The sequence below is a fragment of the Cannabis sativa genome, chromosome 1 (assembly GCF_029168945.1).
Source record: "Cannabis sativa cultivar Pink pepper isolate KNU-18-1 chromosome 1, ASM2916894v1, whole genome shotgun sequence".
NCBI lineage: Eukaryota > Viridiplantae > Streptophyta > Magnoliopsida > Rosales > Cannabaceae > Cannabis > Cannabis sativa.
Window position 1 is genome coordinate 18991294 of NC_083601.1, and position 144179 is coordinate 19135472.

The 144179-nt window shown below is 34.6% G+C and overlaps 8 protein-coding genes and 1 non-coding gene across 10 annotated transcripts; 3 read left to right on the forward strand and 6 right to left on the reverse strand.

Annotated features, from left to right (window-relative positions):
* Positions 1-29326: 29326 nt before the first annotated feature.
* Positions 29327-30993, reverse strand: LOC133030193 (L-ascorbate peroxidase 2, cytosolic-like). The gene is made up of 7 exons (XM_061102524.1): positions 30875-30993; positions 30599-30773; positions 30445-30510; positions 30067-30192; positions 29898-29977; positions 29643-29790; positions 29327-29410 (listed from the first exon to the last, which is right to left on the reverse strand). The coding sequence occupies exons 1-7, from the start codon at positions 30991-30993 to the stop codon at positions 29327-29329; spliced, it is 798 nt and encodes a 265-aa protein (XP_060958507.1).
* A 1719-nt stretch (positions 30994-32712) lies between these two features.
* Positions 32713-38211, forward strand: LOC133031656 (uncharacterized). Its single transcript, XM_061105159.1, has 2 exons — positions 32713-34858; positions 34954-38211. Exons 1-2 carry the CDS (start codon positions 33035-33037, stop codon positions 35380-35382), a joined length of 2253 nt encoding a protein of 750 aa, XP_060961142.1. The 5' UTR covers positions 32713-33034; the 3' UTR covers positions 35383-38211.
* On the reverse strand, positions 35772-37018 carry LOC133031665 (uncharacterized). 2 transcript variants are annotated; one of them, XM_061105180.1, is made up of 3 exons: positions 36895-37018; positions 36237-36751; positions 35772-36157 (listed from the first exon to the last, which is right to left on the reverse strand). In XM_061105180.1, exons 1-3 carry the CDS (start codon positions 36910-36912, stop codon positions 35956-35958), a joined length of 735 nt encoding a protein of 244 aa, XP_060961163.1. In that variant the 5' UTR covers positions 36913-37018; the 3' UTR covers positions 35772-35955. The 2 variants fall into 2 exon arrangements, with proteins under 2 accessions (XP_060961163.1, XP_060961159.1); XM_061105176.1 differs by lacking the exon at positions 36895-37018 and having other exon boundaries at positions 36237-36838.
* On the reverse strand, positions 35772-39375 carry LOC133031660 (uncharacterized). The gene is made up of 2 exons (XM_061105168.1): positions 38500-39375; positions 35772-38378 (listed from the first exon to the last, which is right to left on the reverse strand). The coding sequence occupies exons 1-2, from the start codon at positions 39373-39375 to the stop codon at positions 37986-37988; spliced, it is 1269 nt and encodes a 422-aa protein (XP_060961151.1). The 3' UTR covers positions 35772-37985.
* A 12604-nt stretch (positions 39376-51979) lies between these two features.
* Positions 51980-52582, reverse strand: LOC133030195 (uncharacterized). Its single transcript, XM_061102562.1, has 2 exons — positions 52165-52582; positions 51980-52011 (listed from the first exon to the last, which is right to left on the reverse strand). Exons 1-2 carry the CDS (start codon positions 52580-52582, stop codon positions 51980-51982), a joined length of 450 nt encoding a protein of 149 aa, XP_060958545.1.
* Positions 52583-56735: 4153 nt separating this feature from the next.
* Positions 56736-56842, forward strand: LOC133033756 (small nucleolar RNA R71). Its single transcript, XR_009685823.1, has one exon. It is a non-coding gene; the product is annotated as a small nucleolar RNA R71 (small nucleolar RNA).
* Positions 56843-60314: 3472 nt separating this feature from the next.
* LOC115706904 (L-ascorbate peroxidase 2, cytosolic-like) lies at positions 60315-61982 on the reverse strand. Its single transcript, XM_061102604.1, has 8 exons — positions 61864-61982; positions 61588-61762; positions 61434-61499; positions 61236-61284; positions 61056-61138; positions 60887-60966; positions 60631-60778; positions 60315-60398 (listed from the first exon to the last, which is right to left on the reverse strand). Exons 1-8 carry the CDS (start codon positions 61980-61982, stop codon positions 60315-60317), a joined length of 804 nt encoding a protein of 267 aa, XP_060958587.1.
* Positions 61983-62995: 1013 nt separating this feature from the next.
* LOC133031667 (cellulose synthase-like protein E6) lies at positions 62996-75531 on the reverse strand. The gene is made up of 4 exons (XM_061105181.1): positions 75393-75531; positions 63969-64176; positions 63426-63638; positions 62996-63333 (listed from the first exon to the last, which is right to left on the reverse strand). The coding sequence occupies exons 1-4, from the start codon at positions 75512-75514 to the stop codon at positions 63154-63156; spliced, it is 723 nt and encodes a 240-aa protein (XP_060961164.1). The 5' UTR covers positions 75515-75531; the 3' UTR covers positions 62996-63153.
* A 6869-nt stretch (positions 75532-82400) lies between these two features.
* Positions 82401-86449, forward strand: LOC115717751 (L10-interacting MYB domain-containing protein-like). The gene is made up of 4 exons (XM_061105184.1): positions 82401-82607; positions 82764-82840; positions 84510-84851; positions 84934-86449. Exons 3-4 carry the CDS (start codon positions 84510-84512, stop codon positions 85456-85458), a joined length of 867 nt encoding a protein of 288 aa, XP_060961167.1. The 5' UTR covers positions 82401-82607; positions 82764-82840; the 3' UTR covers positions 85459-86449.
* Positions 86450-144179: the final 57730 nt, after the last annotated feature.

Here is a 144179-nt window from a genome sequence, read left to right on the forward strand (position 1 = left end):
TGAATAGATATTACGGTAAGTTTTAACATATCTAATCAAAGTTCAATATCGGTCCCTTCCGATGTATACTCCATACATCCGATACTGGTAAACTTTGCCAATGTCCTGGAAAGGACATAACACTTTTCCAAGGTGTAAGAATACATATCGCTGATTATACCATGTCAGTCTAAATCCAGTGTTCTGACAAATCAGGAAATAAACTTTTGAACATATAATAAAGATTATATTCCACTGTGCTGACAACACTATAATCTTTAACCAACTCATATGTTCTGGACTTAAAAAGAATTCATACATTATATACATATAATCATGAAATAAATCATGTGAACCATGCAACATAAAATGTTATTTTTGATCTTTATTAATAAGTAAATCTGATTATATGAAATGAGTTTTATTTAGGGCATAAAACCCAACAATAGCTGCAGCCGAAGCTGCTAAAGAACTTGTCTGGCTAAGAAAGTTCTTCACCAGTATAGGTGTCGTTCCTGGAATGGAAAAGCCTCTGGTCTTACTTTGTGATAACAATGGAGCAATAGCAAACAGTAAAGAACCTCGAAGCCACAAGAGAAGCAAACACATTGAAAGGAAGTATCACATTATCAGAGAATACGTGGCAAGAGGGGATGTACTAGTTGAGAAAGCTGACACAGAGGACAACCTAGCTAATCCATTTACCAAAGTCCTGGCCGTGACAACCTTTGAAAAGCACCGTCAGAATTTAGGATTAATTGATATGTACTGATTAGTTATATATTAGTGCAAGTGGGAGTTTGTTAGATTTTATGCCCTAAATAAAACTCAATTTCAATGTAATCTATTTTATTCAACATCAATAAAGAAACAGAAGTATTTTTCATTCATTTGTGTATGTTTTGGTTCACTTTATCAATTGCTTGTCTATTTGATTTATAAATTCATCTTAAACCCTTTTCACATACTTGATCCTGTTTATTGTGTTGTCATCACATTGAAAAGTAAACATGACTATGTGAATAAAGTTTCTTAGATTTATCAGACACAGGGTTTTACTGATATGATAATCTACAACAAGAGTTTACTTGCATTTGGAGAAATGCTATGTTCTTTCCAGAACATTGGTTAAAGTAAAGCTCAGGTTGGATGCATGGAGTATGCATCGGAAGGGACTAATATTGAACTTTGACTTAGATTTAATTAAACTTACCGTAAAATATATTCAAGTCAATATTTCCAAGTTGATCCTAGATCAAATGTTCTTAATCCTCTTATGAGTAGGCTCAATCTTGAAAGGCTATTCGTGTTCTTTGATTTGTTAGTTAACCCTACTTTTAGGTCAGGGTGATACGTACATTTTGGGAACACGGTAGTGCAATTGAGTGGGAGCGTTAGCATAAACATGGAATCTATAGCTTCTATTTGGCGAATAGTAAGCAAAGGATGATCTCCTTCGAGCTTGACCAAACGAACATAAATGGTGGAGTACTCATTTCACATAAGCTGAAATATCATTTATACGGGGTCAAGTGTTTTAAGGATAAAATACATAGTAGGGTGTTACGGTAATCTAATCCCTTTACAGTGTAGATCTTTCATATAGAGGATCATTGATCACATTAGGATTATAACAATGGATAACTAATGATTCGTCTATATGGTGGAACATATAGAGCATTCTATATACTGAGAGTGCAATTCTAAGTTTTATGCGTGGATTCAACGAAGAATTAATAAGTTAGTGAATTTTAGTGCTAAATTCTTGATCTACTTATTGGAAGCTCGGTTATATAGACCCATGGTCCCCGCACTAGTTGAGATAATATTGTTTGTAAGACTCATGTAATTGGTTTCAATTAATCAATTATAATTCTCAAATTAGACTATGTCTATTTGTGAAATTTTCACTAAGTAAGGGCAAAATTGTAAAGAAAGAGTTGTTAGGGGCATATTTGTTAATTATGATACTTTGTATGGTTCAATTAATAAATATGATAAATGACAATATTATTTAATAATTATTTATAGTTATTAAATAGTTAGAATTGGCATTTAAATCGTTGAATTAGAAAATTAGCATTTTTGAGAAAATCAGATATAAATGTGTTAAAATTGCAAAATTGCAAAAAGCAAGGCCCAAACCCAATAAGCCATGGCGAGCCACTTTTGTAGGCATTTTAAACTGATATTTTCATTATTTTAATGCCAAATAATTTAAACCTAACCCTAGTGGAATGCTATAAATAGGTAGTGAAGGCTTCAGAAAAATTACACTTCTGAATCAGAAAACCTGAGCCTTTCTCTCTTTACCTTGCCCGCCACCCTCTCTCTCTCTTCTTCCTTGATAATTTTGAAACCCTTAGTTATTAGAGTAGTGCCCACACACAGCAAGCAATACCTCAATCATAGTGAGAAAGATCGTGAAGAAAGATCATCAGCAAAGGAGTTTCAGCATCAAAGATTCAGAGAAAGAGATCCAGGTTCAGATCTTGATAATACTCTGCTACAGAAAGGATACAAGGGTTAGAGATCTGAACGGAAGGAGTCATTTAATTCCGCTGCACCCAATGTAAGGTTTCTTATACTTTATACGTGTTTATTTCATCGTTTTAGAAAGTTCATATTTAGGGTGTTAACAAACATACTTGTGAGTAGATCTAAGATCCTGGTAAAATAATTTCCAACAAAAGATACTATCAAAATAATGCTTGAATTCACCATCAATAAAGGCTCTAGAACTGAACCAGATTCCATTCTTATCAAGGATAGTTTTAATAGCATTTTGACAGATATTGATAGTGGTCGAGACAAAGAAGAATTTAGAACACTTATATCCTTGATCTAAGACACACGAGACCTTTGCCGCCAATACAAGGCCTTCTTACGAAGAAGCTCATTCAAAGAATCTCTCAGGTTCTTCTCCCTACCCCAGTTTCCGCTCCCCACTAGAAATAGTTGCATCAAATTCAATTATTTTCCATGTCCCGGATGGAAACGTCTAGGCTACCATATTACTTTCCATTCCAAGAGAGAAAGACAATTCTCACTGCCCCTAACTCTTCAAACAATCGGGCAGTGGCCCAATGGTGATATATAGATGTTCAAGCATGCTCCACAACCAACTTGTTGCGCTCATCAAGAGTCTATTACAATTCAAATTTGAGTAAGGACCGAGTTGGATGGACCCCATCATCAAATACGTAACACAAGGAGAATTACCTCAGAAAATGACAATATCCAGGAGGTTACAGTATCAGGCACATCGATACGTAATGATGGACAATATCCTTTATCGGAGAAGAGGGCTCAGTATGCCGTACTTAAGGTGTGTGTCAGACCCTGAAGCCAGTCAGATCATGCAGGAGGTCCATGAAGGGTTTTGTGGAGACCACACTAGAGGTCCGAGTCTCTCAAAGAAAATATTGAGACAAGGATACTTTTGGCCAACATAAAGAAGGATTGCAAACATACCAAGAGCCCCACCCAATGAAATTACCCTGATGACTAGCCCCTAGCTCTTTGCAGTGGGGGGTAGATCTCATTGGATCCTTACCAACGGGAAAAGGAGGGGTAAAGTATGCCACAATGGCTGTAGATTACTTCACAAAATAGGCAGAGGTCGAGCCTATGAAGACCATAACCGCTAAGAAAGCCCTAGACTTTGTTATCAAAAACATTGTGTGTCGATACGGCTTGCCTCACAAAATAGTCTCAGACAATGGAAAGCAGTTTGACTGCGAAGAATTCACAAACTTCTGCAACCAACACGGAGTCGTCAAAAGCTTCTCCGCAGTTGCAAGGCTGCAAACAAATGGACAGGCAGAGGCCGTTAACAAAATACTAAAGGTCATCCTAAAGAAAAAGTTGCTGGCCTGCAAAAACAACTGGCCTGAAGAACTGCCACGAGTATTATGGGCCTACCGGACCACTCCAAGAACCAGGACCGGACACTCCCCATTCTCAATGGTGTACGAATGTGAAGCTATGGTAACGGTGGAAACCTTGCTCCCATCTCACAGAAGGGCAACGTATGATCCGACAACGAACAAGGCTTTTTTACAAAAAGTGTTGGATCAAATAGACGAGCTCCGAGATGAGTCTCAAATACGGATGGAAGCTTATCAAAGAAAGGTGGCTAAATACTTCAACGCCAATGTCAAAGACAGAAAATTCACCATTGGCGAACTAGTCCTACGAAGGGTCTTTCTAGCCACCCAGGAACCCGGAGTGGGAGTACTTGGGCCAAATTGAGAAGGGCCATACGAACTAGAGGATAAAATTTGCTCCGAGACCTATAAGCTAAAAAGAATGGATGGATCCACAGTGCCTAGGGCCTGGAATGCCGACTACCTCCACAAGTACTATCAATAGTTAAAATAAATGTTTATATTCTGTAAAATAACCTATGCCAGACAAATGTATGCAATCTCCTATGTAATTTTCAAAGCTAAGTGACCTAAAAATTTATTTTCACGTAACTTAGAGGGGTATTAAGGCATAGCATATGGTCAAAAAACAGGATGAATATAAGAAAGTAAAAGGCTAAATAAATTCAAAAGTCGTAGAAATTATCCAAAAAAAATAATAAATATCACTTAGTCAGCCCGGGGAGGAAGACAAGGACCCCTGCACTCCTCCAGTACCGCATCAAGCCTCTTATTTTTCTCCCAAAAACGGGCCAAAACTTCCTCAGGCTTGGGGTAGAAAGGAAGACAAAGGTCAAAGTTATTAACCTTCCAGAACATAAAAACTCCATCATCAAAGTGCTTCGAGTAGTGTTGACAGGTGACGAGGGTCAGGAGAGCATCCCTTTTAGCCTTGGATGCCTCCTTGCGAGCTTGTTTCTTAAACTCACGGAGCTCCTTCACTTCAACAGATAAACTAGCTGTCGTATTTAAGTCATTTTGGTGCAGCTCCTCCAAAGATCGTAACTTGGAAGTGAGTTCTTGGACTTCTTCTTTGGAATCTCGAAGATCCCTCCCGGCCGCGGCAATGATCTTGTCCCTGCCCCGCCAACACCTCCCGATGGTTTTGCTCAATGAGGGCCCCCTTCCTTTGGGCTTCGTCCCAGATTGCTTGCTTCTGCTCCTCCGACTCCCAGAGACTCTTCATCACCTCCTTCGTACCACCAAACTTGGACATGGTAAACCCGTGGTTGATCAGAGAATTTGAAAGACGACCGACCTCTACAGCAATCTAGTAGACAACAGGGAAAAGTTAAAGCCTTGTACAAAAAAAGAAAAGAGGCATAAGAAATTCGAAAGGTGAGAACTTACTGCAGTAAGGGCCACGCTCATGTCCTAGATTTGGTACACGAGGTTGGTAGAAGCGCAGGTCGCATATCTCTTCATGGGGAGTTGGGTCAGGTCGGCAGCAAAATGGCTCATCATTTTCGAAGCAAAAGGAGCTAGGCTAGGTCCCACGAAGCGCTTAAACCTGTCTGTCAAGGGATCTAAATTCAAATCCCAAATGTCTCTAGCATATTCACCTCGAAAAGATCCATCCTGGGCATCCCTTAGCGATTTCTTCAGGGCCTCTGCCTCTGCATTTCCCTTGGTGTGTTCCCCCAAGGCATAGTTGTACTTGGCAATTCAAAACTGAACCCTTTCCTCATCATGATGAACGGGAGTCAAGATAATACCCGGAAGTGCAGGATACTCATCCACCCCTAAAGGAATCCCCGAATTAGCGCTGGGGGCTGGAGTATCCACCCTCCTTGGTTTCTTAACAGGCGTCGTGTCCACCATCTTGCCTTTACGTTTGCGGTCCAGGGGAGGGATGATCTCTCCTTCTTCTTCTTCCTCTTCCTCGTTGATTAGGATGACTTGGTCCTCGGGTAGTCCAGCAGAAGATCTTCCTGGAGTCACCACCACATCGCGTGGCTCGGGCAGGCCAGCTTCAGGTCTTTATGTACAAGCAAGGGCGTCCATGAGGTCCTCTATTGGCTTCGCTTCGTAAAGATAAACAAAGGAGTCAGAGCATTGCCAAAAAACCATGCATGCAAGAATAACATAATGAAACTAATCCTACCCTGATGATCTAATTCTACCCTAGCAAATGTATATATTAAAAGACTGGTGTCATCGTCCCCTAGAAAGCTATCTAAGGGGAGAAACCAATTGGAAGTCAGGTATGAAGAATGGTCCAAGAGGATTGGTACGGGAGGACCAGAACCCATCCAGGACTGACCCAAGAAATGACTAAGGTTGGAAAAATAAAAACTTTTGGCATTATAACCCCATCGTTAATGGGGCAACCGAAACTTATGCAACCGACCGTCAAATTCCATTGGCCTTAGGCCAACATAATCTTGAACTAAAGGAATGTGATGAATAATCAATGGAGACTTATAAGTTCCAAAAGTGCTGGCATCAGGAGCCCCAGAGTTGGGAACAAGGAAAGGAAAATTAGGGCGGATGGGCACCTGTTCTTTCCCAGCCTCCTCCCGGAGGATCCTCCTTGAAGCAGCCTAAGCGTTGATATAGGCCAACTCGGTGTTCCTTCTTGAATTTATACTTCTTGTATTTGTCTTCGAAGGAGGAGATGATGTCCTCTTGGAGCGCCTTCTCGGTCTCAGGGTTGCGAATATGAGGGCAGAGAATCTTGGACAACTTGAAGTTGTCCACCGACTGGCCTTCCGAAATCAACTTGGCCCTCCTACAGTTAACGGTAGTGACCAAGTCCCCGACATTCAACTCATCCTTATTGTAATTAGCAAAAACTTTCGCGTGGTGTAGGAAGAATTGAGTGGGAGCGGTATGGTGCATGGGAGGAATCCTGACCCATTCAGTAAGCAACTCCGGACGCTCGACAGCTTTGAAACCGGAGGAGAAGAAGAATCGGTGACGGTACTCCTTCACGTCCTTCTGGAAGTTAAAAGGCATCGGACCCTCATTGGCAGGGTGTATAATCGAAAAATATTTAGCACAAGCAAAATACGAAGAGACTGCCTCAGAAGTATCAGAAGTCGCAAAGGAATGTTAAGTTAATAATATGTCTGAATAATAAGACCTATTTTTTGTCGCCCTTCATTTCATTAAGATAAAGTATAAAAATATAGACTCAAGATAGATAATTATCTACCGCATACCCCTATTTCTTTTTCATTTTTCCCATTTATTTGATCTAAATCTTATCAGTGCCAATTTCGCTATAAAATAATGGAAGACGCCCTATTACGTTCTTGACGTTATCAAAAAGTAAAAATTTCTTTTTTTACTGACTTAACTTATAAATTAAGTAAAAGCCAATTTTTTAATTTAATTAAATTACTATTGAATATAGGAATTAAATTAGATTACTCGTCTGACTATCCAATCTAATTCAAGACCCAATCAATCAACACCCCATTAGTAGTGGAAGGGCTATCATATCTAAATTTACCAGTTTTTTTTTCACGACTAAAGTCTTTCCTTAAACCTTAGCGAAAGGATTTAAGGAAAACTGTCTTTTAGTTTGTCCCCCTTTTCAGGATGGATAGAAGTTCATAAAAATACAATACCTTAGCCGGACTGGGCGGAGCCCAGTTCCTGGTAACGTAAAAAATGTACAAGCCTGAGAGTAGGCAATAAGCTTGGGGGATGAGCTGATAAGGCGCAAGACCAACAAAAACTAAAAAATCTATAAAATAATCTTGAAGCGGTAGCATGGCTCCGGACATCAAATGGGTTTGACTCCACGCCCTGAAGCCGCCATAAATATGGTTGGGCGTTTCTTCGTCCCTCGGGAGGCGATGAAAAACCCCGGTCGTGGAAGGCTTGATCTCAGTAACAATGATGATCTTCTCCAGTTGGTGGGCACATGTCGGTCGAGTGCAGCTCATCCGCCTCCTAGCCATTGGACCGGCAGGTGTATTTTGTTGGGTTTTGTGCCCTAAATAAAACCCTTTACAATCTGATTAGTTATCAATATAAGAAATTTGAAGTGATTTATGTTTGCATGAATTTTACATGCTAATGGTTTAATATGTTTATTACATTTACACACAAAATCAGTTAAGTCCAGATCATATGTTTATTCACAATTACAGTATCGTCAACACAGTGGAATGTGATTGTGATTATATGAATCAAAAGACTAAGTCCCTGTTTCATCAGTGTTTTAGATTTACACTGATGTGATAATCAGCGATGATGTGTACTTACACTTGGAGTAAGTGTTATGTTCTTTCCAGGACATTGGTAAAGTATACTAGTTTTGAATGTATGGAGTATACATTGGACTGGACCGATATTGCAACTTAGTTAAGATATTATAAACTTACCGTCATATCTTTCCAACTCAATATCAGTAGTTGATCTTAAGATTAAAAGAATTTAAATCCTGATATGCTTAGGCTCAACTCAGGAGTACTATTCATGTTCTTTGATTTATTAGTTAAGCCTACTTTTGGGTCAGGGTGATACGTATATTTTGGGAACATGATAGTATGATTGAGTGGGAGTGCTGAAAATAAATAAGGAATCTATAGCTTCTACTGGTGTATAGAAGTCAAGTGATGATTCCCTTCGAGCTTAGGCAAATAGAAGTAAATGGATGAGCTCTTGTTTAAGTGACTAATTCTTAGATCACTAAACATCATTTACAGGTAGCTAAGTGTTTTAAGGGGCAAAATACGTTGAGGGGTGAGAACGGTAAAATTATCCCATCTCGATGTAAATCATCTATATAAAGGATCTTTGATTACAATAAGATTATAACAATGGTTAAATGAGATAGCATATCTATATCGTGGAACATATAATATGCTCTATATAAGTCTGAGAGTGCAATTCTAAGTTCTAAGAGTGGATTTAACAAGGAATTAATAAGTAGGGATTTACTTAGTAAATTCGGTTCACTTATTGGAAGCTCAGCATATAGATCCATGGTCCCCATTCTAGTTGAGACTATACTGCTTCTAAGACTCAATAATTGATTTGTGATTAATCAATTATAATTCTAAAGTTAGACTATGTCTGATTTGTGAATTTTCACTAAGTAGGGGCGAAATTGTAAAGAAAAGAGATTCTAGGTTTATTTATTAATTAATAGACTTTATATGTCTAATTAATAATTAAATTAAATGAAAATATTATTTAATAATCTATTTTAGTTATTAAATAATTAGTTTTGGCATTTAAATGGTTAGAATTGGAAAATTGGCGTTTTTGAGAAAATAGAAATAAAAATTGTGAAAACTACAAAAACCAAGTGAGGCCCATTACACACCTTGGCCTGCCACTTAAGCAAGATTTTCCAATTAATATTTTCATTATTTTAATTCCAAATAATTACTAACCTAAACCTAGTAGTTGCCTATAAATAGAAAGTGATGGCTCAGTCAAATAACAAGTTTTCATAACCTTTTCTCAGATTATCAATTTTTTCAGAAAACTGAGCCTTCCCTCTTTCTCTATAGCCGAACCAACCCTCTCTCTTTTCCTCTTCTAAATTTTGAAACCCTCAGTGATAGAGTAGTGTCCACACACAGCAAGTGGTACCTCAATCATAGATTGGAAGACTGTGAAGGATCACACACAAAGAGAAGGACATTCGGGCTCAGATCTTGATAATACTCTGCGACAGAATGGATACAAGGGTTAGAGATCTGAGTGGAAGGAGACAATATTCCGCTGCAGCCAATGTAAGGTTTTCTTAACTTTATATGTGTTTATTTATCGTTTTAGAAAGTTCATATTTAGAGTGTTAAACAACATACTTGTGAGTAGATCTAAGATCCTGGTAAAATAAATTCCAACAACTGGTATCAGAGCCAGGTTAATTGATTTGCTTCCAAGAAATTTGGACTTTAAAACGATTGTTTGTGATTTGGATGGTTTCATGTTGTGTTGTGTGTTATATGATGATTGATTGATGTTTGTGAATTTTTGTGAAAAATAATTGAAATTCTGTTTTTGGAATTATTTTTATTGGATAGTATGGAAAAAATTAAGCAATTTACTTTTTTTACAGAACTCAATTTCGATTTAATTTGAATTAGTTATGATTTTTTGAAGTTTCGAAAAATATCAGGGTCGTGCAACAGGCCACGCGCATGGATGAGGGTGACACCCTCGGACAGCACGCGTTCAGACAGTGCTCAACCGAGTTTCTTGTCTGAAACTCGTCCCTGCGCGTGCGGAACAGGCTGCGTGTAGCCTCCTGCGCTGAGGGACCTCGGTTGTGCTCAGCATACTGTCCGTACAGCTCGCATTTTTTCGTTTTTCTTCAATTTTTCACGCTATTTCATGGATTTAACTTATGAAGAATGGAGGTAACTAACAACTTAGTTTCATCTCATCATGTATATAACTATAACGAATGAGTTTCAATTGACTGTGTGTGTGTGTGTGTGTGTGTGTGTGTGTGTGTGTGTGTGTGTGTGTGTGTGTTGGTAGATTGTTGAGCTTAGGAACCATCCATAATATGTTGGGGTTCAGTTTCATCCGGAGTTCAAGTCAAGACCAGGAAAGCCTTCAGCATTGTTCTCAGGGCTTATAGCAGCCTCATGTGGGGAGTTAGAGAGTTTGGTGCAGTTTGATCTGACCAACAACAACATTTGTAATTAGAGAATTCATAACAATAATTATAATGGTGATCCCATGATATACCAAAATAGGAATGGGAATGGGAAACTAGTAGTACTAGAACTAAATCCTGCTATTTATAGTCTTAGCAATGGGGTACATTAGTATAATATACTATTACTATTATTACATACAACAAGGGTTATAGTTTTTGGTTAGGTTGTTGTGTATAGTTATTTGGATATTAATGTGGTGTAGTAGAAGAACTGGGGCTGATCCAGGTGTTTTTTGAACGGGTTCAGCTTATAAAAAAGTTCAATTTTACAACCACATACATCACTTGTTACTATTTTACTATTACTATTTTACTCTTGTGGGAAAATTGGGAAAGTGTATGAATTATGTTTTGTGTGAGGATTAAGGATGCCTTTGCTTTCTTTCTATAAGCCGCTTTAAGCAATTTTTTGTGTTATTTAAAGAAGAGAATATTGATTATTCTAGATATTATTGTTTTGATTTGAGAAGTGGGGTTTTAGGTGAACGAAGAAAAATTAAAATCTTAAATAAAACTAACAATACGTGGCTCGCCACGTAAGATCCACCTAGTATATCAATATAAGAGTAGAATTCTACATAAGGAAAGTAATTAGTAGGCAATTAATTTATAATTTACATTTTTTATTTAAAAAAAAAAAGAATTAAATTTTCTGCAATGTTTTTAAATTAGGTCATATAATTTTGTCTGAAAATGTATGGCCATAATCTTCTTGCCGAGAATAAGGTTACCTGGAATGTCTCCCTACCTTTGACTTTTGCCATGAAAATCGGTGTCGCCGATGTGAAATCCCACATGGTGTCTATCGGCGTCATCGGTAATAGAAAAGCTTCAGCAACATTTTTTTCAAACAACCTTTTTTTTTATAAAAGGGAGTGTCACCAAAAGACACCATTTATTAAAGCCAAACTGGCGAGAAACCGAACAATACATCATCATCATCATGGACAACAACACCAATACCTAGTTTATTCATAAACACTTGCTTTACCTTTGCCAGTATTAAATACATGACGATGAGTTCAGCTACTTCTCTTGAACTCAACTGCGAGAGTGATGTGTAAGGTTTTCTCTTGTTGACAATAGTAAGAACAATAAGTTGCAGCATCAGCAGCCCAAATTATAACCAATCAATTAAAATTAGGGTAAATACCATTTTGGACCATGTGTTTTACAAAAGTTACTAATTGGATCTTCTATTTTGTTAAATGACAAAACAGACCTTATAATTTCCAAAATGGTAAAAATAGGACCCTGAGCTCAATTTTCAACAATTTTATTTTTTAATATAACTAACTTTAAGACAATTTCTAACACGAACAGATACAGAAAATATAACCAGTTTTGTCATAACATCTCTAGATCAGATTATTGTTAAGTTTTATTATGATAAAAAAATCAGTTCAGGATCCTAAATTGAAGGGAAAGTACCTCCCTAAAGTCCCAGCTCCAGAGGTATGGTACATGAAAACTAATTCCAGACACAGTAACCCTAGTTCTTAAAATCAAACCATATGCATGCAAAGTAGCAAATTTCCTCAAGCACAAAACTATATTTCAATCAAGTTCTGAAAAAACAGTTTAAGTGGGAGGAAATAATTGTAAGACGGGTTAAAAGTGGAGACGATGGTTGTTCCACTTGAATTCCATTGCCTGTTTGGTGACGAGGCCTATACTAGATCCAATAACAAGTCGATAGTTTGGGAAGATGATGAACATCAAAGAAACACAATGATGAAGTCGAAAGGGAAAGGGTTAAGCGTTGGTTCAGAGAGGTGAGTAGGGGCTAAAGTTTCTGGGCAAGGAGTTTGTCTGAGAAGAGTTCTCCCGCAAAGGGTTGCTGCTAAAATGGGAAAGGAAATAGTTTTAGTCGCCAAGACCCCCATTTATATGGGTGGCAATAGTTCAAATGTTTTTGAAATGCACGGTCCAGATTGAATTAATTAGGGGCTACGCCATCCAAAGGTTGGGGATATGAAAGGTTTGCATTTAATGGGTCTGAAGAAAAAAGATAAAGTATTTATTACTCATCATTTCGTGAGAACATCCCCAACGTACTAGAAGCCTGGTGTCACTTCAAGGCCAGCCGTCATTCGCTTCCCCCGAGAAACACGCTTAAGCTCAGAGCGTGAGTTTCACGACTCCACTGAATGAGTACAATGCTTTAGCAAATTACCAGCAATATTGAAGAACACAACAACCTTTTAGATGCCCAATACAATACGGAAAGTTTTTCTTCCATATTCCAATGCTTAGTCAACGAATCAGAGACGTGAGACAAGCATCTGAGAGAAAGCTGCAAGATTCTAACACTCCTAAGTTTCAGAAGCTTGGGGTAAATAATATCTGTGTTCCCAGATGAAGTGTACGTGGAATTTATGGAAGGATGCCACGTCTGATTACGCGTTGTTATTGTATGCCCTCCGCTTCTCGCGGTTACGTAAGGCGTTGTAGTACCTGGAGGCACTCTCTGCTAGCAGAGGCGGAAAGAACTCTAGGATTCTCATTAATAATGCTGCTAAGGGAACAGAAGTCACACATGCTCCAGTAACTCAACATTATCTCTTTTCTAAGCTCAACATCACTAGGAACACATACTCGAGCTTTAAACAATAACATCCCATTGCTAGAGATTGAGAAGTCCTTAACTTTACCAGCTAACACCTCTTCTCGAACCCTGATTAGTTTAGGATCTTCCAATTGAGCCATTTTGATTCTTTCTAGTAAGTCTGATTGGAGCGTCAGATTATGCAGCTTTCCAATTATAAAGTCAATATTCTCCTTAACCATATCCGAGGCTAACTGAGGAGAAATCATTACGACACTGAAGACTTGGTCAGGACCCTTTCGGCTCAAGGCATCTGCCATAACATTAGCCTTCCCGGGATGGTATAAATTTTGCAATCATAGTCTTTAACTAGTTCTAACCACCGCCTTTGTCTCATGTTTAAATCTTTCTGAGTAAAGAAGTACTTGAGACTTTTGTGGCCAGTGTAAATTTCACAATGTTCACCATATAAGTAGTGTCGTCAAATCTTCAAGGCAAACACAACTGTTGCAAGTTTTAAGTCATGGGTCGGGTAGCGCTGTTTGTAATCTTTTAAATGTCGTGAGGCATAAGCTATAACTTTGTCTGCTTGCATCAATACACATCCCAAACCCTGTCTGGGTGCATCACAATACACTACAAAATTTTCTCGATCAGTTGGCAAGGCTGAGACTAGGGCTATAATTAATCGCTATTTCAACTCTAGCCATTTCTGTTAGAGTACAATTCTTTCTTTCAACCACTCCATTTTGTTCAGGAGTTTTAGGAGCAGAAAATTCATGAGAAATACCGTTAGATTTACAAAACTCATCATATATAGTATTTTCAAATTCTTTTCCATGATCACTCCTAATCAGAACAATTTTACCAATGTTACAATCTTTTTCAACTCTTAATTTCAAACACAAGGATTGAAAAGCTTCCAAGGCATCAGATTTTTCTCTCAAAAAATTCACCCATGAAAATCGAGAAAAATCATCAACACACACAAAAATATACATCTTACCATTCAAGCTTTCAACCTGGATTGGACCCATTAAGTCCATGTGTAGGAGTTCGAGAACTCTAGAAGTATTCACTCAGGGACACTCTTGTGAGAAATTTTCAGTTGCTTACCAAGCTGACACGGTCCACATTTCCCCAAAGACTCCTTACCTAATTTAGGCAATCCTCAAACAATTCCTGCATTAGACAATCTCCTCAAATTTTTAAAATGAATATGACCAAGTTTTTCATGCCATAAATCAACAATATTATAAATGACAGAATGACAAGTAGCATACGTAGTGAGAGTATAACAATTATCACTAGATCTGAACCCTTGCAAGACAATTTCATCAAGAATATTATACACATAGCAATGATTACTATCAAAGCTCACAGTATAACCCTGATCACAAATCTGACTAATGCTTAGAAGATTAGCTTTTAGTCCATCAACCAACATGACATTCTTTAGTCTAGGAAGCCCTTCAAACTTGAGAATTCATATCCCTATGACTTTTCCAACAAGACCGTTACCAAATGTAACTTCTCCACACTACATTTGTCTAACGTTCACAAGATATTTTTTTTCACATGTCATGTGTCTAGAACAACCACTATCAAAGTACCACATGTTAGTAGCAATAGTTTTAAAACAAGAAGAACCTACCAAGCATTTGTTTTTGACAACCCATTTTTATTTTTGTAAAAGACGTTTATTTCCAAGATAATTAGATTTAAACATGTTTTGCATAGTTATGCACTTAGGTCGAATGTGACCTTTTATCCCACAAAAATGACAAATAGGAATGAAACGTCTTCCATTCCCTTTGGGATTGTCAAACTTACCGTGCTGCTTCTTTTCTGTAACAACAGAGTGTTTTGCAGTAGAGACAGAATCCTACGAGGTAGAAACAGTTCTTCCAGAAACAAAAATTTTATATTTAACAAAAGTGGTATTGAAATCAGATTGATTAAAAACATAGCCCAGACCAGCAGATTAGTTTGGCCAGATTTTTGAATTTTTCAAAAATGTTGGAAACTGAATTTAGTATTTTAACATTTTTTTTAATGTTTTCAAGTTCCTTGGTTAAAGAAATAATTTTAGACTCTTTTAAAGACAGTTCAACTTCACAACATTTAATTTCTTCTTCCAAATCATTAATGTTGTTCTTGGGTTTTGTGCCCTAAATAAAACTCATTTCAATATAATCAGATTTACTTATTAATAAAGATCAGAAATAACATTTTATGTTGCATGGTTCACATGATTTATTTCATGATTATATGTATATAATGTATGAATTCTTTTTAAGTCTAGAACATATGAGTTTGTCAAAGATTATAGTGTTGTCAGCACAGTGGAATATAATCTTAATTATATGTTCAAAAGTTTATTCCCTGATTTGTCAGAACACTGGATTTAGACTGACATGGTATAATCAGCGATATGTATTCTTACACCTTGGAAAAGTGTTATGTCCTTTCCAGGACATTGGCAAAGTTTACCAGTATCGGATGTATGGAGTATACATCGGAAGGGACCGATATTGAACTTTGATTAGATATATTAAAACTTACCGTAATATCTATTCAATTCAATATCACCTGTTGATCCTAGATCAAATTATCTTAATCCTGATATGGTTAGGTTCAATCTCAAGAGTGTTATCCGTGTTCTTTGATTTGTTAGTTAAGCCTACTTTTGGGTCAGGGTGATACGTACATTTTGGGAACACGGTAGTGCAATTGAGTGGGAGCGCTAACATAAATATGGAATCTATAGCTTCTATCTGGCGAATAGAAAGTAAAGGATGATTTCCTTCGAGCTTAACCAAACAAAAATAAATGGTGGAGATCTCATTTCACTTAGCTGAAATATCATTTATACAGGGTTAAGTGTTTTAAGGATAAAATACATTGTAGGGTGTTACGGTAGTTTAATCCCTTTACAATGTAAATCATCTATTGTAATGACCGCTCTAGTAATGTGGATTAGTAAAGGCAATTAGCACTAATTTTTATTATTTTATTATTATTTGTGAATTAATTTTAAATGTGGACCCCAATATTTAGAAATAAATATTAGAGTTATAATTTCTCAATTCCGGAGATTTTATTGAACTCTAGGGATATTATTTAGTTTATATGTGAAATATGTTAATTTTGTAATTTTTGCTTGGCCACAACGGAAAATGCGATGGATGGATAGATTGATCACATGGGTAAGTTTAGAATCCTATTTCATAGTGGGAAATATTTTAGAGAAAATAAATTATCGGGATTAAGCGGGATTATGGAATTTGACCATTTTACCCCTGGCTTTAGAAATACCTAAGTTATACATTAAAGGGTATTTTAATCTTTTCCTTAGTGGGAGTAGGTGGCAGCCATGGGTGATGACACCTAGCTTATTTTAGTTAGTGATTAAAAAAAAAGAAGAAAGAAAAGGTTACTTTGAAGAAAAGAAAATTAAGAAAGAAGGAAAATTGGAATTTGAGTTGTTCATGAACTCTCTCTCTCTCTTTCTTTCGGCTGGGGCAGAACAAGGGTAAAGGATCAAAGTTTTCATCTTGTTTTTCTGGGATTAAGCTAGGATTCAAGGAGGTTTCATCTAAGGTAAGCCCTAGAACTCTTGTTTATGTATTATTGAGCTTTTTACTTAGTTTAAACTTGTGATTTTGAGAATAAGTGGCTGTTAGGTTTTAAAATGTTTAGGGTTCGAACTCTAGAGTTATTTTGAGTTGATTTAAGTCCCTAGCTTCTGGTTTTGGTGCTTGATATTGGTTCTAAGCAAGCTTGAGTTTTGAAACTCAAGCTTTGAGCTTTAATGGCATAATTGGATTTATTGGTTTGTTCTGTGAAATACTGCTTGGATTCTATTGTGTATGCATTGTATAGGTGTACTGGAGAGTTTGGTAAGGTTTGGGCTTGATTTGAGTTAAGGGGAACGATTTTTGGTTCCCAGCACCAGAACCGGAATTCCGGTTCTGGGAGACCAGTACCAACCGGTCGACCGGTTGGTGACCCAGAACCGGATTGCCGGTTGGGAACCGGTCTGCCTGTTGGGGGAATTTTCAGAACCCTAGTTTTGGCCAATTTTGAGATATTTAGGGTATTGCTATGAGGTTTATCGATAGGGAAACTTTTAGTTTCAAGTTTAAGTCCCGGAAAGTGATTTAGCGAGTCACTCATCTGTGTTGCAATTATTGTGATTAGGGCATCCATCTAGCACGTGAATTCCGTTCAGGTCGGCCAGCACACTTGAATTCGGAAAACAGGTAAGAACTGTGTATAATGTATGATGTGATTATCTGAATGTGTGTATAGGTGTTTATATATGCATGCTTGAATTATGTTAAGCACTACCAACACTTGTATGAATAAGTTATAGAGTGCATTGGTGTAGTGATTATTGTGATTGTGAGTACGGTACAGTGATACCAACACAAGCATGGGAAATGCTAAGGTGTGTGGTATATCACTCAGTGTTACTCAGTGATCGGGGTAAACCCTACCAACACTCCTACAGTGAGGTACGATGTGTATGTGGTATAGTGGTTGTACCTTGGTATTGAACGTTCATACTCATCTGTTAAGCTCTGTGGATAGGTGTATGGGCGCCTATTTATAGGTCGGAAATTATATGGTATGTTATATGCATTTCTTACTGAGTCTGTTGACTCACAGTTTCTGCTTCCATGCGTAGGTAAAGGAAAGGCGAAGGCTGAACAAGAATGAACCTGAGCTCGGGTGAGATTGTACATGTCAAGCGGCGCGACCTGGAGTGTTCGGTCTCGGGACATCTGGGAGTTATATTTTGAAAGTCGCTGTGCGACCTGAAAATTATGTATTTTGAAATGTAAAGTTTAAACAGTAAATTTTACAAAGTTTGAAATCGGGATCCCAGAATTTGTAAATATTATATTATATTACAAAGTTTAATATTTAAAGCAAAAGTTTTAATTCAACACGTTTTTCGAGAAATTTCTTTGATTAGCAAAGATTGCACAGTAATTGAAAAAGCACTGTAGCGTGCCTTAGCATTAGGGCGTTACAATTTTGGTATCAGAGCCGCCAGGTTTGTCTATCGAAGCTTGCTATGACATGTACAATCTTCATCCGAGAAAGCTCGGTTCATGATTCAGTAAGCCCGTACTTGTTTAGTATTTTAAATAAATATGAATGTGAAAGCATGTTAGGAAGCATATTAGATTTAAATTAAATATATTTCTTTAAAAAGAAAAGAAAGTGTGTTGCCTTTAAGTTATTAAGAGCGGTGTTAATTTTGATCGCTGTCTAACCTGCCTGGCTTATGGATTCGCAGGCTAAGTCCTATTAAATGGACGCCCCGCGAAATACAAGAAGTCAGGGTGGCATGGTTGAGACCGGAGGCGGTCAGGGGAATCCTCAAAATCCTCGTGGTCGCGGCTGTGGCCGTGGCAGAGCTCAGGGTGGTCGCCTTGTAAATCCCCCTCAAGCTCCTCCTGATTGGGAGCAAAGATTCGCTGAGATGCAAGACAGAATCCGCCAGCAAGATGAAGAGATCCAAAGGTTGAGGCAGCAAGGTCCTCCTGCCGTGCCTCCTCAAGTGGTTCAGGCTGTTGCAGTTCCTGCGGTGCCAGCAGAACAACCTGTTGTTGGCAACCGTATGGAGCCGTTGTATGAAAGATTCCGGAAACAGGCACCTCCAGTGTTTCTGGGAGGCCCTGATGTGATGAAGGCCAAGCAGTGGCTTTTAGTGATTGAATGCATCCTTAATTTTATGGGAGTGGTTGGAAATGACCGGGTGACCTGCGCCACTTTCCAGTTTCAGGAAGATGCTCTCGTGTGGTGGGAGTTGATAACCCTCACTCGGGATGTCACGCTGATGACCTGGGAAGAATTTAAGGAGTTATTTAACTCCAAGTATTACAACGAAGCAGTCCGCAGTGCAAAGCAGAAAGAGTTCACTGATCTAGTACAGACTGAGGGAATGTCAGTCACTGAATACACGACGAAGTTTGATCGATTGGCCAAGTTGGCAGCAGGAATTGTGCCAACTGACTTCAGTAAGAAAGAAAAATATTTGGCGGGTTTGAGTGCAAAAATTTGACATGACTTAGTGATTACTACCACTGAAGCAACCACATATGCAGAGATGGTTGAAAAGGCTCTGAGAGCCGAGGGAGCAGTGAAATTTCTTCAGGAGCCCCGGGTGACTCCGAGTGTTGGTGGAACCCCCACTATTCCTACTCCTGTTTATGGTAGGGATGGTGGTGACTCCACCACTGAGCAGAAAAGAAAAGTTGTTCCGGCTTCTGGTGGTTCGGGGCAAGGCAAGCGGTTCCGTGGGAACCAAGGCAGAGGAGGACGCCAGGGTTACTCTTACCCTGAGTGTCCACGGTGCAAGAAACATCATCCGGGAGAGTGTAACCGGAAGACATGCTTTCTGTGTGGCATGGTGGGGCATTTCAAGAAAGATTGCCCCCAGGCAAAGAAAGAGGAGCCGAAAGCTGAGGTGAAACCGGTTCCTGCTCGTGTGTTTGCCATTACCCAAGCTGATGCTGCAACCAGTCCTTCTGTTGTGACAGGCCAGCTTCCCGTCAATAACTTGTTATTTACAGTATTATTTGACTCGGGAGCTACACGTTCATATGTGGCTACAAGAGTGATTGATCTTTTGGGTAGGCCTTGTGATATTTTAGAAAGAGGGTTTGGAACTCTAATGCCTAGCGGGGAATTGGTTATCTCTAATAGGCGCATTAGGTCTATGCCAATTAGGATCGAAGATAGGGAATTGAGTATTGACCTTATAGAATTGAAATTAACGGGGTTTGATATTATACTGGGAATGGATTTCTTATCCAAGTATTCGACCAGTATAGATTGTAGGCGTAAAATGGTGACTTTTCAGCCGGAAGGTGAAGAACCATTTGTTTATGTTGGATCAGTTCAGGGGTCTCAGATCTCGGTTATTTCTGTGCTGAGGGCTAGGGATTTGCTATGCAATGGTTGTGTAGGATTTCTAGCGGTAGTATTTGACTCCAGCAGACCTGAAACATTTGGGCCTGAGGTAGTCCGGGTGGTGAAAGATTTTCTTGATGTGTTTCCCGAGGAGTTGCCGGGATTGCCGCCACAGCGAGAGATTGAGTTTGTAATTGATTTGGCACCTGGAGTTGAACCTGTTTCTAAAGCTCCATATAGGATGGCTCCAGCGGAACTCAAGGAGCTTAAGATACAACTTCAAGGGATGCTTGACATTGGGTTTATTCGACCCAGTGTATCGCCCTGGGGAGCTCCAGTTCTTTTTGTGAAAAAGAAAGATGGTTCCCTCAGAATGTGTATTGATTATCGGGAACTAAACAAGCTGACGATTAAGAACAAGTACCCGTTGCCCAGGATCGACGATCTGTTCGATCAGCTTCAGGGAAAGACAGTGTTTTCGAAGATTGATTTACGGTCTGGTTATCATCAACTCAGAATTCGGGAGGAGGACATACCGAAGACTGCTTTTAGAACCAGATATGGGCACTATGAGTTTCTGGTAATGTCATTCGGATTGACTAATGCTCCTGCAGCCTTTATGGATCTCATGAATAGGGTATTCAAGGATTTCCTCGATAACTGCGTTATAGTATTTATCGATGACATTCTTGTATACTCTCAGTCAGAAGAGGAGCACGAGCATCATCTTCAAATGGTGTTACAGCGACTTAGGGATCACAAGCTGTATGCCAAGTTCAAAAAGTGTGAATTCTGGTTGTCTGAGGTGTCCTTTCTGGGTCATATTGTTGGGAAGAATGGAATTATGGTCGATCCAAACAAGGTGGAATCAGTGAAGAATTGGCCGAGGCCCAAGTTTGTGATGGAAGTTCGAAGTTTTCTCGGGTTAGCAGGGTATTATCGACGTTTCGTCGAAGGATTTTCTAAACTTTCTATGCCCCTAACCGAATTGACCAAGAAAAATCAGAGATTCGTGTGGTCAGATAAGTGTGAGTCAAGTTTTCAGGAGTTGAAGCAACGTTTGATAACAGCTCCGGTGGTAGCTTTGCCATCAGATCAAGAGAAATTCGTTGTTTATTGTGATGCATCCAGACAGGGTCTGGGATGTGTTCTAATGCAAGCTGACAGAGTCATAGCCTATGCCTCTCGTCAATTGAAGGATTATGAGCAGCGTTACCCAACTCATGATTTAGAGCTCACTGCTGTAGTTTTTGCTTTAAAGATATGGCGACATTATCTTTACGGTGAAAAGTGTGAGATTTATATTGACCATAAAAGTCTCAAATACTTTTTCACCCAAAAAGATCTGAATATGAGGCAGAGAAGGTGGTTGGAGTTAGTTAAAGACTACGATTGTGAAATTTTATATCACCCCGGGAAAGCCAATGTTGTGGCCGATGCTTTAAGCAGAAAGGGTCCCGGGCAAGTTTGTACTACGGTTATGATAGCCCCTCAACTAGCCTCAGAAATGGTTAATGCAGGAATTGAGTTTGTGGTCGGGAAATTACATAATTTAACACTCCAATCTGATCTGTTGGAGAGAATCAGAAAGGCACAACTGGAAGATCTCGAACTAGTTAAAGTTCGAGACGAAGTAGTGGCTGGTCGGCCTAAAGGCTTTTCAGTCTCGAGAAGTGGAATGTTGTTATATAAAGCTCGAGTCTGTGTTCCTAGTGTTGATGAGCTTAAGAAAGAAATACTGGATGAAGCTCACACCACGCCTTATTCGTTGCATCCGGGAACCACCAAGATGTATCAGGATTTGAAACCCTACTTCTGGTGGTATGGGATGAAAAGAGATGTGGTGGACTACGTGTCCAAGTGTTTAACCTGCCAGCAGATTAAGGCTGAACATCCGAGGCCTAAGGCAGGGGTTATTGCAACCTTTAGTCCTTCCAGAATGGAAGTGGGAGGACATCGCAATGGACTTTGTAACTGGTTTGCCTAGAACTACGGGAATGTATGATTCTGTATGGGTTATCGTGGACAGATTCACAAAGTCAGCTCACTTCCTACCAGTGAAAGTTACCTATTCAGTAGATCAGTATGCTGAATTGTATGTGAAGGAGATAGTTCGTCTCCACGGAGCCCCTAAATCTATTGTGTCAGATAGGGATCCAAAGTTCACATCGAAATTTTGGGTGAGTCTTCAGAAGGCTATGGGTACCAAGTTAAAGTTTAGTACAGCCTTTCACCCTCAGACTGATGGTCAGTCAGAAAGAACTATCCAGATTTTAGAAGACCTACTACGAGCCTGTGTCATGGACTTTGAGGGTTCATGGAGTAAGTACTTGCCTTTAATTGAATTCTCCTACAACAATAGCTACCAAAGTACAATAGGGATGGCTCCCTATGAGATGTTATATGGTAGAAAATGTCGTTCTCCTATTCATTGGGACGAGACAGGAGAAAGGAAGTACCTGGGTCCAGAGTTAGTACAGAGGACCAATGAAGCTATTGATAAGATCAAGGCTCGAATGCTTGCTGCTCAAAGCAGGCAGAAAAGTTATGCTAATCCGAAGCGCAGAGATGTTACATTTCAGGCAGGGGAACATGTTTTCCTGTGGGTTTCACAAATGAAGGGTATTAGGCGCTTCGGGAAGAAGGGTAAGCTAAGCCCTAGGTTCATTGGGCCATTTCAGATACTCGAGAAGGTCGGGCAGGTAGCGTATCGGCTAGCCTTACCACCAGCATTATCGGCTGTTCATGACGTATTTCACATTTCTATGTTAAGGAAATATGTATCAGACCTGACTCATGTCTTGAGTTATGAAGCCCTTGAATTACAACCAGACTTATCCTATGAAGAACAACCTGTTCAGATTTTGGATAGAAAAGACAAAGTTCTTCGGAACAAGACTATTGCACTGGTTAAGGTGCTCTGGAGGAACCATAAGGTGGAAGAAGCCACCTGGGAATTGGAGTCAGATATGAGGACTCAACATCCAGAGCTATTCAGGTTAGATTTCGGGGACGAAATCCTTTTAACGGGGGGATAATTGTAATGACCGCTCTAGTAATGTGGATTAGTAAAGGCAATTAGCACTAATTTTTATTATTTTATTATTATTTGTGAATTAATTTTAAATGTGGACCCCAATATTTAGAAATAAATATTAGAGTTATAATTTCTCAATTCCGGAGATTTTATTAAACTCTAGGGGTATTATTTAGTTTATATGTGAAATATGTTAATTTTGTAATTTTTGCTTGGCCACAACGGAAAATGCGATGGATGGCTAGATTGATCACATGGGTAAGTTTAGAATCCTATTTCATAGTGGGAAATATTTTATAGAAAATAAATTATCGAGATTAAGCGGGGTTATGGAATTTGACCATTTTACCCCTAGCTTTAGAAATACCTAAGTTATACATTAAAGGGTATTTTAGTCTTTTCCTTGGTGGGAGTAGGTGGCAGCCATGAGTGATGACACCTAGCTTATTTTAGTTAGTGATTAAAAAAAAAAAAGAGAGAAAGAAAAGATTACTTTGAAGAAAAGAAAATTAAGAAAGAAGGAAAATTGGAATTTGAGTTGTTCATGAACTCTCTCTCTCTCTTTCTTTCGGCTGGGGCAGAACAAGGGTAAAGGATCAAAGTTTTCATCTTGTTTTTCTGGGATTAAGCTAGGATTCAAGGAGGTTTCATCTAAGGTAAGCCCTAGAACTCTTGTTTATGTATTATTGAGTTTTTTACTTAGTTTAAACTTGTGATTTTGAGAATAAGTGGCTGTTAGGTTTTAAAATGTTTAGGGTTCGAAGTCTAGAGTTATTTTGAGTTGATTTAAGTCCATAGCTTCTGGTTTTGGTGCTTGATATTGGTTCTAAGCAAGCTTGAGTTTTGAAACTCAAGCTTTGAGCTTTAATGGCATAATTGGATTTATTGGTTTGTTCTGTGAAATACTGCTTGGATTCTATTGTGTATGCATTGTATAGGTGTACTGGAGAGTTTGGTAAGGTTTGGGCTTGATTTGAGTTAAGGGGAATGATTTTTGGTTCCCAACAGCAGAACCGGAATTCCGGTTCTGGGAGACCAGTACCAACCGGTCGACCGGTTGGTGACCCAGAACCGGATTGCCGGTTGGGAACCGGTCTGCCTATTGGGGGAATTTTCAGAACCCTAGTTTTGGCCAATTTTGAGATATTTAGGGTATTGCTATGAGGTTTATCGATAGGGAAACTTTTAGTTTCAAGTTTAAGTCCTGGAAAGTTATTTAGCGAGTCACTCATCTGTGTTGCAATTATTGTGATTAGGGCATCCATCTAGCACGTGAATTCTGTCCAGGTCGGCCAGCACACCTGAATTCGGAAAACAGGTAAGAACTGTGTATAATGTATGATGTGATTATCTGAATGTGTGTATAGGTGTTTATATATGCATGCTTGAATTATGTTAAGCACTACCAACACTTGTATGAATAAGTTATAGAGTGCATTGGTATAGTGATTATTGTGATTGTGAGTACGGTACAGTGATACCAATACAAGCATGAGAAATGCTAAGGTGTGTGGTATATCACTCAGTGTTACTCAGTGATCGGGGTAAACCCTACCAACACTCGTACAGTGAGGTACGATGTGTATGTGGTATAGTGGTTGTACCTTGGTATTGAACGTTCATACTCATCTGTTAAGCTCTGTGGATAGGTGTATGGGCGCCTATTTATAGGTCGGAAATTATATGGTATGTTATATGCATTTCTTACTGAGTCTGTTGACTCACAGTTTCTGCTTCCATGCATAGGTAAAGGAAAGGCGAAGGCTGAACAAGAATGAACCTGAGCTCGGGTGAGATTGTACATGTCAAGCGGCGCGACCTGGAGTGTTCGGTCTCGGGACATCTGGGAGTTATATTTTGAAAGTCGCTGTGCGACCTGAAAATTATGTATTTTGAAATGTAAAGTTTAAACAGTAAATTTTACAAAGTTTGAAATCGGGATCCCGGAATTTGTAAATATTATATTATATTACAAAGTGTAATATTTAAAGCAAAAGTTTTAATTCAACACGTTTTTCGAGAAATTTCTTTGATTAGCAAAGATTGCACAGTAATTGAAAAAGCACTGTAGCGTGCCTTAGCATTAGGGCGTTACATCTATATAGAGGATCATTGATCACATTAGGGTTATAACAATGGATAACTAATGACGTGTCTATATCATGGAACATATAGAGCGTTCTATATGGCTGAGAGTGCAATTCCAAGTTCTAAGTGTGGATTCAATGAGGAATTAATAAGTTAGGGAATTTACTTGGTAAATTCGGTTCAACTTATTGGAAGCTCGGTTATATAGACTCATGGTCCCCATACTAGTTGAGACCATACTGCTTGTAAGACTCAGTTAATTGATTTTAATTAATCAATTAAAATTCTAAAAGTTAGACTATGTCTATTTTATGAATTTTCACTAAGCAAGGGCGAAATTGTAAAGAAAAGAGATTTTAGGTTTATTTATTGATTAAGAGACTTTACATGTCTAAATTAATAAATATATTAAATGGCAATATTATTTAATAATTATTTTCAAGTTATTAAATAATTAGAATTGGCATTTAAAATGTTAAATTGGAAAATTGGCATTTTTGAGAAAATGGGAATGGAAAATAACAAAAATGGGAAAGTTGCAAAGTGAGGCCCAATCCCTTTGTATGGCCGGCCACTATGCATGAGAATTGCCATTTGTAGTTTCCATTATTTTAATGCCATACAATTCTAACCTAAACCTAGAGGGTTTTCTATAAATAAAAAGTGTTGGCTTGAGGAAACACACACATCTTTGATCACATTTAGTTTCCTTCTGAAAAGGCCACACGCCACCTTCTCTCTCTCTCTTTTCTTCTCTGTAATTTCGAATTCCTTTGAGTGAATGAGTAGTGCCCACACACATCAAGTGGTATCTCAATCATAGTATGTAAGACTATGGAAATTCTGCATCAAAGAAGGAGAAAAGAAGATCCAAATTCAGATCTTGCTTATGCTCTGCTACAGAAAGGAATCAAGGGCTAGAGATCTGAATGGAAGGAGTCATATTATTCCGCTGCACCCATTGTAAGGTTTTCTTAACTTTATATGTGTTTATTTTTCATTGTTTTAGAATTCATATTAGGGTGTTAATCAAACATACTTGTTAGTAAATCTAGATCCTGGTAAAATAATTTCCAACAGTTGTTACACAAGTCTTTATTATCTTTAACCAGGGAACAGTTTTCAGCACGTATTTCCAACCACTTACCAAACATTACCTTGTAAGATTCAGCCATAGAGTTCTCATCAATTTCTGACTCATCTAATTCGAATCCAGCTTCTTCGTTGTTGTCATCGATCAAGATATTATTCATGCAAATGGGATTTCCTTTTTCTTGCAAATTTCTTGACAAAACACTTGTTAGAGCAACCTTTTCTTTTTCATCTTCACTACTTTCAGAATCATCACTTCAAGTAACATTCAGTCTCTTTTTATTTTTCTTTAAGGTATTGGCACATTATGATTGAGTATGACCAAATCCTTCACACTCTCTGCATTGAACACCTTTTTTTAATGTTAGATGAAAAAGGTTTAGAGGGATTGTTACTTGAAATGTTACCTTTTGAGATTTTCAAAAAGTTCTTTTTATTTCCAACAGATTTCATGTATCTTTGGAAGTTTTTAGCTAACAAGGCCATTTCATCATCATTTTCATCATCAGAAACAATATTTTCAGAAGCATTGAAAGCAATACCTTTACTTTTCTCATTCAGGAAACTTTGCTTACCCTTTTTCTTGATCTATTGATTTAAATCAAAAGTTCTTAAAGAACCCATGAGTTCTTCAACCTTCATTTTGCCAAAATCTTTTGCCTCTTCCATTGCAAGCAATTTTGTGTCAAACCTGTCAGGAAGCACACGAACAATTTTCCGAACCAAGACAGATTCATCTAATTTTCTCCCAAGGCAAAAAAACTCATTAGAAATATCACAAAATCTTTCATAAAAATCAAACAAAGTTTCAGTTTATAACATTCTCAATTCATCAAATCTAGTTTATAACATGGTAAAACGTGATCTTTTTACATCAGCGGTACCTTCAAATTGAGTTTGAAGGATTTCCCACGCCTCCTTTGCAGATTCACAAGATGAAATTAATTTAATAAAGCCTTCACCAACACCATTAAAAATAGCATATAAAGCCTTATTATTATAAACAAACAATTTTTCATCTTCAATAGTCCAATTAAGTTCAGGTTTTACCTTACTATTACCTTCCTCATCACTTTCAGTAGGTTATGACCATCCTGTAAGTATAGCTCTCCATGCCTTCTCATCTTGCGATTTGATGAATGCGCTCATCCTGACCTTCCAATAAGGATAGTTCAATTCATTTAACAGAGGTGGTCGAGAGATAGAGCTTCCTAGCTTCTGCAAACAAAGACATCTCACACAAAACAAACTAAACGGAATAACCTCAAGATCTCATTAAGAATTTAGTGACTTGCTCTGATACCAATTGAAATTCCGTATTTTAATATTCTCAGTTTAATTATTTAATTAAGTGATTAATTAAATGCCGAATAATGAAACCGGTACTGAAAATAGTTTTTTCGTAGTTACAGAATACAACTCTGTAACTCCAGAAGAAACCAGAAAAACAAACAGTGCATGAAAGTAAAAACACACAAGGTTTTTGTATGTGGTTTCAACAATCCTTTCAGATTGTTACTAGTCCACGGGGCCACGCCCAGAGATAAGATTCATTAGATCGGTATCAAAAATACAAAGTAATTGACTTATGCATAAATAGACTCCCTCTTATTGTATGCCACAAGCTTGATGTATTCCACCTACTAACTGAATCTTGATAAAACTCCAAGAGCTCGAAATCCCTTCGATCACCTTGAAGAGTGCTTGAATCCTCCCGATGCAAGACTTAAAAAGCAATCTCCCGAAACCTTGTAAAACCTTCTCTCGAAGGTTGAGTGCTTGAATCCTCCCGATGCAAAACTTGAAAAGCAATCTCCCGAAAGTTGTGTGCTTGAATCCTCCCGATGCAAGACTTGAAAAGCAATCTCCCGAAAGCTTTGAAAAACCTTCTCCCGAAGGTTGTGTGCTTGAATCCTCTCGATGCAAGACTTGAAAAGCAATCTCCCGAAAGCTTTGAAAAACCTTCTCCCGAAGGTTGCACTGTTGTTCTTCTTCGTTGTAGACTTGAATACAGACTCAAGACCATACAAACTATAAATAAACAGAGGAAGAGTCGAACAACTCTTCTCTACCAAACAAAGACACTCTTTCCTTAAGATATGTATACAATTTTAAGTGTATAAAAGAGATACAAAACCTAGCTACTATAAGGTGTATTTATAGTCAATATACACCTTATTGACAGCTTACACACGGTGTGAACAAGACCCCAGCCCACTAGAAATTTTCCTAAAATAATTCTTCAATCAGCCCAGGAATTTTTATTTCTGTACCTACAGAATCATGGGCAGTAAGTACAATTTTCCTTTTATAGAAAAGGAAAGTTTAGCCCCAGTTTTCTCTTCAAGAAATCTGATCTAAGAAAATGTGAAACTCATACAAGATCAGAAAATACCATTTTATCTTACTATTTTTATCTTTTTTCAAAAAGTTTAGATACATAAAATATGATAACCAATAATAACACCTCAACGAAAATTAATAAGAAATAATAAAATATTTTTGTCAAATAAATATGCCAAAAATAGAATTAACAAATAGTAATAAATAAAAAGTTTAGACATCTATATAATTATCAATATTTATTATACTTTCAATTTTTTTTCTTTATTCTTTTTAATTTTTAATTTTTTATATTTTATTAGACGATAAATTTATAAATTAATATTTTACTATTATTTTAATAATTTTTTTATAAAAATATCCACCATAAATTAATTAAAAACTTAAATATGTAATGTGAACTGCTATACTATAGAACATTTATTAATATTCTACTGAGTATATAGGTACCTGAAAGAATTACCAAATATGCATAGAGAAGAAACGAACAAATACATCTGGCCAGTATGTTTTCAAGTTAATCGATCCGTTAAGGAAGTCTAACCAAACATATTTTCACTAATTATTACCAGATCATGTGTTCCAATTCATCTTTCCTAAAATATAAGTTTTGAATCATGGGCCGCTCTATACTGACAACCATCAGCATCAAAATCAAAACAAATAATATTTTGCTCATGTCCTAAAAATCCATTATATATTCTATATTTTGAATGAAAAGCTACTTAAATGTTCCCAGTGAATTATGTGTAGTGTAGTCCTTGTACAGCAGGTAACTCCTCCTCCGAACTTCTAAGCATCATCAGCAAATCTGTACCATTCGAGTTCTAATCAAAATTAATAATCGAAAGCGAAAACTATACCAAATCCATTTTTTTTAAAAAAAATATATTACCCTAACTCGGAGAATTTAAGATGAGCCTCTGCATAATCACCGAAGAAAGCATCCTCATCCTTAACGCAAAATTAGCTAGTTTTAGTTTAAATGTACTACGAAGTAGTAATTAAATCTATTTATAAAATACAGAGCAGTTGTAAGTTGTAATAAACAGTACGCACTTGTGAGTACTTGATGACAAAAGCACACAAGGCGGGGTCCGTAACAAGTGCCTTGTCGGATTGAAGCAACAGGCGATCACCACGAGGCCCAATACCAATATACGTTGCGTCTTTGTCACGTGCAAAGAAATGATGAATCAGGAGTTCGCTATAAGATAAATGACAAAACAATTGCCATCAACAAGCGCATTTAACCCCCCAAAAAAAGACAATAATAAATAAAAATAAAACATAAACTAGTAACAGAAAACATACTCAAAATAGCTCTTGTCAAAAATGTCAGGGGTGCCGGTCCATGATCCATCATATCCACTGTGATACACATAGCACTGCCCCTGCAAATTAGTAAATGAATATTTTATCATTATTATCAAAGAGATAGTACGAAATGAAGCTTTGAAATAACCAAACAAATCCAAAATACCAAAGTGTGGCCACCAGAGAGAGCAACAATATCTTTGTCGCTGAAACCCATGCGGCCAAACACTTCTCTCAAATGGTCAGCTCCTAAAACAAATACCAAAAGAGCATTGAGTACTACCATACCAAACTCCATAAATAGGAAAACAAACATATAAACACAAATTTATAATAGCGCAATAACCCTTGGTGCAGGCAGGGAGACGGCCTTCTGGAGGTGGCTAAGGCTTGTCCTGTGTTCAACAGCAACACAAAGGAATTATGTAAATTCATTCTTTCTAGTCACTACTTTCTCTTTCTTTTTCATTCATTCGATTTAACCAACCCTTATGAGATGGGATGATAAAAAAGAGTTTAAAGTCTGGAAAATTCAATCACTGACCTCTCTTCCCGGGTGGAAAGGAATCTCTGGACCACCAGTGATTTCAACAGCAACTACTCCAGCCAACTAATTTCAAACAACACATCATAAATCCTGCCTTCACTTTATTCACACGGCGCTAATCAAGTCCAAAATACAAGCAACGTTAAAGCACCTGGTACAAATCAGCATATGAGATCACTGGAAATTGCCTTTTTATGACTTCCAAGCATTGGACAGCGTCAGTAAGACCAGTGTTGGCATCGTGATTCTGCTCCGCTTCAAGTCGCATTGTACCAAATGGGCCACCAGTTCTTGTGATAACATCAAAAGTTGCAGCCGAGTTCCATCTGCAACAGACAACCCAAATAACAGTATCACTTTCTCCGTCCTCTGACTCTGATACACACTAATTAATGATAATAGATTAAAATACAATATGAAAACATACGCAAGCCTCAGCATAAGAGGAGCAAGCTTTTTCGCATAGATGACACCCCTGAGCTTCTTTCTAGCCTTGCAAATGGCAGTTATGTAATCATCGCTGACTACTGGGTATCTCTTTGACATATCTCTGTTTTTAGGGAAGAGATATAACAGGATATAATAACCCAAAGGAACAAATTATATTTTCAATTTATCTAAGATAGCAATGTGTATAAACACCTGATTTTCTTTTAATACAACAATCAAGTGATCAACAATATAATTAGTAACAAAAAAACACGTAAACTACATTACTTCGGATCCCAACATTTATTTCTCCATAGTATTACCATATACATTATCATCCATTTTCCCATTAAACATACATTCATCTAGCACATGACTTGACCTGACCCCTTATTTACTGAAAATATATGCATGTATTCATCACATTGAATTAAGTTCTTCGATCGCAATGATTTTTTGGTGTTTGTGTATTATTTACGGTGATTGGTGCTGAGCGTAGAAAATCTATCGATCCTGGTAAAAGTACCTCAAATTACAGGTTCAAATTTGAAGATTTTTTTAGCTACTTAAAGCTAACCCATACATGATTTTCTTCCATTTTAAGGAAGCAAAACATATTCAATGAAAAATTAATAAACATTAAATGCCTTACGAGTATGAAATTGAATCATAGTTCAATACATCTAAGAGAGAGTGATGGAGAATGATACTTGGTAACGAAGAGGCGACGGCTTCGAGATTTTTGATAAGCTCTCCAACGCAGAGGTGAATAGGTGACTATATGGCGATGCAGCAGAGATTATGTTTTGAGAGGGGGAGAAATGGTTAAAAAAAAGATTGTGTTGGTGTATATATATAAACTAGGCAATAAAACCGCGCGTTGCGCAGTTATACATTTTTTTTAATAAAAACAAAGATAGTTTTTATTAATATAATAAATATAATAATTAAAAGGGAAAAAAACAGGAATATTCTAAAAAGGGAAAAATATTACAACAATACTGTGGGCCGGCCCAATGAACATTTGTACAGCCCAAAAGGAAAATATTACAAAAATACCACTTGCCCTTACCTTCAGCCGCACGTCACAAACGGAGAGGATGAATGAAGCTCCATCGATGCAGTCGGCCACGCAACCAGAATGAAACCAGATCGAACGTAAAACAACTGTAAATCCCGTCGAATTTCAATAGGAAACGAACAAATCCAACGATCTAAACAGAAATTTTTTAAAAAAAAAAGAGCAGGACAACCGTGGAGAAACTGAAATTCAACATTTGATTTCGGTTTTTATAGTGCAATATCACTCAAACGAGCGTCGAAAATTCAGATTGAAGCAATGTAAATCTGTATTGAACAGATCTGGAGCTCCCCCTCAAATCCAAAAAAAAAAGGTATGAACTGAAATTTTTTTTCAACAATGATACACGGCATTTTTAGTTGCATTCTGGTTGATTCAATGGTGTGCAACAGGAAATTCATATGGTAAAACCAATAAACAAGAACTGATTCTGATTAAGGAACCAAGGGATACTAATAACGTATTTTAATTTTTTTTGCGTTGGCTTACAGTTGCATTATCGTTTGAAAATGGTTTAGAAATCATGAAGAAGTGTCAAATGACAAGTACCAAGAGCTAGCATATATACAAGGTAAGATTTATGTTAATGGTAGCAAATTAGTTTTATAATAGTTGTAAATCGATCTGATTCGAATAAACATGATGAAAAATGACAATGAGTAAGAACTATGTAATTTTGGGGATAGAATTGTGGTTTTTAAGTTGGTTTACAGTTGCATAATCATTTAATAATAGTTTCATCCTGTGTTTTTGCAGGAATTTATTGTGGAAAAGATAGAGGACAGAACAGTTTGAGAAATGGTTAGTTTCCCAAAATTTAAATGAAGTTTCTTAATAGTTTTATTCTCGTTTCTTTGTAGTTTATTAACAACCAAAAAATGGCAAAATCAGGAATCAGGACAGGAAATACAATGCTTGAACAAAGGAACAGAGATAGAAGTAAGTTTGTACTCTATTTCATAACATAATCAAACCAGTTTTAAAATTCGTTGGCTCGGACTAATAACCATTGCAAAAACACAGGAAAGGAAAGACATTCCATTCCTAGTCTTCTACAATGGACAATTCGATGATCGAATGAATTATGAAAATTATGAAGCCAGTGGACACTACATTTCTGCCAATTGTAACTATGAAGATTTGCAACAGAAACTCAAAGATGCCCTGGAGTGCAACCAAGAAAACACTGTTTTGCAACTGAAATATCAAGTGAAGGAAGGATACCAACCATTGAGGATAAAGGATGATCAAAGCCTGCATTTCTACATACAACTCAAACTGAAAGACCCCGACTTCACAACATACCCAATGTGTGTGAATGTCATCAACAACCCAACAACAACCATCGATGCATCATTCTTTGGAAATGACAATTCATTAATTACACATACAAGCGCCTTCCAACCAATCGAATACAATGCAGCAACAACAGAAGACTCAACAAATCAACAACATATAATTGAAGCAACAGTACCGGAATTTGGGGGAGAAAGTTTTGACTTCATGGACTATGCAAAACTTGTGGCAGAGGAAATGGTTGAGCAACTGGAAAACAACAGAAAAAAGGAACCAGAAATCACAGATTATGACGAACTACTAATCACAGATCCGCATCATCCAGAAATAGAAGAAGCACAAATATACAAAGACAAAGAAACACTGCAGAGTGTGCTTGGTTTCTATGCAATTAGGAACAACTTCCAATTCAGAGTTAAAAAATCATGTGCAAGAACATACAAGATTTGTTGTTTGGATCCAAAATGCAAGTGGGCACTAACAGCATCCAGAAACGGGCCAACAAAGTCATTCATCATTCGAAAGTACGACAGAAAGATGATACACACTTGTGATCTAAACATCAGATTTGCCGACAAGAGACAAGCTACAACGAAATTGATTGGAAACTACATCAAGCCACGGTTCACCAACATAAAAACAACTCAAACGCCACAAGACATCAGAGGAGAAATGAAACACAAGTATGGGGTCAGAATGAACTACATGAAAGCATGGAGAAGCAAAGAGCACGCGCAAGAAGAATTACGAGGAAAAGCCAACGAATCATACAGGTTGCTGCCCGGTTTTTTGCACATGTTGCAAAAAACTAATCCCGGAACAATAGTGCACATGGAAACAGAGGATGACAACAGCTTCAAGTACTTGTTTGTCGCACTGGATGCATCAATAAAAGGATGGAAGAAATGCAAACCTATAATAGTTGTTGACGGAACTTTCCTTAAATCAACATATGGAGGTACACTGCTCTCTGCTTGTACACAGGATGCAAATGGGCACATTTTTCCACTAGCTTTTTCTGTTGTGGATTCAGAAAACAACAACTCATGGCAATGGTTTTTCACAAAAGTGAGAGAAACATATGGGATTAGAGAGGAACAGTGCTTGATCTCAGATAGACATGAGAGCATAAGTAAGGCAGCTTGTCAAGTATTTCCAGAAATCACACATTGCTATTGTGTATACCACCTGTTAAGCAACCTAAAAGCAACCTTCAAGAAGAATGCAAGCAAGCTGGATAAACCATTCTTCGCTGCAGCCAGAGCATACACAGAGAGGAAATTTGAATACCATATGAGCGAGTTGGACAGCTTGGACATCCGTGTAAGACCATATTTACAACAAGTTGGATACCACAAATGGTCAAGATACCACTGCAAAAACAACAGGTATTCAACTATGACTTCAAACATTGCTGAATCTCTAAATGCAGCAAACTTGGCAGCTAGAGAGCTACCAATCACAACACTGATGGAGTCATTGAGAGCATTGATTCAACAATGGACATACACAAACAGGAAAAAAGCACAGAAAACAACAACATTTTTAACACCTACAGCAGAAAAGAAATTAGTCGACAACTTTGTGGAATCATTGACAGAAAATGTAATGACATGTTTAATATTTTAGTTGCATTATAGTTTCTTTATAGTTTGTTTTTCGTTGTTATACATATTAACAGTTTTACACTTAATCCGCAGGTAAAACCAATAAACGAGACCATGTTCGAAGTCATTGAACTAACCAGATCATGGGTCATCAACCTCAAGGAGAAAACATGCAGTTGCAACAGATTCCAACTTGATGAGTTACCGTGTGCTCATGCGCTTGCTGTTATAAAAGAGATGAACTTGAATGTTTACAACTACTGTTCGGGTTATTACACCACGCGAACATGGCTTGAAACATACAGCGGCTCAACATATCCGGTACACAATCACACAACTTGGGATGTGCCACAAAACATAAAAGATATCATTGTTCTGCCACCAAACCAAAAAATAAGATCTGGAAGACCAAGGAAACGAAGGTTTTTATCTGAATGGGATACAAAAAAACATAACAGGTGCGGCAAATGTGGACAACACGGACACAATCGAAAGACATGCAACAATCAAGCAATAAAATAGATACATATGAAATATTTGAATTGTTTAATTTTGTGTGCAAATTCAAACAGGTTGATCTGTGATGTTCTAAATACATGGGATTTTATTTTTATGAAATTTGGTACAGTTTTTTAATAGTTTCAAAATCGTTTTGTTACAGTTGCGACCCTTTGTAAAATATTAAGTACCGGAATGACTTCTTCTTTACAGTTTTAAAGGCAGTCAGTCAATAATTGATAAAACATAACTTGAATAAAGGGAAAAGGATTAATGGAATACGAAGAATAAAAATACATTCATAGCACAATTTAGGAAAAATGAAAACATAGTTTGTATTCAGTTGGTTAATAGTTTCTCCATAGTTGTGCGACCGTATATAAGAACTTGAACAATTAAAAAAAACAAACAACTTTGGGAAATACAAACCTATACAATAAAGATATTATAAGGAGTAAATGTCAAATATCCTAAAAGTTTTAAACCAGGTACATAGTATAAAATCAAATATAATACCTACATTGAAACAACAACACTAAAAATTGTCTGGAAATAGATTCAACAAATAACAGAAAAGAGCCACCAAATTAAAAGATCCTATTTCTTCAATTTAGATGCCTTAGAAGACTTGCTTTGCTTCTCATCCTCGCTGTCAATGCTTTCGTCAATTTTCCTTTGTCCGTACGAGAAGAAAAGTGAAGCAAGTCGGGTACGATAAACTTCGATGTCAAAGTCTGCAGGGACATCCTTTCCGTGGATAAAGAATTCAGCAAAGGCAGCAACATATGCCCCGCAATCACTATAAAAAAACAGAAAGAAAAAGTAAACAGTTTAGAAACTAAAAAACAACATAAAAGAAACTTAAAAGAAACACTCACTTCTTCTGCTGAGACGCAAGACCACTAAGCTCCACGATTCTGAATGGAGCTGTAGGGTCAGAAACTGAGGCAGGAGCTTGTGCTCTATTCTTCCAGAACCCAAGTAAATCGAAAAACAAAGGCAGCAACACGGAATAAGCCTTCATCGCATTCCTAGCTGCGGCATTCATCTTCGCGGTCCTCAAAGAATTGTACAGAAACAACGTCCCTTCGTTCAAGTCAAGACGCCCAAAAACCCAATGACTTTCCCTTCTTAAATTGATGATGAATAGCACATGATCGGCTTCATACCAAGGCTTGGAACAGGGAATGCGCATACCTCGGATGTAATGCGCTATTGGGTGGGCAGCGTGAATGTGTGACATCTTAGTCTTCATTGACTTGGCCTTGTTAAATTTGTGGTACAATGCTTGGATGGAATCATCAAAAAGACAATCAGTAGTTGCGAAATTCAACGTCACAGCGGAAGAATACTTACCTTTTTTCCGAAGGTAATAGAATATGGTGTTCATATGCTGAGAAAAAAAACAACACAGAAACACAAATGAAAAGGTTGAACAACTGTAAAAAAACTGAAATGCAGTATCAAAACTAAAAAACATTTATAAAGCAACTGAAAACAAACTACCATAACTACAATATAAATTGGAAACTTTACCGAGTCGTTCATAAACATGTCGCATGTGGCCAAATGATAAAACCAAGTTTTATCCTCAACATAATCAACACCTAGCCTAAAACCCGGGGTAAATTTCTTTGCGCCGTCTTCATAACAATTATAATGCCTACAACAACAAACAAACAGCAAAAAAATAGCATTAAAAAAGGAATAAAACTGAAATAAAAAACATAATACAAAAACAGATTTAATAAAAACAGTCACCTAGGATGTTTAAGCAATCCTTCACCAATCCAAGCGTCAAATTTTGCCTCAATCTCAGTAGATACGCAATCAGCAAAAGCATCATTAAGAGCATAAAGGCCCTTCACATAAGTCACCATTTTGAAATCCCTATCATATCCAGCTGATTGAGAACCTGAGGACATAAGCTCCATTGGAGTGCTCCCGACATCAGCAGACCCGAAATCAACAAATGGAGATTTCAAGGCCGGAGCACGCTTCCTCTTATCCAACAGAGTTGTATCAGAGACAGTGTCCTCAGTTTCTTCATCAGTATGAAGGGCATCTGACTTTTCACCAACAACATCTGGATTGGGTGCGGGGACCTAAAAAAGAAAGAATGCATTAAAACAGTTGCAAAACATACTAGAAACTAATGAGCAACCAAAAAGAAACCTAGTTTTTTTGAAAACAATTAAAAGTAAACTTACATGGATTTTAGCAACAGCCTCCAAGCCAGCCAACACAACTTGATCATCATCTATTTCAAGCTGGCTCAACCCATCAAGAAATCGTCCCCCTTCAATCGAGACTCATTGCCCTTCGGCTTCTCAACATCCTTAACATTTTTATCACTCCCTCCAACATCCTCAGATGGATTCACATCAGCAGAAGGAACAGCAGTAACAGCCTTGTCAACATCATCAGCATCCCCACCAACTTTAACCAACTCACCACCATCGTCGGAGTCGGAATCAATATTTTCTGGATCAGGCAATTGCTTCTCATCATCCTCGGCATCATCATCATCATCATCATCATCATCATCATCATCATCATCATCATCAGAATCTTGAGTTACTAATTCATCCGATGACTTTCCCTGTATCAACCAACATAAATGAAACTTAAATAAAACAGTAAAGAAACTTTAAAAAATATATATAAAAAAACCTAAACAATAAAATAAGAATAAATACCTCATCAGAAGGACGACGATGAATGGCATTAACCTTCTCTTGGATATCCTTAATTACAGTCATTACGGATTTGAAATTAAAATCAACAAAACACCTCAATGAAATGAAGTCCTCGGCCAATGATGATTGATTCGAAATGAGCATCTCCAGCTTAGATTTCATCCAATCAATATCTGCTGAATCAGACTTCTTTGAAGATGACCCACCCTCGAAGGATTGCTTCGCTACACCACGTTCATCAATAGATTCATCGAGAAATAAACCGTCAAGTTGAAGCTGCTGCCTCTCTTCATCAGTAGGACGCATGTTTTTTATCTTCAACTGAACAGCATAATCAAACATAATATGAAAAAAATTAAAACAATTGGAAAAACCAAAAAATAACAACATAAATAAAACTGAAAAGAAACAGTAAAAAAACAGTAAAGAAACTGTAAATTACCTTCTCCAAAGGTAAATCAAAAATCTTGCCCTTCAAGTCTCGAAGGGTTGGATTTTTGGTGACGATGGTGTTGCTCCAGTTCAGAATCCTGGGAATAGAAGATGAAACTCTCTTACAGAAAGAGTTCACCATTGCAGGACAGCATTCATAAAACCAAACAGTGAAAACCCAAGGACATCCCAATGCCCTATACCAGCCATCATATTGGCCTCCCTTCTCTGCCTTTCTATTTTTCATAATGATCCCATGCTCGATCCTACCTTTGAATGAGTCAATTGTCAATTCAAATGATTCCCTACCCCAACAATACTCATCCCACCGACCGCTATCAACTACATCTAGAACAAACCTAGACACTTCTTTGTCAGGAGTATTGCTAAGAAGAAAACACTGAATGAAATACAAAACAGCCATTTTCAAACCAATAGACTCATCCAAACCCCACCGACTACCCAAAAAAGCATCCTCGATGGCTTTGTGGTCAATAGTTTTTACACCACGGAAACATGTTTCTACCAATTGATTTGTTTCCTGTGAAAACAACAACTTGTTGCAATCACCGAAACAATCTAAACCAGAAATCAGGTAAAATTCTTCGGCACTAAACCGTATGCAACGGCCAACAACCTTAGCCCAAAACTCTTTAGGATTGGGCTGTAAAACTTCCCTTAGTAATAAACTATGTACGACTTGCGGATGAAAAACAAACTCAGGCATATCCAGAAAATGCCCAAACTGAGTTTGACGAAACAAAGAAAGCAAATTAACAGATAAAGTGTTCTTAATATTATCTATCACGGAATAAACACTGGTGCATACACACTTAGATCTGTAAAAATCAGAAGGACTAAATTTACAGTCCCAAACCTGCAACATAACGAAAAAGGCCAAAATAAATTATAAATCCTAAATAAAACAGTATGAAAACTGTAATACAACTACAAACAAACTAAAAACAAACTGTCAATGACAAACAACTACACAGACAAAAACAGTAAAGACCTGAAATCGTTTGGAAACATAAAAAAAACAGTAAACAACTAACCCTAAAGGAAATCGAAAAATGCAGTATAAAAAGAACAATAAAACTATATTAAAACAACAAACAAACTACAAAACATATACAACTATAGAAAAATATAGAGCAAAGATTTGAAAATCGTTTTGAAATCTAAAATATAACAGCAAACAACTAAACCTAATGAAAATCGAAAACACATCAAAACATACCATTAACAAACTATTAAAAAACTGAAAAGAAACTACAGACGACTGATTAAAAACACTAAAAACGAAAACAACACACATAACCTGTAAGCACAAAAAAACACTGAAAATAAAGAAAACAAAACCAAATTAAAGAACAACACCCAGACCAGAATCAAATGAAATGTTCAAAACCAACAATAAATAACTAAAAAATTTAAAAACATGAAACAAAATGCGCAAATGAAACCCTAAAATTACACAAAGCATAATGAACATAAAAACGCCAAAATCTGGGTAAAGTATAAATGAAGGAAAGGGGGAAACGAAAATAAAACTAAAAACCAACCTGAGTCCGATCTTCAGCATGTGTAATAGATTTTTTCCCAGAAATTTCTGGAACCGTGTGCTCCTCCAAGTTGAGCTTCGTTTTCTTCGAAGAATGGGGTCTCACACGCTTGGGCATTGGAGCTTCAAAATCAGAATCAAAATCTTCAATGATTGGGCGTTTACCCTTGGATTTGTTGGCCAACGATTTCTTGCCCATTTTTGATTTCTGTTTGAGAACTGGAGAAGGGGATGAAGATGAACGAGTGATTGCCATCCTATAAATAAGATTGAAAAAAACTGAAACAGAGAGGGAAAAACAGTTGCTAAATCGTGGGCTAAGAGGAAGTTGAAAATTCGTGGATGAACCAAAAAGAAGAGGGAAAAACGTGATAAATTATGGGTGGTTAATGGAGGTTACTTGAATTCAAATGAACTTAGAAAACAGAAATGAAGAATCGAAAATGAAATGAAAAGAAAATGAAAAAAGAGAGGGAAGAGAGTATGATTTGATTGATGATGCATGGGGAGAGCACACGTGTATGCATGGTATGATGAGTAAGTGGTAAATGTGTAATAAAAATAACTTTGTAAGTAAAAATGTAGTAATAGGCGTGTGTGGGTAATTTTGTAATAAAGTGTGCAAAATGGATTTTTCATGTAAAAGGTATTAATATTTTTTTAATTATTTTATTATCACATTATTATTACTATTACTACTGTTGTTAATTTGTTGATTTAATAAAAAGTGTAACAAATTGTGGTGTGTGATCATGTCATTTATGTTAATATGGATTTTGTATATTTTTTATATAGTATTTAATTTTTGTATGTTTTTATTTATATATCTTTTAAATTATTTTTTTTTATAATTATTCGTCCAATTATATATTTAAATAAAATTTATAAAGAAGGAGAACTTAAATTTTTTTACTTCTTATTTTTTATTTTTTATTATTTTTTGTTGATAATTTTATTTTAATAATTTTATTCTAAGTGCACATTATTAAATTATATGTAAAATTTTAAATATAGCAATAGTCATTTTACCATATCATAATAATATAAAAACCCTTATGATTATATTTAAATGTTACACTATCAAATGTCAAGTGAAATATAACTAATTTTGTAATAAAATGTAAGAGGTAATTAATATTGATTGGAAACTTTTCTATGAAATGTATATGTATTTTTTTGGTCATGAATTAATCTTCTTTAAATTATCAAAATGAATAATTAATTTCTAAAACTTGCTTTGCTTAGCCTTAATATGACTTTTACTACTAAAATTTATTTAGCATAAGTACAATACCATTTCAATACTTACGCCTAATGAGAAAATAAAAATAAAATTATTGTTAAATTCATATTTTCTAAGACTATTCTTAATTATTGCTAAATTCTCTAAGCCTAATTGACATTTGATCGGCACAATATTTTATTTGAATTTAATATTTTGTTTTGTTATTTTTTAATATATTATTATACTATAACTTTAAAATTTAAAAATTTTAAAAGTCTGTTTTATCTTTTTTACTAATTAATCTTACATTTTACATTTTTTAACCATAGATTACGTTTACAAAATTATTAGGAGTGTTTATTATTTTATTTTAAGACTAATAAATCACATAATTAAAGATTATTCCAAATTATTTTTTAAATGAAATAATAAATTGGTCATTAATTAAGTTTTTCAGTTTATTTTTTAAAAAAAATATTAAGTTTAACATCTACATTTTTTAACTGAATAAATAAATTTGTTATTAATTTTTTTAATTAATTATTAATGCATCAGTGTAATTAAAAGAGGAAGTGTAATAGGTTAGCTCTTCACTTGGCTGTCATTATGACTATGAGCATTGCTAAAAGACACTAATAATACATAGCAATTTTCCTGGTGTCATATTATTATTGGTAGAATTAAATATCATGTCTCATATATATAACTTTCAGGAAATATGCAAGTAAATTATAGAGTGTCACCTTAAGTAGTGCTAAACACCTTATGGTGCTTAATAATAATGGTCCTACCATGATTAAGTATTAATTACTAAGTTACAAAATCATAAAATCTTTATTATATTTATCTGTTACATTTTGTAAAATAATTAATCTTTAAATTGCATATGGAACTCAAAACGTTTCTTTTTTACTATATAATTCTATTTTATTTTTGTTTTTTGGTTTTACATTGGGGAGAACAAATTAGAAATAAAAAGTAATGTCATTGACTATGATGTGGATTCTTGTTATCATAATATTATTATTTTCAACATAAAAAATAAATTGAATCTACTTTAGTTTTTAAAAATAGGTTGCATATGAAATCAATTTTAATTGATTTGCTTTCATATAAAGAAAATAAATAGAATTGAAAATGTACATTTTATTTTTCATTATAAATTTAGATTCTTTCTTTTCCTTTCACATGTAAAGTGTCAAGATAAGTTATAACAATGACAATAGACATATATTAGCAATTTATAAATTGTAAACAACTCATGCAATTATGAAATTGTAACTAACTTAATTATAATAATAAAGTGATTTTAGAACATTTGAAAACTGTTACCATCTTTGAAATAAAACTAATAAGATAATCGTAGGAAACTAAAATCAAGAAACTCAATCGTAAATTGGAGACAGACATACAATTAAAAAAAAAATCATATAATAGACTGTTATTAGTAAAACACAATATATATGTACTTCTCCAAAATTTAAGGTATAATAGGAAGAAGTATTTTCTAAGAAATAATATGTTCCATACACATTGAATTGACTCCAAAAAGATGAGAAACTTAAAAAAAAAATTGATATTATAAATTATGTATTTCAATAACCAAAACAAACAATCAATTCTTTTTCAATATCAATAATCAAAAATTGTAGAGCTTTTATATATATACCAATGGAGTATTAGAGTCAATTCAGTGCCATATTTATCTCTAAAAAGTAGAGAAACCACAACTTTACAATGATAAAAAAATAATAAATATAAAAATATGTATGTTATATTTATTCATAGCATAAAGATTACTTACAAGAGATTAGATGTTAAACTTACCTCTTCTTAAAAAAATCGATGATGTAGAATTGAGAAATGCTTAAAACTAAAAATTCTATAAAAAACCTTCAAATGAGAGAAACATATAAGAATATAGATTTAAATTAGAGATAAATAGAAATGCATATTGTACAGTCATCAAATAAAGAGATGTAAGTACAATCGAGGATGAAGAAGAAATGCAAATGAGAAATAATATAGAAATTAGCTTAAAAGTATAATTGTCTTGTTAAAAATTCATACTTCAGATGTATATATATAATTAGAATTGAGAGAGAGGTATAAGAATTTGAAATGGCGATTATATGGGAATGAACTTCCAAAAAGAAAAATAAGTAACAATTATATATCATTCATTCATTATTATTAAAAATAAATTTTAGTGAGTGCTCCTATTAAACTACAAAAAAAAAAAAAAAAAAAAACGTTTGAGTTAATGAATAGGCTAAATAAATAGTGTTAATGAATTCAGTTATATTTTATGCCTTTATTATTTATGTATATAAATGTATAAAAAGAAAAGTTTGTGTCTATTGATTTATTAAAAACCGAAAAAATAAGAAAATTTGAAAAAATAGGAAAATAGAAAGAACACTCGTACAATCCGCCACCTCACATACCCTAACAACAACATTATATAAATGTATAGATATTCTAACATTAGTTACTAGCTTTTCCCTACTCCTTCTAGAAATTTCGTTGGATAAAAAAAGAAATACTCAATACATCACTATATATACTAAGAGACTATATACCCCTTAGTACAAATTCGTCTAAACTTTTTATTGATTTCCAAATGTCTCCCTTTTTTTTTTTGTCTTTTACTTATTTATACACCACTTATTAATTTACTTAATTATAATATATAAATTCCTTATTTATCATTCTTTTTAATACTATTTTATATATATCAATGTGATGATGATGGACTCAATTTATATTTCTACCTTTTTTTTTATTTAATTTTAGTTTCATTATTAAGAAGAATGGAAACAAATTTAATTTAATTATTTATTTTCTCTCTCTTAAGCTTTTTATTTTTTTTTAAGAATTAGTGTGTAGTTTTCAATATTGAAAAATATTAACAGTATTATTAAAAATTAATCACATTTTGTATTGGGATATTATATATTAGAGAATTGCTAAAATGCACTATTCGTGCATACTCTCTTCGTTGTCATATGTTATTAGTGTAATTAAGTATTAGATTCCACATAATTTAAAAAATTAATTTTTAGAAAATATCGTTAACCAATCGTAAGGCGCTATCTATAAAAGGTATTGAGTATCATTGATGCTCAATAACAATGCTCTATATATTATGAAGTTATAGGATTTTATAGTGTTTGTAATTATTATTATTATTATTATTTGTAATAAAAAATGCAACATAATTAATAAATATTTTGTTGTATTAGTTAAGAAAGAAAAAAGCATTTTATTTTATTTATATAGAAACATATTTAATTCAATTAAAATAGTGTATATGTGTTTTTTTTTTCAAACATTGAAAATGAGTAAACATAATAAACACATAGTAATCTAAAAAGAAAAACAACATGACAATTCAATTATTAATAAAATTTATGGTCAGTTAAATTTATTTTGAAAATATATGAAAATGGGAGCACATACCTTGCATGTGCCCTCTTACTAGTTTATGTTAAAGTTACAAAGTTGTAGCCGTATTCCCTCCCTAAATACAAAACAAAATTTATTAAAAGAAGAATTACATTTAAGGTGTATGCACAAAAATATTAAACTCAGGTAATATTATTTAAAATACAATTTTTTTTGAACGAATTTAAAATATAATTTTTTTTAATAAAAATTATAAGATTTATTAATTAATAAATTTGTTCAAAACAATAGAACGCACTTCAAAGGAACAGTCCTCTTACTGAAACACACGACCTGTAGAGAAACAAGTGTCTATTGCCAAGCAATGAGCAACTTATTTGCAGATCGTTTTACAAAACACAAATCACCAAAAGATAAAGCCAAAAGCTAATTTCGAACATCTTGAACAATAAGACCAAACTGTTAAGGCATAAAAATACCGCTCTGAATCGCTTGGACACACACCAAGCTATCTATTTCCAACATGACTCTATTCCACGAATGAGTTGCAATCCAACTCAAAACTTCTTTAATGCCTATGATCTCAACAATTTCGAGTTGAACACAACCAATCTTCCCCTTCTTGAATGCTTCTACCATAGCACCATGATGATTTCGAGCTACACAATCCATGCCAGCGCCCCACATAAACAAAAAAAACTAACAAGAACCCAACAAGAATCGAACCAGAAAAATAAAAAAACTAAAAAATTATGTCAAAAGACAAGATTTAATTAGGCAATGATGGAAAAATAAATAAGAAATGAATATAAGACTTAAACGATCGATGGATTGCAGAGACCTTCAAACTAAAATATTATGAATTTATGATCATAATTTAAAATACAATTTAAATACATGTAATTGGTTAAAAAATTTATCATGTCATCACTAAGTATAGTAGGGACCTCTGCAAGTGATGCTTATTTAGCAGACTTGCCTATTTCTCTGGACTCTGTATTAGTTCTCTTTCTTAATATAAACCCCCCACCCCCACCCTTTCAAAAAGTCATTGCTTCGATGTACGTTAAATAAAACATATACATACTTTTTTTTTTCTTTTAAGTGCTGTGGAGCACTACTACTACTATGAGTTAATGTGAAATTTTATAATAATTATTAAATTAAAATATATATAATTCTGTTAAACGACAAAGCTGAAAGAGAGAAAACAAAAACTGAATCAAAAAAGGATTTTATTGATGAGTTTTGTTATTTTTTTTTGTCAAAGAAAAAAAATTCATTAATCAACAAGCCAATTACAAATTCCAAAAGCTACCACAATCAGCCCAAACAACCCAGCCACAACCCAAAAAAAAGCTATCTAGTCAAATGAGCAATTGTCCTCAACTCATTGTGACTTAATTTTCCTGTGTATCTATACAACTTGTATTTGACAACAAATTTTATCTCTTTAAGAATATTTAAGACAATATATGAATAATTATCATGTACACATCTACTTCTATTCCTCCAAATGCTATACACAATAGCTGGAAAAAAGGTAAAAAGAATTTTCTTGAACTAATTTGGCTTCCTTTTAGCAATCCAAGTCGTCCACCACTTAGACACAATTGGCCACGCAGTAAATCCCAGCCAATCAAACACAAGAGTAGTGATTCTTTTCGAAAACTCGCAAGCGAAAAAAAGATGCTCGTGACTTTCATTTTCTGTATGGCATATTGGGCAAGAATTGGATTGCAAATAAATATGGAATCTCATAAATTTATCCCTCGTGAGCAGCTGCCTATTGACCATTTGCCACAAGATAAATCGGTGTTTGGGGAGAGTAAGTCTACTCCAAACAGCTTCATTCTTACGTCTTTTTCAAGAGATGATAATAATAGTAGTTTTATTCCTACTCCACTTGATAATGCTCCCAATGCTGATAAATATATTGCTCATGATATCGAAGATAATGAAGGGCCTATTATTTGATGAGGGTCATGTTATCGAAAAAATTTCAGTTGTTTAAGATGTCATTCAAAATAATGATAAAAAAAATAGAGGCTATTCCAGAAGTACCTCCTCTAAGGAGATCTCAAAGACAAAAGAAGTCAACAAGGTGTGATGATAATTTTGGTTAACTTGGAGAAGGAAAATATGATATTGGTCATTTTATGGATCTTGCCCTTATAGTGAAGCACTTCAAAGTCCACAATCTTTACATGGATAGAAGCTATAGATGATGAGATTGAGTTTATGAAGAAAAATTATATATGGGAGTTAGTTCTATTATATTAAGGTTTTAAACCAATAGGTTGCAAGTGGATTTTAATAACTAAAAAGGATTAAGGGACATATTGAAATGTATAAAGCACATTTAGTGGTAAAAGGCTTTACTCAAAGAGAATGTATTGATTATACTACAAATATTTGCGACTAAAAATTAGTCGCAAATTCTAACTATTAGTGACTAAGTTGATTTGGTCACAAAAAATCTAGTCGCTGAAAACTTATTTTCTTGTAGTGCTTCTGCAAACAAAGACATCTCACACAAAACAAACTAAACGGAATAACCTCAAGATCTCATTAAGAATTTAGTGACTTGCTCTGATACCAATTGAAATTCCGTATTTTAATATTCTCAGTTTAATTATTTAATTAAGTGATTAATTAAATGCGGAATAATGAAACCGGTACTGAAAATAGTTTTTTCGTAGTTACAGAATACAACTCTGTAACTCCAGAAGAAACCAGAAAAACAAACAGTGCATGAAAGTAAAAACACACAAGGTTTTTGTATGTGGTTTCAACAATCCTTTCAGATTGTTACTGTTGCTCAATTTATAATCACTACGCAAGTATACGCAATCAAGTAGTAAACTCACACAGGTGAGGTCGAACCACAGGGAATTGGACTAATTACTGCTAAATTATACTATTAATTCTATCTGGTAAAAGAATACTTTTTATGAATTAAATAAAACAATGCTGAAAATTAAAAATAACAAAGGAAGATTAATCAAGATAAGAAAATAGGGAGACGAATCCTGTTGTTAAGTTACCAATGTTAATGTTTAAATGCTATCCTTCTCTTGAAGTGAATGACAGATTATGAATTAACCTAGCTCTTTTCAGATCTTCTAGGTTCTAAATCTCATGCTCTCTAATTAATTTCTTAATTAAACTAACATGAAATCAGCATTAAGCAATAATCTAAATGTCACAAAGGCTATGTAAATACTTTCGTTTCACATCAAAACCTAGACTATCCAATTTTAGCATTCTCAATTCTCACTTTTCAGATTTCGAATTGAGATCATAAAACATGTAAAAGGTGATCAATCTTGCACATGGAAATTAAACACAAATATGAATAGTATTCACAATCAAGATGGAGGAATGGCAATTAATCATTAACTAGGAAAAACTTAAACAACATTCATCATTCTCCCTAAATAGGAGTTTAGTTCAAACCATCCATAATTAACATTAAAATAGAAAAGAACATAGAAAAATTAAAGAGAAGAGAAAGAACTAGTTGAAGCAATTGATCCGGGTCGCCACAAGCCGCTCTTCTAGCCTCCTCCTTTGTTTCTAGGGTTCCAATTCTGAATACTCTCTAATTTTCACGAACCCTTACTATTTAAACCAATTCTCATCTTTAAAATTCGTGAAATTACGAAACTGCCCAAAAATCTCGTCATAAGGGTCCCCGTCGCGACTGGCAAAGCCCCCGTCGCGACGGGAATTCAACTTCGAATTTCTTGAAACTTTCTGCCAGTTCCCGTCACGACTGGCAAATTCCCCGTCGCGGCGGGAACAGGCAGTGACGCCAATCTTGGTTTTTCTTCTCGATTCTTTCACCATTTTTCCTCAATTCTTGTACATACTTTCTTTAAATGCCCGAGGACCTGAAACAAAAGAATCAAGCGTAATATAGCCCTAAAACTAGAAACAAAGAGTGAAAACTAACCGAAATATGACCCGAATCTTAGACTAATTTTAGCCTAACAAATTCCCCCAAACTAGATTCTTACTCGCCCTCGAGTAAGATAAATACTACTAACTACTAATCTACTAACTACGCTATCAGATAATCATAATACTTCTGCCTCATGTGTTGTTCTCTTCTATTGCGCAAACTAGAATTTCAATTCTACCAACTCTAACAATTAATTTAGATGCTCAGTTTATAACACTATGTACAACTGCAAAAATTTATTCAAATGTGAAACATTGTTATAAAAGTTTTACTCTTTCTAACAGTTCCACAACCCGATAACTCATAAGCTTGCATGCTTACCTTTCTCCACTAATGTTGACAGTATTCTTTGGAATCATTAGGTCTTTTCAAGGCTTTAGGTAGTATGGCTCAGATATTCAGGGATAGGCAAAAGACAATTTTGGCTCAAGATATCATAAGCACACAAAAAGAACCCCCAAGCTTCTTACTTTTCTTTCTTCTAAGATCCCATAATATTCCCAGATTTACCAAGATTGATAGAAGACGTCTCTATTATTTTTCAACATCACTGAAATTTTTTTCTTTTTTTTTCACACATATTTTTACTTTTTATTGTGTTTTTTTTTTCATCATATTCAATTTTTTTTTCAGTGACATTGAATTACACAATTTTCCTCTTCTCAATCTTACAAGTTTTTTTCTCCCTCTCACTATTTCCTCACACTAAATGTTTCTCCTCCCCCAAACTAATTATGTAGCTTATGATATCATGGATAACATGGTGAAGAAAAATTAATAGTGTGGTTGCAATTTTTCAAATCGATGGGTGAAAAACATAACAGGTTCAGGCTCAAAAGGTTAACTAGGGATACATCTTATTACGGTAGGCTTGAAAGGCTCAAACTATCCAACAAATGCCTAAATCATATTCCAATTGAACACTATCAAGGATTTCGTCTCAAGAGAATAAACATGCAAGTTCTAAACTATCCTGTCAATCTTACCACAAACCATAGTAAAACAATTATAACAATTTTCACAGATTGAATATTTTTGCAGATAAACACAGGTTTCTAAGCATCCAAACTAATCCAAAGAGTTAACAGAATCAAGCACACAGTTATTTTACAATTTCAGATCACATCACACTAAACAGCAGTATACAACTATCGTCAAGCTTATTGCCATTCCTTAACTAAAACAGAAAAACTAAAACAGAAAAATTAAAATGCAGAAGTTAAAAATTTTAAGTCTCTCCCCCCAAACTAAATATGACATTGTCCCCAATGTGCTATTATACTCAAGGTGAGAAGGACTTACCTGAACCCCCATCAGAAGGGGTTGGGTGGTGGTGGCTGATCATAAGGCTGAAAACGCGGAGGATATGCCAAGTAATTCGGGTCCTCGACTCCAAGACTCCACGAATCAATTAAATGATTGAACTGCCTCACTTGATTTTCATCAAATTCACTTCTTCACACCATGTAACTCTGGATATGATTGTTTTGCTGAATAATGTAGTTGAGTTGAGCATGGATATGTTGCATCCCCGCATCAAGGGGAGTGGAAGTGGGAACCGCTTGAGGCATTTCTTCATTTGGAATGTTCTCATCCTCGGGGACTTGAATTTCTTGCTGCTGAGTATGACGTGGAGGAGGCGGTTGGCCATAGGGATGCGGAGGTTTAAGGTTTCGCACCATTGTCCAATCAATATTCCGTTGTGGCTGCACTAGATTATCATAAGGATATTGTGGCACATTATGAGCTTCACACAATTCAGTTATAATTCCTGCTAGGCCAATCCCCGCATGTGTTGATCCCGCAACCATGTTATCTAAACTATTCAGAATGATACCCCCAACCGGCACCGTAATCCCTTTCATTATTGCATAAACAACTTTGAGTCTTTCCAATGGAAAATCTGATAAATGCTTACTAGGCATAAGCCTAGCACTCACAAAAAACATCCAAGCGCGAGCAACTTGATTCAATTCACAGCGATAAAGCATTTGGGGCTCATTATCCACCTCATGCAATCTTAACCCCGGAAAACCAACTGTTTCTGCCAAGTCCACAGGATCAAACGTTTTCTCCATAAACGTTTTGTAGTAGTGTCTATTCACCATTTCCATGTTAAACAGTTTATGGATAGAAGTATAAGTTGTAGGCACATTTGTTTTGCGGACCCGTACCCTATCGTTCTCTGCTTCCGGCCAATTGGCTAAAAATTCAAGAGCCAGAGTCTGATTGATTCTTTCTGGAATTCGCACTAACTGATCCCATTGGCGGGTCTGAATTTGTTGCCTCATGGTCTCGAATAATGGATTATTCGGGGTGGGATTTCCATTATATTCGATACCTCGATCCATGATGAAAGCTCTCTTTTGCAATTCGAAGTATCTTTCTTGCGCTTTCAAACTCACAAATCTATCTTTTTCATAATTAGACTTTGACGCCGGTGTTGGCGGTTTTGACGATGAAGCACCCGATTGCCCCGTTCTAGTACGCTTGGAACCCATGACACACTTCAAAATTACCACTCAAAAATTTTGGGAAAAATTCGGCAGCACTTCCCCTTAATTTCTTCACTTCCCAAAAATCACAATAATACCACAATAATCCCACAACAACAATATTTCACAAATATTCAACAATTTCTCCAAAATAAATCCACAAATTCCCAAATACTCTAGATAATTATTCAAATTGTCGAAAAACTCGCTTAACTACTCAAAATATTGACAAGAAAGAGACTTACTAAGCAAGAATTTCGTCCATCCACCACCATTGTTGCACATCCATGGAGAATTCAAGGTTGAAGATGATGAATAGTAGAAAATTCGGATTTGGGTGAAAAAGGGTGATTTGTGGTGTGATTTTTGAAGAAAAGAGAAGATTTATGAGAGAAATTTGTGTTTTTGGTGATTTGGATGGAAGATTTGAAGAGAATGAGAAGAAATTTGAGGATTAATGGTGGAATGAGGTTGTGAGGGCTGAGAAAAGAGAGAGGGTCGGGTTGTATGAGTGTAGGTTGATTTTTAGGGTTGTTTGTGATTTGGGGATTTAAAAGCTGAAAATTCGTGTCCCGTCGCGACGGGCTATGTGTCCCGTCGCGACGGGAGTTGGCAGAGATTTTCGAAAATTTGGTTTTGCCTTCCCCATCGCGACGGGCAATGGCCCAGTCGCGACTTCTGAACCTCTCCCTTTTTTTTTCGTAAAAGACCTAGTCGCGACTGGCAATGACCCAGTCGCGACTTCTGTAGCTTTGGCCTTTTTTTTTCACGATTTTCACGGTTTTACTGTAAAATTACAAATCCAATCTATCATAAGTGCAATGAAACAAATTAAAATGCCACAAAATACTTGTAAATGTCTTCTAAAAAGAATTCAAAAGAAAAATAAAGTAAAATTAAATTAAAAGATTGGGTTGCCTCCCAATAGCGCTGCTTTATCGTCGCTCAGCTAGACGTTGACCGAGATCTTCATAGTGGCGCCAGAATCATGGCGGACTTGGCTTGGTCAAATTGACCTCCCAAGTAGAGCTTTAACCGCTGCCCGTTAACTTTGAAAGTATTAGGGCCTTCACCTTTCAGTTCCACCGCTCCATAAGGAAACACTTTGACCACTGTAAATGGCCCTGACCACCTTGACTTCAATTTACCAGGAAACAACTTCAGCCTTGAATTGAAAAGTAGAACTTGTTGCCCAGGTTGAAACTCCTTCCTAACTAAATTTCGGTCATGCCACCTTTTAGTTCTCTCCTTATAGATCTTAGCGTTCTCATAAGCCTCATTCCGGAATTCTTCCAACTCATCCAACTGCAGTAATCTTTTCTGACCAGCAGCCTTTAAATCCATGTTCAAAGTTTTCATTGCCCAGTACGCCTTGTGTTCTAGCTCCACCAGTAGATGACAAGCCTTTCCAAACACCAACCGATATGGTGACATCCCGATTGGCGTCTTGAAAGTTGTTCTATAGGCCCACAGTGCGTCATCTAACTTTCTTGACCAATCTTTCCTTGATCTCTGCACCGTTTTCTCCATAATCATCTTTATTTCCCGATTAGAAATCTCAGCTTGGCCATTACTTTGCGGATGATAAGGTAGAGCAGTTCTATGACGAACACCATATCTCGAAAGGAGTGCTTCGAACTGTTTGTTGCAGAAGTGACTTCCTTCATCGCTTATGATTGCTCGGGGAGTTCCAAACCGAGTGAATATGTTCTTTTGAAGGAACCGAAGAACTGTTTTACCATCATTAGCTGGTGTGGCTGCAGCTTCCACCCATTTTGACACATAATCCACAGCTAGTAAAATGTATAAATTGCTAAATGATGAAGGAAAATGACCCATAAAGTCTATCCCCCATACATCAAACAACTCTACTTCCAAGATTCCTGTCAAAGGCATTTCGTTTCTCCTTGAGATGTTTCCTGTACGCTGACAACGATCACATGCCTTCACAAAAGTACTAGCATCTTTGAAAAGTGTTGCCAAAAGAATCCACTTTGCAACACCTTGGCAGCTGTTCTAGTTCCACTGAAGTGTCCCCCACATGGTAGAGCATGACAGTGATTAAGAATAGAGTACATCTCCTCTTCAGGCACACACCTTCTTATTATTTGATCTGCACAGTGCTTGTAGAGGATTGGCTCTTCCCAGTAGTAATGTTTCACCTCAGAAAAGAATTTCTTTAGTTGTTGTCGAGATAGCTCAGGAGGAGTGATATTGGCAGCCAAGAAGTTAACATAATCAGCATACCATGGTACCATCAGACTTTCCCTCACACTAAAGAGTTGTTCATCGGGAAATTGTTCATTTATTTGTACCTCTTTCGTATTCTGACTTTCTTCCAGCTCTAGTCTTGACAAGTGATCTGCTACCAGATTCTCAGTACCCTTCTTATCTTTTATGTCTAGATCAAATTCTTGCAAAAGAAGAACCCATCGAATTAGTCTTGGTTTGGCATCCTTCTTAGTCATCAAGTATTTGATTGCTGAATGATCTGTATACACTATCACTTTATTGCCAATCAAGTAGGGTCGAAATTTGTCACATGCAAACACTATAGCCAGCATCTCTTTTTCTGTAGTAGCGTAATTCAGTTGGGCATCATTCAAGGTTTTGCTTGCATAGTAAATGGTTCTGAATACCTTGTCAACCCGTTGTCCCAACACTGCTCCAATCGCATAATCACTTGCATCGCACATGATTTCAAAAGGTAATTCCCAATTTGGTGTAGTCACGATCGGTGCTGAGATTAACTTATCCTTGAGAATCTGGAATGCTTCAAGACAATCTTTCCCAAATTCAAAAGGTACGCCACTAGCGAGAAGATTAGATAGCGGTTTGGCAACTTTGGAGAAGTCTTTGATAAATCTTCTATAGAACCCGGCATGACCCAAAAAGCTTCGAACTCCCTTAACTGAAACTGGAGGAGGCAAGTTCTCAATTGTAGATACTTTGGCTCTGTCAACCTCAATACCTTCTTTCGAGATTTTATGCCCCAGCACTATTCCTTCCGTAACCATGAAATGGCATTTTTCCCAATTCAAGACCAAATTAGAATCTTCACACCTTGTTAAGACCAATTCCAAGTTGCTTAAATATTGGTCAAACGATGAACCAAACACTGAAAAATCATCCATGAACACCTCGATGCATTTTTCTATTAGATCTAAAAATATGGCCATCATACACCTCTGAAATGTTGCTGGAGCATTACACAGCCCAAATGGCATTCGTCGAAAAGCAAAAGTACCATATGGACATGTGAATGTTGTTTTCTCTTGATCCTCCGGTGCTATAGCTATTTGGTGATACCCTGAGTACCCATCAAGGAAACAATAGTACTCTTGACCTGCCAACTTGTCTAACATCTGATCAATGAATGGGAGTGGAAAGTGATCTTTTCTTGTGGCCTTGTTGAGTTTCCGGTAGTCAATGCAAATTCTCCATCCCGTGATAGTTCTGGTTGGGATGAGTTCATTCTTTTCATTCTTCACCACCGTCATCCCTCCTTTGGAACAACTTGGACTGGACTCACCCATTTACTATCTGAAATAGGATACGCTACCCCGGCATCTAACCACTTTAAGACTTCTTTTCTGACAACCTCCTTCATTGGTGGATTTAATCTTCGTTGTGCATCAATGGTAGGCTTCACTCCTTCCTCCATTAAGATTCTGTGCATTACAGTTGAAGGGCTGATCCCTTTAATATCTGCTAAAGTCCATCCAATGGCTTTCGTATGCTTCCTTAGAACCCGTAATAGCTTGTCTGTCTCTACGGAAGATAGGGAAGATGCCACTATAACAGGAAGTGTCTTATTTTCTCCCAAATATTCATACCTGAGATGCTCCGGTAGGACTTTTAACTCTAGTTGAGGAGGCTTTTCAGTAGATGGGGTAGGCTTTGTTGGTATGACTCCTAACTCTTCATAGTATTTTCTATTCAGCGGTCCATAAGAGTCGAGCCACATAGCATACTCATAAGCTTCCTTACCGTCTTGTTCCACCACCTCCCCTTGTACCAAAGTCAAATTAAGAGGGTCTTCAGCATGCGTCTTTGTCTCCACCAACTGGTCCACCACATCAATTGCAAAACAGTTGTCACTAGCCGTAGGGTAGGTCATTGCTTTGAGTACATTAAATACAACTTCATCTCCTTGTACCCTCAGCTTTAACTCTCCTTTCTGAACATCAATTAGTGCTTTCCCTGTTGCCAAGAAAGGTCTCCCCAGGATGATAGGAACATTGCTGTCTTCTTCCATATCCAGAACAATGAAGTCAGCTGGAAAGATGAACTTGTCAACTTTTACTAACACATCCTCAATGACTCCTCTAGGATGAGCTAGTGATCGATCCGCCAATTGAAGAGTTACCGTGGTTGGCTTTGCTTCACCCAGCTGCAGTCTTTTAAACACTGACAAAGGCATTAAGTTTATACTGGCTCCCAAATCACATAGTGCATTTATTCCTTCAATTTTTCCAATAGTACAAGGAATAGTGAAGCTCCCTGGATCTCTGAGTTTTGGAGGGAGTTTCTTCTGTAGAATAGCGCTACACTCTTCAGTTAGAGCCACTGTCTCATAATCTTCCATCTTCCTCTTCTTTGACAAAATTTCCTTCATAAACTTCACATAACTTGGCATCTGCTCTAGAGCTTCAGCAAAAGGAATGTTAATGTGAAGTCTTTTGAAGACTTCTAGAAACTTGGTGAACTGCTTGTCTAAGCTTGACTTTCTGAGCCTCTGAGGATAGGGTATTTTCACATGATGATCAATGCTAATAGGTGGAGACTGTTGTGGTAGTGCTGAGCTTTCAGTAGCTTTCTCTGCTGTTGGTGTTGGTGTTTGCACTGGTTGAGCATTTATTTCTTCATCTACCTCAACTGGTTGTGGTAACTCAGGCCCATCATACTTCTTACCGCTCCTCAGGGTAATTGCTTTGCAGTTTTCTTTGGGATTGACTTCAGTTGTGCTAGGCAAATTTCCTTGAGGGCGGGTTGCTACCTGAGTTGCTAACTGGCCCATCTGAGTCTGCAGGTCTTTAATTGAAGATCTAGTTTCAGTCATAAACTGGAGCAGTAAATCTGTTTGCAAACTAGAATTTCCACCAGAGGCTTGTTGCTGATTAAACTGTTGGTTCTGATTTCGTTGCTGATAGAACCCACTGTTTCTTCGGCTGTTATTCTGGTTGAACCCATAATTGTTGTTGTTGTTGTTCTGTGAAAAATTCCCAATGGCCTTAGCTTCATCCATTGGCAAATCATCCACATCTGCTTGACACTCCGAAAAGTGATGACTTCCTCCACATAACTCACAAACAATTTGGGCTTGTTTAGCTTGCCCTTTTTTGTCAATGCCTCAACCTGAGCTGTTAACTTTGTGATGGCATCAACTTCTAACACACCAGCTACCTTCTTAGATCGACTCCTTTTAGTTGGCCACTGCTGATTGTTTAGAGCCATCTCCTCCAATAGATCATAAGCCTCATTAGCACTCTTTCTCATAAAAGCTCCGCCCGCTGCTGCATCTATTAGAGTTCTAGTATTACCAACCAGCCCGTTGTAGAAGTTGTGAACCAGCATCCACTTCTCTATACCATGATGAGGACACCTCCTGATCAGATCTTTAAACCTCTCCCAAGCCTCATGGAGAGATTCATTATCTTGTTGGCAGAAATTATTGATTTCTCCTCTCAGCTTTGCAGACTTGGCTGGAGGAAAGAACTTTGACAAGAATTTTGTTGCCAGATCATTCCAGGTGGCAATAGAGTTGGGTGGCAAAGAGTTCAACCAACTCTTGGCTCGTTCTCTGAGTGAGAATGGAAACAATCTCAGTCGAATGGCATCATCGCTAACTCCATTAACTTTAAAAGTTTCACAAAGTTCCATGAAGTTAGAGAGATGCAGATTAGGATCTTCAGAAGGGAGGCCACCAAACTGAACTGAAGACGGCACCATTTGAAGGATGGCAGGTTTAATCTCGAAGTTGTTTGCATCCACTGTCGGTGGCCTGATACATGACTGCACTCCCGTCAGAGTAGGGAGAATGTAATCTCTCAAGCTACGGCCATTAGCTTGATCTTCCACGGCACCTCCATTATTACCGTTATTACCCCCATTGATTCCAGCATTATTGTTCACATTGGCAGCCATGATTTCTGATGTTTCAGCTGTTGCTGAAACTCTTTCTTGCCTCTTGTTCTTTCGATTCCTCCTGCAAGTTTTCTCGATTTCAGGATCAACTGGTAATATGACTGCTTGTCCTTGACGGCGCATACACTTAGGATTCCTGAAATAGAGCAAGAAAATATTGCAAGAAAAAGGTTAGACAAATCAGCAAGAGAAAATATACTAAAGTAGAAGTTAGTATAATTTTATGTAATATTAATCTTTAACCAATTCCCCGGCAACGGCGCCAAAAACTTGTTGCTCAATTTATAATCACTACGCAAGTATACGCAATCAAGTAGTAAACTCACACAGGTGAGGTCGAACCACATGGAATTGGACTAATTACTGCTAAATTATACTATTAATTCTATCTGGTAAAAGAATACTTTTTATGAATTAAATAAAACAATGCAGAAAATTAAAAATAACAAAGGAAGATTAATCAAGATAAGAAAATAGGGAGACGAATCCTGTTGTTAAGTTACCAATGTTAATGTTTAAATGCTATCCTTCTCTTGAAGTGAATGACAGATTATGAATTAACCTAGCTCTTTTCAGATCTTCTAGGTTCTAAATCTCATGCTCTCTAATTAATTTCTTAATTAAACTAACATGAAATCAGCATTAAGCAATAATCTAAATGTCACAAAGGCTATGTAAATACTTTCGTTTCACATCAAAACCTAGACTATCCAATTTTAGCATTCTCAATTCTCACTTTTCAGATTTCGAATTGAGATCATAAAACATGTAAAAGGTGATCAATCTTGCACATGGAAATTAAACACAAATATGAATAGTATTCACAATCAAGATGGAGGAATGGCAATTAATCATTAACTAGGAAAAACTTAAACAACATTCATCATTCTCCCTAAATAGGAGTTTAGTTCAAAACATCCATAATCAAATCCATAATTAACATTGAAATAGAAAAGAACAAAGAAAAATTAAAGAGAAGAGAAAGAACTAGTTGAAGCAATTGATCCGGGTCCCCACAAGCCGCTCTTCTAGCCTCCTCCTTTGTTTCTAGGGTTCCAATTCTGAATACTCTCTAATTTTCACGAACCCTTACTATTTAAACCAATTCTCATCTTTAAAATTCGTGAAATTACGAAACTGCCCAAAAATCCCGTCATAAGGGTCCCCGTCGCGACTGGCAAAGCCCCCGTCGCGACGGGAGTTCAACTTCGAATTTCTTGAAACTTTCTGCCAGTTCCCGTCGCGACTGGCAAATTCCCCGTCGCGACGGGAACAGGCAGCGACGCCAATCTTGGTTTTTCTTCTCGATTCTTTCACCATTTTTCCTCAATTCTTGTACATAATTTCTTTAAATGCCCGAGGACCTGAAACAAAAGAATCAAGCGTAATATAGCCCTAAAACTAGAAACAAAGAGTGAAAACTAACCGAAATATGACCCGAATCTTAGACTAATTTTAGCCTAACAGTTACTAGTCCACGGGGCCACGCCCAGAGATAAGATTCATTAGATCGGTATCAAAAATACAAAGTAATTGACTTATGCATAAATAGACTCCCTCTTATTGTATGCCACAAGCTTGATGTATTCCACCTACTAACCGAATCTTGATAAAACTCCAAGAGCTCTAAATCCCTTCGATCACCTTGAAGAGTGCTTGAATCCTCCCGATGCAAGACTTAAAAAGCAATCTCCTGAAACCTTGTAAAACCTTCTCTCGAAGGTTGAGTGCTTGAATCCTCCCGATGCAAAACTTGAAAAGCAATCTCCCGAAAGTTGTGTGCTTGAATCCTCCCGATGCAAGACTTGAAAAGCAATCTCCCGAAAGCTTTGAAAAACCTTCTCCCGAAGGTTGTGTGCTTGAATCCTCTCGATGCAAGACTTGAAAAGCAATCTCCCGAAAGCTTTGAAAAACCTTCTTCCGAAGGTTGCACTGTTGTTCTTCTTCGTTGTAGACTTGAATACAGACTCAAGACCATACAAACTATAAATAAACAGAGGAAGAGTCGAACAACTCTTCTCTACCAAACAAAGACACTCTTTCCTTAAGATATGTATACAATTTTAAGTGTATAAAAGAGATACAAAACCTAGCTACTATAAGGTGTATTTATAGTCAATATACACCTTATTGACAGCTTACACACGGTGTGAACAAGACCCCAGCCCACTAGAAATTTTCCTAAAATAATTCTTCATTCAGCCCAGGAATTTTTATTTCTGTACCTACAGAATCATGGGCAGTAAGTACAATTTTCCTTTTATAGAAAAGGAAAGTTTAGCCCCAATTTTCTCTTAGAAATCTGATCTAAGAAAATGTGAAACTCATACAAGATTAGAAAATACCATTTTATCTTACTATTTTTATCTTTTTTTCAAAAAGTTTAGATACACAAGATATGATAACCAATAATAACACCTCAACGAAAATTAATTTGTCAAATAAATATGCCAAAAATAGAATTAACAAATAGTAATAAATAAAAAATTTAGACATCCATATAATTATCAATATTTATAATACTTTCAATTTTTTTTTCTTTATTCTTTTTAATTTTTAATTTTTTATATTTTATTAGATGATAAATTTATAAATTAATATTTTACTATTATTTTAATAATTTTTTTATAAAAATATCCACCATAAATTAATTAAAAACTTAAATATGTAATGTGAACTGCTATACTATAGAACATTTATTAATATTCTACTGAGTATATAGGTACCTGAAAGAATTACCAAATATGCATAGAGAAGAAACGAACAAATACATCTGGCCAGTATGTTTTCAAGTTAATCGATCCGTTAAGGAAGTCTAACCAAACATATTTTCACTAATTATTACCAGATCATGTGTTCCAATTCATCTTTCCTAAAATATAAGTTTTGAATCATGGGCCGCTCTATACTGACAACCATCAGCATCAAAATCAAAACAAATAATATTTTGCTCATGTCCTAAAAATCCATTATATATTCTATATTTTGAATGAAAAGCTACTTAAATGTTCCCAGTGAATTATGTGTAGTGTAGTCCTTGTACAGCAGGTAACTCCTCCTCCGAACTTCTAAGCATCATCAGCAAATCTGTACCATTCGAGTTCTAATCAAAATTAATAATCGAAAGCGAAAACTATACCAAATCCATTTTTTTTAAAAAAAATATATTACCCTAACTCGGAGAATTTAAGATGAGCCTCTGCATAATCACCGAAGAAAGCATCCTCATCCTTAACGCAAAATTAGCTAGTTTTAGTTTAAATGTACTACGAAGTAGTAATTAAATCTATTTATAAAATGCAGAGCAGTTGTAAGTTGTAATAAACAGTACGCACTTGTGAGTACTTGATGACAAAAGCACACAAGGCGGGGTCCGTAACAAGTGCCTTGTCGGATTGAAGCAATAGGCGATTACCACGAGGCCCAATACCAATATACGTTGCGTCTTTGTCACGTGCAAAGAAATGACGAATCAGAAGTTCCCTATAAGATAAATGACAAAACAATTGCCATCAACAAGCGCATTTAACCCCCCCAAAAAAGACAATAATAAATAAAACATAAAACATAAACTAGTAACAGAAAACATACTCAAAATAGCTCTTGTCAAAAATGTCAGGGGTGCCGGTCCATGATCCATGATATCCACTGTGATACACATAGCACTGCCCCTGCAAATTAGTAAATGAATATTTTATCATTATTATCAAAGAGATAGTACGAAATGAAGCTTTGAAATAACCAAACAAATCCAAAATACCAAAGTGTGGCCACCAGAGAGAGCAACAATATCTTTGTCGCTGAAACCCATGCGGCCAAACACTTCTCTCAAATGGTCAGCTCCTAAAACAAATACCAAAAGGGCATTGAGTACTACCATACCAAACTCCATAAATAGGAAAACAAACATATAAATACAAATTTATAATAGCGCAATAACCCTTGGTGCAGGCAGGGAGACGGCCTTCTGGTGGTGGCTCAGGCTTGTCCTGTGTTCAACAGCAACACAAAGGAATTATGTAAATTCATTCTTTCTAGTCACTACTTTCTCTTTCTTTTTCATTCATTCGATTTAACCAACCCTTATGAGATGGGATGATAAAAAACAGTTTAAAGTTTGGAAAATTCAATCACTGACCTCTCTTCCCGGGTGGAAAGGAATCTCTGGACCACCAGTGATTTCAACAGCAACTACTCCAGCCAACTAATTTCAAACAACACATCATAAATCCTGCCTTCACTTTATTCACACGGCGCTAATCAAGTCCAAAATACAAGCAACGTTAAAGCACCTGGTACAAATCAGCATATGAGATCACTGGAAATTGCCTTTTTATGACTTCCAAGCATTGAACAACGTCAGTAAGACCAGTGTTGGCATCGTGATTCTGCTCCGCTTCAAGTCGCATTGTACCAAATGGGCCACCAGTTCTTGTGATAACATCAAAAGTTGTAGCCGAGTTCCATCTGCAACAGACAACCCAAATAACAGTATCACTTTCTCCGTCCTCTGACTCTGATACACACTAGTTAATGATAATAGATTAAAATACAATATGAAAACATACACAAGCCTCAGCATAAGAGGAGCAAGCTTTTTCGCATAGATGACACCCCTGAGCTTCTTTCTGGCCTTGCAAATGGCAGTTATGTAATCATCGCTGACTATTGGGTATCTCTTTGACATATCTCTGTTTTTAGGGAAGAGATATAACAGGATATAATAACCCAAAGGAACAAATTATATTTTCAATTTATCTAAGATAGCAATGTGTATAAACACCTGATTTTCTTTTAATACAACAATCGAGTGATCAACAATATAATTAGTAACAAAAAAACACGTAAACTACATTACTTCGGATCCCAACATTTATTTCTCCATAGTATTACCATATACATTATCATCCATTTTTCCGTTAAACATACATTCATCTAGCACATGACTTGACCTGACCCCTTATTTACTGAAACTATATGCATATATTCATCACATTGAATTAATTTCTTCGATCGCAATGATTTTTTGGTGTTTGTGTATTATTTACGGTGATTGGTGCTGAGCGTAGAGAATCTATCGATCCTGATAAAAGTACCTCAAATTACAGGTTCAGATTTGAAGATTTTTTTAGCTACTTAAAGCTAACCCATACATGATTTTCTTCCATTTTAAGGAAGCAAAACATATTCAATGAAAAATTAATAAACATTAAATGCCTTACGAGTATGAAATTGAATCATAGTTCAATACATCTAAGAGAGAGTGATGGAGAATGATACTTGGTAACGAAGAGGCGACAGCTTCGAGATTTTTGATAAGCTCTCCAACGCAGAGGTGAATAGGTGACTATATGGCAATGCAGCAGAGAATATGTTTTGAGAGGGGGAGAAATGGTTAAAAAAAAGATTGTGTTGGTGTATATATATAAACTAGTTTGAAGTTACGTGCCAAGGCACGTAAATATTAGTTTTATTTAGAGTTTAGTTTTTTGTTGTTTTATTTAGATTGCATCTAAATGTATGATCATGCAAATGATTTGTTTTATGAAAGTAATATGTGTGCTATCACATTTGGTTAGTAAAATATAATTAGGTATATTTAAGTCATAACAAAATAATACTTATTATTTACTTATAGAGAATTTAGAGGAACAAGATATAAGTTTTGCAAAATTTAAAACAAACATTATGTAACTAAAATTAAAGAAAATGTTCGATCTTAAAATAGAAGGAAAAATTATTAAAAAAGTGTTAATAAATGGAATGTTATTTGAAAAACTAAAAAAAGTATAGTGAAACTTCTTCCTACTCTTCCATTGGTTCAGCTGCTTGAATGGTGTATTAATTGTACTTTGAACTCATAGTAAAATGCTTATCTTCTGCACTAATTCCCTTATCTTCATTCTTTCTTTTCCATTCGAGTAATACTTTATTACTTGCCTCGTTGTATTTTTTACAGAAAGAAATTCCCTTCTATAAAAGCACCCGGTGCCAATATAGCAAGGCCCTCCATTAGAGTCAAATCCTCGAAGATCAACCTTGGGATCATCATATACATGCATTGGTTTGGTCTTATGAAATCAAATTAATGAAAAGGGTGCTCAAAATCTCTGGCTATGGGCAAATTTACCTCCATTATAAGTCTCAAGGAACCACTGTAAATATCATTCTCTATGAGGTTCTCAAATGCCTGTGGAAACTGAATATATGCAATCTCATGACCCTTTTCTTTATCCAAAAAGAAGCACATTGCATCTCTCACTGATTCTGAGTAGTTCGAATACATGTCACAATCCACGTTGAGAATTATCGGAGCATTGCTGATTTGGGCCGATAGTCTTATCTAGTAGGACACAGAAAGATTAGCTTTTAAGTCTAATGTTTTGCGGACTGTCATCTCACCATAGTGAAGATCATGCTTACTAATATAAGAAGAGATTCCACTAAAGAACCTACTATGTAGAAATAAATAAATATCAAGATGCATATATTGTACATAACAGCAAATTACAAAATTCAATTTATTAATAAGTCCTAAAATAGACATAATTCCACTAAAGAAGCTACTATGTAGAAGTGTAAAAAAAAAAAATCGAAACAGATAGAAGAAGATATTAATTGTCAACACACTATTACAACAGTTCTTCACTTTGAAACCATAATACCTAATTACCTTGTTTGATAGACCCTGTTTTTCTTTGTCATTATACTTGCTATTATATTGATGATCTGGAGTATACCATGAATCATAACCATTTTCGAAAATCTTGGGATTCCTGCCTAAGCTCGAAGTTCTCCAGTTTACAGTGTCGCCCTGCGAGAAGTCTCTTGTGTGTCTCACCCATGGAAATGCCTCTCCTGCAGACCCTTCATATTCTTCACTGCATAAATAACAGATAATATTTTCATGTTAGATAATTGATTATAGTTATATACATGTAAGAATACTAACATGAAGTGAAATAACTGAACCAATGACAATACAATGTAAGACAATTCAGAGAAACAAATTTTGGTTATTTCCTAGAAATGCAAACAGAAAGTTTTGGCAAATAATTTCATCATCTAAATAAAATCATGAAGCAAATCTAGGCAGGTGCAATGATATTTTCTTATAAAGAACTGTTATGCTTAACTACAAGAATCAACAAATAATACTGTGGTGCATCTCCCTTTCATCTTGCTTGTTGTACCACGAACCCCAGAAAAAAGGGAAAAAAAGAATAAATGAATAGATAAAAATCAACTTGAGCAATAACACTGTTTCAAAGTAATTCATCAGCCTCTTACTAACTTTTTACTTTGAACATCACACATAAATTAAAATGAAGTGTGCACGCATGCACAATGAATGTAATCAATTTATGACTTTGCATTCATTCCAAAAGTTTCCATCACACAATTAGAAAGAAGGGATCCCAAAAAGAGAACCACTAATCTAAAAAAGCAATTTCTGTTGTCTGTTGAAAAAGCATTAATTTTGTTCTGTACTGGTATTGAACGTTGATTGAGGTACACAAAAGACCTAAAACAAGTGATAACAGTAAGCGAATGAAATTAATATTCATTTGTGCAAGAAAAGCTAAAGTGAACCATGCAATAAGATGTTAGGTTTTATGCCCTAAATAAAACTCTTTACAATCTGATTAGTTATCAATATAAGAAATTTGAAGTGATTGATGTTTGCATGAATTTTACATGCTAATGGTTTAATATGTTTAATATGTTTATTACATTCATATACACAAAATCAGTTAAATCCAGATCATATGTTTATTCACAATTACAGTATCGTCAACACAGTGGAATGTGTTTGTGATCATATGAATCAAAAGTTTTGGTCCCTGTTTCATCAGTGTTATTGGATTTACACTAATGTGATAATCAGCGATGATGTGTACTTACACTTGGAGTAAGTGTTATGTTCTTTCCAGGACATTAGTAAAGTATACTAGTTTCGAATGTATGGAGTATACATTGGACTGGACCGATATTGCAACTAAGTTAAGATATTACAAACTTACCGTTATACATATCTTTCCAAGTCAATATCAGTAGTTGATCTTAAGATTGAAAAGAATCTAAATCCTGATATGCTTGGGCTCAACTCAGGAGTGCTATTCATGTTCTTTGATTTATTAGTTAAGCCTACTTTTGGGTCAGGGTGATACGTATATTTTGGGAACATGATAGTATGATTGAGTGGGAGTGCTGAACATAAATATGGAATCTATAGCTTCTACTGGTGTATAGAAGTTAAGTGATGATTCCCTTCGAGCTTAGCAAATAGAAGTAAATGGATGAGCTCTTGTTTAACTGACTAATTATTAGATCATTAAACACCATTTACAGGTAGCTAAGTGTTTTAAGGGGCAAAATACATTGAGGGGTGAGAACGGTAAAGAAATCCCATCTCGATGTAAATCATCTATATAGAGGATCTTTAAATCACAATAAGATTATAACAATGGTTAAATGAGATAGTATATTGGTATCGTGAAACATACAATATGCTCTATATAAGTCTGAGAGTGCAATTCTAAGTTCTAAGAGTGGATTCAACGAAGAATTAATAAGTAGGAATTTACTTGGTAAATTTGGTTCACTTATTGGAAGCTCAGCATATAGATCCATGGTCCCCATTCTAGTTGAGAACATTCTGCTTATAAGACTCATTAATTAATTCGTGATTGATCAATTATAATTCTAAAGTTAGACTATGTCTGATTTTATGAATTTTCACTATTCAGGGGTGAAATTGTAAGGAAAAGAGTTTTTCTGGGTTTATTTATTTATTAATGGACTTTATATGTCTAATTAATAATTAAATTAAATGACAATATTATTTAATAATGTATTTTAATTATTAAATAATTAGTTTTGGCATTTTAAAGGTTAGAATTGGAAAATTGGCATTTTTGAGAAAATAGAGATAAAATTTGATAAAATTGCAAAATTAAGTGGGGCCCATTACAACACCTATGGCCGGCCACTTATAAGGCTTTTTCAAATTATTATTTTATTATTTTAATGCCAAATAATTCTAGACCTAAACCTAGTAAGTTGCCTATAAATAGAAAGTGATGGCTCAGTCAAATCATAAGTTTTCATAAGCCTTTCTGACAGAAATTTCTCTCTTCAGAAAAACTGAGCCTTCCCTCACTCTCTACCTTGGCCGAAACCTCTCTCCCTCTTTTCCTTCATCTTTTTCGTGACCCTAGTGAAAGAGTAAGTGCCCACACACAGCAAGCAGTAACTCAATCATAGATTGGAAGACTGTGAAGGATCAAAGCTTGAAGAAGAAGGAGATTCGGGCTCAGATCTTGATTATACTCGCTACGAAAGGAATCAAGGGTTAGAGATCTGAGTGGAAGGAGACATTTATTCCGCTGCATCAATGTAAGGTTTTCTTAACTTTATATGTGTTTATTTTATCGTTTTAGAAAGTTCATATTTAGGATGTTAATAAACATACTTGTGAGTAGATCTAAGATCCTGGTAAAATAATTCCCAACAACTGGCCTCAGAGCCATGGTAATTGATTTACTTGCATGTAATTTGGACTTTAAAACGATTGTTTGTATGTTCTTTGGATGGTATTATGTTGTATTGAGTGTTATTTGATGATTGATTGATGATTATGAAATTTTCGTGAAAAATAATTGTTATTTCGGTTCTGGAATTATTTTTACTGGATAGTATGGAAAAAATTAAGCAAGTTAGCCTTTTACAGAACTCAATTTGGATTTTATTTGAATTAGTTATGATTTTTTGAAGATTTGACAAAATCGGGGCATATTGATAGTTTCCTGCGATCGCAGAGCTGTCCGTACAGTTTCGAATTTTTTCAATTTTCTTCAATTTTTCATACCTTTTCATGGAATTAACTTCCAATTTTTGGTATGGTTTTATATATATACTATTACTATTCCTAATTCAATTCTAATTATCATTTTGAATTAATTTAATTTTTTTAATTTAATTCAAGATATTAGTGTAATTTGAATTTGAATAGAACTAGTATTTATCTTTTTGCTTAAAAATCTATCTTATTTTTAAATTTGATTATATTTTTTTTAAATTTAAGGTCAGATATTTTTTGATATTTAAAATATCTTTTAAGATATTTATAATATCTTTTAAGATATTTAAAAATATCTTATCTTTTAAGATATTTATAATATCTTTTAAAGATATTTATAATATCTTTTAAGATATTTAAAAATATCTTATCTTTTAAGATATTTTAAAAATATCTTATCTATTAAGATTTTTTAAATCTTTTTAGATATTTTGACCTTATTTAAATTTAAAATAAGATATTTATAATCATGTAATTTTAAATAGATATAAGATATTTTGCTAACTTTTAAATTTTGTTATTTTATTTATTTAAATTAAATTTAAAAATCTGAAAAGATATTTTATTTATCTTTTCTAATTTTTATTTAATTTTTATTTTTAAAATAACATTTAATTTTAAAAAGTAGTTAGCAAATTTTGAAATGATATTTAGGTTGGTTGAAACCTAATTTTTCAAATAGTAGGTTTAATTTTAAATTTTTTTTAAAAAATAATTTCGAAATTTTAAATATTTTTTTATTTTTTCGAAATTAATTAAATTTTTTTATTTTTTCGAAATTAATTAAAATATTTTATTTAATTATTTATTTTTCGAAATTATTTATTTAAAATTAAATAAATCCTACTTCCAACTATCCAGCTAACCTTGTTGCAGGAGTATGTGTTTTTAGCTTGTATGTAAGTTTTAAAAACCTATTATTACTTGATTGCAAATAGCCATGGTTACTTTTTGCCAGATCTAATGATCTGATGGCTCCCTTGGTCAAGTAAATAATTTGTAACAGGTAAATTTTACAATCTTCTTTCATCTGTGTATGACCTAGCAACATGATAGGATCCATCCAAAGTGTGCCTGTGTGAGCCTATATGTTTATTTTATTATATAGATGCGTATAGGTTGTTGCTAAATAAAATGTCAAACCATGATAGATTTTATTTAGGTCCATTTAGTTATTGGACCTATTCAATTAATAACAGTTATTCCTTTTAAGGTTAAATTCCTCTCTTTTGGGCCTTGTGTGAGAGTTGGGTGCCATAGAAGTGGGTACGACATACTGAACCCAGCACCCCCTCACATGAACTACCCCAATTGTGAAGGCCCATTTGCCTGATTTGAATAACTGTACTAGGTTAATTATAATAGTTTGACCTAATAAAATTGAATTAGCAACATAATTAACTTTTAAAATATATGAAAATTTATTTTCATTTTAATATTTTAAAGTTAATTTTAAGAAAAACACTTTTAGTTTAGATATTATTTCTAGATAAACTATTTGTATTTTTCTTGTATTTAATTAAATATAGAATTTTAACTAACTAAGATTCTTTACGGAGCTTATTTAATTAAATATTCCTATTTAAGTTATAAATTAGTTGTATCAACTGATTTTTCTTAACTAACTTAAATTTGAATATTTGATTTAAATTTTAAATCAAGTTGAGGAATCTTAGGCATTAGTTATTAAAGATTCTTAAGATATTTTTTTAAGTTAATATCTTTTCAAATATTAACTTAAAATGGAATATTTTAGATATTTTTTGGTTGATATTTTTTTAAATATTAACTTCAAAAGATATCTTCAAATTAAGTGGTTACAACTTAATTTGTGATATTTAATTAAATCTAGATTTGAAATTATTTAAGTTTTAGATTTTTTCTATATAACTTGAATTAGATATTTTTTCAAATTTTTGAAAAGATACTTAGTCAAATAAGATATTTTCTAGATAGTAATTTCTAGACTACTTATTATTTCTAATACTTATATAGGAAAATATTATACTTTTGTGAAATTAATTATTTAAATAATTAATTTTGGTACAATTTTATTAAGTATATTTTTCCTAGTATTAAATAGAAATTAATAATTAAGGCTTCTCTACACTTAATTATTATTTCTTAAATTTAATATATTTAATTAACTTGAAAATCTAAATATCTAAGTTGATTTTCATCATGATACTTAAATATTTATTGATTTTTCATGACACTTAATTAAATCGAAAAATTATTTTTAGGTTGAAATTTATTTTTTCAACTTAAATTTAAATAATTTTCAATATATATATTTTTCTTTATTTTATTAATCAATTTCGAAATTGCATTTTAATTATGCAATATTTTCGAATTTTATTTTGAAAAATAGATTGAGTTGTAAATTAATTATTTATTTTAATTAATTCTTGGAACAACTCAAGTCAATGATTTTTTCATTTAATAGATTAATTTAAAATAAGTGAATTTAAAATATATATATTATTAGAAATTGAATTAACTAGTCAAAAGAATATCTAGATAGGTGATATTTTTGCTTGAAGTATTGCTTTTCTATTTTTATTATTTTCGAAAATTGTATAATTTTTTTTACTTAATTTTCGAACCCAATAAATATATTCTCAAAGGAAATTTTTAAGTTGTTAATTATTTATTTAATTCATCTTAAATTAATTTCCTTAATATTTATATTTAAGATTATTACTAAGATGGAAATAATTAATTTTATTTCAATCACCATCTAGTATAATTTTATAAATATTATATTAAATTCTTATTTTTGAATTTTAATTCTTAAATAGAATTTAATGAGATTTATTTATTAGAATAATAAGAAAATACATTTTAAACAATGAGCTTTATTATTATTAAGATATTCGATCTCCATTGTGGGTTTTACACCTCGTTTGTTTTAGTGAGTAATCCTCCCTAATGGAGGAACGTTCATTAGCAATTTCGCACCGTTTAATCTCGCATGATAAGTGGTTTGTAAGTGTTTTATATGGTATAGATCACCCTAATGGTGGCGACCATATTTGACTTGCAAATTGCGAAACAATGGTAGAAGCTCATGAGATAGAATAGCCTTGACTCTCGCCTAAACGGGACAACGCTGGATTCTGATCTTGATCGAATAAAAGGTTGCTAGAATGTTTAACATTTTAGATGAGCTGACAACTCTATTCAATGGATGGTAGCTTTGACTCTCGCCTAAACGGGACACTGATATCAGTTTGTTGAAAACCTTGGAAATTATTTAGGATTGAATTTTTAAGTATTTTCTCATATCATTCCTACTTGCTATGTGCTTATAATTTCTGAATTGATTTTGTGTGTTAAACCATTATTAATTTCTATTTGTTGATTTCTATTATTTTGTAGTATCCAGTTTGTCAAAATGAATCCCATGTTATCACTGTTGATCGAAAATAAGTTGAATGGATCTAACTTTAATAAATGGAATGAGAACATTAATATTGCTCTCATAGGAGAAAGTGCCTTGTTTGTTTTAACCGAGCCGTCACCCGAAGTGCACCGGGGATAATGCATCCAAAGCCGTGAAAGAAAAGTATGAGCGTTGGCAGAAGGCAAATGACAAAGCTCTATACTTTATGCTTTCTAGCATGGTTGACACCCTCAAAACTCGGTTTTCTAAAACTGAGAAGGCTGCTGAAGTTATGACGAAGTTAAATGAGCTATTCGGTAAGGCATCACTTCAGTCACGCTTTGACGCGACTAAGAAGTACATTAACGCACGGATGGAACCTCATCAAAACGTGCGTGATCATGTTCTCCTCATGTCCAGTTATTTCCAAGAAGCCCAGGATCATGGTGCTGAAATGGACAGTGCTACTCAAGTAAGTCTTATCTTGAACAGCCTGACTCCAGCATTTCTACCATACACATCAAATTATGTCATGAATAAGAAGGAAATTGACTTTCATGAATTAGTCAATGACCTTCAAACTTATGAAAATTTGATTGGAGGACCCAAGAAGAAAGGGAGTAAACCTCATCCTGGTAATGGTAATGGGACGATGAAACCCGAAGCAAATGTCGCCTCGCTTCAAAGCCCAAATCGAAGAAGAAGTGGAAGAACACCAAGAAGCGAACAAAAGTCATGAAAAAGACTGCTCCTTCTGGTGATGCTACACTTAAAGGAAAGTGTTTCCACTGCAATGAAAAAGGCCATTGGAAACCCCAATGTCCTAAACTTCTTGCAAAGAAACAAGGTATTTCCTTTCATAAACTTTAAGAGTTTTAGTGAATTATTATCCAATTGGATTTATAATTCTGGACTAACTTTGTTTATTTGTTTTCTTCTTCTTATAGGCCAAGCTACTTGAACTCAATTGAGTTGGATCAAATAAGGGACCAAGGGTGAAATCGTCCAGATGAAGATGAAGCTCTTCAATTTATTTTTTGAATTAATTGTTTTAGTTTAAAGACAATTTGGATTTCAAATTTTAGTTAGGGATATTTATCCCTGTTTCTCTCATATTGTTGCAATATTTTTTTTTATCATTAATAAAGTTTTATTTTTTTTCGAAATTCCCTATTGCAATTTATGAGATTGAGCTTCATTTAATTCTATCTTCATCAATTATTACCACATTATATTTATATGTTTGTATGTGTAAGTGTTTTTATTATTGATGCAAATTCTATAATATTTACAACTCTTCATAGAGTTATATTATATAAACACTAGAAATTATTTCTATGTTTATCAATAATTGTTCATTCTCATACAATTATTAAGAATTTGTTTAATAAAAGGATCTTATGATCTGATAGGGGTGGAGAAAAGTTAAGAAAACTATGCAGTTCAACGATCTTTTATATCTAATGAACTCTGGATAGTATTCAACTCCACATAAACTCTATCACACAGAGAATCATGATCTTTACAACCTTTAGGGGTGGATCATAATCTCTATATACTTAGGGGTGGAGATTTTCCATAGTACCCTAAATGTATATTCTTAGGGGTGGAGTCTATTCCACAATTCCCTATGAAACACATATCTTGTTTAAACATAGAAGTAATATAATGAGTCAGCTATTGTCAATATAAATTCTTGATCTTGATTGTATGTTCCATTTCGTTTTTTACTGTTGTAAGTAAAAGCATGATACCTTTGAAAGTTCTTTGTTAAAGTTTCACACTACCTTAATTGAGTGGGAGAATTTTAAAGTTCTATACCCATCTTCATTAGGTTGATAATTGTGATAGGTACTTAAGAACACTACTGAAAAGCAAATCTAACCATTCACATGGATAGGTATAGCTTATCAGAATTATGAGAATAAGATAAAGAACTCTAGTTCAGTCCATTCGAATGACTTGAGCCAAGAATTCTTAATCCTCATAAAATTTGATGGTATCTTAATTTTGATTACTTTATCTCTGGCATGTATTTTTCACTTCAAATACTAGTCTGCCATGTTGATGACTTAGTCTTAACTTAAAGTTTCAGACTAATACAAAAGTCACAACTAGGTAACTCTCCAAACAATCAGAGGTTAAAAGTATTATTTAACCAGACATCTGCTATTGAGTGGGAGCTATCTGAGATGTAATCAAATAGGGAACATTAGAAGATATTCAAGAAGGATTTATGAAAGTGATCTATATGTCAGATATTAAGGAACTGTGTATCAGTTGTCTTTGTATCACACCATCTAATTTCGAAATTCTTAAGATGGTGCTTACTTTGGGGGTGGAGGAATTATTGTATAATAATTCAAGCTCTACCGCAGAAGAACTATAACTTGGTCTATTCGAAAATACCGTAAAGTTATATCACCGAAGAAAAGTCTACATCGTATTATCTCAATTACATATTTTAAAATATGAGAGATATGTCCTCTGTTAATTCAGATGTACTTTTAAAACAGTAAAGATCTCAGTATCCCTTGATGAGTAAAGCATATAGTAAAGGATGTTTCATAAGAGTATTTATGAACTAGTTTCCAGAAGTTTGGGTGGATTCAAATATACTACACTTGATCTGAAGATCAAGACATCAGATTGACCTATTTGCGCAGTTTGTTTTATATTAGTGCAAGTGGGAGTTTGTTAGGTTTTATGCCCTAAATAAAACTCTTTACAATCTGATTAGTTATCAATATAAGAAATTTGAAGTGATTGATGTTTGCATGAATTTTACATGCTAATGGTTTAATATGTTTAATATGTTTATTACATTCATACACACAAAATCAGTTAAATCCAGATCATATGTTTATTCACAATTACAGTATCGTCAACACAGTGGAATGTGTTTGTGATCATATGAATCAAAAGTTTTGGTCCCTGTTTCATCAGTGTTATTGGATTTACACTAATGTGATAATCAGCGATGATGTGTACTTACACTTGGAGTAAGTGTTATGTTCTTTCCAGGACATTAGTAAAGTATACTAGTTTCGAATGTATGGAGTATACATTGGACTGGACCGATATTGCAACTAAGTTAAGATATTACAAACTTACCGTTATACATATCTTTCCAAGTCAATATCGTAGTTGATCTTAAGATTGAAAAGAATCTAAATCCGATATGCTTGGGGCTCAACTCGTGAGTGCTATTCATGTTCTTTGATTTATTAGTTAAGCCTACTTTTGGGTCGAGGGGTGATACGTATATTTTGGGGAACATGATAGTATGATTGAGTGGGAGTGCTGAACATAAATATGGAATCTATAGCTTCTACTGGTGTATAGAAGTTAAGTGATGATTCCCTTCGAGCTTAGCAAATAGAAGTAAATGGATGAGCTCTTGTTTAACTGACTAATTATTAGATCATTAAACACCATTTACGGTGTAGTAAGTGTTTTAAGGGGCAAAATACATTGAGGGTGAGAACGGTAAAGAAATCCCATCTCGATGTAAATCATCTATATAGAGGATCTTTAAATCACAATAAGATTATAACAATGGTTAAATGAGATAGTATATTGGTATCGTGAAACATACAATATGCTCTATATAAGTCTGAGAGTGCAATTCTAAGTTCTAAGAGTGGATTCAACGAAGAATTAATAAGTAGGAATTTACTTGGTAAATTTGGTTCACTTATTGGAAGCTCAGCATATAGATCCATGGTCCCCATTCTAGTTGAGAACATTCTGCTTATAAGACTCATTAATTGATTCGTGATTGATCAATTATAATTCTAAAGTTAGACTATGTCTGATTTTATGAATTTTCACTATTCAGGGGTGAAATTGTAAGGAAAAGAGTTTTCTGGGTTTATTTATTTATTAATGGACTTTATATGTCTAATTAATAATTAAATTAAATGACAATATTATTTAATAATGTATTTTAATTATTAAATAATTAGTTTTGGCATTTTAAAGGTTAGAATTGGAAAATTGGCATTTTTGAGAAAATAGAGATAAAATTTGATAAAATTGCAAAATTAAGTGGGGCCCATTACAACACCTATGGCCGGCCACTTATAAGGCTTTTTCAAATTATTATTTTATTATTTTAATGCCAAATAATTCTAGACCTAAACCTAGTAAGTTGCCTATAAATAGAAAGTGATGGCTCAGTCAAATCATAAGTTTTCATAAGCCTTTCTGACAGAAATTTCTCTCTTCAGAAAAACTGAGCCTTCCCTCACTCTCTACCTTGGCCGAAACCTCTCTCCCTCTTTTCCTTCATCTTTTTCGTGACCCTAGTGAAAGAGTAAGTGCCCACACACGCAAGCGCAACTCAATCATAGATTGGAAGACCGTGAAGGATCAAAGCTTGAAGAAGAAGGAGATTCGGGCTCGGATCTTGATTATACTCGCTACGTAAAGGAATCAAGGGTTAGAGATCTGAGTGGAAGGAGACATTTATTCCGCTGCATCAATGTAAGGTTTTCTTAACTTTATATGTGTTTATTTTATCGTTTTAGAAAGTTCATATTTAGGATGTTAATAAACATACTTGTGAGTAGATCTAAGATCCTGGTAAAATAATTCCCAACATAAGAAGCATTCCAATCCAAGGTCTTTGGTTAGTGCATTAAATAGAAAGACAATAACATACATTAAAAAGAAAACAAAAACAAAGATCACAGGGGTGTATTCATTGTTCAAATAAAAAAAAAGATCACTTGTTATGTAAACACAAATCTGTGAAAGAACATATAGCAAAAATGGTTGTGCATGTAGAATGAAAAGCAGCAGCATATCATATGAACAAACAAGCAGACAGAATAATTCCCATTCACCTGCAACTATTGGATGTGCTGCAAGTTCTTCCTTCAATCCAGCAGTTACCCATACCCATGTTATCTTCTCTTGGCCTGCAAGCACCAGATGAAAATCTCTGCATCCTATCAATAGTACTCATACTTGGCAATTTGTCAAAACCCAGGGGCTCCTCCAAACTTGACATGCTGGAGCGAAGATGAATTGACTGAAACAAACAAATAAAAGCAAATAATTAAGTTTATTGATAGTTGTTCAAAGATGGGCTAAAATTTCAAGTACTAAGATGCATTACTGAAATGAAGTATAGACTACAATATTAAGGAAAATTTAGTCAAGTCGATAGTAGCACTTGATGACAGAAGGACAAACATAAAAGGGAAAAGGTGATAGATAATTCAAGCACACAATACAAACAATATAAAAATTTCTTTAAGAAATAAATGAAACAACAACAACAATAATCATGCATGCCCCCATGACACGAAAAAGTTATTAATTTTTCAAAAACAAAAAATACATTTTATTGATTACTTACTTCCACATGTAAAATATAACACCCTCATTATCATGAATACATGATCAAGTTAAATGCCCCGAGAGGCTACTATGCACTTTGTGCTTCTTATTCTACTTATCCATCATTACTACAGCTCTGTCACCTTAACTAAATGCCTTAATTTGCATCAAAATCTAATGTATGGATCAAAATTAGCAAGTATTTTAAGCTCAATTTAAGCCAAATTAGAAAATTTTTGAAATGTGAAGCAACCAGTTTATGCCATCTAACAAGACAACATTTTTCCATTTCTCAACCCAAATCCATATGTAGATATATAGATAAATATTTATATGAATAAAATTCTTCTAATCCCAAATCCAAAAAGACATAAATATTGAAAATGTAATCAAATCCATGACAAAAAATCCATATTTTTATCAAATTGTCACCAAATTAAACATACCATATAGGAATCAAACCAAATTTGATGATCAAATCCAATAAAGGAACAATTTTTCATTTTTTACGATTATCATTTTCGTCATAATTAAGATAAGAGTGCATACCTTGAATGAAATAATCAGAAGAAGGCCAACCCCTAACAGTGGTGGTGGACATAGATTCCTCCTCAGTCAAAGGATTAGCAAGCTTCTCAACCAGCTGGGTCAGCCCACACTTACGGGATCGCGGGGGAGGGACCCAGTACGATGATCCACGCCTGAAGGGGAGCCAATCGGGAGCGGATCGACGCACGATAATACAGTGGATGTCGTCTTCGAGCTTGGTGAGAAGGGGATCGGAGGAAGAAGATGAGGAGTCGTTTATGTCGGTGAGATCGTTGTTGGGTTGAGAAGGCAAAAGCAAGCAAGCAGCACCACTAACACCAACACCACCCGGACCTGCGATTGGAATTTATGTTGTAGGGAGTGTTTAAAGGGTATATCAATTGATGTGGAATGGGTAAAAGATGTTTGGGATTGGGATTGGGATTGAGAGTGAGATTATGGCTTAGCTTTAGGCCATTTGAAAAGAATCGTGTGAAGAAGGGGATAGTTAACGAACGTTTAAAAAAAATAGTGGACGGTTCTTTTGGCGTTAAATTTAACAGAATATTCTTTTATTTGTAAAGTATATTCTGTTAAACCAAAAATTGCCGTTAGATAGGCACTTTTAATATATAAAGATATTCTAACATTAGTTACTAGCTTTTCCCTACTCCTTCTAGAAATTTCGTTGGATAAAAAAAGAAATACTCAATACATCACTATATATGTATATACTAAGAGACTATATACCCCTTAGTACAAATTCGTCTAAACTTTTTATTGATTTCCAAATGTCTCCCTTTTTTTTTTGTCTTTTACTTATTTATACATCACTTATTAATTTACTTAATTATAATATATAAATTCCTTATTTATCATTCTTTTTAATACTATTTTATATATATCAATGTGATGATGATGGACTCAATTTATATTTCTACCTTTTTTTTATTTAATTTTAGTTTCATTATTAAGAAGAATGGAAACAAATTTAATTTAATTATTTATTTTCTCTCTCTTAAGCTTTTTATTTTTTTTTTAAGAATTAGTGTGTAGTTTTCAATATTAAAAAATATTAACAGTATTATTAAAAATTAATCACATTTTGTATTGGGATATTATATATTAGAGAATCGCTAAAATGCACTATTCGTGCATACTCTCTTCGTTGTCATATGTTATTAGTGTAATTAAGTATTAGATTCCACATAACTTAAAAAATTAATTTTTAGAAAATATCGTTAACCAATCGTAAGGCGCTATCTATAAAAGGTATTGAGTATCATTGATGCTCAATAACAATGCTCTATATATTATGAAGTTATATGATTTTATAGTGTTTGTAATTATTATTATTATTACTTGTAATAAAAAATGCAACATAATTAATAAATATTTTGTTGTATTAGTTAAGAAAGAAAAAAGTATTTTATTTTATTTATATAGAATCATATTTAATTCAATTAAAATAGTGTATATGTGTTTTTTTTTTCAAAGATTAAAAATGAGTAAACATAATAAACACATAGTAATCTAAAAAGAAAAACAACATGACAATTCAATTATTAATAAAATTTATGGTCAATTAAATTTATTTTGAAAATATATGAAAATGAGAGCACATACCTTGCATGTGCCATCTTACTAGTTTATGTTAAAGTTACAAAGTTGTGGGCGTATTCCCTCGCTAAATACAAAACAAAATTTATTAAAAGAAGAAATACATTTAAGGTGTATGCACAAAAATATTAAACTCAGGTAATATTATTTAAAATACAATTTTTTTTTTTGAACGAATTTAAAATATAATTTTTTTTAATAAAAATTATAAGATTTATTAATTAATAAATTTGTTCAAAACAATAGAACGCACCTCAAAGGAACAGTCCTCTTACTGAAACACACGACCTGTAGAGAAACAAGTGTCTCTTGCCAAGCAATGAGCAACTTATTTGCAGATCGTTTTACAAAACACAAATCACCAAAAGATAAAGCCAAAAGCTAATTTCGAACATCTTGAACAATAAGACCAAACTGTGAAGGCATAAAAATACCGCTCTGAATCGCTTGGACACACACCAAGCTATCTATTTCCAACATGACTCTATTCCACGAATGAGTTGCAATCCAACTCAAAACTTCTTTAATGCCTATTATCTCAACAATTTCGAGTTGAACACAACCAATCTTCCCCTTCTTGAATGCTTCTACCATGGCACCATGATGATTTCGAGCTACACAATCCATGCCAAAGCGCCCCACATAAACAAAAAAAACTAACAAGAACCCAACAAGAATCGAACCAGAAAAATAAAAAAACTAAAAAATTATGTCAAAAGACAAGATTTAATTAGGCAATGATGGAAAAATAAATAAGAAATGAATATAAGACTTAAGCGATCGATGGATTGCAGAGACATTCAAACTAAAATATTATGAATTTATGATCATAATTTAAAATACAATTTAAACACATGTAATTGGTTAAAAAATTTATCATGTCATCACTAAGTATAGTAGGGACCTCTGCAAGTGATGCTTATTTAGCAAACTTGCCTATTTCTCTGGACTCTGTATTAGTTCTCTTTCTTAATATAACACCCCCCCCCCTTTCAAAAAGAAAAATAAAATTAGATACATTAGTGTAGGAGGTGATACTAAAGATACCATTCATTTCTTCGATGTACGTTAAATAAAACATATAAATACTTTTTTTTTTCTTTTAAGTGCTGTGGAGCACTACTACTACTATGAGTTAATGTGAAATTTTATAATAATTATTAAATTAAAATATATATAATTCTGTTAAACGACAAAGCTGAAAGAGAGAAAACAAAAACTGAATCAAAAAAGGATTTTATTGATGAGTTTTGTTATTTTTTTTGTCAAAGAAAAAAATTCATTAATCAACAAGCCAATTACAAATTCCAAAAGCTACCACAATCAGCCCAAACAATCCAGCCACAACCCAAAAAAAACTATCTAGTCAAATGAGCAATTGTCCTCAACTCATTGTGACTTAATTTTCCTGTGTATAATCTATACAACTTGTATTTGACAACAAATTTTATCTCTTTAAGAACATTTAAGACAATATATGAGTAATTATCATGTACACATCTACTTCTATTCCTCCAAATGCTATACACAATAGCTGCAAAAAAGGTAAAAAGAATTTTCTTGAACTAATTTGGCTTCCTTTCAGCAATCCAAGTCGGCCACCACTTAGACACAATCGGCCACGCAGTAAATCCCAGCCAATCAAGCACAAGAGTAGTGATTCTTTTCGAAAACTCGCAAGCGAAAAAAAGATGCTCGTGACTTTCATTTTCTGTATGGCATATTGGGCAAGAATTGGATTTTAAATAAATATGGAATCTCATAAATTTATCCCTCGTGAGCAGCTGCCTATTGACCATTTGCCACAAGATAAATCAGTGTTTGGGGAGAGTAAGTCTACTCCAAACAGCTTCATTCTTACGTCTTTTTCAAGAGATGATAATAATAGTAGTTTTATTCCTACTCCACTTGATAATGCTCCCAATGCTGATAAATATATTGCTCCTGATATCGAAGATAATGAAGGGCCTATTATTTGATGAGGGTCATGTTATCGAAAAAATTTCAGTTGTTTAAGATGTCATTCAAAATAATGATAAAAAAAAATAGAGGCTATTCCAGAAGTACCTCCTCTAAGGAGATCTCAAAGACAAAAGAAGTCAACAAGGTGTGATGATAATTTTGGTTATCTTGGAGAAGGAAAATATGATATTGGTCATTTTGTGGATCTTGCCCTTATAGTGAAGCACTTCAAAGTCCACAATCTTTACATGGATAGAAGCTATAGATGATGAGATTGAGTTTATGAAGAAAAATTATATATGGGAGTTAGTTCTATTATATGAAGGTTTTAAACCAATAGGTTGCAAGTGGATTTTAATAACTAAAAAGGATTAAGGGACATATTGAAAGGTATAAAGCACATTTAGTGGTAAAAGGCTTTACTCAAAGAGAATGTATTGATTATACTAACACTTTCTAACCTATTTCTACTAAAGATTCATTTAGAATTATTATCGCTTTAGTAGCGCATTTTGATAAAGAGATGCAGAGTGAGCAAGTCTATATGTCTCAACTTGAAGGCTACTGGTTTGTAAATTGAAATGATCCATTTATGGTCTCAAATAGGTATCTCACCAGCGGTACTTGAAGTTTGATAAGGTTGTGACATCATTTGATTTCATAGAGAACACGTTTGACTAATGTATTTATATGAAGATCAGTGGGAGTCGCTATATTTTTTTTGTTCTTTATGTGGAAGACATTTTACTTGTGAGTAGTGATTTGTCATTACTAAATGAGATCAAAAATTTTCTATCTATTAACTTTGATATGAAGGATCTTGGAGAGGCATCTTTTGTTTTGGGGATTAAGATTCATCGTGACAGGAATGGAAAAGTTCTTAGCTTATCTCAAGAAGCTTACATTAATCGTGTGCTCAAACAGTTCACCATAAATTTGTGTAAGGCTGGTTCTGTTCCTATTTTGAAAGGGGACAAGTTTACTAAGCAACAATGTCCTAAGAATAACTTGGAAAGAGAAGCAATGAAAAATATCCCATATACAACTGTAGTAGGGAGTATGATGTATGCTCAGGTTTACACTCAACCTGACATTGTTTTCGTAGTCAATGTTCTTGGGAGATATTTATCTGATCCTGACCATGATCATTGGATTGTAGCCAAGAAAGTCATGAGATATTTGCAAAGAACGAAGAGTTTTATGCTTGTGTATAGCATGTCGACAATCTTCGAGTTGTTGGTTATTTATATTTAGATTTTGGTGGTTGTGTAAATGATTTAAAATCAAATTATGGCTATATTTTTTACTTTGGTTGGTGCAGCTATTTTTTAGAAAAGTATTAAACAAACTTTAATCACATCATCTACTATGTATGTTGAGTTTGTCCCATATTATGGGGCATGTTTACAAGCTTTGTGGTTAAAGAATTTGATTTTAGAGATACGACTAGTTGATTCTATTTCCTCTTCTATATTAATATATTGTGATAATAATACTATTATTTTCTTTTCAAAGAATAATGAAATTAGTAGTGCTTCCAAACATATGGAAATAAAGTATCTCATTGTTACAGACTTGGCCAAGAAAGGAGACATTATGATAGAATTATTGCAAGACCAAGTTGATGTTAGCAGATCCTCTAACCAAATTATTAAGCGTCGTGTTGTTTAATAAGCATGTTGTTGATATGGACATTTTATAATCTTTTGTTTCTTTGGGTTAGTGGAAATTTCTTGTTATATTATTTGAGATTACATTTATATGTAATTTTCTTATTAATGTTATGAACTACTTGGTTTGTTTTGTGGGCTAATAATTTTTCTATTATTGGATGTTTATGGTTTCAATTGTGTTTTTCTTTATATTCTCGAGAATAATTGAATTGAAAGCATGTAGTTCATATCTTGTTGTGATTATTATCCTTTAAGTTTAATTGCTTAATGACGGTGATATTTTGTTGCCTTAATTTTTTAAGCATGTTTAGTGGTACTAACTTATTTATTAAACTGACTCATTTATTTACAGGGTCAGCCTTGAGGGTAGGTGGGCTAGGCGTGTGCCCCGGGCCCCCGAACGCTCAGGGCCCCGACATTGTGAAAAAGAAATTAATATATAGATAAAATATTTAATAAGAAGAAAATATAACAAAAATTATTTGGTGTAGTGGTAAAGAGTCTTACTTTAAACTAAGAGATCATGGGATCAATTCCTAACATCTATTTTTTATTTTTTTAAAATAATATTTAATGTGTAGTTATGAGGGGTTGAACCTTGGAGCTCTTAAGAGTTTTTAAAAACTTTACCATTACACTAAGCACTAGAACTATAGTTAAACTATGGGTATGTTTGGTAACCATTTTAAAAATAGTTTTTTTTTTAAAAAATTAAAATTTTGAAAACACCAATGAAAATTGTGTTCGGTAACTTAAATTTACTTTTTATTTTTAAAATTAAAAAACAGAATAGATTGAATTTTAAAAACAAATTTTAGATGATTTTAAAATTTTTTAAAAACACTTTTATCACTTTTGGTTTTCTCTCTCTCTCGTTACAGTCACCTTCATCAGCGGAGTTTCATTTCCATGGCTTCAACTTCACTATTACAGGTAAATCTCTTCCTCACTGTATATTTATTTGGCTCTATGTTCCTCTCTCTCTTTATATCTTTCCCCTCTCTCTCTCCCTCTCTCTCTCTCTCTCTCTCTCTCTCTCTCCCTCTCTCCATATTTCTCAGATTTTTTTTGTTATTCCTTCATTCTCAGATCCGAAAATGAAAAATGAGAAGAGAATGACAATGAAAGTTGTTTCTTAGAGAGAAATATTTTTTTTGCTATTACAGGTATGATTTTCTCTTGTATTTTATTTTAATTTTAGGGTTTTTGTTTGAGAAAATTTGTTCTTAGCTTTTATTAGGTTTTTGGATGTAATCTTTCAAATTAGTTTTGAGTTTGATATCTCAATGTCAAGCCTGATCTTACAATCGAGACTTGGGCTCACCAGAAAGCCCTCGAATGCCTTGAAATGGAGCAGGTGGGTCTTGGTGCTTCTGGGTCGTTTGAATTAGACTGAAATTTGATCTAGGCATGGTGATTTTGGATTGCCCTTTTCTGGGTTTGATGTTATTTCTCTAGGTTCAATGGGATTTCGGGTTTGGATTTTTTAGGGCTGAGAAAAGTGGTTGTTGCTATACTTATGTTATTTGGATTTCTAGCATTTAGATGTTAGTGGAATGACTTTTGAGCTTTGATTAGTCCATTTTATTATCTTGTTTTATTTTACAATTCTGCAATGTGCAGAAGATTTTTCATATCTCAACAATTCTGCAATTCTATTTTTTTTCAGCAGTAACTTTAATTTCATCTTGTTATACTCTGCTAGATAAAGACAATACCATGATTGTAATATTTTAGTATTAGGGAAATAAAATATATGATAACTGGCATGAAAAATATCTGTCTTCATGGAAATGGTTTCGAGTGCCCCATATTGGTTGTTTTTACTGCACAATATGAAGCTTTGCATAATAATAAAATGTGTGTACCTTGTGTTCTTGCAATGCCGAGTTGGCCCGATCCTCTTTGGGGGGAGCATAGGCAAGGCAATGGAAACAAATCTGATTCTTGGTGGGTGTTTGGTTAGATTATCTACTTACAGTATTGTCTTTTATGTTGGAATAAGAAAATCCATACTTACCATTAGTTTATTGGTGCATTACTTTTACAAATATAATATTTGTTGTATTCAATTAATTTTATTCCTGTAATTATAACTTGGATGAATTCAGACCGATGAATGTTTAATATGCAATTTTTGAGTTAGGCTGTAGAGTCTAAAGTGTACATATTTGATTAGTACTCTACATGATAGTGAACTAACAAAACACAAGGCACAAGCAAAGGCGGGCACTCTTTAATTTATGGAACGTTCTTATTATAAACAACTTTATAAAATCAAATAGTTCTTGCAAGGGATGCTACCTATATTGCCACATTGAAACTTTGAGAGAAAACATACTAAAATTTAATTGGTTATGCTTTTTATAAATCTTAATTAATTGTAGTAGTATCATAGTACAACCTCCTTATTCCTTACATTACTTAAATTCAGCATATCCCCATACTTGGTCATGAAGACAAATGAGCAGTATTATTTTAGTGCTTAAGTTTGTCCTCATTCTTTGCTTCCTTGAAATTGCACATGCCCATTTTATTGATAAATGATTCTTATATTGAGAAAATCATTGTGCAGATTTTTATTTTGTTAGAGACAAGACAATGATTGTATTTTTTTTTTCTTAATTTTATTGTTACTTTGTTGGAATGGGATTGGATTGGATTAGTTTATGCTTGAATGTGTTAGTGAGCTTTAAATATTGACATCCAACACTTGTTGCCAACACTTGATTATGCTTCATTAGTTTGCATTAGTTTGTAAGTTTTAAATTAATTTTATTGTTTTTTTTACATAAGTTTTAGAATTAGTTTTATAATTACATGTAGATTGAATAGATGACAGGTACAGATAGTGAGGTGATTATTATTGATAATAGCGAAGCTTCTGTTTGGCCTGAAAAACATGAAGAAATTTTTATTGAACTTATGGAAGAAGAAGTTTTGAAGGGAAATAGGAATACTACAACCTTTACAAAGCAATCATGGAAGCGTATAAAGGAGGAGCTTTATGCACAAGCGAAGAGAAGTTACACTGATACACAATTAAGGAACAAATACAATTTGTTAAGACAAAAGCACAAGGATTTCAAGTCTTTACTGAAAGAGACTAGCATAGGATTTAGTGTAGTGACTGGACAAGTTACTGCGCCAGATGAAGTGTGGGATAGGCTTATTCGGGTAAAAAATATTCTCAAATGAAAACTTACTTGATTTTTAATAGGTGTTGGTATATTTATCATTATTATTTTATTTTATGTAGTTTAACAAGTCAGCTAAAAGATTTAGAAAAAAGGGTTGTGTACTTTGTGGAAAGTTATGCGTTATTTTCGGTGATACCACTGCAACTGGTTCCAATGCTCATCCTTCAACTCGGAGTCCTTCCATAAATCTTGATAATGATGATGATGATGCTATGTCAAAGAGTCCATCTATTAGGAATCAAGAAAGTAGTTTTGATGAGGATGGTAGCAAAAGCAGAGGTAAATCAACTTCCACTACGAGTTCTCGATCGACAAAAAAAGCAAAGTTCTCACTCGCATTAGCAGAAACATTAACAGTGTATAATGAAACCGCAAAGCGAAAGATGGAAGTGTATGAGAATTCAATGACATCGACAAAACATCACTTATTGGATGAGTGTATCGAAGCTCTCAATCAAATTGATGGAATTAGTGGAGAAGTATATGCAAAGGCTATTGAGAAATTGGAGAGCGAGGTGTCTAGAGCATTGTTTCTAAAGATGCCAGAACATAGAAGAATTGATTTGTTGAACTATTTGAAGTGATTTTTTCACTTTGTTTAACCTTTACACTTTATAATTGTTGGGATTTATGAATGACTTAGTTTGTATGACTTTGTTTGTATGACTTTGTTTGTAAGCATGAATTTGTTTGTATGACTTTGTTTGTAAGCATGACTTTATTTGTAAGCATGACTTTGTTTGTATGAATGACTTGTTAGTAATTTATTTTAGCTATCTCCTTTTATCTACAATGTTATTATTATTTTTTATTATATATTTTGTCTCCAAATGTCTCCAGGATAATGTCTACAATTGGGGCACCATTCAACAAAAATAATTTACTTCTTGACGATTCAGACGGTGAGTTTGGAGAGTTATTAATTTTATTTGCTTGCGTGGAGTACAATCAATTATATCTAACTAAGGAACCGTGTAGAAATTCGGCCCTTTCAGGACATGAGTATGTAATGGAAGTGTTGCATGGTCACGATAGTAGGTGTTATGATTTATTCAGAATGGATAAGGACGTCTTCAAACTATTTTGTGGTGTTCTAAAAGAAAAAAATTTATTGAAGAACTCTCGCTATCTTTCTGTTGAGGAGCAAGTTGCTGTGCTCTTATTTGTCATTGGACATAATGAACGACATCGTGTAGTTGCTGAACAATTTCAACACTCCACCTCAACTACATCTGAATACTTTAGGAAAGTTTTGAAGGCGGTATGTCGTTTATCCAAAGAGTTAATACTCCACCTTTGTTTAATGTAGTTCCTTCAGAAATTCGATTCAATCCAAAATATTATCCATTTTTCAAGGTAAAAAAATTTATACTATTTTTTTATTATTATTTTAAAATTTAATAAATAAAGAAAGAACAAAAGCCATTAATTTGTTTTTTATTTTCAGAATTGTGTAGGAGCTATAGATGGGACCCATATCTCTGCTCATGTCCCCATTAATAAACAAATATCATATCGAGGTCGGAAGGTGGATACAACTCAAAACGTCATGTGTATATGTTCATTTGACATGAAGTTCACATGTGTTGTAGCGGGATGGGAAAGATCAACTAATGATGCACGAATTCTTTCAGAATGTGTCACAAACCCAGATTATGAATTCCCAGCTCCACCCAATGGTAAGTGTTATCAAACTTATTATGTTTATTGACATTATTTTGTCTTAATATTTATATGAAAAATTAATATCAATTAACATTGTTTAGGAAAATATTATCTTGTTGATTCTGGATATACAAACATACCTAGTTTTCTTTCCCCATATCGAGGAGAAAGATATCATTTGAATTAATATACAGATCGTAATCCTTCTTGAAAAAGGGAGTTGTTCAATTATCGACATTCGTCTTTGAGAAATGTCATCGAGCGGTGCTTTAGCGTATTGAAGGCTCGCTTTCCTATTTTAAAGCAAATGCCTTCCTATGATCTAAAAATACAGAAGTACATTGTGATTGCCTGTTGTGGAATTCATAATTTTATAAGGACAAATGCAGAAAAAGACGTATATTTTGACGGAGATGAAGACATTCCTGAAGTACAAGATGCTACTATACAAAGCACTCACGAAACTTTGAATGATATTTTGAGTTTAGCATTTCAAGAGATCAACTTCGTAAAATGGCTAATGTACGTGATGAAATTACTGATCATATATGGAGAGCAAATCGACGATGAAGATAATGAGTGAAGATTATTAACAATTAGAACTTTTTTAATAGTTTTCTTCAACAATTATTAGTTCATATTTTATTATGACTTCATCGGTTTTGTGTTATAGATAATGAGTTTCGTGATTTTAATTTACTTGAATTTTTTTAAGATGTTGATGAGTATTTTTTATTTGATTTTTTTATAATTTTTATACATTTGTTTAAAAATAAAAATAAATTATATTCATAATTTTTTATTTAAAAAGAGAAAAAAAATCAAAATTTGTGTTTTTTGTTTTTAAAATTAAAAAAATAAAAATAGTTACAGAACACACTTTTATTTTCTCTTTTTAAAATTATAAAACAAAAGTGGTTACACAACATACTTTTGTTTTTTGTTTTTAAAATTTAAAAACAAAAGTAGTTATAAAATACATTTTTGTTTTTTAAAAACAAAATTTTAAAAACAAAAAATCTACTTTCATTTTTTTATTTTTAAAATTAAAAAACAAAAGTGTTACCAAACGCCACCATATAGGGCCCAAAATTTGATTTCGCCTTAGTATACCTTATGACCAGCCCTGTTTATTAAGCATCACAATATCAGTGAAATTGAAGATTGATAAGGAAATCATGTTATTTTATTGATTACATGTTGAACATAATTTTTTATCACACTACTGGACTTATTGACCATGTCAATTTAATACTTTGGTATTTGTGATTATGAATGTCTTTTGTTGATTTAAAAATAATATTATTGTCATAGTTTAATATCAAAAGTTAAATTTGACTGGTATATTGAGATGCTATCAAAGAACTATCATTTTTAAAGTGGTCACAAATATTTTACTATTGTTCGACCCATGAGTCGTTTTCAAACAAAACTATTTTGTTATATAATATATAGGAATAATTACATAAGACACTATTTTTTTTGTAAAATAATTATATTTTTACGGTTTTCTAAAAAATAACACGAAAACAACATAAAATCAACAAGAAAACTACATAAAAGTAACATGAAAATAACATCAAAATAACAACAAAAAATAACATACAGATAACGAAAAATCAACAACAAATTAACAAGATTACAACATAAAAAGACCGTATTTTCTGTAAATAAAATCAAAAAAATCGTAAAAATGTTTAAAATTCTGTGAAACAGTATTTTTGTAATTTTTTTGTTGTTTTTATGTTTTTTGTGAAATAATCCCTAATATATATGTATTAAAATTCATGTAGCCCAAGTGGGAGAATGTTAGACTTTTTATATGAGCTTACATTGACCTTTATTGGTTTTATTAAAACTTGAATTGATTGGATAGTTCTTTGGTGTGTTAGCCCATATTGTTAGTGATTAGTAATTAATAGATTTATCATATGTGTGTATAGAGTCTAGTTGAAGCAGAAGTATTAGTTTTTCTAATTAACTAAAGCCTTTGATGAGCAGACCCAGTTCAACTAAGGTTATGTAGCTAAGTCCCCTCCCTAACTCTATAAATACATATTATGTCATCAATTGTATACTTTTGATAATCACATAGATAAGATTGATTTGATTTAGAAACCTACATAAGAAGACTTAGTTGATAGTGTTACACTATCAAAATCAAATTGTCATATTCTAGATTATATACAAATTTGTATTTGAGTTATTTAATTTTCTAACAAGTTGTTGACTAAAAACTAAGTCAACAATATGGATTAATGAAAACATGTCACTTATACAAGTAACCAAAATAGACAGAATTTGAAAGAGCAAAACGAACCAAAATTTGAAAGTTTTTGCCCTAAAATTTCATTACCAGGGATTAAAGTTGTACATTTGGGTCGGGCTTTTTGGCACGACACGAAATCGGTACGAGCACGAGTGACACGAGTACTGCATGACACCAAAGAATATGGGCTTAGGCCCAAAACAACATGAATAAACATGAGTCTAAGCACGACACAAATAATATGGGCTTAAACACGGTACGCCACGAAAAGCACTACACGAAAACACAAATTTCTTAGCACGGAAGCATGACACGAAAATACAAATTTTTTAGCACGGAAGCACGACATAAAACACAAATTCAAATCCATAAAATAATTTTTTTTATTTAGTAATTCATTTACTCTTTCATATAAAAGTACTTTATTTAAATGTATTTTTGTTTAGTAATTCATCTACTCTTTCATATAAAAATATGACACGAATATAATTTTTCTTATTGAGATTATGTTAAATATTTTTTTTTCGCTGAAAGAGATTATGTTGAACATTATGTACAACTTTATGTGAAAATTTAGTAATGAACCACAATTATGGTAATATTAATTTGATTATTAAACATGTAATTGTAGTTTTTTTTTTTTTTTTTTTTGCAATTTTAAAGCTAATTTTAATTGAAATAATCTATTTGTGCTTTAAAATATAGAAACTAATTTGAAGAGTAAAAAAAAAAATTGACAATTTTCTATAGGCCAGTTTAGGCCCATTTGATAAATACAAGTAAGTCATTTCATAAAAAATAGGCTAGCCCGTTTAGGTCTGGTATGGGTTTGGCCCAACACAAATAATATGTGTCTATGGGCTGGGCTAGACTTTGAAATATGAGCCAGGCTGGGCTCACATAAAGAAAGTGGGCTTTTATAAAAACGGGTTAGATCGAGCCGTGCTACCCGAATGTATAGCTTTATTAGGGATAATGAGAAAATTATATTGTATTACTTTATTTTATCTATTTTGATTTTTACTTTTATTTTTATACTAGATAACTTAGCCGCCGTTCGTGCGGCGAATTTAAATAAAAATAAAACTTTAATATAATAAAAAAGAAAAGAAAGTTTCATTAATACAAATTAACTTAAAATAATAATTTTAATGTATAAAAATTTTGAAATAGATTTTTTTTAGTACAAAATCAAATTATCTAATTATATATTATTATTGATTATTGATTTAACTTTTTTTAATAAAATAAAATAAAATTATATACCAAAAAAATAGAAGAACTAATAAAATCAATTAGTTAGTATCATACTATTCCACGAGACTAGTCTATTTACATAAATATATAAATATATCTTTATATATATATATATGGAGAAGGTTCTAATAGTTACAAACCATCATGGTTACATTTTTTTAGCCATTAGATTATTATTGAATGGTTATGATTAATTTGGAAATTAAATAAAAATAAATAATAATTAACTTATAACCGAATAGTCACTTAATAATTTATTTCCTTATAAAACTTTAATGAAGATTAATTATATTTTAAAATTAAATTAATTATAATTATTAATTAATTTTTCATAATTTATTATTTAATAAGGATCTTTTAGCAGTTTTTTTTATCTTAAAATTACTAAAATTTTATAGCAACTCTTTATAATTTAAAATTGTACACATATAATTTCATAATTAAAATTTTTATTATACTTATAACTTTAATTTAAAATTATTACACTTAATTATTTAGTTTTTTTTTTATTTAAATATATATTTAAAAATTAAAAAGTGAAATAGGTTGAATGTATTTTCTAAAAAAAATGGCTAAACTCCTCCATCTTTTTTTTTTTTTGATAAGGAGTCATTTACTCAAGAAACAAAGTCAAGCTGCTCCAAAAAATGAAGCAACCTCAAACTCGAATAGAAAAACACATACTTAGTTCTTCTAGTTATAAAAAAATAATTTAATATCATTTAAAAATAATTAATTATTTACAAATTTATTATACAAGAAGAGAGTTCTAATTTATGTAAAAAAAATCTAATTTTTGTAAAAAAAAAAATAAAGTTTTATTGTAAATATTATAATTAAATGGCTTAACTGTTAAAATTAGATTTTTTTTAAATATTATTAATTGTTAAAAGGTCTTGTTAAATATTCAATTAATTATTTTGAAAATATAATTAATTATAATTAATTGATTCTAAAAAAAAGAAGTTTTACCTATTGGTAACCTGCTATTATAGGTAAAAGAATAATGTAACCATGATAGTTACAATAAAAATGTAACCATTAAATAGTCACTCATATATATATATATATATTCAATAGATTAATTTATTGTATATATGATCAAATAACATTTAACATTTATATTTGAATTTGAATTTTAGAATATATTAATTATTAATATAGATATTTTAGATATTTTTGTGTAAATTTAATTTAAAAACCTTATTAAATCTTCAAACTAAAAATCTGTAAGAAAGAACTACTATTTTTAAATGTAGTTTATTAAAAATATAAATTAAATAAAAAGTGATTTTAGAGTATTATTTTATTACTTTAAATGAGAGAATAGATAGAGTTAATTTGAGTGTTTTTAAAGTGCCGTGTCACCGCCTCATACTTCTCCTTTATATATATACTAGGCAATATAGTCGTTCTTCGCGCGGCTATTTTAATTTTATTTTAGTATAATAATTTTAAAAAAAATTACTTAAGAAATTAATAAATAATAACTTAAAAAATTAATCTAATATATAATAATATTAAAATTATACTATCGAATTATTTATTAAAAATAAAATTTTATTTTGATTTATTAAAAAATTTAAAATTTATATGAATAATGTATACATAGAATTTTAAATTTCTCTATTAAAAAAGTATTAATATAACATAAAATAAATAGGATAGTATAGAGAAAAATTAGAGTATTATTATTATTATTATTATTATTATTATTATTATTATTATTATTATTATTATTTAAGTAAACACTCTTTCCTGCAATCAATATTATGAATTATATCTCAATTATTTAAAGTCGTTGTCAATTATTGTATTTCACCAGTTGTCATCACCATATTCCACTTGTAGTCGTCGCCATTATTATCCCCGATAGATTTAATCAATACATAATAATACAAATAAATAATATAATGAAGTGCTAATATAAATGAAAAGATTAAAAGTTAAAACAAAAAAATTAAACACTACAATGTCATATCCATAAAAACAAGATTAATAAGAGATAGTGTTAAAACTTTATAGGGAAGAAAAGATTAAAAAATGAAAAATTTATAAAGAAAACACTTAAGATTAAGAGATCTTTGTTATTATTAATAATAAATTTATTAAAATATTACAAAAAAAGTTTAACTCTCAAATATGTGGTTAAAAAAATTACAGTTATATGTAAATTAAATAGAATATATTTTTGAATTTAGTATGATTAATTATTATTTTTCGTGATCTAATTAAAATTAAACACAGCAACATATTATTATATATAATTGATTATGTTAACATATATTTTAATTTTATTATGTAAAATATATATCATTTAAATTTAAATAATTCTTACTAATGAATAAATCATAAATAATTCGAAGTTATCGACAACGGTAAAGTGGTCGATTATAAAAAAAATTATATTTCTCCAACTTATTGAGAAATATTTTGATGAGTGAGAGAAAAATTGAGAATCTATATATATATAAAATAGAAAAAAAAAATAAAGAGAATATTGACAATAATTTGTAATATACAAAAAAATATATTATAAAATATAGAGAAAAGAAATACCTATAGAAAATTGATGTTTTGATGTTGCTCATTAATGTCACTGCTACTGTTCATTATCCGTCAAGAATTAAAAGTTGCTTAAACTCTTTAACACACAAAAAAAGGTTGTAATATATCTAAAAATATATTATAAAATATAAAGAAAATAAATACCAATAGAAAATCGATATCTTGATGTTGTTCATTGATGTTACTGTTATTGCTCATTATTTGTAAAGAATTAATAGTTAGTTAAACTCTTTAACACAAAAAAAAAAAAGGAAAAAAAAAATTAATTTGAGAAAGATGGAGAATTGGCATTAAAAACAAAAATAAAGAAAAAAATGCATTGAGAGAAAGAAAAAAAGAAGATATGAAATTAATTTTAAATTTAGGGTTATATAAGGAAAAAGAAAAGAGTTACAAAAATACATTAAAAAGAAAAAAAAATATGTTTTAGTTATTTATTTTTAATGTATTTTCGTTAGGTTTTTTCTTTTTTTTTTTAACTAAAAAATTAAATTAAAAATTCCACGTAGGATGGTTTTTTTTAAATAATATAGGAAAAAATATAAATGAATTACTTAATTATTTTTAGAGATTTTTATTATTATTATTTTAGATAATTAATATTTATAAACCTATTAAAAAAAATTAAAAAGTGAGAGAATTAAGGAGAAATTAGATAGATGTCACCGTCTTATACTTCTCCTTTATATCTTTATATATTAAAAGTGCCTATCTAACGGCATTTCTTGGTTTAACAGAATATACTTAAAAATAAAAGAATATTCTGTTAAATTTAACGATTAGGTTTGATCTCCCGTTAAAAAATAAACCCAATAATTAAATCAAAAAATTAAACAATCTTTTAAATAAACAATCTTTTAAATATTAATAATCTCTTTTTAAATTAAAAAAATCATGTTAGCCACATATCTCTCTAACAAACCTATCTTGGGAGAATATTAATAATTTTTTTATTTATTTTTTAAAAAAGAAAAATATAAATAAAATATCTAGAAAAGATAATATAAAAGAAGATTGATTGTGTTGGCTTAGAGATTTTTGGGCTTGGGCTTAAAAAAATAATAAAAAAAAAAGATGAAATGGGCTGTAATTAGTATTTACCTTATATGTTTGTGTTTATTTTTAATTTTATTTTTAATTTTACCACCAAGAGGAGAAGGTTGAAAAATATTAGAATATGAAAATATTATTGGTGCTTATTAGTAATTTGCAAAGAATGTGAAAGTCTATAAATATATAGTTGTGTAGCTATTATTAGATATGAAATGAGATAATAGAACTTTTTTCAATTAGAAGATTAATGTACATTTTACTATTAATAACATACATTATTATAACACAATTATGTTTTACTTACTAAATATACTGACACATATTTTATTTTTATAAAACAAATCGTTCAAATAATTATACTATTTTAATTATTAATTAAAATAAAAAACTAAAATATTAAATAAAACTAACACTACGTGGCTTGGCACGTAACAATCACCTAGTATATATATATATATATATATTGATGATACTAGTAAACATCCCAAGCTTTGCGGCGGATATATAAATTATTTTAAATTATATATAAAAAATAAATTGTGTATTTTCATTAATAATAATTACTTTATAAAAATTATATTAAAATTTTAACTTTATCATTAAAAAATTTGAAACATAAATACTGAAAATATTAAATTTATTGCTAATAAATACCGAAATTCGAAAAATAGAAACATAAATCCTTATTTATGGTTTAATTTTTATTCTGATGTGTGTTAAGTTCCGGGTTCGAATTTTATTGTGTGTGTTTTTAATGTTTGAGTTTTAGTGTTTTACTGGGGCTCTAATGTTTGAGTTTGTGTTAATGAGATCTGTTTTTTTTTATTATTATTATTATTTAATTATTTTTATACATTTTGAGAACTTAAAATTTGATGTTGTTTCTATTGATTATTGGGATTGAGAGTTTGATTTTTCATACAAAAATTAAAGTTTTCCTTTTCGTTTCTTTGATTGAAAAATTTTAGTAGAACGTTTATGGAATAAAATTTTTGAATATATGAAAATAGAATTAAAAAATAGCATTTGAATCGAGAATCAAAATTTATTGTTAATCTCCTTACAAAAAAAATTTATTGTTAATCTGTAAAAATAATATCACTGGAAGAAAATATATAGAATACATATTAATTACTAAAAAAAATATAGAATACATATTATTAACTATTTCTTCTGCTGTGGGAAGCTGCATATTGTCGGCAGCCATGGTGAAATACTCAAAATAGGTTCTGTTAGGTGTTGGGCGTACAACTGCAGAGGCATTCCAATGGATTATGCTGAGATTCTCTATCCGTATCTCACATCCAAGTCAACCGAACGAAACACAGAAGCGATCAAGAAAGAGGCTGAGACGTATCATTATTAAGAAGTATTATGTGGTTTAGGATTATTATATCACTTTCTATATATATAATAAGCTATGCAGGTAAACTATCAAATATATATAGTTTATTTTTGAAGAATAATTAGTAAAATAAATTTATACTTTAATAAAATATTAAAAAAAAATAAGAGAATTAAAGAAAAAAAATAAATAAAGATATATATTTTATATTATTTAATATTTATGAGGCTAATAAAAATAAAAAAAAAATGAGAGTATTAAAGAGAACAAATAATACTATTAAAGAAATTTTAGTGATAAATATAGATTAGTGATAAATAGATTAAAAATAAATTAACAAATATATATAGTCTAATTTTTTATGTGATCTTTTTCTTAATATTTTAAAAAATAAATTTATAGATATTAAAAAACTCCTTTATATATATTATATTCGGTTGAAATTTGGTAGAGTCTTGAAAAATAGTTTTTTGTTACATATATATAAATATCATATTTGGTTGAGATTTTTTGAGTTTTAAAAAATAATTTTTTTTTGGGTTGAAAAAAAAGAATTATAGTGTTATACCATAGTTTTGACGGTTTCGTACATATAATGTTTTTTTTTGTTAATTAATCAATTATTAAAAATAAATATTAGATATTACATAAAGTATTTTGAGTGAATTTAGAATGTTATTTTATTAATTTAAAATGAGAGAATTAAGGAGAAGATAGATAGAGTTATTTTGAGTGATTTTAAACCGTCACGTCACTGTCTCATACTTTTCTTTTATATATATATAGGTAGATAGATAGATAAATTGATATATTGATTCTTTAAAATATAATGATATCTCTATATATCACTTAAATTAATATAAATTATGTAGTAAATATAAGTGGAGAATGAAGAAATGCTAAGCAAATCATTCATAAAAATAAGTACTTTTTATATATTATATTTTTTAGGGACTAGATTTTGTCCTGTCACTGTACGGACACGGATTGTAATCCGTGATGTACTGTAACCGTCGGATGGGCAGTTACTTTGATCCAAAGGCTGGGGTTCATGTAGGGGTTTATGTAGGGGTATGTAGGGTTAAATAAATGGGTACCGGTTACTTTTTTTGAAATTTAAATTTATAAAATATGGAAAAGTGAACCGTAGCATCCATCAATCAAATCCTATCAACCTATCAACCGTCGTCCTCCTCCACTATTCCATTTCATTGTTCATTTTTATTTTGTTTTTTATTTTTCATTTTGTCATTTCCATTTTCGGCTCTGCTAGGGCAAAACCAAAGTTCTTTCATTTCCATTTTCTTTTTCATTTTCCATTTTCCATTTTCGTTTGAGGTGGTGAAACCCATACTGTACATTTTTTTTCACTGTGGTGTACATTACTCGAAGTCTGCCATTGTTGGAGTTGTTACAGGGGGGTGTCGACGGTGGGTTTTACACTTTGTCCGTTCTACTTTACATACGTTTCGTTATTCACAGAAAAAAATACATTTTTCAAGGGAATGTGGTGTTTTTCCATTTTCGTGTACTTAATATCTTCTATTTTGTCTCAGGTGTCGACGGTGAGGTGTTGAAGGGAGTGTGCATTTCTGTGTTGAGGTATTTCTTTCTCTCTCTCTCTCTCTCTCTCTCTCTCTCTCTCTCTATCTCCCTCTCTCTCTTTGGTTTTGTGTTGAATGGAGTTTGCATTTCTTTCTCTCTGTCTCCCCCCGTGCATGTGCTGGGTTGCTAGTGTGGAATGTACTGTAATTTGTTTTGAGTTTTAGTTTTTTTATGAATATGTGATTTGGTATCTCGATTTAGTGTGGAATGCACTGTAATTTAGGGGTTTTGATTTAGGTATTTTTGGAATGTGTTAGTTGATTTGGTTGGATTTTGAATATTTGAGGATTGGATAAATAGAGATTTTTTGAGCAATATGACAAAAATATAATTCACGAGTTCTATAATATTAGGTTGGATGGTCTTTTAGTGATCTTATCATTATGGAAATGATTTGGCTTTCTTTCTTGTTTTTGGGATAAAATATGAAAACATCAAGTATTTGTAAGTATTGTACCAATTTTAGAGGCACTATACTCATTGGTAATGAGCATAATGTCATACAATTTAAATATCCTAATAGAAATAGGAGATATTATCAAACCAAACAAGCTGTCTATTGAACTAAAAACTTAACACAGATAAATTAGGAGTACTATTAAAAATTCGGATAACAATAACTCAAGAAAATATCTGTTTTAAATTTTTTAAAGATATTTGTACTACACAAAACAACATTTTCATACATTTTTGACACCTTATGAAATTAATAAGGATAGAATTCATCTTATAAAATATTATCAAAAGAAAGGTATTTTGTAAAGTAATATACAAGTGGACAAGGTTTAGAAGTCCCATTTTGCAACCCCAACAAAGCTTAATGTGCATACTTGAGGAAGTGTAATAAGACATTAGTCAGTACTCTAGTTTGCAAGTAAAACATTAGTTGCATTGTCCTTTCAAGAATTATGGACATTTTGACTATGTTAGGTATAGGGGAAAAATGTAGAAGGGGTAAAAATAAGTTTAAAAAATTGTGTTAGATCCTTATTATTTATTCTTTTGAGTGTATGTTTTCATGTTCCTTCTGCATCTACACTCAGATGCCTATTTACCCTTTAACCTTTATACTACAATAAAATCTTAATATAATTTTTTCTATATTTTATATTACATATGTTGGCATCATTGTATGTTAAAAATCAATACTGTATAACTAACTTTGGTGTCATGGTATTGTAATAGTAAATTATCTTAGGAAAATATGGTTACTTGGAAGCAAAGGGAGACTATTTTACAACAAGATGTGTGATTTTTATTGTTATTATTACTTGTTTATTTTATTAATTGTTTGTGAACTGCTGTACTTGGCGGTTTTTTTTGTTCCAATCAGTAACTGGAGTTCTTGGTTTGCTACAGCCTACTCGATTTTGGGAAATTGACATTGTTTTTAATTGCATTTTAATCTTATTTTAATTTTCTTTTTGGGAAATTATAAATATAACAAAACTGACAAGTTACAAAATCTATTATTTAGGCATATTGGTACATTGTATTTAACAGTTTCCATATAGTACATTTAACAAATAGACTATAGTACATATAATGAAATTATGTTATATAGGAAGAGATGCTTACCTGTTATTGTACACATATAGGAAATTAAGTGTCGGGATGTCATGAATACACTGAAATGTTAGACGATTGCAATGAATTATTCAAAGTCTTTGTCTTCCAACATTTTAGTGTGTTGAATGTTTGTTAATTTAAGTTATTTTGTCTTGTGTAATAGGTTTTTACAATGGTGTATAAACGGAAGAGGGTGCTGCTGCAGAGAAAAAGGATGGAGCTGAGATAAAAAAGAAGGATTGGAAGGAAGCTTGGGCGAAATATTAGTGAGTTATTTGTGGCAGTTATTTTTGTGGTAATATTTTCTGGTTTTGAAAATAATATTTGTAATTCCATTCCTTTATTTAATTGATACAACCAAGCCAATTTCTATGCTTATGCTGATGCACATAAAGAAAAATCAAAAGGAGATGTGAGTGACTTGGAGTGTGTGATGGATCTTTTATTTTTTATCTTTTATTTAGCGTACTTTACTTAATAATCGAGAGTCTTAATATTGCTGGTCCTTGGTAATTTTAAGGAGCAATTTAAGCTGCTTAGAAAGGAAGAGATTGAGAAGTGGGCTTCATATGAAGTCGAGGCTTCCCCCTTGAAGGTTGGTGTTAGAGGGAAAGGGAAGAAGTTAAAGGAGACATTATCTGCTGAGCCAGGGATTGAGAACAATGAAGTGGTAGGGGATGTTCAAGTTTCTGGTCGTTGCTCCTTCGAACGTTTGGGTAGAATAGTCCCACTTCTCAACGACGCTAAAAAAGAAATGGTCAGAAATGCCAGTTTCTCTACATTCTTGAGGGAGGATGCCCAGTACATCAATGCTAAGATAGTTAGTTGGCTCATCGATCATGTGGATCTAACCACTTCTCGGCTGGAGATATTTGGAAGAACGATCCAACTATCGTCGAAGCTGTTTGAGGATGTCATGGGAATCAGGGATGGGGGAGAACCCGTGGCAACCGAAAGTGACCGTGACCTCGTTGAGTTTGACCTAATTTTAAAGGCCAAGGACTATAGGTATTCCCTGACTTTGCTAGAGAATGAGCTGAAGGAAAGCAGCGAGAGCGATTACCTGTTTCTCATTAAGTTCCTGCTTGTTTGTATTGGAACTGTGTTGCTGCCCAAGAATGGTACCGAGGTCAGCACTAGCTACATGCACTCTTTAGTTGATACAAGGTCAATTAAGAAGAAGAATTGGGCGACTGTTAGGTTTCGATATCTTATGAGCTCTCTACAGCGGTACAAGACTAAGACCACGAAAAATGTCTCCGGTTGCACCATATTTTTACAGGTAAGTTTTCGAATTATTATGATGGTAGTAATTTAATTCTCTCGTGTACTGCGGTGCTAATAGATGTATGTATTTTTGTTTGGTGGCAGCTGGTATATTTGATGCATGTTGACTGGACTGCTAGTCACGTGGACCGCACTGTGGCTCCAATTGACTTTTGGACCACAAAATAGTGCAAATCAGTGTACAAGTGGATTCGAGACCACGATGGTCACACAAGTGGAAAGGTACATTTAGTACTTCAATTTTCTGATGCGTTAGAATTTTATTTGGGAGATATGCTAACTAGTTTTTTTGGTGTACTAAGCAGGTGAAATTGACTAACACATATGTGTTACTACCAAGTTTTGAATTCGCTGCAGTTGGGCAACCCACAAATGACGCAATATAAAAAGTTGTGTGTGAGTTGAAAGATGAGGTCTTCCAGCTTGATTTAAAGGTGAACAGTGCAAAAGAGCTGTTACTGAAGGTACTCTAAACTTACCTTGGGAAGGGTACTATGAATGAAGTGGTGGAGATACCTGAGACGAGCAAAGTTCAGCGCTCGCTTTCTTTCAATGGGGAGACCGAGAAGAAGGTGTTAGGTTATTTTTAGTATTAATTTTAGATTGAGTTTAGTATATTTTTAATTAAGTTTTAATCGTGTTTGGAGCATTTTTACGCTTGTTATCTTTTATTTTGAAGATTTAAAATAAAATAAGATTAGAAAAATATAAGAGAAAACGATGGGAAAAAGATAAAAATATCATGATATTTAAAATAGAGAAAATTGTGCAAGAAAATAAAGCTGAAACTTCAAGCCTAAATTCGACTGTCTTCTGATTGGATTTTGGAAAAAATCAAAACATGAAAGTTCTAGATCTCTCTTTTATCTTTCTGGAACATCTTGAATCGTCCAATTCCGAAAAATATTAAGAGAGTTATGGCTAAAATACTATTAGTCAACGCAGTAGAAAAATCACTTCCCACACGGGCCGCGACATGGCTTTAGCATGCCGCGGCCCGCCCCCCTAAAACAGCACAAAAATCATATTTTTCTCTCACGTGGGTGTTGGGGGTTTCCTAGTTCGAATAGGCACTTAACATGTGCGTTTTTCTATCTTTTTAGTCCCTGAAAGCCTATATAAAGGGTGAACTGGAGTTGATTTGAGGGAAGCAATTTTTAGAGAGAAAAAAAAGTGAGAGTTCAGATACAGAGTAGAGAGATCAACTGCAATACTGGAGACATACTGCTCAGGGTTTTCAGCATTCTTCTTTTCTTCTCTTCTCTATTTTTTTTATCTCTTTTCTATCAGTTAATATGTGTATTTGTACTTCAATGAACATGAGTAACTAAACACTTTATTAGGGTTAGATGGATATTTTTTGATAATGTTTATGGTTTTAATATGATTAATTTTCCCCCTAATTTCTATGTATTCTATTTTATTTGTGCTTAATTACTTTTAATTGTCTGGCCACCAATTAATTGTCTATGATTTTGATGCGAGATCTCAGAAGTGAGTGTCAAATATGCTATAGTAAAATAGAAATGAATTTCGATATAGGATAAGAGTACCTATATGGTTTAGATAGCTTATAGGGCTTTTACGCTTAAAGCCTATTGCATTTAAATTTATCACGAGAGTAGAAAGTTTGCATGTAATTGAGATTTATATATCTGAGAAGACTATAAATTACCTTAGTAAACCTGCTATTGCATAGAAATTAATATTAGGAAAATAATCATATTAGGTCATATTCAATAGGAACAATTGAAATCGAAGTCCTAGTTTTTATTAACTTTCAATTCTCTTTAATTATTGCTTCTTACTAGTTTTCTTATTTTTCATTCTTTTCTATTCTTTTATTTAACCAAATAGAAGTAAAAGTTTAATTTTAACGTACTTAATTACACTCCCTGTGGGATCGACCTCACTCCTGGTGAGTTTACAACTTAAAACGATACGTACACTTGCGTGTGCAAAATATCGCAACAAGTTTTTGGCGCCGTTTCCGGGGAGTGTTAGTTAATATTATTAAAAATTAAATTTTGTTCTAATTTTGTTTTTTCTTTTTAGTTTTAGTATTAATTTTGCTATTTCAAATTTTTATCTTTTCAGTACTAATTTAGTTTTATTTTATTTTTTTTAAATTTTACTAATGTTTTATTGATGAGTTTGACTTGCAAGGTAAAGCCAGATGCTATACCTTAAGGACTTTGCCCAACAATGAAAGAGTATGGAGAGAGATGTTATCCCACTTTCTCAAGTGGATGTTTTACGTGGCTCTTTTATAACGGACTTAATGATGAAACAAGAAGCTGGGTTGATTATGGAGTAGAGACAACTGGAGCACCTCTATTAATGAGAGGCTATGATGTGATTAATCTATTGAATAATATGGCAGATTTTGATTACGATTGGCATTGGGATCCATCACTTCAGGGTTGGAGTCACCAATACCCACCTTATTGCCCAAATTCATCTCAACAATCTGAAAAAGAGGAACAACTACTAGCACTTATGCAATCACTTCCAGGAGAGATTAATCGCTTAACTGACATGGTGAGATCCTTATGTGATAATTCAATGGTTCATGATTCAGAATGTAATAATTCTAATGATGAAAGTTATGAGAGTTATTACTACAATGAAGAAGGGTCATTAGTTGAATACAAGGAAGATAATGAGCCTACAATTGAAGATCAAGATCCTTGTGAAGAGGAACTCATTGAATATGAAATCACAAGTGAGGGTATGAATAGCCACGTGGAGAGTGAGCAACAAGAAGAAGGTTTGTTAGATGAAAGAGTAGATACTGTGACATTGGAGGATGAGGAAGCACATGACATCATTGATTCGACTTCATCAATGATATTGACTATTAAACTACTAATGAATCCATATATTTCATCACCACCATATTACATCCTCTGTGAGCTACGAAAGGCTTCTCCCCAAGCTCATCATCCAAAGTCTTATGTTGTTGGTACTGACTTTGACTCAAACTCATCGCTTGCCAAGCTTGAAGGCAAGTACAACAATGATTTTCAAGTTGTCTTGCATGACGCTTATTATGGGCGTCAACCGCTTATTGATGTGGCACCCAGGTAAGTTTTCTTTCCTTTTTCTTTAATGTCACATTGGGGACAATGTGTCACTTTAGTTTGGGGGGAGGAGTGACTTAATTTTTTATTTTTATTTTTATTTTTTATTTTTTATTTTTTTTTAAGTTTTATGTCTTTTAATTTTTAACTTTTAGTTTTTAGTTTTTATTGTTTTGAGTCAATTTTCTTAATATGAGTCAATTTGAAAGTATGTAGATAGCATGATTTGAAAAGTTCATTTATTTTTCGAAAAATCCGTGTGCTTGGTGATATCACATTCTTGACTAATTTTAATTTTATACTTAAAAGAACATAGAATCATATTAGGTAATTTTCTAGTAATTGAATTGGTTTATGTATGCTAATTTGATATGTGGAAAGTTGTTTGAAATAAATTCTAGAACTTGCTTGCTTGCTATTTGAGGCGAAATAATAAATTATGTATGACTAGCTAGGAAAGTGATTTAGGCAATTTTTGGATCGATTGTGCCTTTCAAGCCATCCATGTAATTTTATCCTAGTTACCCTTTTTGAGCCTTCACCTATTTTTTTTTTTTTTTACACATATTGAGCCTAAAAAGATAAACCCATGAATATCAAAGATATTTAACCCTAATTATACCATAAGTATATCTTTAGTTTGGGGGAATTTGGATGGAAAGTTTGTTGTATGTGGGTTGAAAAGGTGTGAAAATTGAGAGAATATAGAAAAAAAATTGATTGGCAACATCTTGAAAAAAAAAGAAGAGAAAAGAAAGAAAAATCTGACAACCAATGTCAAATAAAAAAAAACAAGAAAGATAATTATAAAGTTGTTGCAACCTTGTTGAAAAAATATATCTCTCATACAATTAAAAAAAAGGGGTATTGGGATTGTGTGAAAAGTATTTTGGGAGACATGATTGGAGAAGCTTCTGGTATAGTAAAGCCTAAATGACCCTTTTAACTACCTTTACCCTAAGCCTAACATTACAAGCCTAGAAAGACCTTCTGATTCTTGGTTGTGTATTCATCTATATTAGTGGAGAATAGTAAGTATTGCAAGCATATGGAATTTTGGGTTAGTGGATTGATGATTGTAATTGGCATGCATAAAGTGGTTTAATTGTTAGTTAATTACATTCTATGGTTTCATGAGCTAAATGAAAATAAATTGAAATCTGTCAAGGGTGTAATTGAACTGAAATTCTGGATTGTATGTATAAGTGAAATTTTTCATAATCATGTTATTGAAGCTACTTAAAATTTCTCATGTTTTGGAGATTGACTTGTTTAATGTTTATTTAGTGTCTTACCCGAGGACGAGTAAAAGCTTAGTTTGGGGGAATTGGTTAGGTTATTTTTAGTATTAATTTTAGATTAAGTTTAGTATATTTTTAATTGAGTTTTAATCGTGTTTGGAGCATTTTTACGCTTGTTATCTTTTATTTTGCAGATTTAAAATAGAAAAAGATTAGAAAAATATCAGAGAAAAAGATGGGAAAAAGATAAAAATATCATGATATTTAAAGTAGAGAAAATTGTGCAAGAAAATAAAGCTGAAACTTCAAGCCTAAATTCGACTGTCTTGTTATTGGATTTTGGAAAAAGTCAAAACATTAAAGTTCTACATCTCTCTTTTATCTTTCCGGAACATCTTGAATTGTCCAATTCCGAAAAATATTATGAGAGTTATGGCCAAAATACTATTAGTCGACGCAGCAGAAAAATCACTTCCAACACGGGCCGGGGCATGGCTTTAGCATGCCGCGGCCCGCCCCCCTAAAACAGCACCAAAATCGTATTTTTCTCTCACGTGGGTGTTGGGGGTTTCCTAGTTCGAATAGGCATTTAACATGTGCGTTTTTCTATCTTTTTAGTCCCTGAAAGCCTATATAAAGGGTGAACTGGAGTTGATTTGAGGGAAGCAATTTTCAGAGAGAAAAAAAAGTGAGAGTTCAGATACAGAGTAGAGAGATCAACTGCAATACTGGAGACATACTGCTCAGGATTTTCAGCATTCTTCTTTTATCTCTCTTCTCTATTTTTTTTATCTCTTTTCTATCAGTTAATATGTGTATTTGTGCTTTAATGAACATGAGTAACTAAACACTTTATTAGGGTTAGATGGATATTGTTTGATATTGTTTATGGTTTTAATATGATTAATTTTCCCCCTAATTTCTATGTATTCTATTTTATTTGTGCTTAATTACTTTTAATTGTCTGGCCACCAATTAATTGTCTATGATTTTGATGCGAGATCTGAGAAGTGAGTGTCAAATATGCTATAGTAAAATAGAACTGAATTTCGATATAGGACGAGAGTACCTATATGGTTTAGATAGCTTATAGGGTTTTTACGCTTAAAGCCTATTGCATGTTAAATTTATCACGAGAGTAGAAAGTTTGCATGTAATTGAGATTTATATATCTGAGAAGACTATAAATTACCTTAGTAAACCTGCTATTGCATAGAAATTAATATTAGGAAAATAATCATATTAGGCCATATTCAATAGGAACAATTGAAATCGAAGCCCTAGTTTTTATTAACTTTCAATTCTTTTTAATTATTGCTTCTTACTAGTTTTCTTATTTTTGATTCTTTTCTATTCTTTTATTTAACCAAATAGAAGTAAAAGTTTAATTTTAACGTACTTAACTACACTCCCTGTGGGATTGACCTCACTCCTGGTGAGTTTACTACTTAAAACGATACGTACACTTGCGTGTGCAAAATATCGCAACAGAAGGATGATGTGGGTGTGGAGCAAAAGGATGGTGAAGGGACGAAGGATAAATGGGAAGAGGATGTTGATGATATACAGAGTGTCCCTTCACTTAATCTATCAGAAGACAAGGTCGTTGTTCCAACTGAGGTGGTTGTTTCTGATGTGTCGTTTGAGGTTATGAACTTTTGGGGAGAAGAACTCCCAGCTATTGTAAAAGAGGAAGTTGAGCAGACCGTGAAGGATGATTTTGATGATGCTGCGTTCGAAAGATTCAAAGAATCTGGAGGAAAGGTGATTGGGCCGTTCACTGTGAAGAAGGGTTACTCAAATCATCAGTACGAGTTCTTCCGTTACATTTTCTCTAGCGCCAATGATCCGAGGTAATCTCATGTTTCATGATTACTGTGTACGTAGTTGATATTAGTACATTTGTTTCGTTGTTGATTATTTGTTTTGTATTTCAGTGAAGTGTTCGCCCATTTTGGGAAGGTTGAGGTCGAGCGGAGGAATTTCAAATGCATGAAACTGGAGTTCGATATATCAAATAGTGTACGTAGAAGTTGCCATTTGGTTGCTTTGAAATTTGTAGTTCATTATTTTAGTTAATGCCATTTAGAAATTGTATGAATGACAACATAACGGATATTGTTTGTGTAAATGTCAGGTCATTGATTGCTTTGCTCAAATCTTGAATTTTCGAGAGAAGAAGCGCAACGACATTGGAACAAAGAGAACTTGGTTTATGCCCACAAGACTTTCGGTACGAAATTTGATATTTAAAAATGGACATGAATCTTTTGTATTTGTGCTTTAAACTTTGTTAAATCTATGTTTTTATTTAAAATGTAATCTATTATGTGTGCTTATTGTGCAGAGCAATTTACTTGGAAGAACGATGACTGTCGAGAGGATGGCGAAGGAGCAAGAGTGGTCCACTCTTTATTACGATGCAGATTTGAGTTTATGTTACACTATAATTTACATTTTCTTGATACTTTAGAGTTATATCAAATGTGTGTAGTTCACTTTTTCGATGACGTTGTTTGTTTTACTTTGTCGGAGATGGTGATACCCCTATTGGATACCGAGAGTGCTCCGCACTGGTTTGCGGCGAATCTGAGCATGGATAATACAACAGTGGAAATTAGGGACTCGTTGTCTTCTGCAATGCATAAGAGGTCATGTCGGAGCACCTGCCTAAAGATGGTATGCACGTGTGTACATGGTTTGCTGTTGTATTAGTGTAATTGCAATAATCTGAGCTGTAATTGTTTTAATTTTTTTGCAGCTCCAGACTTTGGACCAATTGTTTGCCTCTGTCAAGCCAGGAAACCTCAATTTCAGCGAGTTTGTAATTATTTCTTCAAGCAAGGACTACCCACAACAACAAAATGGGCACCATTGTGGAATATTTGTAATGAAGTACATGGAATCACTATTCGAGGAAAATGAAATAATGGAAGAGGTAATTTAATGTTGATTTCTTTAGTTTAGTTTTCATCCAGTTAACTAAGTGTTTATAACGAAATTGAGGTATCAATCTATTTTTTGATGGATTTGTTTCTATGCATTTCGTTGTCATGTGTATTACTCAATTGGATTCCTAATGTACAATGCAGTTTGATCCTATTGAAGCCAGACTTGAATGTGTTGGGAAAATTGTCACCCACGAGAGTAACAAGGCTAAACATGCTGTGATGGAGGGAGTTAAGAAGCAATTTGGATTGACCAAAACCAAAGTTCTTCCATCAGCATCCACAACTTTAGCAGTACGTAGTCCATCAAGGTCTCCCCGAGACCCCCGATTCAGCACAGCGAAGGCCAGGTCCGAGAACATGTGGACTGGGAAGAGCAAGTCCCCCAAAACCCGTCATTCTAAAAGGCTAGCATCAAGTAACAAGTAGTATATTCAGTACAATGGTTACGTTATGTTATATATTTAGTATATTGAGTACAATGGTTACAAAAGTTAGGTTTTAGGTCATAAATTATATTTAGTTATGTTATATATTTGCATCATACTACTGTTAGGTGATTTGGAATTGCACTAATGTTAGTGATTTTATAATTTACTATAGGGTAAGACTTGTGGTAGTTTTTGGAATTTGGTGGAACAGATTATTAGTACTGTATGATGATTATTATGGTGAATATTATTACTGTTGTTATCTTTTCCCATTACTATTAGGTTTTCAAAATCTTTTTACCATAATAATATGTGAAGTACATTATTCTGAAAATGAAATTAACCAATTTTACCTTCTTTTTGACACTATCTATTTTAGTCCAATTATGTCCATAGCCAAAATAATAAAAATACCTATACTTATGTACTTTCCCATTGTAGAGATGAAGGCATTAATTCTGGCCTTGGACATAAATTTGGATCAAAAAGTGTAAGTACAGTACAATAATGAGAAATAATAACTTTGACCTTCACACAATTTCCCTCATAACAATTTTACCATTTCTAAATAATGTAATTTAAAGCAATCAAAAAAAAAAAAAAAGAAAGGTTAGTGTTTTTCAAAAATGCAGTGTATTGAACATCAAGGTTTATAACAATTATAGGGAGGAACAATTATATGAATACCTCCAATATATTAAAAATTATAAACAATGGTACCAATCTATTAAACATTAAACTCATAGCTAAGTAAATCATGTAATTTAAAACTATGAAAAAAAAGTTGAAGTATTTTTAAAATGCAATATAGTGAAACACAACAATATTCACTAAGTTACTATGAGACTTTTTGGATTATATTGTCAAAATTACTGATATTTATCTTTAAATCCTATTAATTGACACTAGATTAATTAGTGTACTGCGCACATATTGACATTGACAATCAATCACCAAATAGTAGTTACTGTACATGCATATATTAACATTGACAATCAATGACCAAATAGTATTTAAGAAATTTTTAATTTAAATGCCTACCTTTTCTTTGACAACATACTTTAAAAACATAAAATAAACATCATACCACATACCATATCTCTAACAAAATGAAAGTTGGCAAATGATGAAAAGGCAAATAAATATAATGAAATATAATTTTTTTAATAATGTTTTCATGGTGCATCTTCTCTTTCTCCAAACTCCTTATTTGGTTTCACAATCCGGGAGTATTGTCTGTAGGTTTTTTAGGATGAGCTTGATCGATCCAACAAAAGTAATCACATCCTCGACTTTCGTTGTTCTCCTAAAGTTAAAATAAGTACATTACCATATTTACAAAGCCTAGTTTAAAATATTATTAAGGGGTTCGAAGTCTTACATAGTGCGGACATCCAAAGAAGCGACGACCAGGATTTGCTCTACTACTAGAAGTCCAAACATAAGCTAGATCACCACAGTAGCAATGGGGGTGTCCCTTAAGTGAATTTTTCCATGACGCGAAATCCCTCTGGTTCGTAGGGGTCCTCTCCAGGACCAGCCACCATGTTTTTTTTAACAAACCAAATTAGGATTTTAGTGAGGCTTCAAAAGGAGTTTTTCCCTCGTCCTAATGGTGGAAATAGTGTGTAGTAGTATTTTTTGGAAGAAGGGAAGTGGGTTTTCTGTATAAATATAGGCTTCTGAAAATGAATTTAGGGGGGAAACCGATTTTTTTTGAAAACGTTAGAAAGTATATTAAAATTGGGGAGCATATTTCGTGCTACCTTTAAATATTTTCCTTCAAATTCTTTGGTGCACTATACTTATATACAACAAGTATTGTCAATCACAAGCAATCCAATCAAATTAAAATAATATTTTATGTCAACTCTATGAAAAGTTAAAAGTACAACACATAAACATGTGTCCCCACATGAATAAACCACACATACAACTGGTTTAGTTTGGTGTAATGGAATTGAATGAACTTTCTTATATTTTATGTTATGTCCAAATACACATGTCAGCCCAAATTAATAAACACACTATACAATACTTTTTCTCTATTAATTGAGTTTGCAATTTGTATGTTTATTTCTTTTAATCATATGACAACAGGTATGTAAATTATAACAATTCTTGAGGATTACAGTAACAAAATTAAAACCACTTTCTCGATATTCTACAAATGTAGATTACAGGAGTCACTATTCTCATAAAGAACTCACTGAACCAATTCGAGCTAGGGTTGTACAGAGTGACACTCAACCATTCGTAGTACTCACACTATCACTGGCGGTGTTTATGGGTCTCGTGACACATAGTATGTAATCAAGTTAGATGTGGTGTACCAGAGTCACTATTCTCCTAACAAACTCACTGAACCCCTTCGAGCTAGGGTTGTACAGAGTGACACTCAACCATTCGTAGTACTCACACTATCAGTGGCAGTGTTTATGGGTCCCGTGACACATAGTATATAATCAAGTTAGCTGTGGTGTACCGGAGTCACTATTCTCGTAAAGAACTCACTGAACCCCTTCAAGCTAGGGTTGTACAAATTGACACTCAACCATTCGTAGTACTCACACTATCACAGGCGGTGTTTATGGGTCCCGTGACACATAATATGTAATCAAGTTAGCTGTGGTGTACCAGAGTCACTATTCTCGTAAAGAACTCACTGAACCCCTTCGAGATAGGGTTGTACATAGTGACACTCAACCATTCGTAGTACTGACACTATCACTGGCGATGTTTATGTGTCCCGTGACACATAGTATGTAATCAAGTTAGCTGTGGTGTACCGGAGTCACTATTCTCGTAAAGAACTCACTGAACCCCTTCAAGCTAGGGTTGTACAGAGTGACACTCAACCATTCGTAGTACTCACACTATCACTGGCGGTGTTTATGGGTCCCGTGACACATAGTATGTAATCAAGTTAGCTGTGGTGTACCGGAGTCACTATTCTCGTAAAGAACTCACTGAACCCCTTCGAGCTAGGGTTGTACAAAGTGAAGCTCAACCATTCGTAGTACTCACACTATCACTAGCGATGTTTATGGGTCCCGTGACACATAGTATGTAATCAAGTTAGCTGTGCTGTACCGGAGTCACTATTCTCGTAAAGAACTCACTGAACCCCTTCGAGCTAGGGTTCTAAAGAGTCACACTAAACCATTCATAGTACTCACACTATCACTGGCGGTGTTTATGGGCCTCGTGACACATAGTATGTAATCAAGTTAGTTGTGGTGTACCGGAGTCACGATTCTCCTAACGAACTCACTGAACCCCTTCGAGCTAGGGTTGTACAGAGTGACACTCAACCATTCGTAGTACTCACACTATCAGTGGCGGTGTTTATGGTTCCCGTGACACATAGTATGTAATCAAGTTAGTCGTGGTGTACCGGAGTCACTATTCTCCTAAAGAACTCACTGAACCCCTTCGAGCTAGGGTTGTACAGAGTGACACTCAAGTGACACTCAACCATTCGTAGTACTCACACTATCACTGGCGGTGTTTATGGCTCTAGTGACACATAGTATGTAATCAAGTTAGCTGTGGTGTACCGCAGTCACTATTTTTGTATAGAACTCACTGAACCCGTTCGAGCTAGGGTTGTACAGAGTGACATTCAACCATTCGTAGAACTCACACTATCACTGGCGGTATTTATGTGTCCCGTGACACATAGTATGTAATCAAGTTAGCTGTGGTGTACCGGAGTCACTATTCTCGTAAAGAACTCACTGAACCGCTTCGAGCTAGGGTTGTACAGAGTGACAATCAACCATTCGTAGTACTCACACTATCACTGGCGGTGTTTATGGGTCCCGTGACACATAGTATGTAATCAAGTTAGCAGTGGTGTACCGGAGTCACTATTCTCGTAAAGAACACACTCAAACCCTTCGAGCTAGGGTTCTGAAGAGTGACACTCAACCATTCGTAGTAGTCACGCTATCATTGGCGGTGTTTATGGGTCTCATGAAACATTGTATGTAATCAAGTTAGCTTTGGTGTACCGGAGTCACTATTCTCGTAAAGAACTCACTGAACCCCTTCGAGCTAGGTTTCTGAAGAGCGACACTCAACCATTCGTAGTACTCACACTATCACTGGCGGTGTTTATTGGTCTCGTGACACGTAGTATGTAATCAAGTTAGCTGTGGTGTACCGGGGTCACTATTCACCGAACGAACTCACTGAACCCCTTCGAGCTAGGGTTGTACAGAGTGACACTCAACCATTCGTAGTACTCTCACTATCACTGGCGGTGTTTATGGGTCCTGCGACACATAGTATGTAATCAAGTTAGCTGTGGTGTACCGGAGTCACTATTCTCGTAAAGAACTCACTGAACCCCTTCGATATAACACCCTAACTAACATAGGCGTATTACGTGATTTTTAAACATGCTGTGCAGCTCGTTGCTAATCAACGAGGTTTATGGAAAAACGTGATTAATTAAAATTTTTCTTTTTAATTAAACTTATAAACCAAATTACAAAAGACTCGGGATCCCGATTATAAAATCATTTACAAAAAGTTTCAACTGCTTAACTGTTACATAAAATAAAAGTCGTCTAACGACCAGTTACAAAAATACAGCCTTGCTGTCCCGAGGATCGTACGCTCCAGGTCTAACCGCCCTGACATGTACAATCTCATAAGCTCGCTCACGGTCCATCAGCTATAGCCTTGCCTTTACCTACACATGAACATAAACTGTGAGTCGACAGACTCAGTAAGAAAAGCATAATAATACTCATACATAATACTAACTGCCGTGTCCAACACGATACTGAGTCCCGCTACTGCCATGTCCAACATGGTACTGAGCCACTACTGCCATGTCCAACATGGTACTGAGTTCTGAACGTTCATAGGGACGGTACTATTGACACGTAACAACCTGATCGGTCGAACCGGTCATACTATTCTTGGTCATACTCCGGCTGTACCGACGTGTTACTATATCCTCACGATCGGTCGAGCCGGTCATACTCATTCTTGGTCATACTCCGGCTGTACCGACGGGATACGTCAATAGCACGGAACCACCAACCGGTGTCGGCTGATCGGTCAAACCGGTCATACTCATTCTTGGTCATACTCCGGCTCGTACCGACGTGACAGGGTTGGATGGTTCGAAGCCAACATACAACTAATGTAATCTAATAGGCTTCCTACATGCACGTTAAACATGTAATCTACATATGCATCTTTGTTATACTAATCTTACACGGATTCCGAATTCAGTGTGCGGTCAACCCGACCGGAACCGAAGCCGAGCTGACGGACATCGGCTCCTAAACCATAAAAATCACAACGCTATAAGTGACACGCTAACTCACTTCCCGGGGACTAAAACTTGGAACTAAAAGTTTCCCTATCGATAAAAAGCATGGCAATACCCCCAAAAACATAAAAACGAGGAAAACTAGGGTCCCTGAATTTTCCCCAACCGGTAGACCGGTTGCCCAACCGGAATTCCGGTTCTGGAAAATTCAAAACCCTCATCCGGAATTCTGGATGCACAACCGGAATTCCGGTTCCTCGCAGGCAGCCAACCAAAATTCTCATAACTCGACCAATTCAACCCCAATTGGTTCCAAACTTCCCAGACCTGTTCTAAACACCCCAAAGAACAAATCCAAGGCCTCAAAACCACCCAGAAAACACATAATCAAAAATCACCATTAAAGACCAAGCTTTGAGTTCCAAAACTCAAACTTGGTTAAATCCACTAACATGCAATAAAACCTAGTTAATTCTACTTAACTAAGCATGAATAAGCTTCTGAAAATACACAAGAACAACAGCAACAACATAGTAACAGATTACACAATATTTCATCAAAATCACACATTTTGCATAGAAAATTTCAAGCTTTGCACAACCTATCTAGCATGCTTTAAAAACCCATTAAACAACCCTAATCTAACAAGCTTTAAACTATAAAAATTCAAGACAACTTACAGCAGTAACCTCAACAGAATTCATCATGCATTACCCAACTTTTACATCAAAATTTAAGGAAAATAAAGAAAGAAAGCTAGACAAGAATTACCTCAATTAAGAACACTCTAACTAGCTGAAAATCACTTGAAAATGAAGAGGAAAAATCACCCTTCTTGCTGCCCCAAATGGCCGAAAAGAGAGAGGGAGTTTTGAGAGAGTTTTCTTTGAGAAAAAGCAATTTTTCTAAGTTTGTGAAAAATGAGATAAAAGCCATATAATTCCATTTTATTCAGCCAACAATTAAACAATTAAACATTTCTTTTTCATTAATAATTTCACTAGAAGACAAAATACTAATGGGGCAAAAAGACCATTTTGCCCCTCCACCATAAAACCACATAAATCATACTAAAGGGGTATTTCTGGGACATTCTAAATTCCCGACCATTCCCGACATTCCCAATGTCTAAAACCCGTCCCCAAACTACTAACATACTAAGTTGTGATTTCTACTGAGCCAAACGCCGAGTTCCAAAATACCGGGCACCGGAATTACAAAATAGGCAAGCTACTGAATGACATAAATAACAGTATAATAAATTATTTAAATAGCTATAAATAATTTCATAATTAATCATAAACAACTGCTAATTTCCAAATTAACTAAGCGGGCTTTACAATTATCCCCCCCTTAAAAGGATTTCGTCCCCGAAATCTAACCTGAATAACTCTGGATATTGAGCTCTCATATCTGTCACTAACTCCCAGGTGGCTTCTTCCACCTTACTGTTTCTCCAGAGAACCTTGACCAATGCTATGGTCTTATTCCGAAGGACTTTATCCTTTTTATCCAGCATCTGCACTGGCTGTTCCTCATAGGTCATGTCTGGCTGAAGCTGAAGACTCTCATAACTGAGTATATGAGAGGGGTCTGAAACGTATTTTCTCAACATCGAGACATGGAATACGTTGTGCACTGCTGACAAGGCTGGAGGCAATGTTAACCGATATGCCACTTGACCTATCTTCTCGAGAATCTCGAAAGGTCCAGTAAATCTAGGGCATAACTTGCCTCTTTTCCCGAAACGTTTAATCCCCTTCATCGGAGATACCCGTAAAAACACATGTTCCCCTACTTGGAACTCAACATCTCTGCGTTTCGGATCTGCGTAACTCTTCTGTCTGCTCTGTGAGGCAAGCATTCTAGCTTTTATCTTTTCTATCGCCTTATTGGTCCGCTGAACTGACTCTGGACCTAGGTATTTCTTCTCCCCTGTCTCATCTCAGTGGATAGGGGATCTGCATTTCCTACCGTACAACAGTTCATAGGGAGCCATCCCTATCGTACTCTGATAACTGATGTTGTACGAGAATTCTATCAACGGTAGATACTTACTTCATGAGCCTTCAAAGTCCATAACACATGCTCTCAACATGTCCTCCAATATCTGAATTGTCCTTTCGGACTGACCATCTGTCTGAGGATGGAATGCTGTACTGAATTTTAGCGTTGTACCCATTGCCCGTTGCAAACTTTGCCAAAATTTGGAGGTGAATTTCGGATCCCTGTCCGAAACTATAGACTTCGGTACCCCGTGAAGTCTCACTATCTCTCTGACGTACAGTTCTGCCAACTGATCCACTGAAAATATTGTTCTAACCGGCAGAAAATGAGTAGATTTCGTAAATCGATCCACCACTACCCAGATGGAATCAAATAAACCCGTGGTCCTAGGTAACCCGACCACAAAATCCATCGTAATATCCTCCCATTTCCATTCTGGTAGGGTTAGAGGCTGCAACAACCCTGCTGGTCTCTGATGTTCAGCCTTAATCTGCTGACAAGTGAGGCATCTCGATACGAATTCTACCAAATTCTTCTTCATACCGCTCCACCAGAAGTACGGTTTCAAATCTTGGTACATCTTGGTGGTGCCGGGATGCAGGGAGTATGGGGTAGAATGAGCCTCCTCAAAGATTTCATTTCTAAGTTCCACACTGTTCGGAACGCAAACTCTGGCTTTATACAAAAGCATCCCACTATCTGACACTGAAAAGTCCTTGGCTTGACCAGCCAACACCCCATCTCGGATTTTTCACTAACTCCGGATCTGTCATCTGAGCGACTTTTATTCTTTCCAACAGATCAGATTGCAGCGTCAAGTTGTGAAGCTGACCTACCACAAACTCAATGCTGGATCTAACCATATCCTCTGCTAGCTGAGGTGAGATCTGAACCATACTAACTACTTGCCCGGGACCCTTTCTGCTCAGGGCATCGGCCACTACATTGGCTTTTCCGGGATGATAGAGGATCACACAATCATAATCCTTCACTAATTCCAACCAACGCCTTTGTCTCATATTCAAATCCTTCTGAGTAAACAAATACTTGAGACTTTTATGGTCGGTATAGATCTCACACTTCTCCCCATAAAGGTAATGCCGCCAAATCTTCAGTGCAAAAACCACTGCGGCCAATTCTAGATCATGAGTCGGGTATCGCTGTTCATAATCCTTTAACTGACGGGAGGCATAAGCGATAACCCGATCGGCTTGCATTAATACACACCCCAAACCCTGTTTGGATGCGTCACAGTAGACTACGAACTTCTCCTTGTCCGAAGGCAAAGCTAGCACCGGAGCAGTAATCAACCTCTGTTTCAGCTCCTGAAAACTAGCTTCGCATTTATCTGACCAGATAAACCGCTGATTCTTCTTTGTAAGCTCGGTTAGGGGCATTGAAATTTTGGAGAACCCCTCCACGAACCTACGGTAGTACCCAGCTAAACCCAAGAAGCTTCTGATCTCTGTCACTGTCTTCGGTCTCGGCCAATCCCTGACGGATTCAATCTTCCCGGGATCAACCTTGATCCCATCTTTACTTACAATGTGCCCTAGGAAGGACACCTAAGATAGCCAGAACTCACATTTCTTGAACTTGGCATAAAATTTATGTTCTCGAAGCCGTTGCAGTACCATTTGAAGATGTAACTCATGCTCCTCTTCTGATTGAGAGTACACGAGGATGTCGTCGATAAACACAATCACACAGATATCGAGGAAATACTTGAATACTCTATTCATCAGGTCCATGAATGCTGCAGGAGCATTGGTTAGTCCGAATGACATAACCAGAAACTCGTAATGTCCATACCTAGTGCGGAAAGCCATCTTCGGATTGTCCTCCTCTCGGATTCTCAACTGATGATAACCCGAACGGAGATCAATCTTAGAAAAGACCGTCTTCCCCTGAAGCTGATCGAACAAATCATCGATCCTAGGTAATGGATATTTATTCTTCACCGTCAGCTTGTTCAATTCTCTGTAGTCGATGCACCTCCTCATAGATCCATCCTTCTTCTTGACGAATAAAACCGGGGCTCCCCAGGGTGACACACTGGGCCGAATGGACCTTATGTCAAGCAACCCTTGTAGCTGAATCTTTAATTCCTTAAGTTCAGCTGGAGCCATCCTATACGGGGCTTTGGAAACCGGTTCCACCCCTGGTGCCAAGTCAATTACAAAATCAATCTCCCGCTGAGGTGGTAACCCTGGAAGTTCTTCGGGAAAAACGTCCGAAAATTCCCGAACTACTCTGATGTCCTCTGGCCGAATGGTGTCTGGCCGAGTGGTGTCCACCACCACGGCCAGAAACCCTAAGCAACCGCCGTGCAACAATTCTCTCGCTGACATAGCCGAGATCACCGGGATCCGAGATCCCTGAACCGAACCCACAAATACAAACGGTTCTTCACTTTCCGGTTGGAAGACCACCATCTTCCTTTTACAATCAATGCTCGCCGAATATTTAGATAGGAAATCCATTCCTAAAATAATATCAAATTCGACTAAGCTCATCTCTATCAGATCAGCGCTTAACTCTCTACCATCTATCCTGATCGGCATAGACCTAATCCACCTATTGGAGATAACCAATTCTCCGCCAGGTAACAGGGTTCCAAACCCTGATTCATATCTATCATAGGGTCTACCCAATTTACTAGAGATTCTAGCAGCCACACAAAAACAACCTTGACCCAAGCACTCACCCGAAGAATGCCTCTTACTAATAAGACACTACAGTAGGAATAACAGGTCTTAACACTACCCTGACGATCGTCTTGATTCTGGTTCCCTCGGAACCTCTTGTTCTGCCTCGAGCCACCTGATGCAGTGGATGATTCCTCCTCCAGTCCATGGCCGAACCACTACCTCCCCTGCTGAAACCTGACGCAGAAGGGGTAGGAGCCCCGCCACATTCCGGAGTCCTAACTGATTCCACATACATCTAGATGCGCCCACAACTCACCATGCTTTCTTCGCCATCTCAGCTTAGATGGTCTTATCGTCGGTAGTGATCATAAGGTCATACTTGATCTTCACATTAAGTCCATCGAGACATTTTCTTTCTTACTGAAATCGGTTGGCGCAAATCCCGAGGCTAACCTCGCCAACCAGTCGAACTGAGTAATATATTCCGTCATGCTCAATTTCTCTCGCTGGGTCAGGTGGGCGTACTCTTTCCTCATGGCGCTTCTGACCGCCTCGTTATAACATTTAACGCTGAAGAGTTCCTAAAACCTTTCCCAGGTCATAGAGATGACGTCATGGATCTGAGACACCATGTCCCACCAGACCAGAGCGTCTTCTTAAAACTGAAAAGTGGCACTCACCACTCTGTCGTTCCCGGTGACACCCATAAAATTCAGAATCTTGGTGATCACCGTCAGCCATTGCTCGGCTTTCACTACATCCGGACCTCCCAGGAAAATCGGAGGTGCCTGCTTCCAAAACCGTTCTTACAAAGGTTCCAATCTATTGGCCGCCACCACTATCTCGGCACAGGCGGCGAGGGCGGTGCCACCGGAACTACGGCACCGGGCCGCAAGAGCACCCTGCTGTCTCAACCTCTGAATCTCGAGATCTTGCTCTTCTATCCGGGTTTGCATTTCCGCAAACCGTAACTTCCCAATTCTGGGCTTCCTGATTGACTTGGGCAGCCTGCGGCGAGTTAACATCCTCCAACCGCAAACCCTGCCCCTGGGACCTCTACCTTGGCCCAAAACACTTGAGGGGAACTGAGCTCCTCGACCTTGATCTGACCCGACTGAGATGCCCTGACTCTTAATATTTCGTCTGGCGTCCATCTAGTCTGAACCGCCTCGAAATCCCGAGTTGGCACTTCAGGTCACAATCATCGAGAGCTTTACTAATGCCACTTAATTTGGAAATTAAAAACGAAACATGCGCCTATTCTACTATCAGGCTACTAACATGCTTCCTAACAGGCTTTTCTTTTTCATAACTGAATAAAATAAACTACTAAAGCAATAAAGGCTTACTGAACCGTGAACCGAGCTAACTGCTGATGATGATTCTACATGTCGTGACGATCTTCGGAAGACAACCTGGCGGCTCTGATACCAAATTATAGCACCCTAACTAACATAGGCGTATTACGTGATTTTTAAACATGTTGTGCAGCTCGTTGCTAATCAACGAGGTTTATGGAAAAACGTGATTAATTAAAATTTTGCTTTTTAATTAAACTTATAAACCAAATTACAAAAGACTCGGGATCCCGATTATAAAATCATTTACAAAAAGTTTCAACTGCTTAACTGTTACATAAAATAAAAGTCGTCTAACGGCCAGTTACAAAAATACAGCCTTGCTGTCCCGAGGATCGTACGCTCCAGGCCTAACCGCCCCGACATGTACAATCTCATAAGCTCGCTCACGGTCCATCAGCTATAGCCTTGCCTTTACCTACACATGAACATAAACTGTGAGTCGACAGACTCAGTAAGAAAAGCATAATAATACTCATACATAATACTAACTGCCGTGTCCAACACGATACTGAGTCCCGCTACTGCCATGTCCAACATGGTACTGAGCCACTACTGCCATGTCCAACATGGTACTGAGTTCTGAACGTTCATAGGGACGGTACTATTGACACGTAACAACCTGATCGGTCGAACCGGTCATACTCCATTCTTGGTCATACTCCGGCTGTACCGACGTGTTACTATATCCTCCCGATCGGTCGAACCGGTCATACTCATTCTTGGTCATACTCCGGCTGTACCGACGGGATACGTCAATAGCACGGAACTACCAACCAGTGTCAGCCTGATCGGTCAAACCGGTCATACTCCGCCGTCGGTCATACTCCAGCCTGTACCGACGTGACAGGGTTGGATGGTTCGAAGCCAACATACAACTAATGTAATCTAATAGGCTTCCTACATGCACGCTAAACATGTAATCTACATATGCATACTGTTATACTAATCTTACCTGGATTCCGAATTCAGGTGTGCCGGTCAACCTGACTGGAACTGAAGCTGAACGGCGGATTACTGGCTCCTAAACCATAAAAATCACAACGCTATAAGTGACACGCTAACTCACTTCCCGGGGACTAAAACTTGGAACTAAAAGTTTCCCTATCGATAAAAAGCATGGCAATACCCCTAAAAACATAAAAACGAGGAAAACTAGGGTCCCTGAATTTTCCCCAACCGGTAGACCGGTTGCCCAACCGGAATTCCGGTTCTGGAAAATTCAGAACCCTCATCCGGAATTCCGGATGCACAACCGGAATTCCGGTTCCTCGCAGGCAGCCAACCAAAATTCTCATAACTCGACCAATTCAACCCCAATTGGTTCCAAACTTCCCAGACCTGTTCTAAACACCCCAAAGAACAAATCCAAGGCCTCAAAACCACCCAGAAAACACATAATCAAAAATCACCATTAAAGACCAAGCTTTGAGTTCCAAAACTCAAACTTGGTTAAATCCACTAACATGCAATAAAACCTGGTTAATTCTACTTAACTAAGCATGAATAAGCTTCTGAAAATACACAAGAACAACAGCAACAACATAGTAACAGATTACATAATATTTCATCAAAATCACACATTTTGCATAGAAAATTTCAAGCTTTGCACAACCTATCTAGCATGCTTTCAAAACCCATTAAACAACCCTAATCTAACAAGCTTTAAACTATAAAAATTCAAGACAACTTACAGCAGCAACCTCAACAGAATTCATCATGCATTATCCAACTTTTACATCAAAATTTAAGGAAAATAAAGAAAGAAAGCTAGACAAGAATTACCTCAATTAAGAACACTCTAACTAGCTGAAAATCACTTGAAAATGAAGAGGAAAAATCACCCTTCTTGCTGCCCCAAATGGCCGAAAAGAGAGAGGGAGTTTTGAGAGAGTTTTCTTTGAGAAAAAGCAATTTTTCTAAGTTTGTGAAAAATGAGATAAAAGCCATATAATTCCATTTTATTCAGCCAACAATTAAACAATTAAACATTTCTTTTTCATTAATAATTTCACTAGAAGACAAAATACTAATGGGGCAAAAAGACCATTTTGCCCCTCCACCATAAAACCACATAAATCATACTAAAGGGGTATTTCTGGGACATTCTAAATTCCCGGCCATTCCCGACATTCCCAATGTCTAAAACCCGTCCCCAAACTACTAACATACTAAGTTGTGATTTCTACTGAGCCAAACGCCGAGTTCCAAAATACCGGGCACCGGAATTACAAAATAGGCAAGCTACTGAATGACATAAATAACAGTATAATAAATTATTTAAATAGCTATAAATAATTTCATAATTAATCATAAACAACTGCTAATTTCCAAATTAACTAAGCGGGCTTTACAAGCTAGGGTGGTAAAGAGTGACACTCAATCATTCGTAGTACTCACACTATCACTGGCGGTGTTTATGGGTCCCGTGACACATAGTATGTAATCAAGTTAGTTGTGGTGTACCGGAGTCACTATTCTCATAAAAAACTCACTGAACCCCTTCGAGCTAGGGTTGTACAGAGTGACACTCAACCATTCGTAGTACTCTCACTATCACTGGCGGTGTTTATGGGTCCTGCGACACATAGTATGTAATCAAGTTAGCTGTGGTGTACCGGAGTCACTATTCTCGTAAAGAACTCACTGAACCCCTTCGAGCTAGGGTTGTAAAGAGTGACACTCAACCATTCGTAGTACTCACACTATCACTGGCGGTGTTTATGGGTCCCGTGACACATAGTATGTAATCAAGTTATGTAATACCTGGAATTAAGAAAAGGATCAACAAAACCCTAATTGGATAATTATGAGTTAATTGAGGAAATATATTATTATATAATTCAATATATGTGAAATTATATGAAATTTAGCATGTTAAAGACCCCGTTGGTGAGCCAGGGGCATTTTGGTAATTATGACCCGAGAAGGGTAAATTGTTGAGATTTATTTAATTACGTGCTTAATAGAACTATATTATTATATAGTATGCCTGTGTTGTCTTTTCAGGTGTGTTCTGTCAGGTTGGGGCGGTATAGTCAGGTTGGCGCGGTTGTTCCTACTCCTGTTTATTGTAGGGATGGTGGTGACTCCACCATCGAGCAGAAAAGAAAAGTTGTTCCAATTTCTGGTGGCTCGGGGCAAAGTAAGCGGTTCCGTGGGAACCAAGGCAGAGGTGGACGCCAGGGTTACTCTTACCTTGAGTGTCCACGGTGCAAGAAACATCATCCGGGAGAGTGTACTCGAAAGACGTGCTTCCTGTGTGGCATGGTGGGGCGTTTCAAGAAAGATTTCCCCCAGGCAAAGAAAGAGGAGCCGAGAGCTGAGGTGAAACCGGTTCCTGCTCGAGTGTTTGCCATCACCCAAGCTGATGCTGCAGCTAGTCCTTCTGTTGTGACAGGTCAGCTTCCCGTCAACAACTTAATGTTTACAGTATTATTTGATTCGGGAGCTACACGCTCATATGTAGCTACAAGAATAATTGATCTTTTGGGTAGGCCTTGTGATATTTTAGAAAGAGGGTTTGGAACCCTAATGCCTAGCGGGGAATTGGTTATCTCTAATAGGCGCATTAGGTCTATGCCAATTAGGATCGAAGATAGGGAGTTGAGCGCTGACCTTATAGAACTGGAATTAACTGAGTTTGACATTATACTGGGAATGGATTTTCTGTCCAAGTATTCGGCCAGTATAGATTGTAAGCGGAAAATGGTGACTTTTCTGCCTGAAGGTGAAGATCCATTTGTTTATGTTGGATCAGTTCAGGGGTCTCGGATCCCGGTTATTTCTGTACTGAGGGCTAGAGATTTACTACATAGTGGCTGTGTAGGATTTCTAGCAGTAGTAATTGACTCCAGCAGACCTGAACCATTTGGGCCTGAGGCATTCAGGGTGGTAAGAGATTTTCTCAACGTGTTTCCCGAGGAGTTGCCGGGATTGCCGCCACAACGAGAAATTGATTTTGTAATTAATTTGGCACTTGGAGTCGAATCTGTTTCTAAAGCTCCATATAGGATGGCGCCAGCAGAACTCAAGGAGCTTAAGTTACAACTTCAGGGGATGCTTGACATTAGGTTTATCCGACCCAGTGTATCGCCCTGGGGAGCTTCGGTTCTGTTTGTGAAAAAGAAGGATGGTTCCCTAAAAATGTGTATTGATTATCGGGAACTAAACAAGGTGACGATTAAGAATAAGTACCCGTTGCCGAGAATCGACGATCTGTTCGATCAGCTTCAGGGAAAGACAGTGTTTTCGAAGATTTATTTACGGCCTGGTTATCATCAACTCAGAATTCGAGAGGAATACATACCGAAGACTGCTTTTAGAACCAGATATGGGAACTATGAGTTTCTGGTATTGTCATTCGGATTGACTAATGCTCCTGCGGCCTTTATGGATCTCATGAATAGGGTATTCAAGGATTTCCTCGATAACTGTGTTATAGTGTTTATCGATGACATTCTTGTATACTCTCAGTCAAAAGAGGAGCACGAGCATCATCTTCAAATGGTATTGCAGCGACTTAGGGATCACAAGTTGTATGCAAAGTTCAAGAAGTGCGAATTCTGGTTGTCTGAAGTGTCTTTTCTGGGTCATATTGTTGGGAAGAATGGAATTATGGTTGATCCAAACAAGGTAGAATCAGTGAAGAACTGGCCGAGGCCCAAGTCTGTGACGGAAGTTCGAAATTTTCTCGGTTTAGCAGGGTATTATCGGCGTTTTGTCGAAGGATTTTCTAAACTTTCTATGCCCCTAACCGAATTGATCAAGAAAAATCAAAGATTTGTGTGGTCAGAAAAGTGTGAAACAAGTGTTCAGGAGTTGAAGCAACGTTTGATAACAGCTCCAGTGTTAGCTTTGCCATCAAATCAAGAGAAATTTGTGGTGTACAGTGATGCATCCAGATAGGGTCTGGGATGTGTTCTGATGCAAGCTGACAGAGTCATAGCCTATGCCTCTTGTCAACTGAAAGATTATGAGCAGCGCTATCCAACTCATGATTTAGAGCTTGCTGCTGTGGTTTTTGCTCTAAAGATATGGCGACATTATCTTTACGGTGAGAAGTGCGAGATTTATACTGATCATAAGAGTCTCAAATACTTTTTCACCCAAAAGGATTTGAACATGAGATAGAGGAGATGGCTGGAATTGGTTAAGGACTACGATTGTGAAATACTGTATCATCTCGGGAAAGCCAATGTTGTGGCCGATGCTTTAAGCAGAAAAGGTCCCGGGCAAGTTTATACCACGGTTATGATAGCCCCTCAACTAGCCTCTAAAATGGTTAGTGCAGGGATTGAGTTCGTGGTCGGGAAATTACATAATTTAACACTTCAGTCTTATCTGTTGGAGAGGATTAGAAAGGCACAACTGGAGGATCCCGAGATAGTTAAGGTTCGAGATGAGGTAATGGCTGGTCGGCCTAGAGGCTTTTCAGTCTCGAACAGTGGAATGTTATTATACAAAGCTCGAGTTTGTGTTCCTAAGGTTGATGAGCTTAAGAGAGAGATACTTGATGAAGCTCATACCACGCCTTATTCATTGCATCCAGGAACCACTAAAATGTATCAAGATTTGAAACCCTACTTCGGGTGGTATGGGATGAAAAGAGATGTGGTGGACTACGTGTCCAAGTGTTTAACCTGCCAGCAGATTAAAGATGAACATCAGAGGCCGGCAGGGTTACTGCAACCTTTAGTCCTTCCTGAATGGAAGTGGGAGGACATTGCAATGGATTTCGTAACTGGTTTGCCTAGAACTACGGGAATGTATGATTCAGTATGGGTCATTGTGGACAGATTCACAAAGTCAGCTCACTTTCTACTAGTGAAAGTTACATATTCAGTGGATCAATACGCCGAATTGTACGTGAAGGAGATAGTTCGTCTCCATGGAGCCCCTAAATCTATTGTGTCAGACAGGGATCCAAAGTTTACATCAAAATTTTGGGTGAGTCTTCAGAAGGCTATGGGTACCAAGTTAAAGTTTAGCACAACCTTTCACCCTCAGACTGATGGTCAGTCAGAAAGAACTATTCAGATTCTGGAAGACCTACTACGAGCCTGTGTTAAGGATTTTGAGGGCTCGTGGAGTAAGTACTTGCCTCTAATTGAGTTCTCCTACAACAATAGCTACCAGAGTACTATAGGGATGGCTCCCTATGAGATGTTATATGGTAGAAAATGTCGTTCTCCTATCCATTGGGACGAAACAGGAGAAAGAAAGTACTTGGATCCAGAGTTAGTATGTAATCAAGTTAGCTGTGGTGTACCGGAGTCACTATTCTCCTAACGAACTCACTAAACCCATTCGAGATAGGGTTGTACAGAGTGACACTCAACCATTCGTAGTACTCACACTATCACTAACGGTGTTTATGGGTCCCGTGACACATAGTATGTAATCAAGTTAGTTGTGGTGTACCGGAGTCACTATTCTCGTAAAAAACTCACTGAACCCCTTCGAGCTAGGGTTGTACAGAGTGACACTCAACCATTCGTAGTACTCTCACTATCACTGGCGGTGTTTATGGGTCCCGCGACACATAGTATGTAATCAAGTTAGCTGTGGTGTACCGGAGTCACTATTCTCATAAAGAACTCACTGAACCCCTTCGAGCTAGGGTTGTAAAGAGTGACACTCAACCATTCGTAGTACTTACACTATCACTGGCGGTGTTTATGGGTCCCGTGACACATAGTATGTAATCAAGTTATGTAATACTTGGAATTAAGAAAAGGATTAACAAAACCCTAATTAAATAATTATGAGTTAATTGAGGAATTATATTATTATATAATTCAATATATGTAAAATTATATGAAATTTAGCATGTTAAAGACCCCGTTGGTGAGCCAGGGGCATTTTGGTAATTATGACCCGAGAAGGGTAAATTGTTGAGATTTATTTAATTACGTGCTTAAAAGAACTATATTATTATATAGTATGCCTGTGTTGTCTTTTCAGGTGTGTTCTGACAGGTTGGCGCGATATAGTCATGTTGGGTTTTATGCCCTAAATAAAACTCATTTCAATATAATCAGATTTACTTATTAATATAGATCAGAAATAACATTTAATGTTGCATGGTTCACATGATTTATTTCATGATTAATGTACATAATGTATAAATTCATCTGAAACCCTTTTCATATACTTGATCCTGTTTATTGTGCCGTCAACACATTGGAAAGTAAACATGACTATGTGAATAAAGTTTCCTAGATTTATCAGACATAGGGTTTTACTGATATGATAATCTACAACAGAGTTTACTTGCATTTGGAGAAGTGCTATGTTCTTTCTAGAGCATTGGTTAAAGTAAAGCTCAGGTTGGATACATGAAGTATGCATCGGAAGGGACCGATATTGAACTTTGACTTAGATTTATTAAACTTACCGTAATATCTATTCAAGTTAATATCGCCTAGTTGATCCTAGATCAAATGTTCTTAATCCTGTTATGATTAGGCTCAATCTTGAAAGGCTATTCATGTTCTTTGATTTGTTAGTTAAGCCTACTTTTAGGTCAGGGTGATACGTACATTTTGGGAACACGGTAGTGCAATTGAGTGGGAGCGCTAGCATAAACATGGAATCTATAGCTTCTATCTGGCGAATAGTAAGCAAAGGATGATCTCCTTCGAGCTTGACCAAACGAACATAAATGGTGGAGTACTCATTTCACATAAGCTGAAATATCATTTATACGGGGTCAAGTGTTTTAAGGATAAAATACATTGTAGGGTGTAACGGTAATCTAATCCCTTTACAGTGTAGACCATTCATATAGAGGATGATTGATCAAATTAGGATTATAACAATGGATAACTAATGATGTGTCTATATGGTGGAACATATAGAGCATTCTATATACTGAGAGTGCAATTCTAAGTTCTATGCGTGGATTCAACGAAGAAATAATAAGTTAGTGAATTTTAGTGATGAATTCTTGATCTACTTATTGGAAGCTCGGTTATATAGACCCATGGTCCCCGCACTAGTTGAGATAATATTGCTTGTAAGACTCATATAATTGGTTTTGATTAATCAGTTATTGTAATGACCGCTTTAGTAATTTGGATTAGTAAAGGCAATTAGCACTAATTTTTATTATTTTATTATTATTTGTGAATTTATTTAATTGTGGAACCCAATATTTAGAAATAAATATTAGAGTTATAATTTCTCAATTCTGGAGATTTTATTAAACTCTAGGGGTATTATTTAGCTTATATGTGAAATATGTTATTTTTATAATTTTTGCTCGTCGACAACGGAAAATGCGATGGATGGCTAGTTTGATCACATGGGTAAGTTTAGAATCTTATTTCTTAGTGGGAAATATTTTAGAGAAAATTAATTATTGGGATTAAGCGGGGTTATGGAATTTGACCATTTTACCCCTAGCTTTTAAATTACGCTAGTTTTGGGTCAAAGTGCAATTTTGTCATTTGGTAAAATAGTGGGTTAGGTGGCTGCCTTGTATAGTGACACCTAGCATGATAATTCAGCAAGAGTTAAGTTGAATTAACTCATTTCATTTTGGAGGAAAAATAAAGAAAAAGAAATTAGAAAAAGAGAGGCTTTTCTCTTGAATTCTCTCTCTCTCTCTCTCTCTCTCTCTCTCTCTCTCTCTCTCTCTCTCTCTCTCTCTCTCTCTCTCTCTCTCTCTCTCTCTCTCTCTCTCTCTCTCTCTCTCTCTCTCTCTCTCTCTCTCTCTCTCTCTCTTTCGGCTGAGGCAAAACCAGGGCAAGGACAACCTTTTCCTTCCTAATTCTCTGTGATTTAGCTAGGGATTCAAGGAGGAGCAAGCAAAGGTAACCTTAGAACTAATGGTTATGTGTTTTGAAGCTTTTTCTTTGGTTGAGTATGTGATTTTTGAGAATAGGGGCTGTTAGCTTCTGTAATCTGATTCCTAGGTTAGTTTTGAGTTGTTTTTAAGCTCTGGTTATTAGTTTTGAAAGGTGGTGATGGAATTGGGTAAGCTTGAGCTTTGAAACTCAAGTTTAGGTCTTTAATGGCAAGTTGGAATTTATTGTTTTGTTCTGTGATTTTCTGATTGAATTAGGTGGTAAATGCATTGTATAGGTGTACTGGAGAGTTTGGTAAAGTTTGGTTGAATTTTGAGGTCATGGGGGAATTTTTCGGGTTCCCAGCACAGAACCGGAATTCCGGTTCTGGGGAACCTGTGGCAACCGGTCGATCGGTTGGTGACCCAGAACCGGACTTCCAGTTGGGAACCGGTCTGCCGGTTGGGGGAATTTTTGGAACCCTAGTTTTGCCCAATTTTGAGATATTTAGAGTATTGCCTTGTTGTTTATCGATAGGGAAACTTTTGGTTTCAAATTTAAGTCCCCGGAAAGTGATTTAGCGAGTCACTCATCTGTGTTACAATTAATGTGATTAGGGCATCCATCTATCACGAGCATTTCCGTTCAGGTCGGCCAGCACACTTGAATTCAAAAAACAGGTAAGAACTGTGTATAATGTATGATGTGATTATCTGAATGTATGTATGTGCTAATATGTATACATGCTTATTTGTTGTGATTCATACACTACCAACACTTGTATGGTTGCGGTACAAAGTGCATTGGTAAGGTGTATGATGTTTGGAAGTACGTTATGGTGTTACCAGCACTTGTACAAGAAGGTACAGTGTGTCTGTGGTACAACACTAGATAGTACTCAAGGTGCGGTCATACCCTACCTACACTAGTACGAAGGTATACTGAGTGCATGTGGTACATGGTACATGGTCGTATCCTAGTTAGAACGTTCATACTTATCTGTTAAGCTCTGTAAATAGGTGTATGGGCGCCTATTTACAGGTCAAAAATTATATGATATGTTATATGCATTTCTTACTGAGTCTGTCGACTCACAGTTCTGCTTCCATGTGTAGGTAAAGGAAAGGCTAAGACTGAACAGGAGTGAACCTGAGCTCAGATGGAATTGTACATGTCAAGCAGCGCGACCTGGAGTGTTCGGTCTCGGGACATCTGGGAGTTGTATTTTGAAAGTCGTTGTGCGACCAGTAAATTTGTGTATTTTGGAATGTATAGTTTGGAAAGTAATTTTACAAAGTTTGAAAACGGGATCCCGACATTTGTAAATATTTTATTATATTACAAAGTTTAATATTTAATGCAAAAATTTAAATTTGACACGTTTTTCGAGAAACTTCTTTGATTAGCAAAGATTGCACATTAATTGAAAAAGCACTGTAGCGTGCCTTAGCATTAGGGCGTTACAATTATAATTCTCAAATTAGACTATGTCTATTTGTGATTTTTTCACTAAGTAAGGGCAAAATTGTAAAGAAAGAGTTTTAGGGGCATATTTGTTAATTATGATACTTTGTATGGTTCAATTAATAAATATGATAAATGACAATATTATTTAATAATTATTTATAGTTATTAAATAGTTAGAATTGACATTTAAATGGTTGAATTTGAAAATTGGTGTTTTTGAGAAAATCAGATGCAGAAAAGATAAAACTGCAAAATTGCAAAAAGTGAGGCCCAAATCCACTATGTATGGCCGGTCACTTTTGTAGGAAATTTAAACTGATATTTTCATTACTTTAATGCCAAATAATTCAAACCTAACCCTAGTGGAATGCTATAAATAGATAGTGAAGGCTTCAGGAAATTTACACTAAAATTTCACACTTCTGATTCAGAAAAACCTGAGCCTTCTCTCTCCCTATCTGGCCGACCACTCCCTCTCTCTTTCTTCCCTCTTGAATTTCAACATCCTTAGTGTGAGAGTAGTGCCCACACACAGCAAGTGATACCTCAATCATAGTGAGGAAGATCGTGAAGAAAGACTTTCAGCAAGAAAGAGTTTCAGCACCAAAGATTTAGAGAAAGAGATCTAGGTTCAGATATTGATAATGCTCTGCTACAGAAAGGAATCAAGGGCTAGATATCTGAACGGAAGGAGTCATATTATTCCGCTGCACCCAATGTAAGGTTTCCTAAACTTTATACGTGTTTATTTCATCGTTTTAAAAAGTTCATATTTAGGGTGTTAATCAACATACTGGTGAGTAGATCTAAGATCCTAGTAAAATATATTCAAACAACTGGCCTCAGAGCCATGGTAATTGATTTACTTGCAAGAAATTTGGACTTTAAAACGATTGTTTGATGTTTTGGATGGTATCATATTGTATTGAGTGTTATTTGATGATTGATTGATGTTTGTGAATTTTCGTGAAAAATAATTGAATATCTGTTTCATGCAAATCCTGCATTCCGCCGAGGTTGCACGCCCAAGCACCCACCAGCACGCCCATGGACAGTATGCTTGGCATACTGTCCGCACAGCTTGCAATTTTTTCGTTTTTCTTCATTTTTTCATGCTTTTTCATGGAATTAACTTCCGATTTTTTGTGTAGTTCTGTATTTATAATATTACTATTCCTAATTCAACTCTAATTATCATAATGAATTAATTTAATATTTTTTAAATTTAATTCATGATATTAGTGTAATTTGAATTTAAAAATAGTTAATATCTATCTTTTTTGCTTAATAATCTATCTTATTTTTAAATTTGATTATATCTTGTCTTATTTTTAAATTTAAGGTCAGATTTTAATATTTTAAATTAAATCTTTTTTTTTTTTAATTTGACCTTATTTAAATTTAAAATAAGATAACAATAATCATGTAATTTTAAATAGATGTAATATATTTTGCTAACTTTTAAATTTTGTTATTTTATTTATTTAAATTACATTTAAAATCTGAAAAAGATATTAATTTATCTTTTTTAATTTTTTATTTAATTTTTATTTATAAAATAACATTTAAATTTTAACAGTAGTTAGCAAATTTTGAAATGATATTTAGGTTGGTTGAAACCTAATTTTTCAAAATTGTAGGTTTAATTTTAAATTTAATTTTTTTTTTAATTTCGAATTTTTTCAAAATTTTTATTTAAATTTTCGAAAATATTTTTTTTTATTTAATTATTTATTTCGAAATTAATTATTTAATTTAAAATTAAATAATCCTACATCCAACTATCCAGGTAACCTTGTTGCAGGAGTATGTGTTTTAGCTTGTGTGTAAGTTTTCAAAACCTATTATTACTTGATTGCAAATAGCCATGGTTACTTTTTGCCAGATCTAATGATTTGATGGCTCCCTTGGTCAAGTAAATAATTTGTAACAGGTATATTTACAATCTTCTTTCATCTGTGTATGACCTAGCAACATGATAGGACCCATCCAAAGTGTGCCTGTGTGAGCCTATGTGTTTAATTTCATTATAGATGCATATAGGTTGTTGTTGCTAAATAAATTATCATAGTTCTTGATAGATTTTATTTAGGCCCATTTAGTTTTTAGGCCTATTCAATAAATAACAGTTGTTCATTTTAAGGTTAAATTCCTCTCTTTTGGGCCTTGTGTGAGAGTTGGGAGCCATAGTAGTGGGTACGACATACTGAATCCAGCACCCCCTCACATGAACCACCCCAATTGTGAAGGCCCATTTGCCTGATTTGAATAACTGTACTAGGTTAATTAAACTAGTTTAACCTAATAAAATTGATTAGCAACATAATTAATTTCATTTATTTTGAAATTAATTTAAGAAAATTATAGTTTAAAGAATTTTTTTTATTCTAAGCTAAACTATATGTATTTTCTTGTATTTAATTAAATATAGAATTATAACCATCTAGATTCTTTCTGAAGCTTAATTTAAATTTTTCATTACATATTCCTATTTAAGTTGACATTTAGTTGTCTATAACTAACCAGCTTAAATCTGAATATCTTTTGGATTTAAAATTTCAAAATTAAGTTAAGGAATTTTAGGCATTGGTTATTAAGATTCTTTAGATATTTTTTAAGTTAATATCTTTTCAAATATTAACTTAAAATGGAATATTTTAAATATTTTTTTTAAGTTAATATCTTTTCGAATATTAACTTAAAATGGAATATTTTTTAAATTAAGTGGTTACAACTTAATTTTTGATATTTAATTAAATTTTCTAAATAGTTATTTCTAGACTACTTATTATTTCTATTATTAAATAGGAAAATATTATACATTGTGAAATTAATTATTTATATAATTAATTTTGGTACAATTTATTTTAAGTATATTTTTCCTAGTATTAAACTAGAGATTAATAATTAAGCCTTCTCTACACTTAATTATTTGTTTCTTAAATTTAATACATTTAATTAATTTGAAAATTAAATATCTAAGTTGATTTTCATCATCATACTTAAATATTTCTTTTTCATGACACTTAATTAAATACAAATTATTTTTAGTTGAAATTTATTTTTTTCAACTAAATTTAAATAATTTTCAAAATATATTTTTTTCTTTATTTTATTAATCAAATTTCGAAATTGCATTTCTTAAATGCTGGAATTTCGAATTTTATTTGAAAAATAAAGTTGTAAATTATTTATTTTAATTTTGGACCAACTTAAATCAATGATTTTTTCATTTATTGATTAAATTAAAATAAATGAAGTAAAATATATTTTATTAGAAATTTAATTAATTAGTCAAAGGAAAATCTAGATAGGTGATATTTTTGCTTGAAGTATTTTTCTAGTGTATTTAATTAAATAGAAAATTAATATTTAAGTTGATTTTCATCATCATACTTAAATATTTGAAATTTTTCTTATACATATTTAATTAAATAGGAAAATTTTATTTTTTGTTGTAATTTAATTTTATTAATTAATTTTGGGTCAACACTAAATTAGTATAATTTTTCCAGGATTTATTTTAATATGCAATTTCGAAAATTGTATTATTAAATACTTTAATTTTTCTAAATGCAATATATATTTATAGAAAATTAAATTTGAGTTGTAAATTAATTTAAATTAATTTTGTGACAACTTAAATTGAATATTTTTCTAAATATTTATTGGAAATTATTACTAAGATGGAAATAATTCATATTATTTTCATATCCATCTAAGTAAAATTTATAAATATTAAATTAAAATTTATATTTAGAATTTTTCATTCTAAATTGGAAATTTTAATTAAATAAATATATATATTTAAAATAAATAGATTAAATAAAGAGAATCAAAGAAAATACAACTCACTTTAAATAATGAGCTTTATTATTATTAAGATATTCGATCTCCATTGTTGGTCTTACAATAGTTAAATGTTTTCAATATAACCTCAAGACGCTAGACTTCGTCCCCCTATGGATGGTTATTCGTTGAACGCATTTAACACTGTAAGATCTCCTTTGATAAGTGTTTTGTAAGTTTTCGTCTCTATTAGACTCTCCCCTACGGTGCCTACTTAGAGATAAACTTATAAAACATGAAACAATGGTGGAAGCTCATAAAATGAGAATAACCTTGACTCTCGCCTACCGGGACAACGTTGGATTCTTATTTTGATCGAATAAAAGGTTGCTAGAATGGTTTCTATTTTAGATGAGCTGACAACTCTATTCAATAAATGATACTTTGACTCTCGCCTAGGGACCTTTGTATCAGTTTGTTGGAAACCTTGGAAATTATTTAGGATTGTATGTTTTAGTATTTTCACTTGTCATTCCTACTTGCTATATGTTTAATAATTTCTGAATTGTGTATGAATTTATATTGAACCATGTTATTTTCTGTTATTAAATTGTAGTTTAATTTCGAATCTTCATTGTTGGTCTAACATGTTTGTTTTTCTAATGAGATAAATCCATTAATGGATTTTCACCATTAGACATACATAATAGTGTTAGATCACGAAAGATAAATATTGTATATGCGACATCTAGCTGTTCATCAATTGATGACACCTTAGACTAGTATTTTTACGATATGAAACAAGAAGATTGTATAAATAAGATTACTTCGACTTTCGCTAATCGAAGCATCGTTGGATTCTTATTTTAAACGAAATTATCCTAATTCCTCTTAGCTTATTCATTTCGAATTAGCTCAATAACATATCATTGGATGAATGGTCTATAAATCATTTCATGTCATTTTATATTTTCTCTTAAGAAATTAAATGACGCATATGATTATAATCCCGAAATTCTATTCCCAATTGATATAAATCCTCAATCTTAGAAATCTCCTACTTGTATGGGCAAATCTGACTTAGAGTTTGTATTAGTAGTGGTGGTCCAAGATAGAATTACTCATTATGTTTGGTATAAATTTAAGTCTTTGACTTTAATTTTAGATTCCAAATAGAAATTTTCTTATATTTCTAATTCCAGAATACAATACAGTTACACTTTCTCAAGTGTTTAATATCCATCTTCTATTAATGGATTAAAACTGTATGCAATATGAGTTAGGTATTCTGTGACCAGGATCCACTTGCAGTATTCTAAGAACTCTTTGATGTAACTAAACCTATGTCATCAAAAGACACTACCACATTTTTTTAATCTATGGCATTTGTATCTTGTTCATAGTGGATTTGACAAGATCAATCTCTGCAAAGAGTTAATATGCCTATATCCACTGAAAGTAGTTCATCTCATTCGTAGATGGATGTACATTCAAGGGTGGAAATGAGTTTTTTGTTGTATTCTTAAAACGATAACTCTAGATTATACCTTTTAGCAAGAAATTTGACATGTTTGAAAAATTTCATTAATCTCTAGCAATGGTTAAAACCATTAAGGTAAGTGGTTAAAGATCTTGCGAACTGATAGGGGTGGAGAAATAGTTAGTAGATATGCAGTTCAAAGATCATTAAATTAATTTTTGAATTATATCCAAACTTACCTCCCCAGAAATTTAGAGTTGCATATTGATGATTAGTTACTAGTCGTTGCCTAATTCCTTCTATGGTAATACAATTTCAGAATGATGTAATGGTTGTATACTTAATGTAAATCATTACTAGATTCATGGATGACCTAATCAAAATCTTAAGAAAAGCTAGAACTGTTAACCATGGTTTGTTAGCTATTCTAAGTGATTAGGGGTGGACTATCCCATAGTCAATAGATAAGAAAGTGTTTGTTCAAACAAATACTACTTTTATAAGAAAATGACTAAGTCTAAAAATAAAGTAGCAAATAAAGGACTTATTTTTCTTGATTCCAAAAGTGTTCTATCATCTTATATGACATATGATGATCCCACTGCCTCTGTTGTCTTGTCACAACCGAAGAGGTCAATGCCATTTAGTTTTCTTAGACATAATTCACGGTACCTTGTCGTAGTGGGAGAGTTTCTAGTAACTCACCTTCTTATGACTTGGGAGACACTAGTGATTAAAATCCATTGTGAGTTTAAACAAGTAATGGATTGTCAAGATAAGAAACTAAGAAGAAAGCCAAAAGAACTATGGTTTAATCCAGTCACATGAAATAACCTAAATTTTTCTATTACAAGGACATAAAAGGAAATTTTTGTTTATAAGTCCATTCAATGGACTTAACAAAACTTCATGTTCCTAGTATTATAGGTTTGAGTTTATCTAAACCTATGGCTTGTGGTATACCTGGTAATTACTTACTCTAATGCAAGAAACTTACTTTAGTAAGATGCTGAAGCATTTTCTTTCTAATTGCAATCTATAGAAGCTTCACAACTTCTTAGGCATAAATTTTATTTATCTAAGGAAAAGTCTCAACTATTCCAGAAAAGATAAAGCCATGAAAGAATTTCTTAAATCAACAGTGAGAGGTCTTAGATATGCTTTTGTATGCCTTAGACCAGACACCTGTTGTTGAGTGGGAGTAATGAGTAGGTATTAGATTAATCCAGGAGAAGAACATCGGAAGACAATCAAGTAAATCTTAAGATAAAGAAGAGGAACTATATGTTAGTCTATAAGGGTGTGTTTAAAACTCTTAGACTACAGCACATCAGATTTCGAAATTTGCCTTTGTGCTAGAAAATCTTTAGGATAAGATTGTGGTTACTCTGGGGGTGGAATAGTGATTTTGGAGAAGTGTAAAAACCTATCTGAAGTCTCTAGGTCTACCAGGAAGGGACTGAATGTTAAAGTTACAGGAAAGGTACTTATTCAGTCTAAGGAAAGTTCTATACATTTTTGGCACCATTCCAAATTGCCTAAACTACTAGTGTTAATTTCCTGATTAACCAAAAGGAGTTGCCAAAGGTATGTATAGAATCCAGTATCCCAAGAGAGTAGACATATAGAGAGGAATTTTCACATTATCAATGATTTTGTGATTAAGGAAGAGTAATGGTGGAGAAAAGGTTGTGTTTAATTCAACCTTTCAGATCCTATTACGAGGAGTTTACTACTACTACACTTGATTTGTATATCGAGGTATTGAGATTATTTGAAACACACTTTTTGTTTTATATTAGTGCAAGTGGGAGTTTGTTGGGTTTTATGCCCTAAATAAAACTCATTTCAATATAATCAGATTTACTTATTAATATAGATCAGAATAACATTTAATGTTGTATGGTTCACATGATTTATTTCATGAATATATCTACATAATGTATAAATTCATCTGAAACCCTTTTCACATCCTTGATCCTGTTTATTGTGCCGTCAACACATTGGAAAGTATACATGACTATGTGAATAAAGTTTTCTAGATTTATCAGACATAGGGTTTTACTGATATGATAATCTACAACAGAGTTTACTTGCATTTGGAGAACAACTATGTTCTTTCCAGAGCATTGGTTAAAGTAAAGCTCAGGTTGGATGCATGGAGTATGCATCGGAAGGGACCGATATTGAACTTTGACTTAGATTTATTAAACTTACCGTAATATCTATTCAAGTTAATATCGCCTAGTTGATCCTAGATCAAATGTTCTTAATCCTGTTATGATTAGGCTCAATCTTGAAAGGCTATTCGTGTTCTTTAATTTGTTAGTTAAGCCTACTTTTAGGTCAGGGTGATACGTACATTTTGGGAACACGGTAGTGCAATTGAGTGGGAGCGCTAGCATAAACATGGAATCTATAGCTTCTATCTGGCGAATAGTAAGCAAAGGATGATCTCCTTCGAGCTTGACCAAACAAACATAAATGGTGGAGTACTCATTTCACATAAGCTGAAATATCATTTATACGGGGTTAAGTGTTTTAAGGACAAAATACATTGTAGGGTGTAACGGTAATCTAATCCCTTTACAGTGTAGATCATTCATATAAAGGATCATTGATCAAATTAGGATTATAACAATGGATAACTAATGATGTGTCTATATGGTGGAACATATAGAGCATTCTATATAGTGAGAGTGCAATTCTAAGTTCTATGCGTGGATTCAACGAAGAATTAATAAGTTAGTAAATTTTAGTGATAAATTCTTGATCTACTTATTGGAAGCTCGGTTATATAGACCCATGGTCCTTGCACTAGTTGAGATAATATTGCTTGTAAGACTCATATAATTGGTTTTGATTAATCAATTATAATTTTCAAATTAGACTATGTCTATTTGTGAATTTTTCACTAAGTAAGGGCGAAATTGTAAAGAAAGAGTTTTAGGGGCATATTTGTTAATTATGATACTTTGTATGGTTCAATTAATAAATATGATAAATGACAATATTATTTAATAATTATTGATAGTTATTAAATAGTTAGAATTGGCATTTAAATGGTTGAATTTGAAAATTGGCATTTTTGAGAAAATCAGATGCAGAAAAGATAAAACTGCAAAATTGCAAAAAGTGAGGCCCAAATCCACTATGTATGGCCGGCCACTTTTGTAGGCAATTTAAACTAATATTTTCATTATTTTAATGCCAAATAATTCAAACCTAACCCTAGTGGAATGCTATAAATAGATAGTGAAGGCTTCAAGAAATTTACACTAAAATTTCACACTTCTGATTCAGAAAACCTGAGCCTTCTCTCTCCCTATCTGGCCGACCACTCCCTCTCTCTTTCTTCCCTCTTGAATTTTGAAATCCTTAGTGTGAGAGTAGTGCCCACACACAGCAAGTGATACCTCAATCATAGTGAGGAAGATCGTGAAGAAAGACTTTCAGCAAGAAGGAGTTTCAGCACCAAAGATTCAAAGAAAGAGATCCAAGTTCAGATATTGATAATGTTCTGCTACAGAAAGGAATCAAGGGCTAGATATATGAACGGAAGGAGTCATATTATTCCGCTGCACCCAATGTAAGGTTTCCTAAACTTTATACGTGTTTATTTCATCGTTTTAGAAAGTTCATATTTAGGGTGTTAATCAACATACTTGTGAGTAGATCTAAGATCCTGGTAAAATAAATTCCAACAAGTCACACCCAGGAATTTTGGGCCGAACCGGGTTCGGGCAAGAAATGTAAATTGAATTGATTATTTGGCATTTTAATTGACATGTGATAATCTGAAATTTATTTGGATATAATTCAGTGTGAAATGGCATTTATGCCCTTGAAAATGCTTATGTTTGTTTTGTAGCCCTAAGTGCAAAATGGTAATTTGATCATAAGTGATTTACTTGAACTAAAAGTGATTTTTTTGAAGAAAAATCAAAGGAAATTCTGGTTTTCTCTTTCTCTCACCCGAACCCTCTCTTTCCCTAAAACCCTTTTGATTTTCAAATTTAATTGATGAGAAATTGCTTGAAGTTGGGTGTGGATTGAAGCTTTGGAATTGTGGATTTTTGAGCTTGGAATTGAGGTAGTTTCTAGCTAAGCTTATTTGGAATTTATTGTTGAAATTCTTGCTGGTGTTATTTGTTGAAAAGCATATTTTAAATTGTTGAGTTTGTGGAGTTGCATGTTCTTGGTGTTGGGTTTTAATCTTGGTGAATTGTGGAGTTGCAGCTGGAAGTTTGGGTATGTTTAGGTTGAAGTTCATGTGTTTGAGCTTGAACTTTGTTGAGTTAGAAGCATGAATTTTTGTGTTTATGCAACCTAAAATTATGAGATTATTGTTGGATACTGATGCTTGAATTGTGTATATTAATACCCTAGCTTTGAGCTTGATAAGTGAACATGTTTTGAGTGTTTGCTTGTGATTTGGGGTGAAAAGATTGGAATGGTTGCTGAATTTTCGTGTTTCAGGCTCCTGGTTTCTGGGTTTGGAACCCAGATGACGCGGCATGCTCTGGAGCATGCCGCAGCCCGCCCCTTGTTGGTGGAACCTGGGTTTTGTCCCAGGTCCCTCGTGTTTTTGGGCAGTTTTGAGGTGATTTTTGAAAGTTCGTAACTTTTGATTCTGAGCTCCGATTTGGGAGTTCTTTATATCGTTGGAAAGCTCATTCCGAGCTCTGTATGATTATCTGAATTGTAAATGCCATGCTTGAATTTTATTGAGTTAAAGGTCAGGGGTTAACTCTAAGTGTGAATTATCCCGGATTTGTGTGACTAGGACTACCGGCACCTGATCAGGAGCACCCGATGATTCAGAATCTCCTTCTATTGCTTGACAACAGGTAAGACATTAGTTTGCACGTAGAGTATGCACAGTGGCGCTTATGTTGAATATGATATATGTGAGTTGTTGTAACTAGGATTAGGGTTATTACCCTAATAGGAACGGTTTGTTAGCCTAGGGTTATTACCCTAGTGAAATATGTGTATAAATGCCATGCCATGTTAATTGAAATGAAATTTATGGATTATGCGCTCAAGGCATAATCAGGTTGGACTCGCTACATATAACCGAGATGAACCACTTCTAAGGCCTTAATGTATTTAGACGTGTGAGAGCAACACGTGGGTCTACGTCACGTAGATTTAACTAGATGTGTGAGCGCAACACATAGGTCTACGCCACGTAGACATAAATGGCCATGTTGATATAGTGATCAGGTCTGTGCTATACAGACATATATGAATGAGCATATTATATTTGTTATGATTTATACTGTCTTACTGGGCTTGGCTCACGGGTGCTCTACTGTGCAGGAAAGGGAAAGGCTTTAGCTGATCAGCCATGAGTTTCAGGAGCAGACAAAGAATGTTCATGTTCACGCCACTTCAGACCAAGCGGGTTATGGGTCTAACAGTGTTGACTTTTGTATTCTGTTTTGCCGCTTAGGTCGGCTAGTGAGAAAGAACTTGTAATAAGTTTGTAAATATTTTTGGGATCCCAACTATTTTGGAAAGGTTAAATATATTACAAGTTTATTTTAAGTCTGTTTAATATAAAAGTTTAAATTCTGTGCTACTTTAATCAGTAATCCTGATTAGGGGATTAGGGTTTCATAAGCATTTTGGGTAGCATGCCTAATTATCTAGGGCGTTACAATTTGGTATCAGAGTGCCAAGGTTTTTAAACCTCCTGTAGACCGGCTGAACATGTACATTCGTCGTCAGAGATAAGCTCAACTCATGGTGCAGTAAGTATTGAGAGTAAATACTTGACTGTATGTATGATCATCTGTTTACCGCTTTCCATTTTAGGCAGTATGCAAGCATCTAGAGTATGTATGTGTTATGTGATGCCATGCTATAAATGTTATTTGTTTATGTAAATATGTATGAGGTAAATAGATGAGTTAGGGTTTAAGGCAATAAGTGCGTAAGTGTGGTATTGGTGCTTAACTCGCTGGGGTTGTTGATTACAGGGGTACTAGTAATGGACCCTCTGCAATCATCCAGACCACAGGGCGAGCAAGTAGAGCCCGGGGCTACCTAAATCGATCCACCATTACCACCTCTACCTCCGCAAAATCCGGGGGATAATGCGGGGGTTGATAATGCTAATCCTCCTGCTGACTGGCAGCAGATGTTTCATGAAATGCGGAGTGTCATACTTCGTCAAGAAGAAGAATTGCAACGTTTGAGGCAACAAGCTGTCCTAGCTAATCAAGGGTTACCACCAGCTCCTGTGCCAGTGGTGGGTAACCAAGGGTATGTTATGCCGCAACGGGACTCTGCGTTCTAGCGGTTTGTGAAGCTGCAACCTCCGGTTTTTCTGGGAGGAATTGAAATTATTAAGGTCGATCAGTGGATGAGCACTGTGACCCGTATCCTCGATAACATGGGGGTTACGGGATCTGAGAGGGTAAATTGTGCGGACTTTATGTTTCAAGATCATGCCCGCGTCTGGTGGGACATAGTGAATCAAACCCGGGATGTCAGTGTGATGACATGGGATGAGTTTAAGAAACTTTTTGAGGAAAAGTTCTATAATGTGGATGTAAGGACCTCACACCAGGAAGACTTTGTGAAATTGACTCAAGGGAAGATGTGTGTGGCTGAATATACTCTGGAGTTTGACCGGTTATCTAAATTTGCTGGAGATTTGGTGCCTACCGATTTTACCAGAAAACAGAAGTATGTTCGAGGACTGAATGCTACAATCAGTCGAGACTTGAAAATTACCACCTCCCATGACACTCTGTATTAGAGAGTGGTAGATTTGGCCTTAATTGCTGAAGAGGCCGAGCAGCAAGTGATGAAAGAGCAGGCTGCAAAGGATGCCGCCATGGCATCAAACCCTCCTGCTGGTGGTAATGTCAGTAAGGGGATCGACAGTAACAACCCTGAGCACAAGCGGAAGGCTGAGGCTTCCGAAGCTTCAGGAGGAAATAGAAAGTTTTGGGGAAACAGAGGTGGCCGTCAAGGTCGCGGGTCCTCATTCCGGTCATACCCCGAGTGCCCTAAATGTAAGAAGCATCATCCTGGTGAGTGCCGAGCCAAGGCATGTTTCCAGTGTGGCATGGTGGGCCACTTTATCAGGGACTGTCCCGAAGCCAAGAGAGAAGAGCCTAAGAAGAATGTTGCTCAGAACCCGGGGCGACACTTTACTATAACTCAGGCAGATGCTGACACTAGTCCGTCAGTTGTGACAGGTCAGTTGTCTATTAATGGTTGTGCTTATACTGTGTTATTTGATTCGGGAGCTACTCATCCGTATGTATCGAGTAGAGTGATAGAAAGTTTACATACGCCATGTGATATTTATGCTTTGGGGTTTGGAACCCTATTACCCTTGGGAGACCTGATAGTATCCACAAGGTGGATTCGGTCCTTGTCTTTTTGGATTGACGGTTGTGAGTTGACCGCCAATCTAATTGAACTGCAATTATCTGATTTTGACATAATCCTGGGAATGGATTTTCTGTCTAAGTATGGAGCAATGATTGACTGTAAACGGAAGATGGTGGTGTTTGAGCCCGATAGTGCTAACCAAGCAGTGTTCGTGGGTAAAGTTCAGGGGGCACGCATACAAAGAATATTGTTGTTGAAAGCTAAAGACCTGATGGGTAGAGGTTGTCTAGGGTTCATAGTTACTGCAGTGGACACTAGCCAACCTGTGACATCAGGGCCTGAGAATACGAGATTGGTATGTGAGTTTCTTGATGTCTTTCCAGAAGATTTGCCGAGATTGCCACCTGTTCGGGAAATTGAGTTTGTTATTGAACTGGCTCCGGGAGTGGATCCAGTATCTAAGGCACCATACTGAATGGCTCCAGCTGAGTTGAAGGAATTGAAGATACAATTGCAAGAGTTACTGAATCTGGGATTCATTAGACCGAGCTACTCACCTTGGGGTGCTCCGGTTCTATTTGTGAAGAAGAAAGACGGAACCCTGCGAATGTGTATTGACTACCGAGAGTTGAACAAGCTTACCATTAAAAACAAGTATCCTTTACCTCAGATAGATGATCTGTTTGATCAATTGAAGGGGAAGACGGTCTTTTCCAAGATCGATCTTCGCTCAGGCTATCATCAGCTGAGAATTCGAGAGGAAGATATCCCGAAAACTGCGTTTCGTACTCGGTATGGACACTATGAATTTCTTGTGATGTCTTTTGGACTCACTAATGCCCCGGCGACATTTATGGATTTGATGAACCGAGTGTTTAAGGATTATCTTGATAGGTTCGTGATTGTGTTCATTGACGACATTTTGGTGTACTCTGAGACAGAAGAAGAGCATGAATTGTATCTCAGAGCGGTTTTACAAAGGTTACAGGATCACAAGCTTTATGCCAAGTTCAAAAAGTGTGAGTTCTGGTTATCTCGTGTCTCATTTTTGGGGCACATAGTGGATAAAGATGGGATCATGGTGGATCCGACCAAAATTGAAGCTGTTCGGGATTGGCCAGCACCGAAATCGGCTAGAGAGGTTAGAAGTTTTCTGGGTTTGGCTGGTTATTATCGTCGGTTCGTTGAGGGTTTTTCAAAGATTGTTGTACCCTTAACGGAGCTGACCCGAAAGAACGAGAAGTTTGTTTGGACTGATCGGTGTGAGAAAAGTTTCCTGGAGTTAAAGCAACGCTTGATTACCGCTCCTGGACTAACTCTTCCTTCAGATAAGGAAAATTTTGTGGTATATTGTGATGCCTCGAGACAGGGTCTCGGTTGTGTGCTTATGCAGGCTGGGAGGGTAATAGCTTATGCTTCTCGACAGTTAAAGGAGTACGAGCAGAGGTACCCTACTCACGATTTAGAACTCGCAGCAGTGGTATTTGCGCTAAAGATTTGGCGGCATTACCTTTATGGCGAGAAATGTGAGATATACACTGATCATAAAAATCTGAAATACTTCTTCACCCAGAAAGACTTGAATATGAGGCAGAGGCGTTGGCTAGAATTGGTGAAGGATTATGATTGTGAGATCCTTTATCACCCTGGTAAAGCCAACGTGGTTGCTGATGCCCTGAGTAGAAAAGGTCAGAGTCAGTTGAATTCTATGAAGCAAATCTCCCAACAATTGGCAAATGAAATGACTCGAGCTCAGATTGAGTTGGTTGTGGGGCAATTGGCTAATATTACCCTGTAATCCACTCTTCTTGAGAGAATTAAAGAAGCACAAAAGCAAAATTCGGAATTGATAAAAACCCGAGCTAGGGTTTCGGCTAGGAAGACTAGTGATTTTTTCAGTGGATGAAACGGGAATGTTGAGATTTGGAAATCGAGTTTGTGTGCCTATGGATGAGAACATCAAGAAAGAGATCATGGATGAGTCTCACACGACTCCTTATTCAGTTCATCCAGGGTTGACAAAGATGTATCAAGACTTGAAAGCCATGTTTTGGTGGCCAGGCATGAAGAATGACATCGCTTAGTATGTTGTAAAGTGCCTTACATGTCAGCAAGTGAAAGCTGAGCACCAGCAACCTGCAGGGTTACTGCAACCACTGAATATACCAGAGTGGAAATGGAAAGTTATAGCCATGGACTTCGTGGTAGGTATGCCTAGAACCACGGGGCAGTTTGACTCTGTGTGGGTCATAGTGGACAGGTTTACAAAGTCTGCTCACTTTTTACCTGTTCGAACGAATTTCTCCATTGATCAGTATGCTGAGTTATATGTTAGAGAAATTGTTCGTCTACATCGTGTCCCAAAGTCCATTGTGTCGGATAGAGATCCGAAGTTTACATCAAGATTCTGGGAAAGTTTGCATCGAGCTATGGGAACTCAGTTAAAGTTCAGCATGTCTTTTCATCCTCAGATGGATGGACAATCCGAGAGGACCATTCAGATTTTAGAGGTCATGCTACGGGCATGTGTGCTTGACTTTGAAGGATCATGGGTAAAGTACCTTCCCCTGATCGAGTTTTCCTATAATAACAGCTATCAGGCAACAATCGGGATGGCTCCTTATGAACTTTTGTATGGAAGGAAATGTAGATCGCCCTTTCACTAGGATGAAGTGGGTGAAAGAAAGTTCTTGGGTCCCAAAGCTGTTCAGAAAACAAGTGAGGCAGTTGACAAAATTAGAGCACGAATGCTCGCGACTCAGAGTAGGCAAAAGAGTTATGTCGATCCAAA

Bases quoted from the DNA above. Each gene is read 5' to 3' on its own strand.
- LOC133030193 (XM_061102524.1), bottom strand. From the start codon at position 30,993: ATGTCAAAGAGATACCCAGTAGTCAGCGATGATTACATAACTGCCATT. The intron at 29,978-30,066 runs GTATTTTGGATT...ACTAATTTGCAG, and splicing joins TCTCTGGTGGCCACACTTTG to GGGCAGTGCTATGTGTATCA. The intron at 29,791-29,897 runs GTATGTTTTCTG...TTTATCTTATAG, and splicing joins TTTGACAAGAGCTATTTTGA to CGAACTCCTGATTCATCATT.
- LOC133031656 (XM_061105159.1), top strand. From the start codon at position 33,035: ATGAATTATGAAAATTATGAAGCCAGTGGACACTACATTTCTGCCAAT. The intron at 34,859-34,953 runs GTAATGACATGT...CTTAATCCGCAG, and splicing joins TGGAATCATTGACAGAAAAT to GTAAAACCAATAAACGAGAC.
- LOC133031665 (XM_061105176.1), bottom strand. From the start codon at position 36,838: ATGTTTTTTAGTTTTGATACTGCATTTCAGTTTTTTTACAGTTGTTCA. The intron at 36,158-36,236 runs GTGAGTGTTTCT...GTTTTTTTATAG, and splicing joins CTTGCGTCTCAGCAGAAGAA to TGATTGCGGGGCATATGTTG.
- LOC133031660 (XM_061105168.1), bottom strand. From the start codon at position 39,375: ATGTTGCAGGTTTGGGACTGTAAATTTAGTCCTTCTGATTTTTACAGA. The intron at 38,379-38,499 runs GTAATTTACAGT...TATGCTGTTCAG, and splicing joins TTGATTTACCTTTGGAGAAG to TTGAAGATAAAAAACATGCG.
- LOC133030195 (XM_061102562.1), bottom strand. From the start codon at position 52,582: ATGTCACCATATCGGTTGGTGTTTGGAAAGGCTTGTCATCTACTGGTG. The intron at 52,012-52,164 runs GTCAATTTGACC...AATTCTTTTTAG, and splicing joins GTTAAAGCTCTACTTGGGAG to AAGACATTTACAAGTATTTT.
- LOC115706904 (XM_061102604.1), bottom strand. From the start codon at position 61,982: ATGTCAAAGAGATACCCAATAGTCAGCGATGATTACATAACTGCCATT. The intron at 61,500-61,587 runs GTGCTTTAACGT...GTTTGAAATTAG, and splicing joins CATATGCTGATTTGTACCAG to TTGGCTGGAGTAGTTGCTGT. The intron at 60,967-61,055 runs GTATTTTGGATT...ACTAATTTGCAG, and splicing joins TCTCTGGTGGCCACACTTTG to GGGCAGTGCTATGTGTATCA.
- LOC133031667 (XM_061105181.1), bottom strand. From the start codon at position 75,514: ATGAGTACTATTGATAGGATGCAGAGATTTTCATCTGGTGCTTGCAGG. The intron at 64,177-75,392 runs GTGAATGGGAAT...TTATTTATGCAG, and splicing joins AGCACATCCAATAGTTGCAG to TGAAGAATATGAAGGGTCTG. The intron at 63,334-63,425 runs GTAAATTTGCCC...GATGATCCCAAG, and splicing joins CCTTGAGACTTATAATGGAG to GTTGATCTTCGAGGATTTGA.
- LOC115717751 (XM_061105184.1), top strand. From the start codon at position 84,510: ATGACAGGTACAGATAGTGAGGTGATTATTATTGATAATAGCGAAGCT. The intron at 84,852-84,933 runs GTAAAAAATATT...TATTTTATGTAG, and splicing joins TGTGGGATAGGCTTATTCGG to TTTAACAAGTCAGCTAAAAG.